Source organism: Acromyrmex echinatior, chromosome 7 (genome assembly GCF_024713525.1).
Source record: "Acromyrmex echinatior isolate Ae372 chromosome 7, ASM2471352v2, whole genome shotgun sequence".
NCBI classification, from domain to species: Eukaryota; Metazoa; Arthropoda; class Insecta; order Hymenoptera; family Formicidae; genus Acromyrmex; species Acromyrmex echinatior.
In genome coordinates, this window is record NC_141858.1 from 9,059,305 (window position 1) to 9,181,200 (window position 121,896).

The window sequence follows — 121,896 nt, forward strand, 5'->3', positions numbered from 1 at the left end:
GAAAATCTAAATACAACGACTCGCTACTGTAAATCTTTCTAAAGTGTTCTATGGCATTCCGCACGTCGTATGAGTGTGTTCCGCATCAAATAAATGTATGTAAATTTAATTAATATTTATCTACAATTAGAGCTATTCAAACAAATATTTGTTGAAATTTAGGTTTTTTCTCAATGCATATTGTTAAGCTAATAATATCAAATTATATTAATTTTAGTTATTTTTAATCATTTCCGTAAGTCATTACTCATACTCATTATGTTAATTTAACTAAAACAATGCAGTTCAATTTATTTGCAATCAATTTAACTCGAAAAGATGTATTAAATTTAGTAAATATCACGGTTGAAATCGGATAAATAAGAATTATAAGGCAAATAAGAATTAATAATTCTTGTTGTATTATTTTTCGAAATATAATCGCGACAAATAAAAAAAATCTCTAAGAGAAATTTTAGGCAATTATTTTTTATAAATGCTTAGAAATTCAATAAATAAATCTTACATTAATCCTTCTGTCAATGCATAATTTTTTTCCTTTTCATTGACATGTTTCACAGGATTCTCGCTAAAAATGTAAAAGTAAAAATGAAATAAAGTTTGTGCAAAATTATTCTTTAATTGTATGTGTTCAAAGAACAAAGTTTTTCAAACGTTATAACGAAATTCGTACAAAGATATAAAAATTTTTCCTATTTGGTATATGTAAGATGTAATATATGTAAGTATTCGAGCATCCTTTATGTATTGACAGAAAAGTTAAATACTTCATTGTTTGTTCTTAGATTAAAAATGCAAAATAACAATACATAAATCGTATTGGATTGAATAATTTTAATTTGAAAACAGAGATATATAATTTTTAATGATTTGATACGTTTATTTCGTAAAATTTTCGTTTCTGATTAATTAAAAAATATGCTGATATAAACACATAATTAAGATGTTCTATATTTGATTCAAATAATGGAAAGCTGAGATATATCATTAATTTTTGTAGAATTTTCGATTCTAATTAATCTCCAAAATATGCTGTTAAAAATAAGTGATTGTCACGAGACAATAATTGTATCCACGCAAAGTGAAACAAGAATTTACAACAGATTGAAGAAACGGAATAATTGAAGAAAGCAAGGGAGGAGAAATTGGCACAGAGATCATGGGAAACAAAAGGAGCGCTTCTCGACGTGAAAAAGAAGGACTGAAGGCGGGAATGTTGTTCGCTCGCAGAGTTTGTCACCATGGAACGCTACATTATACCATTAAGGACGTCTGAAATAGCAGCGACGGCCAGCTCGAGTTTTACGTGCCACATTTGCCACGAGAACCGCTTGGAGTCCGCAAAGTGATTTACAGTTGTCTCCGATCGTCGTAAGTCAACGAATGAACCGTCGACGCCTTCAACTCCATACGAATTAAATGCAAAGAGGTGAGTGAGTTAATTATCACTATCGATGTAAACCAACAATAGCGTATAGGTAACCAAAGCTAAGCCTCGATATATTAAATCGTTTCGGGATTTTAGTTTCAGCAGAAAAATCGTGCAAAAGCCAACGATCGGCATTCGCTGCAGGTTTATTCCAACAGGATTCCCTCCGTTTTCGTAGGACGCGACAAAAAATCCATCATACAGCGGTGAGACGTGGTGCCGACATGCCAAACATCCAATTATCATAAAACGCTTCAGATGTTGAATCCCGCGGTTATAGCGATGCGGCGGCTTTCTCGTCGAATCCAGAACTATAAATTCTGCATGCGTCCAAACGATACGTCCCTTTCAGAGCCGCGGATCCGACTTTATTCGTGATTCCCCCGGCGGAAGAACACAGGTTTTAAGGTGATCAGGCCGGAGCAGATTCGATCGAGCTCTGATGGATTGACTCGGTGCACCGTGTTAACGAACACGGTGGTCCCCGCGCGGGTATGTTCGGAGAAAAAATATTGACGTCTCTTAGAAAAACTCTCGAGGTCATAGCGTAATTTGTAACACCTCCGCCGCTCTATCGGCCAACGAAATTTCATTTCACCGTGATCGATCTCCGACATATTACACACTATTGATCGATCGCTTGATACAATTACCTAGTCTCTCTCTCTCTCTTCCCCCCCCCCTCTCTTTCTCTCTCTCCACCAACAACTCGTATATTTAACCTTTAAGAAAGTAAGTGGTTAGAAGATAAGCAAATTGATAAGTGGAGTGCTCAGGAAATTCTAAGAACATTTTTAATTTCACCGTTATATTTTTTATTAGTATATGTATATTACTGAAAAAATATATTAAATGATTTGTTTGAATAGTGCCAACCAAAAATTTACTAAATATGACAATATATTTATTTGATACAAAATCATTAATTTGATGTAACTATCATTTCATTTTGTTAAATAAATTTATTTACTGTAAGTGAACGTTTAGGCACTATTCAAATAAATATTTATTAAAATTTAAAATATTTTTTCCTAGTGTACTCTCATAAGATAAAGAAATGTAAAAATGAACTTTAAAACTTCTAGATATCTGAGCAACGCCTTTTTTCCTTTTCTATAACAGAACAAGGTTTTAAAAATTGTAAAGTCACCCACTTAAAGATTAACAATATATTCAAAAATAAATTGTATATTTTAAATGAGCCATGTTTGAATTTGAACATCTTAAGAATCATTGTTAAAATCAAAATTGACACTTTTCGCAATCATTTTTTCTGTCAATCCTACAACTTTAATTCGTAATTTCTTAAATTTGCCTATCATTGATATTTATCACTATACAAATATTCGTGATTTTGAAAATATCAAAGATAATTTTTCTGATAATAATTTACGTAAAGAAGGAAGGTTTCCCGGATGAGTCACCGCGCTTTTACGCCGAAGACACCGCGTCGATTCTTCAGTCGTTGCTTACCCTACAGTCGTACATAAACAGGCACATACGAAAGCCCTAAAGACCGCGGTGAAGCCGATACTTAAATCACTCCGGTCACTCAGCCTCGCGGCTCAGATTGATGTAAGGCCGTGTTTTACATTCAATTCAATTGGGCAAAAACTGCTATCCGCTGGCGGGACGCAGTGGACACCGCGTTCTCGATGCCGGCGCATTGTGCCGACGATTCGCTTCGCCTCTCCGCTCCGTCTCTCAGCTGTTATGTTTCCTTTGGAGACGCTTCCTTCTTTCCATTCGTACGAACCTCCAGCTCGGTGCAAGAGGTAAAGGCCGCTCGTTAGAACTGTCCGCGGGACCGCTGACATGAAATTGTCATTATCTATCACGCGCCGAAGAGATTCGCCGCGGAACGATTACAACCCCGAGGCTGTCTTCCCTCACCTTCCCTTCGCAGCGAATAGTGATTCGTGGTATCCATCGAGTCGAGACAGTAAACCCTTTAAGCGCCGATTACTCACGAAGAAAGTATCTACCTTATCGCACAAACGTATAATTTTTAATAACAAATAGACTAAGACATAATAAAACTTATTTATACAACTTTCATATACATTAGATTGAAGTGTAAATATTAAACACATTTCCAAATTTAATTTACTTTGCAGGAACACGATCATCAATACATTCTTAATTTCCAACAGTTTTTACGGTTTGCAACCCTATTGTAGAACAAATATTAGTAAACATCGTCCACATTAATGTAAGCACTTAATAAATAATAAATTAAATTTGTTTCAAATTTATTATATTTATTATATTTATATATTTTCTTGAGTTAAATTGTTTAACTCTATTTTAATCAAATTAACAGCATTGAAGAGAGGAGTAGTGATGTGATCTATAGATATGATTAAAAATAATTCAAATTGAGTATATAATAATTTAGCATTATGAATTTAACATAATGTACGTTCCTCAAAAATGAATAGAAAAAGAGAAAAGTATTTATCGATAATTTTAAAATCTTTAAAAAAAAAATTGAAAGAAATTATAGATCGCTATTTCGGGTATCTAAATAAACGATTGTGTCACTTGTGACGACGACCGTCGGAGGGTGTACCTTGTTCTGGCTATTTCCTTTTTTCTGCGTGAGATCCTAGAAAGGACAGACGCGAGGTATTTTCCTATCGGGATCGGATCTACATAGGGAACATTATTCTCAGGACGACGTCGTTATTCGGTATGCGGGATTCCACGACGCCGCTTTTGACGTAAATTGCGAGGAGCGCCGGTCACGTTCCCGCTTTATTCCGCCGTCGTTTGCGTCGTCGCTGCCGAAGGACGTGCAGACATCCGACCATCGTCGCAGGACGCACGTGTCCTTCCTGCTTCGGGTCTAATCCACGCCCTGTGGACGATCAAGCGCTCCCTTAAACCCCTTTGAATTTTCAATCCCTTGAAGGTGCTACACTAATGGTGATTATTATATTTTTTAAATTAAATTCTCTAGTTCTCTTTATCTCTTTCGTACATAAAGCTGCGTGCCTAATTTTATCATATTGTCTTAAAACATATGTAGAATATCTTCTTAAACCAACTGTAAACTTAAACAAACGACATATGATTAATGATTTCATTTTATTTAATTTACGACTTCCGCGAAATCTTCCATTTTTTTTAAATAAAATGTGAAATTATCTACATCACGTTTCACTTTCTTTTAATTTGACGCATTGTATAATTTATTTCTCGTTCAAATGTAAGATACGAAAATCATTAATAATAACATCTGAATTATATTAAAGCCGTGAGGCGATGAAAAGTAAGCTTATGCATGATTTGTCACTTCAGGCGACAGATTGACGTCGCGTAAGATATGAGCGTCTTCCAATCAGATTCGACTGGTTCTCTCGCTACTGATTGGAAAAGAAGAAAACGAGACAGCTGCTAATTAGTGATTCCAAGAATCGAGGCCGTTTCCATCCGGCGATCTCCTGCGTGGATCAAATCGCCGAACGAAGATAGGCTTTTCGAAGGTGCGAAGGGTCGAGAAGAAGTGCGAGGCATTCGAGAAATTCGTCGAAGAAATCGATAAAGCGTGCATCGACTGTAAAATATCTTCTCTACTCTATGTACACGCATCAGTCAACATTTAATGATACTTATCTTTATCATATATATATATAAAGCTGTTAACTACAATTTTATTAGAGAAACGAAACATGCCCTGAACATGTTTAACTTTTCAATATTGTCTTAAAACATGTATAAATTTTTCTGATGCCTGATTCTGGTCTGTTCTGTTGAAAACTCAAAATATAATTAATTTTCTAATATCTTATTTAAAAATATTTAGTAGTATTTGATGACTTAGTCTTTTGTTAATATAAAATCCTTTTTTTGTAAAAAATTTTTGTTTTTTATTTTTTTATAGCTTTTTAATGCTTTTTTATTGATGCAAACAATATGATATTGTATAGTAAATTTGAACAGACAGCAGGATTAAATTAAATATAAGCTCAAACGATATATGTCAAACATTTCATAAAGTTAAATTATCAACATGGAAGAATGCTCTTAGTACAATAAAATTATTTCTAGAGATGGAAATAATTTTATGACTGCTGGCGATTATGAGAAGATGAAATCATCATCCCAGGCGTCAATCTGTCTCTGATAGTAGGTAGATTCTATGAAGGGGAACCAATGTCGCGGCCACGACATGAACACCACATTTTCAGGGGACGAGCAGCATGGGAATAAAACAAGGAGGACACTAATTAGCGATTCCAGGAACCGAGAACACGTACCGTAACTCAGCACCAGACCTCTTCTCCCGTTCATCGTCGGAGTCTACAACACGCCGTGTTGGATCCAGCTGGTAGAACCCGTGGTGTATGAGAGAGAATCGGGATGCATCGAGAAAGACGGAAGATCGAAGAAGGAGAGAAGACCATCCGAAACATTCGGGCCAGCCACGAGTGTCAACTCATGGAATGCATTACCCTTGACCCCCATCCTCCTTCCACGTCTCTCCTTTCACCGATCCTCTCTCACGAACTCACCCTTGTCATCGAGGGAATTTTCCCCGGAATTCTTAATGCTCGTCGATACACTGAAATTAATGACAAGAGTATCCAATGTGTCTAATTTGAAATCTATACGATGTAGAGATTGATTTTACGATATACAATATTTTTTGAATTAAAAAATTAACTATCTTTTAATAAATACAGTTGTCATTTTGGAATAACTGAAGAATTCTTAAGAAATACGAACAAATAAAATAATACAAAATTAACTTTCCAATGTCTAAAAATTAATAGTTGATAGAACAATCCAACGGACTATACTTTGCATAGAGAAAAATGGTCTGGTTGAATTAAATAGTAATTCTGCTGGAAAATAAACGAATCAGAATTTCCTAGTTAAATCTATTAGAATTTCTATTGACATAACTAGAATTCTGATTGATATGTGTAGTAAAAATAAGAATTCTGATAGATTTTACTAAAAATATTGTATCAATCAGAATTCCGGAATTTTCAGTGATCTTTCAAAACTTGAATGTTACATATTTAATGATTAACGAGAACAATATCATAAAGTTTACACATTTTTGAACATTGAATAAACTTTATAATTTTATCAAAATTTAATCAAATATTTATTTATCGCAGCATTATTACGTTCTTAGATGTTACCAGAAATAACAAAATTATCGTGCTTATATATGTGTACCTTATATATGTGTAGTTACTCATATAACATGTGCAAGTTCGAAAATAATTTGGCAACATAAGTATAATGTCCGTGCAATTACATACAAGGAAGAAATCGAGAGAATTATCATAGCTGACAGCAAGCGAATTGAAATCTTTTTGTACGCTCGTCAACTTAATGATCTTCCATGATGTATCGTTGCGAGCTTATTGTGTCGCGTTGATATAAATCCTTCGAAGTCTAAACGTGTTTCATGGATAACAGCTATGATACATGTGGATATTACGCCTTCATTAATCAATTGCATCATTTAATTAAATTAGCCGTTTCGCTTAATTTAATGACATGTAAATTAAGTTCCTCAATGAATAATCCGCCAGCCTATCGTCATTTGCGTCTGAGAGAAGGAAAAGTTGTATTAAACGTTCTCTTCCCTTAAATATGTAAATTAATTAAATCTCTTTACAACATTAATGTTACTAATAAGTAATAGAAAATGCTACCAATAGATAAGGAATCGAGATGAAGTGATAAATCCTGAACTCATTATTCGCGTATCAAGTAAAAGAATTCCTGATATAAGTCGGTTAGTAAAGCAACTCAAAGATCAAGCGAGATCCGTGTGAATCGTTTCGGATAATAGTGTTATCAGACGCGACTCGTGTAGGACACGATGTGTTTCTGATACCAGGACCGAGCTACCTGAGTCGAGGCATCGAGAGAAGTGTTCGAACGACTCATCATTTCGAACAAATTAAAATAAATATAAAATTTTTTTCCTACTCGGATGAATAATTTTTTAATTAAAATTATATTTTCGTGTTGCTATATAAAAAAAGAGATTATATTACTAATACAGTTTTGTTGAAATATCTACAGATTTAGCTAGATAGAGATCTCAAAATAATTTTACTGAAACATCAAAATAATTATTATATAGGACACTTAATTAATTGCTAGAATATCAAAACTTTTTACAACATTGTTTATCATATTTGAATTTTCTATAATCACTTCGTTGGTCAAAATTATTTTCAAATCTGTATCTACCTAAATTTTTAAATACTTCAGCAAATCATTCTTTCTATATATATGAATGACAATGAATTCATTATCTAGAAATATATATATATATATATATACTTGTATATATATATTTCTAGATAATTAATTCATTGTCATCTTTAAACATGAATTATCATCGCTTAATATTTTATTTTATCCTAATTTTTCTCGTTCCAATCTATTTCAATTTTCACAAGATGCGTAAAGAAAAAGATATCTTTTTATGCATGTTTACATGAATTTCTTCCGTTCGTTCACAGTTTACAGATTTCTCTACATACGGACATACGCTGTACACAAGTCCCGAGAATTTTATCTTTCTTTTTTTTCTCTTTCTCTCTTTCTCATGTACTTGAAGCTACTAAATTCGAAATCCCAAACTGGCGAGGGTAAAACTAACTGACCGGACCCAAGAGCGGTGCTGCGGCGGTACCACGACCGTTTCATTTAATTAAGACTTGTTTTTATTTCTGGTAAACTCGTTCAGGTATTTTAGGAAGCGATCTGCTCGGCAGCTTACCTCGCCTGGGACTGTACGTTAAATTAATTTATTGGCTTGCCTAACGCAGGTAGTAATCGCTACGTCGCGAAACACACGGACGCTAATTCGACAATACGGAAAATCGCGCAGAATGCCGAGCGAAACATCGCCGTATTGATCGTGACGTGTGAAATTTACACGAGTCAAGCAAAATTCCACTTCGGCGAAATTTGCTGCTCCTTCAGTTTATCAGGAAACCAATCAGTGACTGTTCCACGTGAGTCGATTTTAAGTATATAACTGCATAAGATTATTGATTTAGACGCTCGAGTATGCAAAAAACGTTACATTTATTCCAACATGTCGAATCAATTCAGACGCAAAATAATTTTCTATTTACTTTCATCCTTTTCACGTAGCGTATCTATAGCTCAGAAGGTACTACTGTAATAATAGCAGCGTGTCGCTTTTATTTAACGTTTACTCGTTGAACGGGATGTGAACGGCCCCGAAGCGTTATTTCTTCTTAATAGTAATTCTAGAGTACCAGCGAAACTGGTTACGGTGGTTACAGCGATACATAAAGAAGAATTGGATTAATAATCACTGTGCCTGCTGGAGAATAGCTTCACGTTCGTTTCTATATCTCACAACGAGATTGCCAAACAACTCGTAAAGAGTAATCGTCGCGTATAGATGTAAGAAACGCACTCTTTGAGATTTAATCTTTCTGGGCCTCATGAGAGATTACGTTGATTTCGACTGAACAGATAGCGATACAATTACATCTTACTTCTGATTTAGATTGCAACGCAAAGAAAAATATTCTGGTTAAACTAATAAAAAGGTCCAACCGGAAAGCTTTTTGGTGAGACCAAACAGAATTTCCAGTTATAATAATTAGAAAATGGTTACGCCATTCCAGTTGAGTCTTTTGATTTAATCAGAACATTTTTCTCATGTAGATACAAAAGGAAGTAGGATTGACAAGGTAACATTTCAAAAATACTTTGCACAATTGCAGAAAACTTTAACTAATACTCGAATATTTTTACATGATAAAGAAACAATGCAAATTTCTGCACTGAATTAAAACTGTACATAAATACAATAAAATATTCATTGAATTAATGGAAATTGGTCCAATGAATTCTCATAATGATTTAAGTTATGAAACTATTACTAATTTATTGCAAGAATGCATGAATATGTAATTATATTAATGAATTCAATTATTGTATCACACAATGAATTAATTGAATATTAAATCGGATCTTGATTAGAAATCATTCACTGGACCAAAAATAACCACAATTTTTTTCAGTGTATAATTCCCATCTGAACAAGCTTGTAGTTCGCGCACTTGTTGATCGTTGTGCGTTAGATTGGTCAATGACCGATGCAAAAGTCGACGATAATGCAACGCGAGAACTGTTGGAGAGAACTTTTCTGGCAGAGGCAACTCGACGATCGCGTTCGCGGATATTAAAAACCGCAGAATTCAACTCGCACGGTGGTAGGAAAGGGGAAAAAATACGGACCGGCGTCAGAGCGCGCGAAACAATATCCATCCGCGCCTCTCGGACGTGAAATACACCGTGGATTATTGCCGCGGTAGAGAGGACAGTTGAGAAAAAGAGAAAGAGACAGAGAGAGCGCATCGGAAAAAAGGGATAACAAAACGGAGACAAAGAGGACGATAAAAAGACGCGGCAGTGAAAGGACGTGAGAAAGGTGGAGGAGGTGGGAGTGAGACGGAGATGGATTCAGAGAGGGTTGCTCGTAGAGGTACCCGGGACCAGGTACCCCCGATTCTGGGAAACGTGTTCTGCCAGCTTGTTAGGTGTCCCCAACAGTTCTCTAATATATGACTGGCACTCTCTACCCTTTTTTGAGAGAGGAGGATGAGAGAGGGCAAGAGGAAGAGAGAGGAGAGGGCTAGGTCCACGAGAGAGCGTCCAGTTAGAATGCCATCGGGCTTACCTGCACTCCTGCGACCACGGCGACGTTCCTGTGTGCCCGCTCGCTTTGGTCCCCGTTGTTTTACGGCGACAAAAAAAAGCGCGTCGTCCTCCTCCTCCTCCTCCTCCTCCACCTCCATGCATTGCGCGATAATTAATGAACCCGTGCGCAGCGAGAGAATCCGTTCTCCGTCGATTTGATTGATGGTGGCTGCTGGCGATCCTTTAAAACGGTCACGTGGGTCGTGACCATGATACCACTCCGGCATTTGTGCTTGCGCATCGCTGGAAAATAACGAACAGTTATTTCTTATGTTATCGAGAATGTGTGTATTGTTAAACTAATATTTTGTTAATAATGTAATCGCAATTTAACATAATCATACAAAGAGCTCCATCAGGAACTTTGTTGTCCAAAATAATTGCAGCGGATGTTGCATTGAAAAATTTTGTAAATAACTATTTATTTTGTTGATTTGTGAAGGATTTTTGTAAGTCACATATCAACAAAATAAATAGTTATTTACATAAAAATTTCTCTCAGTATGTGTGTACATAAAAAAAAAGAATAATTTTATTGAAATATCTAAAAATTTAAGTAAATACAGATCTAAAAGTAATTGCGTTGAATCAAAATAATTATGTAGAAAACTCAAGCATGATGAGAAGTGGTGCAACATTCTAGCAATCAGTTTGAGCGTCCTACATATAATTATTTTGATAGTTATATTGTGTTATATTGTGTTATAGATTTTCTCAAAATAATAATTTCGATAATTATTTTAAATCTAACACAATTATCTTCAGATCAATCTGTATCTAAGTAAATTTTTAAATAATAATGAGAACAATAATTAATGTTATAGGACTCCTTAATATTTAACAAATTAAAGACAAGAATGTAAGGGGAAATAGAAGTTAGCGTGGTACTTGGTGCGCAAGTATAACAATCGATATGTTTAAAAATCCATTTTTAATATAACAGAATATGATGTCCGTATAATGTCTATGCGCGTTTCGACTTATTTCAAGTCATTCTCAACGGAATTAATATATATGATACTATCCTGTACAAGTAATGCATCAACCATAGTGCCAACTATCCAATATATCAAAATAATTCCTTATATTCATCTCAATTTACTGACAAAAAGAAACAAGTAATTCTTATGAAATGAAGCTATAATAGGAATGAGAATGTCAAGGATATTTATAAAATTTATTTTTTAAAAAGAAACAATAAGAGAATAAAGTAATAAAATCTAAATTTTTAAATACTTTAGTAAAATTATTCTTTTCATGTATGTTCGCTAAAGTTTAGCGAGAAATATTCAAAAAAGAAAATCATTAGTACATCACTGTTTATGAGAAAAAATGCTCTGGTTGAATCAAATAGTAATTCAGGTGAAAAATGGACGAATCAGAATTTTCTGGTATACTCTATTAAAATTCTAATTGAGATAACTAGAATTCTGATTGATATAATTATTCTGATAAAAATAAGAATTCTAGTAGATTTTACTAGAAATATTGTATCAACCAAAGTTCCGGTTATTTCATCTAGAATTCTAATAAATTTAACCAGAAATTTCTGATTCGTCCATTTTCAACCAAAAATTTTTTTCAGTGATAAATTCTTAATTACGTAATCGAGTTATGAGTCTGAGAACAGCTGGTCATATAAAATTCGAGCATTTTCAAGATCGAACAGTCGCGTGAAAGAACAAAGATCTATCGATCATCGCTGAAATCAATCGGCTACTCCGCGCGCGCTTCCCGATGAGGTCGATGATGTCTAGTCACAACACCATTGTTTCAATGACCCGCTGCCCCGCCCAGTAGGTGGCACCAACCTTCACATACTAATGAGCCAACCAGTTTCAAAGATCATCAACGCACGCTAGCGGAGAGATGAGGTGTTGAGAAGGCCGAGCCTTTTCTCGGGGCAGAAGGGTTACTGTGATTCTTGTTACTTTCAACAAGTCTCGATTACACTTCCCGAAGAATTTGCAAGCCAGATTACATTCTCTCGATTATACTAAATTAATTTATTCGTTGTATCCGAGAATTATATGACTTTAGATCAAGATTTATCCAAAAGCGTGGCGAAAAGAAAATAACTTCTACATACTTAGAATATTACTCCATTTGTGCCTATTTTCATCAATATATAGATTGACTCTTTAATCTCGGTTCAATTTATTCTTTATCTTTCTCCGATTCTTATGCTCGTTTTTATCAATGTAGATTTTAATCTTGGTTTAACTCCCCCTCCCCTTCCCCCTCTCCATCTTTTTCTAACTATTCATAGAATTAGAAAAAGATAAAGAATTAATTGAACCGAGATTAAAGTTAAACTATATTAGTAGAAATGACCATTAGAACTAGAAAAAGAAGAGTATTACAGTTTTAAATCAAAGTTAACCTGCATTGATAATAATAGGTATCTGGATACCCAAATTGATACCAATTAGACCGAGAAGTCATGAAAGAGAGAGAGAAGCACAAAGCTGTCATTAAAAGCCTATTGCCTAACAAGTATCAAAGCAATGCGCTATCGCGACGGGACAAAACGATGAGAGTCGAGGGGCAGAGGAGGCTTCCATCGAGGCGGCTTTAGGGGGTCCCGACGTAAACCGATCGATCGTACGTGCGAAGTATCGATACCGGCTGGAAATGAGGCAGCTCCGTGACGTCCGTAACATCCAGCGATCCAGCGTGAATGAGGCGCTAACGACCAGTGATTACCACGCTCGCACGCGGGGCTCACGAGCGTGCACGGCTGTAACTCACGCACGAGTAACGCACGCACGCACGGACGCGGGCCGACGAATATAATCACGCGAGTAGGTGAGGATGTCCATCAATCCTGGGCCGCGCGCTAAGCGCGGGACCTCCCGCGATGTTTCTCATCTTCTCACCGGGCCCGACATGGGGCGTCGTCTCTCGCCACCCCGACGGACGTCTTCGAAGCTCTTGGTGCGAGGAAGAAGCGTCCGTGGACTTCTGACAGGACGGACGTGCGAAATCAATGAGCCACCAGCGGCTACCACATTGCCCGAAGTGCGAAGATACGTTCGAAATAAGGTGCGTGATTGAAAAGGATTTATAACGTCGCGAGAATCGCACGTAGAGATCAGCAAGACAAATAATAAATGAGTAATAATAATAAAGTAAAAGAAGTTAAGAGAAAAACCCACTTTCGGCAATCTGCAACTCGTGACAGGATTTGAATCATATTTTTATTTTGATACATTCATTTTAATGTATTCTACATGGGAAAAATAGTTTTGTTGAAGTATCTAAAAATTTAGTTAAATCTATGAAAATAATTTGATTGCATTATGTGGGACACTCAAGCTGGTTGCTGAAATGTCAAAATTGTTTGCAACGTTGTTCGTCGTGCTTCAGTTTTTTACATAATCAATATAATATATTTTAGGATCGTATATGTGTGATAACACAAATTATAGAAATCAAAGTCTTAAACGATTCAACTGGATCTTAAATGCTTGTATGATTTTTGTGTGAATTTATATACTACGTAGTCTCCAGAAACGCACGTTCGAAATGATTTTTAGATCTTGAAAACATTAACTCTAAAAAACTAAAAAAACTAGGTCGAAAAATCCTCTATCATTTTGCAATTTTCATAATATTTTTAATTATCCACTAAGTAAAATGTCTAAAATCGACGAATAAGATAACTTGAAGATATCTTTAAGAGATTTTTAAAGAACATTGAAAGATATCTTAAAATTGTCATGTACATCGATTTTATAATTTATCCGCTTATTCGGCAATCTTTAGAAACTAATTATTAGGAAAATTACAAAATGGTAGAGGACTTTTCAACTTAGTTTTTTATTAGGAATAGCACTGTATGATTAGTGGGCGTTATTTCAGCTACCTGTATACATTATATTCATACATATCAAATCATCGTGTACTGGCAAAAATTGCAGTAACTGAAGTATCGAAATTTCCAATGTCACGATAGGTTTCACATCATGTTGATGAGAAATTCTTTCAATCGACCTACTGCCCACTAGATTCGTAAACCACCTGGGGTCTATGTGCTACATCAGCGTAAGATTAATACGACTCGTAGATTCTCTTAAATTAATATCTACCGTTAGCCAATACCTTTCACAAACACGTCACGTGTTTGTTTCGCAGCTCACAGCGAAATTCCACTGACAATCGTTCCTGGCGAAATAAATCTCTAAACAACTTTCAGGCGTAAAATACGAGAATAAAAAATATACTTTGGTATCTTCAAATAGTTACTAAATAGAAAGTAGGCACGATTTTGATTGGGATAATATTAAAATTTGTGACGAATTGAGTGAGAAAGTTTTATCAAAAAAACTGATATCGGATAATTCATATAACAAAACAGAAACACGGACTGAATTTGTAAACTGACACTTCATCTTTGAATCTAATATATTTGAATATTTTAACGGATTTATGACAGTTCTTCCTCTTTGTTCTATGTTGTTTATTGATTTTATAATGTTCTCACTGCTAATATTGTCATGACTAGATATCGGCATTTTTATGCAAGTTTTAATTTATCTGTAATCCTGTAATCTAATTCATCAATAATTAATATTTTTATTATAGCGTATTATAGTAAATAACAATTTGATGATCATGTACACGCAGATATCATTATCAACTTCAATATTTATGTAAATGCATATTTTGTTACAATTAATTTCTTTATGACAGCACCTATATTGTTGCACTGTGTTATTTAGTTTACTGGAATTTAATGAACAACCAATAACAATATGTGGATATGAGAACATTTGACCATATTAACTCTCGTATACTATCACTTTTAATGATTCTTATTGCGATATTCGAAGTTTATTTATATATTTATTCATAGTGAAGAGGATTCAAACTAGAATCGAAACGTTTATGTGTCTCCTATAATAAAGAATTTATAATTACACACTTACAATCTGTGTCGGTTCTCAAAGGCTTTTCTCTAATTTTTGATTTATTCATTAGAGCTTTTATTTGATTTATTTGATTTAGTTACTAAATAGCAAATGCCTTTTTAAGTTAGAATTTTCTTTTGTTAATTTTAAGAGGAAATGTGAAACAATGAACAAGATTTTTCTCAAGTCCGAGATGAATGTTGCAATTGATATATTCTCGGAAGCAAAAATAATTTTAAGGTAAATTTTCTCGTAAAAGAATCACTTATGCTACTTTACGTAATAACGTAAAGATGCGCCTGTAGATTTAAGCACAGCGTGGCCTATCGGTGGTGAATCCGACGCGACGTTGTAAAAGTGAAATTACACCGAGGCTGGTAAGTCGAAGGGGATCGAGACGTAAGTACAGGCATATAATGCGCGGGCCTGGAAGTAGACAATGGACACTTACGGGCCGAGAATGCGATAACTCTATACGCGATCGGATGAGGAGGTGAGAAGGAAGCGAGGAAGAGGAGGAGGAGGAGGAGATAGGGAGAGAGAAAGAGAGGAGGCGTGGAGGATCACGATTTACCCATACAAAATCGCGCGCGCGCGTATCATACACAACGGTAATCAAACCCATAAATCCGAGACATAACCAACCTCTGACACAGATTCTCTACCTTTTTATCTACCGCGGTCCGCCTGTGTGCTCGGTAGTGCATCGCCGATTCCGTCCGATAAATCGTTCGTTTCGCACTCGTCGAGCCATTTCCTTATAATTATCGCGTCTCTCAAATATCTTGTCTCGCTCGCCGATAGCGGTAGCGAGATACGTCAGACGTGTATCAATAATTATTTATAGATGTATCTGTGTTATCCTAAAATTTTTATACTAAATGTATAAAATAAAAATTTGTATCAATCGCGTACGGAGAGAATGATTTTGCTGAAGTATCTAAAAATTAAGCTAACTCTGAAAATAATTTTATTGGACCATCGGGATAATTAAGTAGAACACTTAAGCGTTGATGACAACGCTTTTAACGTTCGAGGAATTACTTTGAGCGTCCTAAATAATTATTTTGATGGTTCAAATAAAATTATTTTCAAATCTGTATTTAGTTACATTTTTAAATACTTCAACAAAATCACTCTTTTACACAACAAATGATTCTACGGTTAGAAAGAAATTACAAAAATTGTAATTTGTATTTTATTAAAACATTGAAAGAAAAAAAGAAAAGGAGAGAAATTTTTGTAAATCCACGAAATGGATTGTAATTATGGAAGCAATAAATTCGAATAAAAAAAATGCAACGATCGTGAATGCATTCGGAATTTTTTGAAACACAGTGGTTACGTACATAACTATCTCTTTTCAGTTCTTTTTTCCCGATATTTACGATTATATGCCTTCACGTTCGAAGAGTCCCGGGAATTTTCGAGTGGCCGGAGCAGGCTCGTGAAGACGAGCGTCGTCGAGCAGGTCTCGGAGTGTACTTTGAGCCTGGCGAGAAATTGCAGAAGCTTCGAAGGCTCGCTTGTACATCCTCTCGCCCTAGGGGCGAGAGAAATCCCTCGACGTGGCGGGCACGACGGACGGCGCTCGATCGAGCGAGGCCGCAGCATAACATTAAAGAGCGAGCCAGGGTCCCTCTCGAGCGCGCGGATTAACGTTTGCGTTCGTCGTTGCGAGCCTTCGGCTCCGACGCCGCACATGGTTGCATCGCCGGTGCATCGCCGGTGCATCGAGGAGAGGCGCGGGGTCTGCCTGCGTGCGCTCCGTCGCCGCGCCGCGCCGCGCCGCACCGGGATGGGCGTGGTGGTGCACGGAGCGCGGCTATCGAACTGCTCTATCGCTAATAAATCTGCGGCTCAACTAGAATCTGCCTCGAGTTATACGAGGCAGCGGGATAACGACGGATCGAGCACGCCGAGCCGCGCCACACCACGCCGATCCGTCAAAAAACTCCGCGCTGCCATTTTTATAATCGTCCAACCGACCGGCGATGATGCTCGATGAAGCTCTGGGAGTTGCCTTCATTATTTCGCTGGCTCTCCCTCGATCTGTTCAGCGAGGCGAGCCTTCGACGCTTCTCGAGATCGGTTGTCGAGTCACTGCTTTACGGGAGTACACCCTCCCCCCTCCCCTTCCCCCCTCCCTCCAAGCGTGTACATCTTTTTTCGTTTCCTTTTATAAAAATCTCAAATCTTAGAAATCATTTTTGTATAATTGATGTTGCACTGCGTGCGTGTACCAATTAGCAAATTTTTAAGTAATTACTCAGAATTAGAATGTAGTAGTATTAACATAAATTAGACTTGTTTTCATTACCGGTTAGATAAAAATGTAATAATCATATAGGAAATTTAATTAGACTTTTTTTTTTTAATTTAACGTAATCCATATTTTATAACGAATATCGTACTTAATTCTAATTGTAGTATTAGAAGAACGAAACAGATGATACATTGTTGAAAGACGTACAACTAGAGTCATCTATTACGAACACCTGTAAGCTATAGAAGCGCATAGATATTAACATAAAACACATTATTTTTAGCTCCAAATCCAGGAACAAAATTAAAAATACAGATATTATTAATTAAATTATCTTCGTTGATGCCATCGATTTATCGCCGAAATTACAATAAAATGAAATAACGAAAATATTTCTTGTCTAATAAATTTTGTTAACGATCGATAGCTGTTCTAACGGAAAACTACGCTTAGCTTTAGAAATAGAATTTGTAGAGAAATCAATCGCTGCGTTTATCGATCCGAATAAATTAAAAGCGGCGGCGGCGTAGCGCGAAACTCGTTGGATTTGTCATTGATTCCTAGCAGACTGCGGGTCAGGGTAGCACAACGCCTAGGAAGTGGCTGAAACGGTTTTGTGCCAGGACATCAATACTTCCACGACCCGTACATTACCCGATAATAATGGCTATACCCGCGACGCGAATTACGCCGCGATCGTTATTACCCCGCGGCTCGCCCGGGAAAATCCCTCGCCTTTGATCCTGGATGAAAGCGTCCAGACTGTCAAGGAATTCAGAAACGTATATCTGACGTTATCTCATATCAAGCTTTCTACCGTCAAACGATCGATGCGACGCTATCGATTCTATGTCACTATTGATGCCATTGCAATAATTGCACTCAATCCATGCAAGTCTCGATTCCACGCAAAAAGAACTTCCGTCATATTTTACGTAGATTAAAACGTTCAATTAAAAAGCAATCAGGGATCATTTAACCTCGGATGATTATACAGTACCTTATGCATAGTTATCTTAAAAATCTTATTTTGGAAAAAGAAAACAAAAAGTATTGCCTAAAAGCCTTAAAATTCATTAGCTAGATATAGACCTGAAATAATTTTGTTGGATTATCAAAATAATTACGTAATCTCAAGCTTAAGCATGCTGAGCAGTGCTACAAAAAGTTTTGACATTCTAGCTACCAGTTTGAGTTCTACATAACTATTTTATTATAATATCCAACAAAATCATTTTCAGATCTACATCTAGCTAAATTTTTAAATATTTCAGCACCATCCTTTTTGTATATTTAGATAAAATTTGTTTGAGATATTTTAATCATCTCACATATCTAATTAAGATTAATTTATGAAATTAATTAATGAGAAATATTTGTTATGATTAGAATTTATGGCACATTGACATGCTTTTAAAGTGCCACTGAATCGATTCCTTTATGTCGAAACGATCTTTCTTGCCTTCCACGAAGGAAAGCAAAGATGACGATATGTTCGAAGATGAAAACGTCTTCCGGTAACATTCCGGGCGTTTCCGTGATTGAATACCGGCAAGCGTTTGTGTCGCGACAATTTGCGAGACAACTGTTCGTAAGAAACTTGGAGCGATTGTCCCGCGGGCATTATATAATTAGCATTATACAATTGTATAATATGTAAAGGAAATCGAACGTGACGATCAGTCGAAAAGATCTATTTCGCGGATACACTACGAATAGTACGAATCATGTTATAAAACGAAATTCTCCTATGAAATTGATGATAATCTGGGTTAATCTAGAATATATATACACAGCATACTCTTTTTTATTTGAATTATTTGAATTGTATCATTAATTATATGCATCAATTTTTTAATTAAGAACGTTTAAGCACGAAACACAAAATCGAGATTTCGAATTGCATCGCCGGATAATGAATATCTTGGATGTGGGAGAGTATTCCCGAGAGTACGAAGTTCTTTTGCAGAGAGAGAAGCGAGCAGAAACAAAGAAGGGATAAACATGAAATAACAGAAAAAGAGGGCAGAAAGAGGCGGAGGATGGGGAAAAATGAGGCAAAACTGTATCGGAAGATAATAACGGGGTATGCGGTGATCGGGTCCGTTCACCGAAGAAATGGAAGAGCACGATGCAACCGAGACACCAGCTAGATGCAGTTTGATGATGCTTTACAAAAAAATCTCTAGGCAACAACTTCTTTGTTTTTTTTTTTTACTTGTGCACCTGTATCCCACTATGTTAACCAGGAATCTTCCCTAGAAACGATAATTACTTGCGCCGGCCATGATATAATTAAGTAATATTTGATTGATGAGGATTAGATCAGCTCAATATTTAGACAAAAATTTCTCAGCGAATATCGACTTAAGAAGTCGCAGAGAAACATCGTTATATCAAATTTTGTATCGGAAATCTTTTTATCGCATTTAATCGCATATCGACGATGATGTCGTTAAAAATTTATAAAATTTAATGGAATTTTAATAATTTAGTCGTCGATGGAAATAATCCGTACTAAAGATATGTGGTACCACACTTAACACAAATCCAAAGGGAAGCTTAAACGCAAATAAAAAATTTTCAAGGTTTTCCGGGGCTAACCGGGTGACGAAATTGTTCACATCCCGGGTACGCTCGCGCTTGTTGTTGGAGCCAATAAATTTTTCACATAACCTGTACCAATAAAATGAGATAGCGGGAGTAGAGGAGGCATCGACGCGATCCTGAAACAACTATACTTATCGAGGATCGTGCCTCGCAGGGTCTGATGGAACCCCGCGTTTTCAGTCCCGCTTCTGTAATTACTATCTTCCACACGTATATAGGGATCGTTGCCTCTTTTACTCCGGTTCATGCCAAAAAACCGAAAACTTTCGGTTCGCATCGCATTGATGGCAATAATCGCGCGATTATTTCTCTACTAGTCATATCATTTCGCTCTCTTCGCCACAAATTACATTCGTCTAATTATGTACATCACAATCGCGAAGTAACGACGAAGCTTGTAACCATTCTCTCACATTCCAAAAGCACGTCGATGAAGGAATCGTTATCCCGGCTTTTTTTCCCCGCCGCACCACCGCGCGTCCGGTTTCCCCTATACCAACGATCGTGATAAAACCATCGGACAATAATAAACAATGCGTGAAACGACAAGTACAGTCGGGCGACCGGGGGCATTTCGCGAGATGTTATCGTGTCCGGGACTCAGCCCCCGGTAGCGGAGCGCAATCAATCATTCGAACCGGATAAAATATAAAATACGGTACCGGGGCAGGCCGCGATGTGTGTTTGCCGTTTTATTTATTTGCACGGTCATGCAAGCTACGCGGAATTAACGTATTTTTTGCACGCGACCTCCTCGCCAGGATGACGACGGGTCGATGGCGAGCACCGACCTAAGCTTTTGTTATCGTCGGCGCATTAAACCGACCGCAATGAATAAAATAATTTTTTTATCTTCGATAATTTCGTCGTGACAATTTTATCTAACCAGAATGCAACGACATTTGAAAAATAACCACAGATAAAAAGGATCCGTGGAGATTCGTGCGGGTCTCTAGAAACGAAAGGTCATAGATGGGGTCGGGTGTGCCGAAATATGTACTACGAGAAGAGCAACGATGGCGATTCACATCGCGTGATGGATGGTACTCGTGGTATCTTGTATCGCGGTATATCGTCACCACCGCTCTTGCTTATTAAACTGTTCGGTATTTCTCGTGGACGGGTAACAAGGCAATGTCGCGCTCGTGCGAGAGAAGAAAGACGGGGAGAACGAGGAAGATCGATGCCCTCTGTGTGCACCTCGGGACCGAAACTTTTAATAAATGTCATCTTTGCTACCGAGGTAGTCGACAGTCGCCTCATTATAAATAGCTACCGTTCATCCCTTAAACGCGCCCGAAAAATTATCTGATTCGTTATACATTTATTTAAACAACCGAACGCATCATTTGATTTTCAATCCTTCGTCGCTAAATTATAATCTCAAAAATATATTTCTTGTCCGTGTGTTAATTTTGTATTTGTTTACAGATCATTCCAACGGAAAGAACAATTTTTACATCTACAAATTTAGTTAGATACAGATCCAAAAATATATAATTGTATTGAATTATCAAATTAATTATGTAGCATGTTTAAGCACAACACACAATGTACTTTATCGGAGTGATAAAGTTCTAGGAACATTCTTATACTGAGGAAAATATTAAACTAACAAAATGTCCTCACAACAATGGAATTTTGGTGAAATTAAACAAATTTTCTAACTATCATAACAGAAATTCTGTTTGATCTCACCAAAATGTTATACTTTATTAGATCTTTTTAAACATTTTTTTCAGTGTAGAATGTCTAGAGGACATACACAAAAAGAATGATTTTACTGAGATTTTATTTAAAAATAGATACAGATTTGAAAATAATTTTGCTGGACCAGCAAAATAATTATAATAATAGATATGATAAGCAATGCCGCAAAGTTTTGTCATTCTAGCAATTAGCTTGAATGTCCTATATAATTATTTTGATAGTCAAACAAAATTATTTCCAAATCTGTACTCTGTATCTAGCTAAATTTTAGATATTTCAGCAAAACTGTTTTTTTCAAATTCTTCAAATATCTTTGGAACGTCTCTTGGAGATTTGTACAGAACAAATGTGTTACAAAAAGTTTTGACATTCCGCAGCAAACAATTTCAATGATATATCCTACATTCTAAATCGATAGCAATAAAAATTTTACTGTTAACAAAAGTGAGTAGCAAAGTTATTATTATAACTATGGATTTTCATTGCTTTGAAGTTAATCTACTTTTACATAAAGGAGACTATTTCATTCGATTAATCAAAGTGGTTTAAACATTAGTTGATAACATTGCAAGATGCATTGAATGTTATTGCAAGGTGTAAATTTAGCGATATAGCGGACCGTTATGTTCGTTTATCGCGTATTTATCGTTTGTCAAAATTATATACGTGCGTGTATATGCTATTATATCATTGAATCATTATTTTACCATTAAATAGATTAAATTTATAACGTATATAATTTTTTCAAAAATTCATAATTAAAAATAAGATTAATAAGTTAATAGATTGATAGCGTGTTCTGTTCAAAATCTATCTCCGTGGGCTTTTCTGGATTTGGAATGACATTATTCTGTCATTATTTTAACCTCCAAATTCCTTTTTGAAGTAAATTTTTTACTCCTGTTATCGATTTTCTTGCAGTAAAATTCTATATCTTGCAGTAAAATTCACTGGCAGTTAAAAATTGCCACTAATACCTGTATTAAAATATCAATTTAATGCAGTGAAATTTCATTGCTATAGATTTAGAGCGTACATAATTATTTTAATAATCTAACAAAATTATTTTGAGATTTGTATATATAGCTAAATTTTTAAATACTTTAATAAAACTGTTCTTTCCCTCGACATTTGTGGATCCATTTATGATCCTTTTCTCCATTCACTGTGAGTTTCGCGTCGTATGGAAAAATCAAACACGAACAAGTATTTCGAACGAGTATTTCGCGATAAAATTGTCATGATCGCTCGATGATTTGAAGTATTTTCGTATTTGTGTACGGCAGGTGGTAGCGATTATTACGATCATACGAACAACAAAATATCCTCGGAGAAGCGCCTTCGATCTTATAGTTCTCCGCGGACACACGGTACGAAACGGATGATTGCGCGCCGCGAACGCAACAGATCGCTACGTTATTATTTTCGCCAGTTATCGAATTAGATGTTGGCTTAACGGGTACGTATAGCATAGTCCCCGCATACCCATCTCATAGGCGTACGTATACGCGGATCGTCAACTTCTAATGTATAATCGTATATATGTATCTTTCTCTTTAACTTTATATTTACAAGTAAACAAAAAATATTTCAATATTTTGACAAAATAAGAATTTCGATCGCGTTAGAAGCCGCGACGAAATGAGATCTGATTCACGATAACGTTAAATTTTAAGCGATTAAAATAAGGCAATTGTGTGACTTGTTACTTTGCTAGCTATGCTTTAATAATGTGCATGTAAAAAGAAATTTAAAAAATACATTGTACATTGAAAGAATGATTTTGTTGGAAGAATAAAAATTTTACTGGATACAGATCTGAAAAATTAAAATTTTGTTGAACCATCAAAATAATTATGTTGGAAACTATATAAAAAAAAAAGATGAGCTACGAAAAACTGTTGATATTCCAACGATCAATTTGTGTACAAAATTATTTTGATGGTCTGACAAAATTATTTTTAAACCCAACAAAGAATTTTTGTTTTTCAGAAAAGTAATACTTATTATTATCTTTCCTGTAAATCACGGGTGCATCACGTATATATCTGTTAATATGTACACTATGCGCAAAGTTATTTCTAAACATAGGTAAATTCACAAATTTATGAAACATTTATGCTCAACAATTCCTTCCTTACTACACAATCGTTTTCGAACATTCAAATGCTGTATAAAAGAAAAAAAATAAAATCATTGTCTGGAAACGATCAAAAATTGTCACTATATAGTCATTGGTGGCAAAACACTTCCTTTATCGGAAGGAAAAGTGCCGGCAGAGCTGAGTCCGGTTTCTAATGATCGTCGTCATGTCGATCGTGCTTTATATCGCCTCTCTTACATAAACGCGCTTAATTTGCGTGAACGAGGCTGTAAATTATGCCGATTCAAGAACATGGGCGAAGATGACGCCCATGGGCTCTCTCTCTCTCTCTCTCTCTCTCTCCCCCTCCCTCTCTTCCTCTTACCTTCTTCATTTCCCCTCTCCCCCTAACTTTCAGCCCTTCGTCTCAATTTCTCTCCTCCTTCACCTGGCTACAAACGCAGAAGAGGCATCCCCCGAGATTACCGCTCCACTCGTTACTACCTACAACGTACTTACGTTACTTTTAGAACTGCTTATTACTGTGATTACCGGCGCATAATGCGGCGACCGAGCCGTTCTACAATTTATTATTGAATTGCTATAATACGGACTGACCGGCATTGCCCGAACGCGCTGACATCATTATATACACGTTGTTGTGGAAAACGCGTAACGCAAATTCAAGTTTCTTTACGGGTAGACAATTCATGATAACAATTCTATTCATCACGAGTCAGATATCAATATTATTCAGGATGTTTCGCATTCTTAAACGAAAGTGATCGAAACGATTGAAGAAAATGCGAGTTTTGTTGCAAATTTTTAATAATAAATGTCATAGTTAATTATTAAATTTCAAATTGGTTAAAATTTGCTTGAAATTAAATAAGAGATAAATGCGATTACTCTATTTATAAAGTAAAAATTAAACTTCATTCTTCATATCAAGTGTAATTCTAAATTTTTTTATTTTAATCCTTTATTTTTTAACATTGATTGCAAATAATGTTATAGAATAGTAATATGTCATTAAAAGTCAACGTTGTGACAATGAAACTGTACGCTAAATATTTTATTCAATATATTAATTATTTAGAGAAGAAATTTAATATAGCAAAAAGAAGCATACATAAAGAAAATATAATATTCTTTTTTTTCAATGAAATTTTCCAATAAAACATATTTTTAATTACATCTTACAAATTCAAATTTGTTAGCGCACATCTCATATTTTCAGTCAACTAAATTTCAAAGCGAATCAATCCCAACAATCTACTTTTTTATGTATCAGCTTGTATTATTAATTTATCAATTGTTCTGTAAAGAAATTTTTAATTCTAATATTTTATAAAACATTTAACAAAATGTTCTTTACTCCGTGTATATAATCGATAGAACGTTCCAAGGAATTTTTCCTCTTCGGACGACATGAAATGCGGAAGAGGATGCCTAAGGCGTGGACTCTGGTGAACTGCACGCGTGTGTACACACGGAGAAATACATACACGCACACATGCATACACAGATGATCGGACGCATCGGACAAAATGACCGGTCTGGCTATCTATCCACCTATTTCGATGCTATTCATTGTTACTTTCATGCGTGATTGGCTGCACTCAAGTGGTTACACAAAATAACACATCCAAATCGAACATCGTAAACCATACATGGGGAAGCAGACTGATTTCTCAAGTCGCGCTATATTGCATTTTCTCGCAAAGTACATGTTGTGATACACACAAAAACAATCGTTCGAATAACACAAAAATCCGTGAGAAATTTAAGACATTTAAAGAATGTTTAAAAAATGATTTTCTAGAATAGGAATAGGCGCGAGATTGATCCTTAATTGATACAATCTTTTAAAAATAAGAAAAGAAATGATCAAGTTAGATAATAATATGGTATTAATTACAAAATAAAATATTGCAATCATATTAATATTAAATAAGAAATAAACAGTACAAATTTAAATTTTAAATGTTCAAATTGTTGTATTCTAATTTACGAATTAAAATTAAAATTCCAATTAATTGAAATCTTCTTAATTAAAATTCTAAAGAGTTTATCGTTTTTTACACACTTTTCGCTGTTATATACTTTTAGACACAAGAAATATTAAAAAATAAAAATAATAAATAAAAAATAAAGACGTATTTGTATATCTAAAAAATTTAATTTACAATAAAAATAATTTTAAATCTCACTAACTCTAAATACAAAAAATTTACATAGAAAATCTTTAAATAATTGAGTAACTGAAAATTATACAATTACTACATAAAAAACTAATTTATAAATTTATTATTAATAGTTGTTTTATACAATCGGAAAAGGATTAAATATTTATATTTTAAACTTATTTCTTTCTGTTAAATATATTTGTATATTTGCGGTTTTTTCCTAACAATTAAAATTTTAACATAGTATATATAAAAAAAATATAATGAACAGCTCTTGTATCCAATTTTGGACAAATTTAGCTAGCCTATCAGATGCATCAAGTATTATATTCGATTGGTTCTTACTTTTAAGTCCAACCAATTATATTCAAGTGCTACTTAACTGTGTGCGATTGCAAACTAGTTGCACTGTAAAGCACATGGTATAACCTCCAAACGAGCGTGCTGCTGTTGTCAAACACGCTGTTCGAAGTGAATATTACACAAAGTTTTTCTTATAACAATCGATACGTGATACAATCTTAAGTAGCAAAAATGTTGCGGAGACAAGCACGATTACGTCGAGAATATCTCTACAGAAAATCCGTGCAGGATAAAGTGAAAGGTATCCAAGAAAAGAAAGATAAACTGAAACACAGTTTGGAAGAGAATATACCAATCCATCCGGATCTAAGGAAAAGCGCATTACACGTGCAAAGGAAAATCGAATGGGAGGATGCTGGGCCAGAGATGGCAGTGGCCATGGGTACAGAGATGGGTGGTACCGTGGTCAATCACGAGGACGACGAGTATCGCTGGGCCGGTGTCGAGAACCCAAAGATCGTTATCACGACGTCTCGTGATCCAAGCTCCCGGCTGAAGATGTTTGTGAAGGAGCTTCGTCTGATATTTCCAAACTCTCAGCGAATGAATCGTGGTAACTATGAGATGAAGCAGCTAATCCATGCTTGTCGTGCCAATGATGTCACAGACTTCATCATCGTGCACGAACATCGAGGCGTTCCTGATGCACTGGTGATATGCCATCTGCCATATGGACCAACAGCCTACTTTACATTATCTGGTGTCGTAATGCGACATGACATTCCTGATATTGGCACAATGTCGGAACAGTATCCACATCTAATCTTCCATAATTTTAAAACCAAACTAGGAGTAAGAGTAACAAACATACTGAAATACCTGTTTCCTGTACCAAAAGAAGACAGTAAGAGAGTAATTAGTTTTGCTAATCATGATGACTACATATGTTTCCGACATCACACATACAAAAAGACTCAGGGGAAGAATATTGAATTGACAGAGGTTGGACCACGTTTCCAAATGAAATTATATGAGATTAAATTAGGAACTCTGGATACTGAATCAGCTGCTGACACAGAATGGGCTTTAAGACCTTATATGAATACAAGTCACAAAAGGAGATTTCTATCTGATGAAGATGGTTGGCAACAAGAAGATAATTTAATTTAATTCTGATATATCTGTATATCTATGTACATATATCAATTTAACTTTGATGAGTTTTATAAAACAGCATTGACATTTCTCTATTAATACATTCCTGACTGTACATATAATATTATATCAGAAATTTCTTGAAACAATGTAAAAAAAGACAATAGATGAATTATATATAAAATCATATAGATAATTAAAATTTACTATTTCATTACTATTCCAAAATTACCGTTTCAATATTATTTGGAAGAAATGATATAAAAATATTTTATATAAAATTATATATATATATATATATATATATATATATATATATATATATATAGTAATACAAAGTATCATAATTCTCTCCATATATAAAAAATAATAATTACTTTTGTATTTTCAAGATCTAGAAATAATAAACTATTTTTGAAAGTATAATATATGTATATGTTGGTATTTTAATTATTTATATTATTTATATTTTATATATTTTAACTATTTTAAGCGCATTACATTTGTGTATGTATTAACAACTTTATCATATTTAATATAAATGAAAATATTATTTGACTACAGTTGGTATCCGGCATTTTATCGTTGCAGATGCTCAATTGATTAATATGTATGTATGTACATATAAAATTGTACTTTCCATATAAATATTGTATGAATAAGCGTTATTAAAATATAAATTTCAGTTCAAATTTACAAATTATCAGCAACATAAAAAATTTATGAAAAATCTCTTATGATTGTCAGTTAGGAAGGAAATGCTACAAGTAAAAATAGCTGCAGTATAGTAAAATAATTATTATTATCACGCTTATTACCTTTCGATTAAAGTTCTGTTGAAGGCAGCCTTAATTATTGTCAGAGATTCTATTATGCTGAAGGAGATCGATTACTGCCGAAATTCCCGGATTGTTAGTGCCTTGTAGTCAGTCTGTAAAAAAATCAGATACAGAAAAATGAGAAAAGCCGGTGTTATCTGTATGCATTGTAATCTTTTTTAAAAAAAATCAAAATTTAGAGCGATTAGTTGAAGATCGTTCCACCTGAAGTCTGGGGTTCAAAAACCATCAAAATAGAAATCCTAGAAATCATGGTTATTATGTACTTCTATTCAAATATGTACGTTAGAAGTCGTCATAAAATGACTGGATAATAATAACCGCTTCATATTAATGTCGGTTCGTATTAACACGCATAACACTTCTCCAAGGAATGTCTCAGGACGTCCCTCGGAAAACTGTATTATATGAAAGTGTGAATAATTTCTCTATTCTTTTCATATACATCTTCCTTCTTTCTTGCTCGATAATTAATCATTTTCATATTTCACGGAAAATTTCATATCATTAGAACATAAAAACTACCGATCAGTGCGTAAAGTGAATCTTGTTATTTGAGATTGCAAATGGCAGCGGTGCTCCCGAATTCCGATCGTCGGTTGAGAAAATATGTGACTACGAAAAAGGCAATAATTTCGTTACGTACCTATTAACAGTTGCATGACAAACGAAGATCTCGGAAACCAATTCGATTTCCGTATAGATTTCGTCCTCTCTTTCGTGATTGTCGATAATATTCGCGATCGCGACGCGGGAGAAACATTTCGTACGGCGCGAATCGTTAGAAATTTCTCGAAACTGGCGTCTCGCTTGAAGTTAGTCGCGCACTTCAAATTAATCGGAAGTAGCGACACACTTCGTTATCATAGACAACAAAGATGCGCGATGAAGCGGATAATAATTTTATTACATATTTATAAGCAACTATTTTGTTTTGATATTTAATAAACAAATCATATTGTATTTCCCACAAACGTTTCCCTTCTTTTTTTTCGATTATTAAAACAAATTAACTTCACGTTTTTCATAGCGCGCGAAAAACATTTCATATTATGAACCGCGGTATAATATAAGTAATTAGTGCCTCGTTTAAAGTAAATCGGGCGATTCGAACTCACAGATATCGTGATTTCTTTAAAGCGATATTCGCATATTAATAAAATCTCTTTTCTTCTAGCAATAATCTTTAATTTGTAATTAACTTTCACATTTTTCGATGCGCGAAAGAAATTTTATATTTCAAAATTAAAATTAATTTTGATGAAATTAATTGTAATTTTGAATGTTTTCTAGCAAGGACACAGTATAATACAATGAATCCTTCTTTAATATTGGTAAGCAATAAGGATATAATGTAAGTATTATATAGTGTTTTTACTAGAAAACGCTCTTTATCTGTAAACTCCAAACTACATAGTAAAAAACATTTTATTTGTATTAGAAACGGTTTACTCAAGTCCTTGTTAAAATTTTGTGTTGAATTTTTAATATATCATAAATTATGGAGTGTTAATTTAATATAATGTAATTGTATTATTGAAATATTTTTTTGTATTAAATTATTATTCAAATATTTCTTATTAAAATAACACAATTTATGAGTAAACAAAGAAATAACCAAAATAATATTTTTAAAACATAAATTCTAAGATAAATATGTTAATTTAACATATCAGAAGTGTTAAATTTATTGAAACATATTAATTCAACATATTATAAATGTTAATTATAATAAATAAATATTATAGTTGCTTATAAATTGTGTTTGTGTTACGTTTTTGCGTTAACTTTTTAAATAATATTTATGTTGCTTCCTATAATATATTCCTCTTATATTAAATAAATTCTAAAATTTGAACGGATCGTTTGAATATCTATTTATATAAATTTAACACAAATTTTCCAACCATGTAGCGATTCGTATTTCATGTGAGTCACAAAAATTCAAAATCCTGCGCGCTGTACCGAGTGCACATCTTTTGAGTGAGCTGTTAGAGCATTTGTTTTTGCAAAGATCGTGTAAATAAACAAAACGCCTTTTTGCTACAAAAAGACTGCCGTGATATAAATCATAAATAGCCGATGGTGATATTTCCATGCAACAACCCCGTAAAAATATTAGCGCGGAGAAGTGGCAATACTCCGAATTGAATGCCGCGCCATGAACGCGAGGAGTGACGAGTCCGCGAACCGCGAAATCCGAGAGTACGCTACAACGGCGGCGGCGCAGCGCGCGCGTTCACATTCAGCGCGTTCAGCGCGTTCAGATTCAGGCGGCATCTTGGCACTCTTGGCAGCGGAAGGACGCTATGGATGTGTTCGGAACGTCGAAAGCACGCGCTCAGAAGAGCGACGGTGAGCATCGATTTTTCATCATGCTACTGAGACTGCATCGTACAGAATGTTTGCTTGCTCGCTGATATCGCTTGCGGTGCATCGCATGATCTGGCGCGCGCTCGTAGAGAACTCTCGGAACTCTCTTTCTGTAACATTCATTTGCGTTATACTTATGTAGGTGCTAGCGCTTCGGCGTACATGGCGGATAATCGTCGTACTAACTGCGCGCCGTACATGAACCATTGTTGTGAAAAAACAAATACAAATTTTCATGAGATCGAGCTAACCTCGATCGCGCTGAATCACCTTTCTGATCTTTCTGTGTGTCCTATGACTTTAAGAGATCAACAATCACTTCATTTTTACATGCTGCTTAAACGTTTCTGCAATTTATTGCGTATATCTGATGAATGGACTTGATGAATGGTAAAAGTAAACAATTGGATCAAGAATGTACAAATGTCTATCATTGAGAGAGCTTCATTCACCTTAAATTTGCTTACATCTCATTGTCGTCTCCTATTTATGAAAGTGGTTAATTGAATAATTATTTTTCATAAAAACATAATGCAGATTTCTCAAAGAAAAGAAGTGAAGGAAAGTGAAGTGCGAGTTGTACTGCGACTGGCTGTCCACATCTTTAGTAGCTGATACATTGTAGCCTGTATAGAAGTAGTATTTCTGTACTGTGTCTATCCTGACTCTATAAATGTTTAAGCCTGGTAGTTAGCTATTGCAAAGTACATTGGACCCTTTCTTTTTTTTTGGCAAGGTGCAGTCTGCTTTATCTTTCAGATCTAGAGGTCACGGGTATCTCCCGTAGTGGTCGCGTGAGGAAGAAATCTTCCAAGCTCGTTGACTTCGAATCTGATGATCTTACGGAAAATAAACTCAAGCGACAAAAGGCACAGCAGCTACAAAGTCAACAGTTCTTAGATCAGTATGAAGTACAACAGCAACAACAGCAGATATTGCCCATGCAATCTACTCAAGTGGGTAACATTGGACAACAGAGAAAGAATTCTGGCTCGATTCACACACAACAAAGACTTAAGATGGAAACTCTGTCTGATGAAGGACAATCGTCCAGTTCAGAATCCGATGATCCCTCTGGAATAAACGAGGATGAAAGTATAGATTCTGGAAGTGATGAAGTAGATCCTCTTTTGATTGACGAAAGAGAAATGGGATTCAGAAAGCTGGAACCACCACTAGGTCAGGAAACACCATCACAAGCAAATAGTTTATATATGCTTGAAAAATCTAAGAAAAAATTGGTTATTAAGGATGGGAAAATTGTAGGCAAAACAAAATCCCAACGCAAGGATAAAGGGGTACGTACTATTGAAGAATGAATATCAAAGAAGGACCTTAATTTTTTGACATTTTTAGAAAACGAGATTTACTGCTTATATGCTATGGGCAAAGAAAATTAGGCAAGAACTATTAGAGCAATCTCCTTACATGGGTATCAGAGCTATATTTTTTTCCTTAAGTTATAAATGCATGCAATTTCGATGTTGTTTATTGATTGTTGCTTTTTGTAGATTTTGCGGCAATTTCTAAGCGATTAGGAGAGCTGTGGGCTACAGTACCACATCTGGAAAAATATAATTGGCGCAGACGTGCAAAGCGCTTAGCAGCAAAGCCTCATTCTTTACCAGCAAATAAAGATGAGCCTGTTTGGAAAATGCCACCACCCGCCTCGCGAAAAAAATTCATTAATAAAATTGGTGGGTTTATTGGTTCTTGTATATAGGCAATTGTATGATTTGTATGTCATGTTATGTAGTTTATTTCCACTTTTTTCTCCATGTGCATGTGCATTAGCCAAAAATGTGAAATCGAATATATCTATCGTGTGATTTTTGTAGTTATTAGTTTCTCTCTTGTACATATGTATCATTTAATATTCAATACAGCATTAACAAATTATTCTGTATATATTGTATTTCAGGTAATGGGAAAGAAACAAAGCCTGCTTCTACAAGGAAAACTATTCAACTCGGCGTACCCTCTGTCGTTGGGAATGTTTCAATCTCACCACCATCAAATCGTTCCAATAAAGATCTAGTTAACGAGCCAATAATAGGCACGGGAATGTATAAAGTCGTTGGAACACAGCCAATTGATGTTGCAGCTCATCTTAAATTGCTTGGTGAAAGTTTGACAATCATCGGAGAACGTTTGAAGGAGCACGATGGTCAAATAGCTGTTTCCGGTAGTCTTTCAGTTCTACTGGATTCATTGCTCTGTGCCTTAGGTCCGTTAATTTGTTTAACGCAGCAATTACCAGAAACTAATGGAGCTAAACCTGAAACACTTTCTCAAATGCTCGACAACATTGCTTATCTTATGCCTGGTCTATAATGTACAAAATGTGTAAAGTATATAATAATGTAAATAGAGAAGTAGTATGAGAAATTAGATTTAAAAAAAATATATCTGCGAGCGTGAAAAGAAAGATAATGTTCATTTAAAAATTTAATCTTAAAGACAGATTCTCGTTATATTTCGTCTACTGTCATATAGATAAAAAAACATTATGTTTTATATAAATAATATATTTGTATAAAAGTTACAATAAATATTTAAATAGTCCTGCATTACATAACTAAGTAACTGTACAATAGGGTATATAAATATAACATCACAATTGTGATGTTAATTATCTGTAGGCAAAATAGGTGGGCACGTACAAAATAGATTCTTATCGCCATATATGTCGTCTATCCTTCCAACGCTTGGCCAAATCTTGTTGCTTCCTTTCACAAATGTCTAAAAAATTATAAAGTAATTATTATGAATTAATATATATTTAATGTTCATACAAAATTCTTACAGCAGGAAAAACTGCCAACTCTCGCGAATATGGTCGATTCCATTCGGTTGTTATAACTTGCTTCTGAGTGTGAGGTGCCATTTTTAAAGGATTCTGTACAATATCTAATTTTCCTTCTTCAATGTCCGCAATCTCTTTTCTTATAGCTGTCGAGAAGTACAAACGTGAATGAGACGATAAGATACTTGCCATTAAGATATTTTAAGTATTATTCAAAGTTTTTTAACTTACAGATTAAAGAATCACAAAATCTGTCCAACTCAGTCTTGTCCTCGGATTCGGTCGGTTCGATCATTAAAGTACCAGCTACCGGCCAACTCATGGTCGGTGCGTGGAAACCATAATCCATCAATCTCTTCGCAATATCAACGGCCTCAACGTTGGCAGTTTTCTTGAAGTCTCTTACATCTAGGATGAACTCGTGCGCAATCAGGCCAGTCTCACCCTTGTACAACGTTTTATAATACTTCTCCAATCTCTTGCTCATGTAATTGGCATTAAGAATTGCCACTTGCGTAGCCTTGCATAAGCCTCTCGGACCCATCATCTTGATATAAGCCCACGAAATCGGTAGAATGGCGGATGATCCGAAAGGCGCGGCGGATACAGAACCGAGATTCTTTAAATCACTATGGTCGTTACCCGAACAATTTATTACTGGGTGATTCGGCAGAAAAGGTATAAGATGTCGCTTCCTATAAATTATAGTTTTTTTTTAACTTGTAACAATAGAACTGTTCTTTGTCACTGCACTGGACTGCACTACATTTTCTACTACTTTCTGAATTTCAAATATTTTATTTTAAGTATCATAAGTGTAATACTCTAGTTCAGCCACAAAGAACAGATCTTACGTGTAAGATTCCAAGATTTAAATAATTGCTTACACTCCAATAGGACCCATACCAGGTCCGCCACCCCCGTGAGGAATGCAGAACGTTTTATGTAGATTGAGATGTGACACGTCACTGCCATAATCACCAGGTCGACACAAGCCAACTTGAGCATTCATATTGGCGCCATCCAAATATACTTGACCACCGGCGTTGTGTACCATGTTGCATATATCACTAATCGTCTCTTCAAATACTCCATTTGTCGATGGATACGTGATCATCAAACATGATAATGCTTTTTGGTATTTGTTGATCTTTTTTTTTAAGTGCATCATATCAACAGAACCATCCTTTCGTATGAGGATAGGTTCCACCTGCATACCTGCCATTTGAGCGGATGCGGGATTTGTGCCATGCGCGGATATCGGAATCAAACAGACTTGTCGATGTTTGTCTCCCCTTGACTCATGATAACATTGTATAGCTCTCAAACCCGCGTATTCACCTTGTGCTCCACTATTTGGTTGGAAACTAATACCATCGTAGCCGGTGATTGCGCACAGATCTCGTTCCAGCTCGGCAAATAATTGTTGGTATCCCTCAGTCTGCTCGAGCGGAGCGAAAGGATGTATGTCTGTGAAACCTTTCAAACTGCAAGGCATCATCTCTGTTGTTGAATTCAACTTCATTGTGCAAGAACCCTAATAAACGTTAATATTAACAAAGAAGCAAACGTATGTATAAAAATATAATACTAAAGAAAATAATCACCAGTGGAATCATACTATGTACGAGGGATACATCCTTGTTTTCCAAAGACTTCATGTATCTAACTATTCTTGTCTCCGAATGATAGCTATTGAAGACAGGGTGCTGTAAGTACGAAATAGTACGATGGAAATCTGACTTGTCCAAACTTCTCGCGAGGAAGCTTTCATCTTTGACCACTTCTTCAACTGTAATATTCGCTGCAAATATCTTAAAAAGATCATTCACGTCCTCTGCTGTCGTCGTCTCATCAAGAGCTATTCCAATCGTACCGTTGTTAAAATATCTGTAAATTTTCGTTCATAATTTTATTGATAACATCATAACTATTGCTGTCTATTTAGGGAAATACCTTAAGTTTATTTTAGCCTTATTCGCATTTTCCTTTATCACTTGTACAGAAATCTTTGGCGACACTGTAATAGTATCGAAGAAATATATATTATTTATTGCGTTTCCAACAACCTCCAAACCCTTCGCCAAAGCTAGCGTCAAATTGTGCACTCTACTCGCAATGTCTCGTATTCCCTGAGGTCCATGATATACCGCATACATTGCGGACATATTAGCGAGTAACGCTTGTGCGGTACAAATATTGCTGGTGGCTTTATCTCTTCTGATGTGTTGCTCGCGTGTTTGAAGGGCTAAACGATAAGCGTCCTCTCCATTAGAATCTCTCGTAACACCTATCATTCTGCCAGGCATTAAGCGCACTAATTGCTGTCGGCACGCAAAGAATCCAGCGTGAGGTCCACCATATCCAAGAGGAATTCCAAAACGCTGGCTCGTACCCACGCATATGTCGACATCGAAATCACTCGGTGGTTGAAGCAGAGCTAACGCTAGTAAGTCGGTAGCAGCGCAGACGAGTGTCTTTAAGAAAATATATTATTATTGTAAGATGTCATTTTTAATATACAATGAATACAAAATGTATTCGTATGCATATCATTTTTAAAAAGTAAATATTAATTAGCACTTTATTAACAAAGAATAGATTGTATATTTCTCAAAATTATCTATAAAGATGTGTGTGTAATAATTAATAATATATTAAAATATATTATCTTAAAAATAATTAAGAAAATGAAAAATTGCATCATTTGGACTCATAAAAAATATTCGTACAATCGAAAAATTTAGCTTCTAAGGTCAGGAATCCGTGAAGCTCTTTTGTTTATTAAGACATAGGACAGAACATATTCATTGCAAATATTTATTTTCTACAAATAAGATTTTTTTACAAAAATTTCTCCTGAATACTTTTTACACTCACTGTGTGTTAATAAACGTTATAAAAACGTTACAAAACTTTTCTTTTTTGTATTAGAATTATTTATAAGAAATATCTTTATTGGCATAGTATATATATTATAATTTTTAACAACATACCCCATTAATGTGCGCCCTTTTAACAACATCTTCAAAATCGTGGATGCAGCCATTTGTATCGGGATACTGTACAAGAATACTGGCAATATCTTTTCCGCTAGTGTCTACTTTAAATACATCACCAATTACTAAGGGCAAACTTAAGGAAGCGGCGCGTGTTGCGATAACACTAATTGTCTGAGGATGTACTTGGTCGGAGACAAACAACTTTTTTCTCTTATTATATCTATGCGCAAGTGCCAAAGCCTCCGCTGCCGCTGTCCCTTCATCCAAGAGGGAAGCATTCGCCACATCCATCCCCGTAAAATCACATATCATGGTTTGATAATTCAGTAAACCTTCGAGCCGTCCTTGTGAAATCTCTGGTTGATAAGGAGTATATTGCGTTGTCCTGTGGCGAAATACAATGAAATTGTTTTTATATGACCTCTTATGTATCTCATATTTCTTAATATTTTTTAGCATACGATTACCATCCAGGATTTTCAAAAATGTTACGCATAATCGTATGTGGTACGCAACAATTATGGTACCCCATGCCTATGTAAGAACGCCATACGTCATTCATTTCCGAAAGTTTTGTGATCCTCTTTATCAAATCGTACTCAGCTGAAAAAATTATTTGTATTAATTTTTACTTTACTTTATACCATTTAAATTTTTAATTATATGTAGAATGGAATTTTATTCACGTACAAGAAAATAAAAAAGGAAAATTCTAATTATTATATATATTTGATGTAATATTATTGGAACGAAAATACGAAAATGTAATGAAGAAAATATGCAGTAGCATATTTAGTAGCACACACACGATCTCGGGAAAAGAAATTATATATAGAAATCTATGTAATGGTATGCGATTAAGTCTATTTGAGAAGAACAACACGTGAGAGCAAAATAGACGCACGAGATTGAACTGTGACCTGAGATAATGATTTGCGTAAAGGGTTATCAGTATTAGGGCAAGTCGAATCGTATAAGTCTCGTGACTTGTCACGTTTTCACGGAATGAACCATCGCAGTATCACGTATCTTACAAAAAAATATACATTTTTGCTATTTATATGTACGTATTCTTAAGAAAGAAACCTGTGTAATTTCGCAGACAATGGAACAAAAGCCTAACAACAATTTACTCCAAATTAGCACAATCACGTGATGATAAAATCTAAGTATCATGTACGTTAACTGAAAAAATTACTCACTAACTGGCTCATCGAGATTTAAATTTCCCTTGTGAAGAATTTTAGCTGGTACTGCGGTTTCCGTTAATTCATCAAGACTCTGCAATATTGTATCGCGAATAAAAATTAATCCAGTAGCGAGAGAGATACAAGTTTTCATTATATAAATGATTTTCAGAAGTAAATTACCTTAAATCCAATTAGTCTTAACATCTCTATTTGTTCGTGTTCTCTGGGTCCAATGTGTCTCGCTTGAAATTCTTCCTTTTGTGGAAGCAATTTACTCATATTCTGTCTTTGCGAACTACTTAGTTGCAAACTACGTTTATGTTGAGTCACAATATTATACTTATTTAAAAACTTAGAGCACTTTGTCATTTTTAAAGTGTACTGCATCTTAACTTTTAAGAAATACATACAGAAATGTATTAGAAACAGATTGAAATGTAGTGCTCGATATTTAACAGTACGGTCATTCGAGGATCTTAAAACTAACGAGTATTAAAATTGACGGAGATTTTATACTTAGAGTGTAGATATCGCACAGTGATGTCACAACTTCTGATTACAGCTGAACTCTTCAGCTTTTGAACTCTGAGTCGTTCAATATCTAAAACAATATTGAGAAATTATTTTCATCGTGATGTTAAGATCTCGTGATGTTAAGAAGTTTAACGTTTAATTTAGGACATCTAACGGTAGCTTACGAAGCAAAAACAAATATTATTGTTATTTTTATTGTGTAAATATTGTGCAATATACAAGAGATCCTGTATAACACAAAATATCTCTTATATTTATATTTTGCTATAAAATTTTATAAGCTTTAACAAATTAAATCAATAAGGAATAAAAAGCCTTGAGAGCCGATGCTGAATGTTATTGCAATTATGTTTTATTATATATAATAATTGAAGTAAACATTTCGATCCTTGGTTTGGATCCCCTTCAGTAAATATATTAATGATAAGTAGTTACTAAAATATATACAATAATTATCGTTAAATACAAAATTGAATATTAGATTGTGTGAACTTACATATTTGTTCGTCGTAATTTGAATGTGAATAATGTGTATCTGGATAAGTCAATTCGCATCCATGTTTAATTATTATATATATTTTAGTCTTATCATTAATGTATTTACTAAAGAGGATCCAAACCAAAAAGATCGAAACGTCTATTTCAATTATTATATACAATAAAATGTAATTGCAATAACATTCAGCATCGATTCTCAAGGCTTTTTATTCCTTATTGATTTTACTATTAATTATGAACTCATTAATTTAGTTCAAAATTCAAAGTATATTAAAAAATGACAATAAAAGACACATAAACATATTGTTTCATGAGAAATTTTTATTTATGAAATGTTATGTAACATTCATATTAAAATAATTTAATTCTATGAGAAAAACATGTATTCTAATATATATAAAACTATTTCCCTATAATGGTAATGTAATTTTTTATTAACACTGTATATACATTTTTTAAAAACATGATTTTTATTAATTCTAATTAAAAGAGTAACTGTCAGAGTTGAGAAAGTTAAAATAAAATTGATAAAATCTAATAATTAAATTACTGTTTAATAAACGGATTTCAGGAAAATAATTATAAATATATTATATCTATCATAAAATTAAGTTTTATTTCATAAATTTATCTTGATTTTGCGAGAGTATCTTAGCGGATGATTTAGCATCCAAGAAAAGCGCATTAACTTCCTCAATATCCTCCTTTTTAATACTAGTTCTTTCATTGACTTTCGCCGCTAAAGCTGCGGGTGTTAAAAGTTGTACTACATATCTAAGAGTAGTTTTCGTGCCGAGTTCGCCGAGACTGGATAGAGCCTCATCATCAATTTGCAGTCCTTCCGTAACAGCTCTCAGTTTTACTATTTGTTCGATTTCTTGTCTAGAATATGGAAGAGTTCTTATAATCAGAAGACGGTCCAACAGGTCGAGAGGTATGCCGTGTGGAGAAATAATATCTTCAGTTCCTCTGATCTCGCAGCGGCCACGATTCGTAGCAAAAATAACGATCGGCGCTATAGCGCTTTCCAACGCGCGGTGTAGATAAGTAAACGTCTCTATGTCTAGCATATGAACCTCATCTATGAACAATACTCCTGGTACTAATTCAGCGATGCCTTGATCGATATATTTGTTTACTACCTTGTTTATCTCTTTCCGCAACTTATCTGAAATAATTTTGACCTGATTAGATATATTCCTAATTATAATTGCACATATCTTTAATATGACTGAATTTAAGAAAAGTATAAGTTATAAATAATACTAAAAATATTAATATGCTTCTTTCCATTCCGTTACTCAAATGTAATGCAAGCAAAATGTAGTGCATTTTCATTATTTTTCACTTATAATTCAATAAACAACCTGTACATTTTTTCTCACTTTAAGTTTTCTTTTGTTGAAAATTGATATTATGAATTATCCTGTATAAATAATGTACCGCTAATTTTCTCTTTTACCTGTAATTTCAGTTTTCTTAGGCTTCATCAATTGTCCCATCATTGACATTATGTCCTGTCCTCCTTGTGGCTTGGCATTAGCTACATCCAAATCATGCAACGTTACATCTTGAATAACTTCCTTTTTTTTATGTACATCGCCTTTCGGTAAAGGAACATATTCCTCCGCTTCCAAATCGAATTCCGTGGCAAAATTATCGCTTCGACCTTGCCTCTTTACCGCCCCGCTATTAGCTTCAATGTAAATTACATCGCCAGTTTCGACTTTCTCTTTTTGTAAAGATTCATATATCGAAGGATCCAGTTTTAATTGTTTTGTGCCTTTAGAAGTTTTCAATCCGAGGACTACGTGAGATACAGTTTTACCATAGCCGCCCATAGGATTCTCTGTTTCAACAGGCGACAACTCGGTCACTTCACCTTCATATACCTCTTTAGTTTCTTTAATCCTTAAGCCAATGGCCCTCCTAAAATTCTCCATGAGAACCTCTGTTTTCTTAATCTCTGAGCTATAAACTTCTGAACCCACCATAGGACAAAAAGGTACTTTGTTACCAAGTTCTTGAGCAATGGCAAGTGCTATCGCAGTCTTGCCTGTACCTGGTGGACCAGCCAATAACACTGCACGTCCTGCCATTCTCTTGGACTTTATCATGTCGACGACGATACCTGCTGCCTGTAAGAGCAACATTGTGCTTATGCTTCTCATTATCCATCAAATCATTAATGTACAATAAATAAAAAATAAAAAACTAAATCTGTGAAAAAATCATTGACTTGAAACTCTTGCAATTTGAATGTCATCTGATGCATGATGTAAGTACACAGATTTTTATGATTTTTATATTTACTCTTATGGTTTTTTTTTCTACTGTGATGCTATGTCTTAATTTATGAGATTGATTGGTGAATTTTAATGTGATTAAAGGAACTAAATAGTAACCCATTCGGGAACAAATTAAATTTAAAATTAAATTATACACACATTAACATAAATAGCTAAACTAGAAACAGAATCGTGATATCTTTCTTTGTGTCATTCTTTGATGATAAAGAGAAATATTATGAATTTTCTAGCGAGACAAGAAAATCATATGCTTTCTCTTTGATGATAGAAAGCCTTTGAAAGTTTTCATCATTCTAATCTATCTTCTAGTATCGCGTGACACGTAATATGTCGTGCATTTACTGGAAAACAATGCAGTTGCCACTGCTCTCAAGAAAATGCTAACCTCACGCGCCATTTCTTGACCGACGAGACCGGCCGCGCTCTGGATGGCAGAACCATTCTCATCGAGTCCAAGTCCTTTGATATGTGTATGGGCTGAAATCCTCTGGGTCTTGGCGGTGCTCTTCACCTCCTCGATCTTCATCGTTGTTACCCTTTTGCAAAAATAGATCAACGTAAAGTGTAGACCGGCCGGGCGAGCACGTTGCTAGAGGTCTGTTTGATCAGTAACGGAGTAATCTCCCTCTCTACCAATTGCGTTATTACAGCAACGCCATCAGCGAAAATTGAACGTGCGCAGCTTGCGCGCCACAGAAGCTCAAGCTCGTTTATTGATCCACTCAGCGATATTGTGTAGATATATTTCATCATTTGCGATAAAATTAGAAGATAAACTCAAAAATAAGAGATATGTCTCCTGAATTGTTGATGAGAGAAAATAGTACGTCTGTAGGAAATAAAATGCAAGCTGCTTGTCGAAAAGTCCGCGTTTAGTAATTGATACATTTTTCAATGGCTAGATGTCTCATGAGACGACAATTTCTCGAGAGTGCCACGAGCGGACCGATTTTATATATAAAGGCATTCTAGGAGAGCACCCGTTGGGTCCGGTACACCTGGGAAAAAGCTAACGATAAATCGTAATCTTAATTTGAAGTTGCCGCTGATTTCAATACAAGTTCAACTATCTCAGCCCAAGGTGTGACGTTGACCCATTTTGCTTCGAGATACTATTTTCTCGTAAATTTTTTTTTCGTTAAATTTTCATTATGCATTGTACTCACGCTGTCGCGTCGATTTAATTTTTCGAATTTGATATTAATTTTAATTGTATAACGATCTCTTTTAATCTATTTCAGAAAATAAAAAAGAATATAAAAATAAAACAATTATAACTTATTGACATTTGAAAATTTAGCTTGAATTGAGCTTTAACTTTTCTTATTTATGCTGAAGGTTTAATTATATTTAATTGTAATTATTGTAATGTAAATTACATAATAAATATATATAATTATATACTTATTTAATTACGTATAATTACAAAATTAATGTGAATTTTTAGATTGAAAAAGTATAAATTAAAAAAATAAAAAATACTTAAAAGAACCACCAACATTAGTAGATTATGCGTATACATAATTTCCTTGTACATCTATAATTGCATAAAATATGAAATATAATCAAAATCAATAAGAATTATTATACAGGATTGTAAAGAGATATAGTCAATAAAACTCACTTTTTTCTGTGAAAATAAATTTATGTATACATACAATCTTCTAGTGCCGCTTCTATAAGTATTTTTTATACTTATTTGATTTATACATTTAAGTTATACAATAATCGTTCTTCAAGATCATTATACAACTCGTTTTACAATGAGGAACCATTTAAACAGTTCAGGAATAATAAATAAATGTTTATTGCAGTGTACATTTCAGTGACTTACAAAATTTATACATCATTAAGTACTACGATTTGTATTTTCTTTTTTCAATTCCTTTGAATCCTATCTTAGCCTAAAATGGAATCATACTTTATATAGAGGCTTTGTTTCTCCATCTTCAAATTCTGGTATTATCGTCTGGTTGTCTTTCATCTAGAAGGGAATATTCTATTGAATACAAGGTATGAAGATGATGAGACGTACAAAAGCTGGACTTACTTTGACGTGGGCGTATAAAATAATTCCCACTAACGTTAGAGTTATACCTATGACTTGATTTATCGCTAACGTTTCATGGAAAAGTAACGAGCCTCCCAGCAACAGAAGGCAGAATTTGGAATGTCCAACCATATTATATCTGAACATCTTGTTAAAGTATATTACGTGCAAGTTTGTATACATCTTGTAATGTAATATTAATGTAAGGATACGTTAAAGGCGAGGTCTTTCCTATGATCCAGTAAGACGTTAAATTCACAAAGAAGGCAACTACACCTGATAGTATCACCATGATCTATAAATAAAGTACAATATGATCATCCAATTTTATAATCTCAAAAGCTTCTCAGATTTATCTGCTATTGTTTCAGAAACATACCATGTCCAACAATGACCACTTGTGCATGAATGTCTGTCCAACAGGCTCCAAAATCGGGACAACAATTAACAGCATAACAGCAGATAATGGTGCTTGATAGAATAACAATTGCATTGGATCCATCTGAAACTCCTTCTGCTTTCTGTTTATCATCTGTAAGAAGCAATAAAAGAAATAATCAATACTACAAGTATATGTATTTAGAATTTATGTAATACATAAATTTTTACTTTCTTATTTATCAAAAGTAAGAAATAACAATAGGACGTACAACTTGATATAGAGATGTTACAAATACTCCCAGCGTTGCGTAGATGGTTCCAATAACATTGAATTGTATGTCATAATAAAAATTGATTATGACTCCTAGCGTAATCGGTATCAGGGTCAGCTTAACAAGTATGCCAAAATGCTTTCTATAAAATATCATCTGCATTACTATCACGCAGGGTGTCGTTAGCATTTTTGCCACCTGATAAGTCCCGACTGTGTTGTGGGCCAAACTCAGATTCGTTAGAACGACAAATCCGCAAAATGTCATGGCAATAAACACCATTTCCTTGATGTCAATACTTTTGACGCAAAAGACATCCAGCTTTTCGCAGATTATCAAGCCGATGAATGTCATAAAGAAATGTATCATGGACAGTGTGATATTCGGAAAGAGGGTATGAATGTAGAGCCATTTGTTGAGAAGCACAATTATAATTGAGAAGGCTATATTTAGCGTCAAATAGAACGCCGTGACCACCTTTTTGTTCATCTTTGTAGAAGCCTGATAATGCTGTCACTGCGAAAAATCAGTAATTCCGTTAACGATAACGTTAACAATGACTTTTAAGACATTCTTACATCTTGCACGAACGCGCACAAGAATCCTAACTGCAATGAATCCTGGCTAGAGAATCATAATAATAATACTATTTCATTCAGATTCATTTATTGCTCCATCCAATAATCACATAATTTGTATATATCGAATGGTGTGCCATGTTCGAGTGCCTTGAGCATCCGCTATCACTTGGCAATCATTTAACATTTCAGTTTCAGACCATTTCAGACTAATTGATTAATTCCATCATGTGACAGACCGCAATAAACGTTATGATCACGGATTGCTTCGAATTCCGAAATGCTTCGAAAATGGCGAAAGTTAAGCTGTCGTATTTCTACGCCATCTGGAAAAGTAGACAAATCTTTGAAACAAAAATTCATGATTACTACTCGATCGGTCATGTAAATTTGAGTTTGAATATTAATTCTTTTTTTCCAATAATTTTATACATTTTGAGATAATTAAATAAAAATTGATAATTAAAAATAAATTGGTGTTTAATTAATTTATTTATTATGAAAGAGGAAATACAAAAGATCATAGGCCAGTATTCATAATCAATTTTTATCTTTAAGTGCAGTGTTAAAGATAATCTTAAGATGTCATTAACCAATCAGAAAGCTGTATTAGCATCTTAAGACATTATTTAATTAAGATGATCTTAAAATAAGAACCGATTATGGATATAATATCTTACATTCTTACCTTATATTCGTACCTTATATTCTTACATCATGGCCGAGAGGGCGCGAACGATATTTTTCAATTGTATTTGTGAGATCGCCTTTAATAGTATTTTTCGTCGATGACGTAAGTTGAAACACGAGGCGAGCGCCAAAAACCGTTCGATAACCGCTCAAATCGGCGGTTTTTTCTGTAATGTAAAGTGATAAACTCGTTTTAGTGTCTTTCTGCAAAGCATCGGAACATGGTAGAGTTCCCGCTGGGATATCGTGAGGTCGTGCCGGATCAAGCTCTGCCAGAGAAATGGAAAGAGATCACTCTGAACACAGGTAAGCGTGTTCTAACCTCCTCTAGCCGGAGTTCAATCGCCCGGCAAACTAAAATTTCACTCACGACGTCACATAAAAATGCTTCGAGGAACTATCCGTGGCGACGTGCAAGCACAACGCTCGCGGAATAATATATTGTGTAACATTCGCAAGTCGAAGTATCATTTTTGTATCGTCTAACCTCTGCCCGTTTATTGCCCATTCTTATGTAAATTGATTTTAGATTTTTGATGCTATAAATCAAGTGGTAAACACGTGACTGACTCTAAATTTATACATACGTCAAACATGTATATCAATTTACTTTTTGTCAATTTGCGTTTTGATAAAATTACATAATTTTAAAATATGATTGCACATTTATTAACTATTATATTAGCTGTTACTATTATGTAAAATTTTATAAAAAATTGTATAATATACGATAACAATTAATTGTATTATTATTATTGTTGGTATTATTGTTTATTAAGAAGGGAGATAGATAAAAGGAATCTTATTTTTATTTTTTATTTTTTAGGTGGAAGCCAAAGTACATTGCAAGATATAAAAGTACCAGAAAGAGCAGGTGGCTACTCATACAAAGATTCTTCAAAGTATTTCACTCGTAATCGCTTTATTTATTGGCGCATTTGCCATGATGTACTTGAATTAGTGGAACATAGTTTGGATATTAATCTTGCCAACTGTCGAGTGAGATACAAATTTACAGACACTCCAATTCTAGATGGAATTTCTATTCATGAGACAGTAAACTCTGTCATTATCTTGATTGTCACTGTTTCCAGTGTTCACAAGCTTTTCTTTTCTCACCCAGACAAAATTCATAATCAAGTACGCATGAATTTTATTACTCATTTTTATGTATATCTTGTTATAAAAAATTATTTTGTTAATATTTGCTTTTTTCAAGGAAAATCTATTGGGAACATATACTGATCTCAGTGTACAATCTATATTTAGCGAAGCTTCTGTACAAAATGCCAGAGATCCTCATACATTTCACATTATTTCTAACGCTGGAGCCACAAGTAAGCATGCAGATTATTGGTGCTTTCTAGCAAGAGACACAGTGATACAGTAATCATTTCATCTCTGTTTAAATGAGGATGTAATGATTCATTGTGTTACACACAATGAATCATTACACATTGTGTCTCTTACTGGAAAGCATCCTAATAAATTCAATATATTTATTTGACAAAATTGAATTTATTATGCTAGAGGAACATAATAAATTCAATTTTGTCACTACCAAATAAATATATTTTATCAGGCACTCACTTAACAATTTTTTTCAGACTCCCCAGTGCCTCATGCAGCAGCATCATGGCTCATGTTGCCACAGGAAGAGGCACTGTTTGCTCTTGCATACAGTTCAGCCACTATATTACTCTTGAGGCTCGATGCACTTACAGGCCTCGTGCACACCAGTGAATTGAAACAAGATTCGATAATGCCCAAATTTTTAAGTGGTATAGCCACTGCCTTTAGAGGTCGTAATACCGAAGCTTATGTGGCTATGTCTCTTGTTATACACAGTTACGGTAGCGATACGTATCTGTTTGCATTATGTCGAGAGGGCAATCTACGTGTATGGTCTTGTAACAAGACACAATGCGTAGCTGTAACAGATGCGGCTACCGAGAATCGTGTTGTATCTCAAGGTGCGCAAGGTCATGTCTTACGGAAAGCGCTAGGCAATGATGACGAATTGTATCTTGGAACTTTCTTAAAATTTGGCACAGGATGTGAATTCAGCATTCTGAAGCCTGTGCAGGACAACGGCATGTTCAAGTTTATTAGATTATGTACATTATATGCACCAGACGTGAGTACTTTTATTAATACTTCTCTTTCTATATATTTTACTATAAAAGCATAATGAATTTGTATTATTTGTATACAGCAACATTTGGTAGATTTTGCATTTACGCCAACTAGATTGTGGGCAGTGTGGAGAACTGCGGACATGGATGCGATGGCAGTGACACATGCACAATTACCGTTAACGCACCGCATTAAGCCAGAATGGGAAACTGCAATTTTAGAACCAGCGCGTGACAGCGATTATATTGCAACTGATGAACCTGGACTAGATCCAAGAGAGGCATACATTAATTACATTTTTCATCCTGGAATGTTTTCGTTGGCAGACATCACGAAAGCTTTGAGCATCTACAGGAGATCCAATGTTGTAGCAGATATGACTTTTTCACCAGCCGTTTTAAAAGAAAGAGTATGTATGGCTGTAGAAGCTGAGATGCAGGCAGAAGTGATGGATTACGTGATTATGGATGAAGATTATCTCGAAATCGCTAATCGATGTTGGTCTAAATTCTACTCGTGCGTCGTCCAATACCACGCCAACGGTACTCGTCCTGTAGGTCTACTTCTACTACCAAGCGTTTATGGCGTTGTGTTATTGAAAAAGTCTTCGTTCTCGTTTCTGAGACCTATGGAAGCTTTAGAACATCTAGTGCTTTGCAACAATAAATCCTATATTTCTCGATTCAAGACAACGCCGATTCTATCGCAAGATGAAGACACATGTCAAGATCTAATCACATTAATGTCCGCGTTAGTCTTGTTAGGAGAACAGTTATCTGAAGAAACTAAAACGGAAATCGAGAGAGAATTGTATCATTTAAGAAGTCCAGATATCATAATTGATGATTTGCTCTCAAAACTATTAGAACCTGACGATCCAGTAAGTATTTTAATTAATTTTTACTCTATTTTTCTTTATGCAATATACTCTTATGTAATATATATATATATATATATATACTGTTAAAAATAGCTATCGGATTTTGACTTCCAATCGGAACTCTGTCATAAACTGAGTCACGTTAAAGATATATCAGGAGCCATGGCCATGTTGTTAGAAGCTTTAACATATGATCTTGGGCAGCCAAATAAACTGCAATTTGAGGATGACCACGATACTTCGAAACTTTTGTTGAATGTCAATCATCTATTTGGCAGTCAGCTAGGAATTGCTATGATAGCAGAAACTATAACACAAATAGCGCTTCTGAGATTTTCTATCTGCAGGGATTTGTTGATACTGCAACAACTCATACTACTTCGTCCTGAGATATTTAATTCGAGATCTTTACATACTATAAGATCATCGTTAGCACCGAGAACCGTTGTACTTACTCAAGCTTACTATGTCGTCACGTGGCTATGCGAATCGACAGCATTATACACGCCTTCACAATCATTACTGTAAGTCTTATCTTATATCATAATAAATATAAATTTATTTCTGGCCAAGTGATATTTAAGCAGCAACATCAAGACATGTTAAAGAAGATTACAAAATTTTAGCGAATCCAGTTCTCAACGTCTTTCAACTCTTAAGCTCGCTGATTCGCGAATTAATGTTGGACAGAGGCAGCATCGATCTCTCTCACTGTTAGAATTGTTTATTCATAGCAGCGGTGCGAAACATGCTCATATTTTGATGGCTCAAACGAACATGGATCCAACAACTCTGATACCTTGGCACTACAGTATGCTAACTCATGTGACGCTTATCGCGCAACTTATGTATCCTTTAATAACAGTTTCAATTTTTGATAGACACAATTTTTGGGTCAACGATTCTTTTATGTCAAGTTCAAATAATTCAAGATTTATTGTTTCTATATATTTTCTTGAACAATGCAATTAGATGGCCGATATCTGGAAATTTTATCTTCCCTGAATGGCTACTCTCCAGTTGCCAATTCCTGCTTGTTCAAGAATATGTGAGACTTCTGAACACATGGTGCGAGTGGAATAGCGCTTCGAGGAAATTTATATTAGCGGTTGCCTTATTAGAAATGGGAGAGATGCAAAAGGCATGCGATCATTTTCTTCGTGCTTCCGACGGAATATTGACTGATCCGTTTCTAGTAGAAGCCTTACTCAATTCTAACGTGACATCGAGAAATAGGGATTTGGTTTATTATTATCTGAAAGTTATCAAATTATTTGACGAGCACAATGCATCCGACTGTATCATAGAGATCGCTGAAACGGCCATAACAAACGCCGACGCAGATGATCCGAATTTGCCGACACTTCATTCCATAATATTCGCACAACATTTAAGTCTGGGTCATCACGCGGAAGCTTATCATTGCTTGAACGCGAATCCAGATCCCATACGCAGAGTGGACTGCTTACGGCAATTGGTCGTTACGTTGTTCGAAAAAAAATTGTTAATAGATTTAATTTCTTTTCCTTATATCGATATGTACGAGGATCTCGAAAGAATAGTAGAAGGCAGAGCCAGAAGCGTTGATCTTATGGAAAACAATTATTATAATTTTCTATATAGTTTTCATGTCAATAAGCAAAACATGCGGAAAGGTAAGCTTCTTTTTCTGTAGCAGACATGTACACATATTATCAGCTATAAACTTTTATTATATTTTTACAGCCGCATCCATAATGTACGAACAAGCTATGCGTTTGAGTCAAGAGCCTCACTCTGCACCGATTATAGCGAAGCAAGCACAATGTCTATTAGCGTGTATTAATGCTTTACATCATGTAAGTGAAAAGTACAGGTGGATCGTAAGGCCTGTAATTGATCAGAGTATCTCTAGCGAAATGAACTCGTCGAATCCACAAAAGAAAAGAGATATTGATGGAAAAGAGGTTTTGCATTATAAGATAAAAAAACAAGTCGAAGTACTCGAACTGGATGATATCAAAAAGGAATATTATATAGTAGATGCAAGATTAAAAATATCGAAAGTAAATTCGGAAATGCATATAGTTGCACATACTGGTAAATGTCTCTTAACTGTGTAATTTGTTTTTATGAAGAAATCGACCGAAATTTTATTATATATATGTTCATATATTTCAGAACTTTCCGAACTTATCGTCACTTTATGTAGCATTGGCTTGTACGCAACAGCGTTACATTTATGTGATGTATTTAAAATTAGTAAAGCTTCTGTACTCAAAAGTTTGACCTCTCAATGCATCAAATTGAGTCAACGCGAGGATCCAAACGCCTGGGACTGGCTAATACAAAATGATATATTCGGTATGCATAATTGTATTATAATTTTGCAAACTATTACAGAATGATATTTTTTCCAAAAGCTCTATATATATAACAATAATTATTCTTTAGATATCGGAATATCTAATACAACCATTACAAATACTGCTTGGAGATTGTTAGAGTACTTCACATTGAAGCACGAGAAGAGTGATAACTGCGAACTACATAAGGCCGTTGCACAAAAATTACTGCAAGATGGAGCTTTTTTACCACAATGGTTATTAATATCTTATAAAGTAAGTAGTTGATCAAATTTATAGTATTTATTAATATTTCTCCTCCTCCTCCTCTCCTCCTCTTCCTTTTCCTCCTCCTTCTCAGTCCTATTGCTCGTGGCCAAGCGTGATGATTTCTCTCATATGCATGTTGTGCGCACGCTGGTTGTACACAGTCATAATTTTCTATGTTGATAAAATATTCTATTTACATCAAAATATTGTAGAAGCGAAATGCGTCAGAGCTTCTCCGTCTTATGCTAAATACTGGTCGACTAGTGGAAGCCAGCGACTTAGCGGTAGATTACATTAACGCGGTATTAGGTAGCGGTAAAGAACATTTTGGTCTTGAAACACCATTAGTAGCTACCGCGCCACCTGTTTGGTTACCGCTTAATACTATAGAAGTATTATTAAGTGAATTACGGCACTTGAAAAATGACTCAGCTCATACAGAGGTAAAGTATATATATTTTTAATATATATCTGTAAAAATATATATTTATATATTAACATCACAACTCGATATATGCTGAGATCTATATTTTAGAGCTACGAAAGATTAGATGCAACTTTGGAAAAGTATCTGGAAACGGTAAAACGTGTTTCAGAAGACATGATTAAAATGAAAATGATGAATGAGCAGTCCTAGTAGTAAGTAACGTCTATTTATTCAATATGTATAATTGTTACAAAAATTTTTGTATATATTATTAATTATAAACAGTTCAATGTACATATGGAAGAAAGATTTATGTAACAGTATATGCAATTATTTGATATAAATGTATTAAATATAAACTGGATCACGATTAAGTGACAATATAATTGTTAATAAGATAATGATAGTGAGCATTGCAGTAACAATCGCGGCTATTATATGAGGACATCGTTTGAACAATACCTATAATTGTCATTTAAAATTTCAAATTTCATTAATAAAAAACGATCATGATTACAATAAATTTATAGTAGTCATTACCATTAGCAAAACAACCATTGCAAGAATAAGAATAGATCCGACTGGTAATAAAAAGGATGCAGTCCAATAATGTTTCATTGTAGGTTCTATAAAAGAGAAATAGTTATGTTACTTTGAACTTACTTCTAAAAAATTTTATTATATGAAGAAAACGATATTTTATTTATTTTTAGATCAGATGCTCACCTATACGCCAATCTTGGTTAAATCTATTATAAATCGGAGAAGGTGATTTTATTATAATATTATTGTATTTTTTAATTGCAGAACCAAGCAAACTTTTTGTATCTATGGTTCGCGTATCATCTCTCAACTGGTCTCCTGCGATGTACATATTTATGTCAATTTATATTATTAATACAGAAACTGAAACAGTATAAAAAATTATCATTTATAATTTTTGAAATCTATCTTGATTTTTTACATTTATTAAACGTGAGTTTTCTATTATGTAATAAGGGAATTTATTTATAAGGTGATTTAAAGTGCCAAGAATTGTAATATACTTTACACATCTTGTTAGAATACAGTTAATGGTAAGGATGCTTTGTTGAATGTTAAAATTTTAAATTATTGTTTTTACATCTCACTATTTATTATCACTTGTATAACTTCAGAAGTTACAGAATTCATATAATGAAGTTAAATATCGTTGTCATGTTTTTTTATACGTGCAATCTTACCTCTTCTGTAATTTAACAATGTTTATTGTATACAACATTCTCATTAAAGACTGTTAGTTATTTGCGTCATTTTCAATAATAGTTCAATAATAGTAACATTATTATTATTATTATACATAATAATTTCTTCCATTTTTACATTAAACTCTACTATCAACAAAGAAATTTTTTATTATTTACTGCGATTTGTAATAATGTAACTACGTGTTTATATGAACCGAGGTTTTTATTTTTATTGAAATCCTATCATATGTAAAATTTATTGTAAGAAAATGAAATGAGACAATCATTTGTGTAACTTTCAAAAGAAATTGTGACATCATTGTAGTCATAATGTATACGATGAAAGTATTCGTAATTATTTAATCAAATATTATAATAGATAATATGTTCCACACATTTTAAATCTTATGTTTCTAACGTAATTGTATGCGTAATTTAATTTGCGTTGCTAATGATAATTTACAAAAAAAAACGTGGATTTTTAATGCGAATTTGTCATCAAGTATGATCCAAAACAATCAAATTAAATTTTACAAAACAGAATATATGACATATTGAATCTCCCGATAGCAAACTTACAGAAAAAATTATCCTTATTTATAATAATGAATATTTTCATTTATAAGATGACTGCTCGGTTTTTACTATCAGTTTTATTATCACAATATAAATGGCTTTAATTGAATTCCATTTATCCAGCTTATCAAATAATATTTGCAATTTCAACAAGATAAAATTATTAATTTAGATAAAATTATTGATTTTAATTATTAATTTAACATATGAACAAAGATTACATTAAGGATAACGGATATATAATTAGAAAGTTTTCTTTAAACAATTCGGCTAGTTTAATTGATTATCGATTGAGTTAATCAGAGTTTGATCGAGATTGCCCTATGTCAGCAAATTCTACCAAATATGTAGACAGTTGACGCCAATCTTGTCGAGCATAATTTCTGAATATACTATACATATATCAATAGTACTGTAAGATATGAATCCGTAAGAATAGTGTTCAGGATATTCAAATTAATAATTGTTCTTGAACATATATAGATTGAGACTAAGACTTTATTCAGTTCATACTTCACACTTACACTGATAATCGAAGAACCGCGCTCCGACCGGCATGAATATTAATTGGTTCGATAATGAGGAACTTAACGCGTGGAAAATGTATATGCGATGCAGTGACTTCCAGATTCTTAATACGATACCGTAGGAAAAACCGTTCTTCTATTTCGAATATTCGCATCGCTCGCATTAGACATTGCTTTATCTCCAATGTGTCATCCCTTCTCTTATGCATTTTTGGAGAAATGATACTGGCTCGTGATACATTCGGAGCATTGCGTGTGCACGCAGAAAAAAAATTAGCCAACGCAACTAAAATATAGCTGTGACAGCTAAAATGTACTCTTCTAATAGGGACTAACGTTGTTGCTGCCAAAGCTCAATTTAATATCAATTGCTGGTTCAAACTTTGTTATTGCTAAAAGTTAACTACTGAAGATAAAATACATTTGGTGCCGACATCCAACTTTATTAGTTAAAATTAAAAGCGTACTTAACACGAGTAGCTAAGTAAGTGGGGCAGTCATTCCTCACTATCTTAGCCGTGTAATTGAGCATTCCATTTGCAATTGTTTCTGGGACGCTGCCGGTTGCCTGCGCTGTCTACGCATAATATCGTTTTTACGACATTGGGTGACGTGCTCATTGCATCTATCACAGTTTATTTCCGATTTCGATTTACTTTTTAGTACGATTAATTGTAATATAATACGTGTGTTACATTACAATTATATTGTTCATTGTAATACGAAATTACAATTAACAGGTACATCACATGTAACTGTGGTTTACTGAATCTGCATTAAAAGTTTATTTCATGTATTATGGATCCTTTATAAGCTAATATAATATATGTATATAATATAATAAGCCTTTTTTATGTATGTCTTCTATTTTTATTACAATACACAACATAAATTGATAATGTTTTGTTATAATTTTTTTATTTTTTATCCAGATCTCTGATATATGTTTGATTTAGCGAGATGAAACGAATGACTGGAGATTGAATTGGACTGCTTATACGTGTACAAAATCCTTCTTGTTTGTCTCATTAAATAAGCACGTTTCATCTTGCAATATAGATCTGGTAATTATTGGCAGTTTTAAAAATATACTGAAATGTAGCATTGAAATGTATAATATAGATATATGTGAATTATAGACTTTTAATACTACAAAGAAGAGAAATAATGTTAAATTAACAGCATCTAATTGAAAATAATTTTATTAATTTACAGTATTAATGCAACAAATACACCATCGTTCTCTTGTTTAAAAAAAAGGAATGAGCAAGACTTGAATAGATATTGTTGGCAAATGCTGTTAATACAACATTGTTTTCTATGTATCAATATATTTTTAAACGCAGTAACTAATATAAAAGTACTCTTGTAAAAGTACTCAAATTTGATAGCTGGAATGATCAAATAGTAGCAAAGAATAATATATGTTAGCTAATATTCTTAATCTTGCTGCAAATATTATTAATTTCTGTTGTAAAAAAGGAATTACTTAATAAATATATTTAGCTAAACATTATTTTACTTTAGCTGCAAATATGTTTTGTTGCAGCATTTTATAAATAGTAGATAATAAAGTGAACTTTGACAGCAACAATTATCCTAATAATACATTTTATCCAGGATACTCTTAGGATACTCCCTTCTTATCCTGGGGATGTCCTTAGGATGTTCAAAGGACATACAGACATCTGTGCTATCCCTATAAGGACACATTTTAGCTGCGTTGACTAATCGTTTCTCTGTACGTATACTCCTGTATTAACAAGGGAATTCAAGTTCTTTATACACTTTTTTTTTATAAGTTTGACTTCTACAGTTTCGATCTGATATCTTACAGTACTGAAGTCAAACGCTCACGTTGTATGTGTCGCTACGCTCATCTTAGCGCTGGGCATAGTGTTTCCTAATAACTTTCCATCAGCATATTTCATAAAACGCAATCTGCAATATCTGATGCAGTCCTCCAGCGTACATAGAATGTTCGCCGAGACTGGTAATGAAATAGCGTAATTATGCATGCTTACCTCAACACACAACATCCTCTCATGCAAGATCTTTTTGATTATTGCCATTCTTCGCGAAACATCACCGAATACGCGCCCGTACTGAAAACAAAAGCGAAATAACTAAGATGTGATTAACAGCATACCGAGCATACGGTTGGTGCAACCCGACCGCTGCGTGCGACATAACATTTTATTTGTAACGTGCGGGACGACAAACGAGATAAGGCAAGTTAAAAGTTCAATCATTCCTCTCAGTTCCTCTCGCCGCATGCGAGATACCTGACTTTCGAAATCGGAATTGCAGATGATTCATTGCGCTCGTTTCGTATTGCACTCGCCTGCACTCGACACGAATCAAATATAATTAAATTCATCTTTCTTATTTAAATCATATTTTCTTTCCGTTTCATGGAGGACTGGATACACGTGCAGTAAGACTACAAGAAAAAAGCAGAAAAAATAAGGTGTGATCGAGCAAACGACTCAGATTTTGTGTACACTTGATCGCTACCTGGATTATCTCTTTCGATCACTAAACGATCTCATCTGCATCTGTCTACTGTCTACATCCACGACATTTCACGAATGCTTGGCGCTTGGCTCGATCAGTCCGATGGCATGGCGGCGTGTTAAAAAACCGGTTGTTTTGTTGACGTTTTGTATGTAGCTGATACTACGCGAACTCGGCAGGATGATCAAAATTTCGGCACTCAACGAAGAGTCAAGTGAGGAAAGCGAGGAAGAGGATTTACCCACGATTACGAAGGAGGCGCAGGTAGGGCAACGTATCTATTTGCATTATCATATAACCTAAAAGAAGCATACAAATATGAATTTTTCGACGCTTCTCTGTTGTTTCGTATCATTATCGATAACATTAATTTACAATGCATCCTTGCATTGATTATCCAGCGTGAGTAACTAACGTTTGAAGATTGCCCAGAGATCTCTATTCAACACCAGGTGGAATACAACTTGTGTGTGTGTGTGTGTGTGTGTGTGTGTAACACAAAGTAATAATATTATATTAATATTATAATTTCCTACTGAACAATGTAACTATAACGTAGAACATGTTAGATTACATTTACATTATTGAGTAGAAATTAGACAATGTAATGTTACTATTACTTTGTGTTTAACAGATAATCATTCTTCAGTGAAATACACTTTAAATTATCTACACTACATTTTATCCAAGAGGTGTTCTGGAAATGTTCTTATTTAGATAACATCATGTCCAAAATCAACATAAAATATCATAAAAGTGTTTTAGATTGGAAACACATTGAAACCTAAGATTGAAGATTAAAAATTTAATGAGGACGAAGAAATTTTAGTTCCTTTTGTTTTGATTGAACAAATTTAAATCTTTCAGTCTTTAATACATACTGAGAACCATAAAGTTAGCGATAATAAAAGTATCAGATATTTAAATTGAAATTTGGAGGAATTTTAAATATTATATTGATATGTGTGTTAAAATGTGAAACAATTTCTTCTTTCAGGAACAAATAGCACTGACAGAATACAACAAAGCCTTGGAATTGTTAAAAGAGAACAAACGTGAGGAAGCACTGGTCATCTTCAAAGATCTCCTAGAGACTGAACTGTTGGACGGAGTGGAAAAGCCTGAAGTACCAGATGGCAGGTCCAGACCAATGTTGTCCTTGAAATATTCCTGCTTCAAGAACATTGGCGCCATTCAAGCGGCTTGTGAGAATTATGAGGAAGCTGTGGAGAATTATTGGGAAGCTGCAAATTTGGACGATTCCGATGTAACGTTGTGGCATAGGATCGGCACATTAGCTATGAAGATTTCCAACTTGGAATTAGCTTGCTCGGCATTCAAGCAAGGTCTAAAATGCAATATTAATCACTGGCCATGCTTGGACAATCTCATAACTGCCTTATATGCCGTTCCTGATTATATGAATTGTCTGTTATATATTTCGGTGGCATTGGAAAGGGATCCTAATTACGTGAAGGGTCTGGCTTTTCGTGACAAGATATTTAAAGACATTCCATGTATGGAAGAATGTTATAAGCTGTATAATAGCGACTGGCAGATGGATCCACCTTTGTATACTGAATATGATCATGTATTGGCTGACAAATTATTAGCAGAAGCGAAGGAAGTTTCTAGAAAGTGGGTGGAAGTTTGCAAAGCAGAATTTACACCAAAACCCTTACCAGAATTGATTTTAAGAATGCCTTTAACGAGCTGCACATGGTTGGCTCTCGGAGAAAGTCTATTAGACATGCATAGATATATTACTGATAATAATTTGAATTTTGTTAGTAAAGTAGTATTACCAATTCAAAAACCTGATGATAAGAATTCAGCGAGTAATGAAATAGAAACTGTAGAAAGTAGTGTAAGTATAATGGAAATAGATCAACAAAATGACTTGATTTCGAATGGAGAGACTGATATCAAACCTATTAAAATTGAAACAGAAGATTGCGAGATATCGGACGACAATCAAGTTTTTAATACAGACACAGTAATGGAAATTGAAATCGAAGACGACAAAAAATCTTGCTCAAGCGATGTGCAAATAGTCGAAGAGGAAGATCCGTTGAGAATGTCTGACATAGATGGTTTACAAAGTGAAGAACAAACTGAAACAAAAAACATAGAATTAGAGGAACAAATGCATTCTGAAGCAGATGCAAATATCGACAAGTTAGAGAGCGACAAAGTCACAGATGATATTTATTGCATAGATAATGGAGTACCTAATGAGAAATGTAGTGATAAGGAAAGTGATAAATCAAGTGATAAAGCTTCTGAGAAAGGTACTGAGAAAGCAAACGATGCAATGTGTAAGGTAGACGATAAAACTCATTCCGAGAAAACTGGGGATGGGAAGGAAGAAGGACAGAAGGTGAAGAAAAGACGCAGAAGTGCATTATGTTTTCTGCAACAATGGGCCTGGAGTTGCAGCAGCATGAGGCGATCCGCGAGAGTAAGAGGACCAAACAGAAGGGAAGCAGAGAGGGACGATGTTCAATTAGAGGAAACACTTAGAAGATTATTTCCTAGTACTCTATTGTATGTATATTAAATAATGACTTATATGTAATTAGTTTGAAAGTATAAAATATAATTTCCTTAATCTTTTTTTGTAGACCCGATACGGTAAGATTGACTAAAGATGATGCTACTAAAAATCTAGATGATTCCATGGACACTATGGATATGTACCAATTATTTGCGAATCGGGAGAATAATAAAAATGTGGAAACTCTTAAATGCTCGGAAAGTTCTAAATCGCCAAGTCCTGACACAAGGTGTTTGTCTATAATTAAACCTTTGATATAATAATAGTATTGTACTAATGTTAATTATTAATCTGCGACTTTATATTTGTACAGTCAACCACAAAAATACTTTGGAACAGAAACTGAAATTGCCGATGTGGACGCATTTATAAATCAACATAGCAGTAAAAGCAATTTAATGATAATTATCACGAAATTTGCAGAATTTTTATGTACTAAATGGAATCGAGAATGGCCGAAAGGAATGTCAGATATTTATCTACAAGCATATGTCTTTATGAGGTAGGATGTTCGGAAACCACCTGGGTGCCTTTGTGTATCATCTTATCCTTGTTTAACATTGGGTGAACAACAAGGATAAAACGATACGTGGAGTACTCAGGTGATGTTTTCGAAAGCAGCCTAAGTATATAGGGATTGATTTTAATTTTTAATTTATTTTATTAAAAGCAAAAAATTTAAATTAAAATTTTTTTTTAGACAACATATTCCACATTTATCACCATTTGATGAAGATGCCAATGACAAAATTCTGAAATTAGATACCGAAACGACATTATTATTTGGTGAACTTCATACAGACAGATGGCTAGATAATAAACCAGACACAATGCCAAGTCCAACGTAAGATTTCAATAATTTTTTCTTTAATTGATAAAAATATATTAGGTGTTGGAATTAATTCGTAGCGTTTTTTAATGAAAGAATGTTATTTATTTCACATGAGCATTAAAAAATACATTAATGAAAGTACTTCCCATCACTTGTAAAACGCTACAAATTAATTCCAACACCTAATATATATATATATAAATATAAAATCAAAATTGTAGATTAGATAAACTTGGTACTGGAATGCCAGCAGAGGAATTAGGACATATAATATTCGCAAGTGTTAGGCAGGATCTTCTAAATGAAGAAAATTTATACACATTACTGAGAATTCTGTGGCTAAAAAGTAATATTTTTCTGTGCCAAGGTGATATAGACATAGTCATAGAAACATTAGAACTGGTAAGAAGATTTAAATATAATATTAAGTTTAAAGTAATTAAAATAATTATTGTTACCAACTATAGATACGAATTTTTTTAGTTGTTGAACCGTCTGCATGAAATGGAAAATAAAAGCCTAAATCCATGTATTATGCTTCTAAATTGTAAAAATAATTCTCAAATTAGTGCCAAACTGGTAAAGAAAAAGTTGACATCAATTCAAAGGTATTTATTTATATTAATGTATATTATTGTAGATATATATATATATATATATATATATATATATATATATATATATGAAAAAAAAGAGCATAAAGAACCACAGCACAAGATGTAGTTAGTGATATTTAATTATTTTTGCATTACGAATTACAATAAAAACATTAAACGTTTCGGCCACAATCTGGCCATCTTCAGTAAAATTAATAATATTCTTAAGACGCAGAGTTACATTAAGTTGGAATCAAATTCAACCTCCTCGTGCGTTATAATTGTAAAGATCGTGTTTGTATCAAAGCGACGCTGCTTCATATAATAATGTTAGAACGTCAGAAGTCATGTAGTAAAAAGTGTAGAACGAGAATTTCCAGATTCTAATTTACAATAATTTATTTTATTATTAATATCTTTTAAAACGGAGTATAAAACAAAGGAAACATTACCTGTTTTACAGCAAAATAATCGATGAATTACAAGTATATTCATTTCACAGATAGAAATTTGTCGTGACACTATGTGTTGTTATTGGTCGTATCACATATTTTTCCGCTATTTACATGAGTCAAATAGTTTAGAAAGTTCTAGAATTATTTATTAAGTGCGAGAGAGATCTTTCTTTAGAAAAGGAAGATAAACATCAGGCAAACCTTCAGTATCACTTTGTTTATTGATCCCACTTATTTGGTTTTTAATGTGTATCATTTCTGAAATTCTTCGTTTCATCAATGATTATTCTGTATCTAAAATTTTAATGTTATCCCAATCAAAATCATGCATTTCATTCACACGGTGACGTGAAACAACTGATATCTCAGAAGTAGATTTCTTAATATCAGTCTTGTGTTTTTTAATACGAGTTTTTAATTTTCTCTTAGTTTGGCCAACATATGATGATTCGCAATTCAAACAATTAATTTTATAAACTACCCCACAATGGTCATCCTTAAGTAAGGGATCTTTTCCTGTTTTAATAATTGTATTTAATTCATCGGTTTATAAGCTATATTAAACCCATGAATATATGCAAGTTTTTTGAATTTTTCAGAAACCTTACTTAAGTGTAAGGTATCGTAAAAAATTTTTTCTTGTTGGCATCATAATCATTATTATTTACTTCACAATTTTTTTCTGGATTAGTTCTATTTTCCAAAATTTTTATTCTATTGTTAATCGTCGAAAATACGAATTTGAGAGGATAGCCATTATTGAGAAGAGTGTGAATTAAATCCGAAATGTTCTTTTCATGAAATTTTGGATGGGACAACATTAAAATTCTGTCCAATGATTACTCCCTTTTTATGTGCTAATGGATGATTCGAAAAATAATTTAAATATCTCCCCGAATTAGTCGGTTTTTTATACATATCAAAGATGATGCTTCCTTCTTGAATCATTATTTTAACGTCCAAAAAATTGATACCATTTTCATCGCCAAAATCAACCGTAAATCTAAGTCTGTCGTGGTATGAATTAAATAAATCTAGAACCTCCTCAACCTTTTCCTCATGTACAGCTAACACAATGTCATCGACATATCGCAAATAAAACAGAGAGATGATATTATTAGTAGTGAAAATTTCTTGTTCTAAGTCTTGTAAGACTATATTCGCTAGTATAGGCGATAGAGGAGAGCCCATCGGCATGCCAAAGAAATCTACTTCTGAGATATCAGTTGTTTCACGTCACCGTGTGAATGAAATGCATGATTTTGATTGAGATAACATTAAAATTTTAGATGCAAAACAATTATTGATGAAACGAAGAATTTCAAAAATGATACACATTAAAAACTAAATAAGTGGGATCAATAAACAAAGTGATACTGAAGGTTTGCCTGATGTTTATCTTCCTCTTCTAAAGAAAGATCTCTCTCGCACTTAATAAATAATTCTAGAACTTTCTAAACTATTTGACTCATGTAAATAGCGGAAAAATATGTGATACGACCAATAACAACACATAGTGTCACGACAAATTTCTATCTGTGAAATGAATATACTTGTAATTCATCGATTATTTTGCTGTAAAACAGGTAATGTTTCCTTTGTTTTATACTCCGTTTTAAAAGATATTAATAATAAAATAAATTATTGTAAATTAGAATCTGGAAATTCTCGTTCTACACTTTTTACTACATGACTTCTGACGTTCTAACATTATTATATGAAGCAGCGTCGCTTTGATGCAAACACGATCTTTACAATTATAACACACGAAGGTTGAATTTGATTCCAACTTAATGTAACTCTGCGTCTTAAGAATATTATTAATTTTACTGAAGATGGCCAGATTGTGGCCGAAACGTTTAATGTTTTTATTGTAATTCGTAATGCAAGAATAATTAAATATCACTAACTACATCTTGTGCTGTTCTTTATGCTCTTTCTTTTCATATTTTTGAAATTATAACCACATTCATTTTTTACATTTTTGATATATATATATATATATATATGTGTGTTAAATCTATATGAAAATAAAGAGTTTTCTATGCATCCGAACAGCCGATGTAGGCTCTGATGGACTTTTTTTATATTTTTCACTGATAGATTCTTTCGAGCCTCATTTTGTATATTTATTTAAATCTATGTATTAAAGATACTACGACTTAATTCTGTATTATAGAGGTCAAAAATTAGGTGAGATTCAACATCTTTATGAGGAAAAGAAATATGCAGAATTGGCTTGCATATTACAGGATACTTTTAAATTTGCTAAACAGAGACACAAACTGTTGGGAACTAATGAAATTATCGTCGACAGAGTTCGACAATTAAACATGTTACTTGATAGCTTGTGGCAACTTCAACAATATGAAGTAATAATATAAATATGTATATATTATATGTATATATAAAAATAGATTTTTAATAATACCAATACTTTCAGGAATGTTATGTCTGGGCAGAAGCTTGTCTGAATGAATCATGGCAAAATTACTTGAATTCGTCTGACGAAACTGAACAGAAGAAATGGACGAGTTCTGTTGTAACAGCACTTGAGAAATTAGAAGCTTGTACAATCGAAGCCAGTGTTTTTATTGGTAAGATCACAATCTTTATATGTCAATGGGATTCTTATAATATAACATTATTACGCTAATTTATACGTTAATATATTATGCTAATTTTATTATAATTCTAGTAAAATATCTATCAGAACCTCGTCTATCGAGATTGGTACAAAATTTAGTTCACATCGTTTGCCATCAGTTGGATGTACCAGAAAGTGCTGTGGAGATGCCATTGGAGACTGTTCTACCTTGGATCTTGTTACATTACATTCTGCAATAGTAAGTTTTACCAAGAAATGTATATGTGACGTTATCATATATATATTGTATGAAATTAATTTGCTAATAGCAAAGAAGATAAGGAGAGGGCAAAGACAGAGCCGTATAAAAATAAATCGCACAGTTCTCATAATTCCGAATCGGATGATGAAGATGACGGCATTCCACCGTCTATCATGATTTTATTCACTGCTCATGAATTTATCGGTAGACATTCATGGTGTTGTTTCAATGAAGCGAAACTCTTATTTTTCATTATGAATCTTATCATACCGCATCTCGAAACCCCTCTGTATGTTTCTATCAAGAATAGACTTACGAAATATTTGGAACAGATATTCTATTGCTTATACGGTCATCCAAATAGAGTGAACAAAGTACGACCAAAATATCTTCAGGATCACGGAGTACCGCAAATGGAATTAACCTGGGATGGAGCGCAGCTGTTGTTTGATTTTTATAAACCGAAACAGCTGCCAAACTTTCAATCTCCCAGAGTTCTTTCCATCAGCATGGATACGGAGATACTGTTCAAGAGAATAATTAAATTAGTTCCTCAGGAAAGCGATCCGAATCAAATAGTAGACGAAATGACGGCATATATAACCGGTGCGAAAGACAAAATGCCGAGCGTAATGAAACCTTTACCGCACTCGATATCCACCATTTACTATTTGTTGGGTGATTTTTATTTTAAAAACAGTAAGTGGGAACACGCATGCCGGTATTATCTATTAGATTTGTGTTTATATCCAAAGGGATTAAATTCATGGGCAGGTTTAGCTATGGCAACAGGTAGCATAATAGAGAATTGGTTGAACAGTTACAGACCTGTGTAAGTAGTGTTTTCTAAAGTTTATTTATGTGTTACACCTTAGACATAATATATGTCCTTGATTTTTTTAGAGGAAAGGATAAATTTCTCAATAAGGCAAAAATGGCACAGTCGAGTTATCAACATGCTATCGAGCTAGCGCCTGGTCATTCTGTAATTTGGACAGAATACGGGAATTTTGTTTACATGGTTCATTCGTTTTGTTCGCGATTGCTCAAACAAGAGACCGATACGTTAAGTATGGAGAGATTTGAAATTTTGGAAACTAGAAAAGAAGAGATGCTGAAGATTGCAGATCAGTGTTTTGAATCTGCTAACAGGATATGTCAAACTATCGAAGAACCATCCATACAGCATGATGAAAGATGGCTTTATCAATACATGCTTGGTAAAGTTGCAGAGAAGAAAAATCAGGATCCTCCTGTATTCTTAGAACATTACACAAAGGTTAATTATTATGTTTCTTACATATTATTTCTTATATATATATTATTTATTATATATTTTTTATATGTAATATTTGATACTGATTAATACCGATATCTAATTTTAGGCTAGTGAATTATTATATGATAATAATGCTCAATATCCACGTAGAATAAGCCACAAGAGTCCACAAAATCTGTCTATAGAAGCCCTAGAAGTTCATTATCGCATTCATGCGAGTATATTGAAATATTTGGAACAACACGAGGGAAAACCACTGAAGAAATCATTAGGTCAATTGTTTCATTGGCATCTTAAAAACTGCTCCGAAGGGCCCTTTATGACGTATCAACCTAAACTTAACGATAAAAAAAAAGAAGAGAACGATATTGAGAAAAGTATTACAAAAGAGGTAGACAGTACAGCGGATGCGGATAAAAATGCAGTATGTCAACGCTCAAATAGTATTGAAGAGATAGAAGTCATAGATAAGTCAAACAAAATCTCTGATATTAAGTCTACAGAATTAGGAAAGTCTGAAAGTCGTAAACGATGTCCTGATGAACTGTCACATGACAATACAAAAAGAATAAAGTTAAGTAGTATCTCACATTTACAATTAATGCAGGACGTCGTAGCCTTAATAGATGATTTAATTACCAAAGTTTGCGATATGGTGTCACAAAAGGATAAAAGCGATGACATAATGATCATATCTAGTGATGAAAGTAATGAGACAAAATTGCAAAAAAAGAAATTAGAGAACAAGAGTGCCGATAAAATGAAATCACAGTCAAAAACCGAGGAAATCAAGAAAAGTTCAGTAAATATATTGACAGTTGATTCTGTACGAAGGACTGATGATGTACAGGATTTAATGGATGCTCTCATGAAACAGGCAATGGAAATTAGCCAAGAAACCCAGCAATCTTCAGCAGATGATGAGGATACCAGAAGATTCGATGGCAAATGGTTACAAAATGAAGACTTGCAATCTACTGTGTGTTTGTTATGTTTTTATATATTTTATTAATATATAAATTTTAAACATTAATTGATGTGTGTGTGTGTGTGTGTGTGTGTGTGTGTGTGTGTGTGTGTATGTGTGTGTGTAATTAATTTTAATATACAGGAAAAGGAAAATAAAGACAAAGAAGACAGGAGAAAAACACAAGCCAATGCGAATGAAGAAATGACTTTAAGTAGAAGGGGCTCTCAAGAAAGCACCACAACGACACAAACCACAACTACGACTACGGAGACAAATAATTCGAGCTCTAGTAGTAGCGAAGAATCTAGCAGTAGCGATGATAGTTCTGACAGCGATAGCTCTAGCGATAGTGATAGCGACTCTGTCGACAGCGACGCGGACAAAAAGAAGAAAGATTCTAATAATATAGAAGATGGTAAAGAAGTATATTATGTCTGTTTAATTATTATAGAAATTAATTAATTTTTATAATATATATTTGCAAGCGTTATATTTTATTAGTGTACAAAAATTAGTATAATTTGTATTTGATATTTATATTTTAAATTCTAGAGGAACAGATGCCAGAAGAAGAAGTAGCGACATTAATCGCGTATTGCTTAGCTGGTTTGGAACAGTGTATATTAAGATTCGCAGAACATCACAAGTCATTTTATAGACTTTCACACTTCTTCTTTAATAATAAAAAGGCAAAGGATATCGTAAAGTGTAAGGAACTTTTATTAGGAACATATACTTGTCAATTCTATCCTGGACAAACTTTTCAAGGACTTTTTGCCGAGAAAAGAAGTACCAACTTTTTTAATGTAAGTATTTCTTATAATTGTATATGCATAATACACTTAACATGAAATATACATTATATATAATACATAATATAGAATGTTAGAGAAATATTCAAAATAATAAGTAAATAAATGATATTTTAATTATTAATTAATCTTACAATTTAAATCAATATTTAATCTAAATAATTTAGAACAGTGATGCATAACTTTTTAAAATTGAGATAGGCAAAATTTTACAGGCATGTCTATTTCGGCAGTGTGCACGCGCGTGTATGTATATATACATAATAATCAGATTTTATTTAATTCATATAATTTACTATATTCTTATACAATTTATCCGTATATGCTTATACATATACATATATAAATAGATAAAAAAATTTTATTATAATATCAATGAAATTATAAATGCCTGTATAATTTCTTTATTGATATTAAGATTTTTTTATTTATTTATTTTGATGATTGTTTTTGCACGTTCTGTTGTTCTGTACACATTATGTAAAAATAACTACCAGAATGATTAACTTTGAATTTTATGTCATTAATAAGAAAATTAAAATATTAAGATAATTTATAAAAATCAAATATTTACAAATATGTCATTTATTTATAAAGTATAAGCTATATTTTCAAATATAAATTCTTAAAGATTTTTTGCATTTCAAATGAAACTGTTAAATTGTATATAATACACACACACACACACACACACACACATATACGCATATTATTTTGATTATTATTAGTCATATAAAATAAAAATAACTTTATATTTCGGCTATGAACCGATAAGTCACTAAATTAATTTAGAAAGATATTGTAATACTATATTTGTAAATGCTTCTTTATCAAAAGATTCTACCACTTTTGCATTATGTATATGGCTATTAGAATTTATGACAACTGAACCTCTTGCATCACCAACAAGTACTAGCTTTAAATTAACTTCAGAATATTGTGTTATTATCTCCGGTTGTAATGCAATTGCCATGGTGATACCATCTGCTGGTGCCCACATGTTATTATCTTTTTCTATAGCCTTTCTATTAGCTTGTTCCAAAAAACTTCCAATAGGTTTATCCAAATTATTTATAAGACTTATATACTCCTCCTGTTTGAATGAAATTCTATTATTTAAATATCAATGTAACACTCAAGTATTTATACATATTGTACTTATAGATATTATTACTTGTGAAAAGATATGAGAATATACTGCGTCTGTAGGAACTATAATACTAGGTTTATTGACATTATTTAACGCCATCCAATCACTTTCTGGATCTTGTTTAAAATTAAATTCAGTCTTATTAGTCTTGAGACTTGCTCCCATTATGATATGTTGTTTTGTTAAATTTAGAAAATTGGGTTCTAATGCAATTGCCGTAGCAATTGTTGTTAGAGGTCCAAGAGTGATTATAGTTATTTCACCTACAAAAATAGAAAAAATTAGATACGTATATATCAAATTAATAGAGATTTCATAAAGTTAAAGAGAGTATTGTGTGTATAATTTTTTTTTGTAATAAAAATAATTAACCTGGATATTTTTTCACTAAATCTACATACGCTACAGAAGCATGTTTCGATCTGTCGATTTTTACAGTTATTTCTTGGGTAAAATTAAAATCTCCAAATCCATCATCACCAAAGAAATTATCAAATTCATATTTATTTATTAATGGTTTGTCGGCACCAGCATATACAAGTTTCTGCCAAGTTTTGAATAAATTATTGTTATATATATAGGGTGTTTCAGCAATAGTTGGCCAAACTCTAAGAACATATTCCGCTCGTTGTAAAGATGATAAAAAGTCATAAATATGGCTTCCTTTCCAAGTTATAAACATTTTTTTATTTTATACTTATATCTATATTTTATTTTATACTTGTATCTATATTTTGTTTTATACTTATATCTATATTTTTATTACAGAAATTGCTGGAAATAATTTCCTTCTCGATGCATGCAGCATGTTTTCGCATATAGCGATAATACGATTTCGAAGTACTTCTACAATAGCAACAGGAGTATCATACGAGTGTCTTAAGATGTCCCCATAAATAAAAATTCAAAGGATTCAAATCGGGAGAATGTGCAGGCCAAGCAATGGGTCTTAAAAATACGAAATACTCCGAGAATTTTTGAACGTCTTCGACAATCCATGCGACGTCGATGCGAAACATGCCATCGATGCGGAAGGAAATCATTTCCAGCAATTTCTTGAATGAAAATATAGATATAAGTATAAAATAAAATATAGGTGTAAGTATAAAATAAAAAAATGTTTATAATTTGGAAACGAAGGATTTCCGAATCCATGTTTATGATTTTTTTTTAATCCTTACAATAAGTGGAATATGCTTTTAAAGTTTGGCCAACTATTTCTAAAACACCCTGTGTACACACACACACACGCACATATTATATATGTAGATATTATATGAAATCTTTAAATATTGTAAACTATAAAAAAGTTTGAATATATATGTTAAAAATATTTTATCGTTAAATGCTTACTTTTTTGTCAGCAACTGTTAAGATTTTTAACATGTTCATTGATGTATTTTCTAAATATGCGTTACCATACGAGACAGCTATGGCTAAAATTTCGATATCATGAGTTTTAGCTTCGTACATGAGAGCTAGCATTAATGCTAGAGCGTCATCTCCTCCGGGATCTGTGTCTATCAGAATTTTACGTGGAGCTTTTCGACTGTTTTACAAAAAAATACTTTTATTTACTTTACAAATACGATTATATATTTCGATATTATTTTATTATATCAAAAGTATTTGCATTTAAATACTTCGACTATTTAAATTTATAACATGATAAGATAGAAAACTTTCCTCACATTTATTATTTTCGTGAATAAATAAAGATTAATATATAACGATCAATTGAATAAAACTAATATGAATAATATATAAATCAAAATAATATATAAATCCTGTTATTTTCTCTTCACATATATTATGGAAATATTTAGTCGGTATAATATACGTCCTTCAAATCGCGTTATAATATACGTTCTTCAAAAACATTTGTGTTTAAAACAATTCAAAACAATTCAAAAACAATTGTTATTATTGTTGATAACACAATTATACTTTCTCTAATTTGAATAATATATTTAATTATTACCTGATAACAAAACAAAGTAGACATAGCGTTAATATAATTCCAAAGATATTAATCATAGTCATTTTTCTTAATTATTTAATGAGGCCTGTAATTATAATATATAAAATTAATATGTTACAAAGCTGTTGGAACAATTTTTTTAAATATCATTGATATGACAGTATATAATATTTGTTTTACAGGGGGTGTGGCACATTCCGGTCAATGAAATTGACAGACCTGGAAGCTTTGCTTCACATATGTCGAAGTGTGTGACGTTACTCATGCAAGTACTAAAAGAGAGTAACGACAGTAAAATGTTAATGCAATTGTGCATACAGCTTGGAAAGATTCCAGATTCAGACAAGTAAAATTAATTAAGAATATTTATAAAGTAAAACTTAGAACGTCATCATTTACTCTTTTATTAATATTACAGCATAACAAGAATTATGCGATAAGAGATGATGGACGATATAAATAATACAGGGTGCGTCACCAAAATCCAGACAAATTTAAATTGAAATGAATTTAAATTTGTCTGGATTTTGGTGACGCATATACATAATACTTTTTTTATATAATATAATTTTAATACAATCTCATTATTCTTATTATTTTTATTTACTTCTACCGTTAATTTATTATTACAATTTATACTTGCTAACAGAAACATGTTCGTCCTTATACACACATACGGTTCGGAGGAGCACATTTTTGTTAACTATAATCGTTTGTTTGATTTCCTCTCAATTTGGAGCGAGCTTTATAGTTAATTTGCGTCCAAATGCGAATTTTACTTGATCTCTTATGTTTTTTATCTATGTTATAACTCTATTGTTAATTACCGTTGTTAATTTATTTTGTCACACTAACTTATTTGTCACATTGAAAATAATCTAACTAGGATCGAAATGTTTGTTTTGTTCACCTTCTGATTGTCAAATTATATTTTACGTTTTTAATTTATGACATAGTTTTATTCCAAAAAAAAAAAAAAAATTTTAACTACTCATACAGTTTGTCAATTTATGTTTCAGGCTCGTAGCCTTTTTTCCTTTTTACTTATTTTAATACAATCTTTTTCTGTTTCTAGGAAATACTTGCGTGATTCTGAGAGAGAACAATTATCCCGACAAGCTCTGACACTTTGTCAACAGTCGCTCAGAAGCAGAGTTCAAACAATGGGCTCAACAAGTACAATCGACAGTGTACATCACATTAGAACAGACGCTAGAACACAAGTATTACTTGATGTATATGAAACATATCAACTTGTCCAGAAACATTTTCAGGGCAAAGAGTCAACTATACAAATGTTTGCAACATTGTTGACAGATACGTATAAGATGTACATAGGAAATAAAGTAAGTAAATCTTATAGAAAAATATACTATTTGTACCAATATTCACAGGCGAAATTAGTGCTATCTACATTCTGCTCAATGTACTTTGCACATAGTAAAACATAAGCTTATACTTCTTATATACTTCTTATATACTTTCTTATATACTTCTTATCTCTTATTTTTTATCTTCTTATCCCTTATCTTTTAATTTCTTTTTCATTTTTTTTTTTGTTAACTGATACTTGCGCAACTGTTATAATTCGTCATTGATAATGACACGCAATTAAATTGATATCCAATTGTAAATATTGGTGGAATAAAATGTTTATTAAAAATAACATTATTGCTATAAATTATAGAAGGCTATGTATAAATATTACGTTGTAAGAAAAAATTTCTTTTCAAAGAGCCAACTAATTATGAACTATTAAATATATAAATTATTATTTTTTTATCTGTATTGCAATATTCATACGATATTATAGAATATTATATCGTAATATTATTTTACATTGGAAGACATCTTTTTCAGTTTTAAATACTATTTATTATAAACTATCATTTCTTGTTGTATTTATAATAATTATTGGATAAAAATCACGACAATTTCAATAATTGCGCTTTTATGTTGCTTTCTAGAATTTGGAAGGAAATGTTTTGGAGATTGCTATTAAGTGTTGTCAACGTCAGATACAAGCAAACAAACTCGCATCTATTAATAATAGTAATAGCTCTCACGTTCAGCTCTCACCTCAAGTTGCCCCTACTATTTCGGTAAATAAATCATCTTATTATTGTAGTTGTCAACATGTAACTTAATTATAACCAAATTAATATCTTCAAATTAATATGTCGTTACAGGCACCTACACCACAAGTGCCGGTGAATTCAACGTCCCCGCAAACATTGCAGAATCGCAAACTGCACAGAAATTTGACATCTACCGGACGTCCGAGAGGACGTCCACCAAATGTTAATAAATACTTGCAACATGCTCTACAACAAAGTGGCAACGTGATGAATCAGTTCAGTTCCAAGAGTAACTTTGCGAATTACATGGGTGCGTCCGGGCCAAGTCGTTCTCTGATAAATCCTTATTTCATGAATCCGTTAGTTGACGCAAACATGTTATCGGCTTTATTAGCCAGCGGACTAAACAGCAATATGATGGATCCTATAGCGGCTATGACCTATTTAAATCAAGTAGGAAGTTATCAAGATATCCTCAGGCAATATCAAAACAACTTATCGTCATTGACCAATCTTGCTAGCGGTTTAAACAATCCTGGTACCACTATAACCAGCATGAGCAATGTTTCGACAATGAGTACATCCAGCTCTAATATCAATACTTCAAGTAACATTGCCAATTTAAATAGTATAAAAGGTTCCTTAGATCCTATGACAGCGTCAGTGCAACAATTACTGAATTTAAGTAATTCTACAGCATCAACTTCGCGACCGGCACCCATGTACCATCAAGCGACGGCTAAGACTAGCACAACTATGTCACTAGCAAAGGACCGACCTAATATATCTATAACACCAGTTAGCACGTCGATGAGCCAGCAGCCTCATCACAAAACGTCGAAGCCGCCCAGCAAGCAACCGAGCTCACAGACTGAGCCAGTGTTACCCGTCCACATTCCTAAATCGCTTCAGATATCGCCAACGAAACCGGTATTACACTCGTCAAATACGACGGCGCAAGTATCCTTGCTCAAACCATCCATCATTCAACAGGTAAAGAGCAGTCCGCCTAAACAGATGACCGCGCCGCAGATACGAGTCTCAAAATCCTTGACTGAGCCGCAACCCGCGCACAATTCATCGTTGTCGCATTCGCCTTTGAAAAACAGCGGTAATACCGTAACCACGAATCCGATCGCGACCATGTCACACGTTCCCCACACGTCCATGGGTGCGCCGGTGATCATGAAACAACAGCAAGCATTACCCATGAACTTACCGAATGTATCGCGTTCCGGTACGTCGTTACAGCATAAATTATTGTCAAAAAAAAACTCGCGACCTTATTCAACGCAAACGAACGTTCAGAATCATCCTATGAGGAAAGCAAAGCCAGCCAAAACGGCGGCGATGTCAGTGCCGATGTCTGGCAATTTTCCAAACCTGTTAAATGCAATGCCATCAGCAAGTTCCGTCACGATGCCGCAACCGCCTTTTATACCTCCAGAATTAAGCGGCATTTCGGTGAGTGCCGTCGGTTCACAACCTGTTGGTATTAAAACCGCGGCTGCGGCTGCAACCGCTAAGTATCATAGCTACAAGAAATCCATTAGCAAGCCGAAATCAACTGCGACGCCAGCGATAGAGGTGCCAAGTTCATTACCGGCTTCATTTTCTTCCGGCAGTTCAGTCGAAGCACTCTCAATGCTGTCGCAATTACAACAGCACTCTCACCTGGAAATAATACCACAGCAGAAAGCGCCGTTAAAGTCAAACATTGATTATAAAACTCTTTCATCTTCCGTGAATGTGGTGCCATCGAAAGTCCCAGAGACCTTAAGATCGTCGACAACCGCCGACTGTATATCTATGTATGATTTACCTAGAGGAAAAACTGCTAACGTTTCAAACAAAAAGACACAAGATAAGCTCCTTACTGATAACGTCGAAATTATAACATTAGATGATTAAGAATCGCTCAAATAAATCACGTTTGTTGCGATTATTTTGCGTAATCATTTTTCAAGGAGTACTTGCAGTTATCTGCTTGAAAATGATATCTTGCAATGGAATGACAAACTATATTCGCGTAATAGTGATGTTGTTTTAGCGGAAAATTTTACAAAGTTATTTTAGTTTAGGTATGAGAAAATAATTTCGGAAAATTTTTCATTGACTGAATTATGTGTTTTATATGCATTTCGTATAAACTCGATTTCTAATTATTAAATTATATAAAAATGCATAAACCAAATATATGTAAAGTTATTTACCGAATTCCAATATCAATGAATTGAATGTAAGGCTGAGTTACGTAATATATATGAAATTTGTTTTTCTTTAAAATTTTTATATATAAGGAGCAAATTATATAATTATTTGCGACATGTATATTGTCTTTTGTATATATAAGTATTCATTGTAAAACTTTTTGGTTCCAATATGAACGAAAGATTATTCTGTAACGCTGTAATTAGTCATATTTAATTATACTTAATTTTTTTATTGGAAAATAATATAATGGAAAATGTATAAATATTGTAAGACATAAATTTACATATTAAAGTCGATCATTCTTTTTTATAATTTTCTCGTATAACTCTGATTAATTTTTCATTACTTGAGAATCAATCACGTAACTTTTTCCTTGAAAAAAGTGAAAATTTTTTATGTGTATGTATATGTAGACACATACATAAAAATTTTCGCTTTTCATATTTTCGCTCTAGAGAAACATTTATACAATCGATATCCTGGTTAAGGGTCTCAGCACAAAGATGATCCTAACCAAATGATCGTAACTAATTGTCAGTTACGGTCATTTTTGTGCTTAGGACCTAATTCGTGATTTAGACTTAACCTCACTAAACTTAATGATAATGTAAAAATGTATTTTTCTTGCTATGATGACTAAACTAATGGTTTTGTAATAGCAACTTTAAAAGTCATTCACTACAAAACCAATTAACCATAAATGAAAAAATATAATTTTTACATTATCATCGGGTTAAGGTTAACCAGTAAATGAAAAACTAGGCCTTAGAGGAATATACAATGAAACTTTAGTCTATATACTTTGTAATGTTATTAATCATAAGATATTAAATTTAAAGGTAAATAACTCATAAATTTTATATTATTTAATTATGAAGTTTCAATTATATATGTATCTTTCATTAATTGAAAATATTAATTTATATTATTACGTTTACTGACAAACGCATTGCTTTTTCACTAATTCTACTAAAGCATTTCTGCATAAGGAAATATTATTTTTCTACCATATGTACTTGATAATGACGATACTTTTTTCTACATGTACAATCTTATGTAATTAGCTTCAGTAAACTTGAACGTTTTATAAATATAATTTGTGTATGTGTATAACTTACCTCTGACATTAAGAGGATATTTGAAATTACCGTCTTATCTATTGTCCATTGTTATCCATTATTTTCGTTTCACTGTTTGCAAATTTTTTTTTCTTTTTTATGTTTTATATATCTGAAAAAAGTATGTGACGATAAGGTAATAATGTTCCTCATGATAACGCAACTATAGTTAAATATTTATTGTTTAATTTGTCTCATTTTACTAATGAAAAAATAATACTTTTCAGACGCAGTGTTTAAAATTTTTTATTCATTAATAAAAAATTTAGGTATACATTTCGTAAGTGCTTTTAAATAGCTATTTCTTGATTAATAGCCTTTATAATGTTTATTTTTTAGTACTTCGCTAATTTAAACATATTGTCTGGAACTCCACGCACTTCTAGGCCTTTTATTGCAAATACAGCACCAGCTTGAGGATTCGGGTTTTGCTCTTTATCTAAAGTGTAACCAGTTGTAGTCACGTACAAAGTATCTAGAAGTGGACCGCCGAACGTGGCACTGATTACGTTTTCAACTGGAAGCTCAACTTTACATAATATAGTTCCTGTCTTCGGTCTCACGCCAATTACCTAGTCAATCATTTTCATGGATCACAAGACTGCAGTAATTTTCACGAATCTTTTTAACTGCTATCTATATATATATATATTTTTAAATTGCTAAATTTAAATCTTTAACAAAGATGAAGACATTTCAAATTAATATCTAGGAAAAATATCAATTTTAGAAAGAAAGATATTACATTATTACATTATTGTTGATATTGCATTTAATGACTGTAATCATTAAATTTTTGTTGTCTTTTCGATAATCACTTTCAAGAAAAAATAACTGTTATTTTTTTCCTTGATAGAAGTTACAATAAAAAATAAAATTTTATTATATGTACATATTATATTGGATTAGTGCAAAAATTCATGCCGTGATTTATTATTTAAACTTCAAACAACTGCTATTTTTATTAAAAATAAAATAAAATCTAAATCTTACTCTATTTAACGAGAGAATTTAAGAATCTATTTTTTTTTAATTGTGATGGTTTTGATAGAATTATAAGCAATCAAAGTCAAAATATTCATTTAATTTGCAACAACTCGGTAACAAAAAATCGTAGGAACATTTTTAAAAAGCGATTTTGTAAAGAAAATTTCAAGCTTTTACGATAAAAAATCGAAAATTTTCTCAAATTTTTTTTAGGCACGCTATAGATCTATAAAGTGAAAAGAAAATTTTTCATTTTTTTCAGTTCGTAGTTTTCTATATGTAAAAATTACAAAACTTATATAAACTCAAAAAATATAGTAATTATTCGAAAGTAGAGATTTTAAGCTTTAAAATTCTTTTTTAATTTAAACTTTGTTATTTTTTTTAATGAAATTGCAGCTGTTTGAACTTTGAATAATAAATCGAGCAAGAACTTTTGCGCTAATCCAATATATGTATACATTATATATATATAAATTAGAGAACTCTATAATATTACAAACAATTTCATTTATTTTTAAATGTTGCTTTGTATACTTACTCGAGATCCATCAAATAATGTTATCCAAATATTGCCATTTGTATCTATAGTCATTCCATCGAGTAATCCTTTCAAATTAGTCCTATTAAGATCAAATACAATTTTCTTGTTAGCTAAAACATAAAAACTATAAACATACATTCTTAAATTCTCTCTTTTAATTTTATGCATTACTGTAATTTTCAGTTATATATGATATACACTCTTGAACATTTTATTATGACATAATTTTATAAAAAATCTAATATCTTACATATTGTCCCATTATTCGGATTGTAATCATACGCTACAACCTGAGTAAGTGTATCAATATAATACATGAGACTATGTTGTCTATTCCATGCCAATCCGTTACTTATTGTAACGGGTGATATTTTCTTCTCGGGTTTTAGGTCATCATTAATGCGATATAACGACCCTTGTTTAGGGATTACTGCCATTTTATTCATATCAGTCATAGCAACTTTATCACTCATAGTACCTGTGAAAAATATTAATCGTGTAAGAGAATAGATCTCATTTCTATCTAATCGTAACATTTTCAGTTTACCGATCCACAATCTTCCAGTTGAATCTACTTTCCCGTCATAGGTTCTTGTTGAAACCTGAGAGTCAAGTGAAAACAATACTTTGACTGGTACGTTCGATTTATTGCTTTTTCCGTCCCACGTAACGAGAACAACATCTTTTCCCGCACCTGCTACAAATTGGTCAATCGTGCCAGCTACAGGTATAGCAACTCCAATATTTCCATGTTCTGAAAGAGCATTGTGAAACTTACAAATATGCTATAAATTTATTGGAACATAGGAAAGCTTATAAAGAAGAAATATAGTCTTGCCTATGTATGCACTATTCACAACACCTGTTGCGGGATCTAGACTATGTATATATTGATCGTAAAAATTAACAAAATACAACTTTTGAGTACAATTGTCCCAATAAAGGCTCTTAGAAAAGCCATAAATATCTGTTATTTTCTCAACTGTCAAATTCACACATTTACGCGCCTGCCTACAAACAGATTATTATGATATTCATAACCGACAGATATTTCTAATGAAATATTAAATATAAGTAGCAATGCTTATGCGAACAGAAAAGTAAAAAAGGAAACGAGCAAAATTATTTGTATCCTTATTAGATAGAAATAAAAATTCATAATGTTCTCAAACAAATTTATATATGTACGTTACTGTGTTCATTCGTGAAAAGTTTCTGTAAGAAATTTTTTAAATATTTTACGAAACATAAGTATCGCGAAAATTTTTGTAAAAAGTATTTATAATACAATAAGAATGCATTATTCAATAATGATTATTTTTACTATTGATAAATTTCGAAATATTGTATGATTCAGTCCAATGATCTTTTACAATTAAAGTTAAACATCGTTTTAATTGTGTTTTCAAATGGATGATTATAAGTACATATTTTTAACTTTAATTTTTTTATAGAAATATTTTTATCCTGTAGTTAGACTAATACCTCGTTTAAAATAATTTAAATACTTGATATATTTCGTCATCAGCATTCTCAAAATATTGCGTATCTCACATGTAACATAAATATACTGTAACACTATTTATTTTTACTATTGTAATAAAAAAACCAAGTTTTACTGTTTCTTATTATCTCGACAGAAGGAAATATTATTTAATATATGCATTAGAGAACTATGATTTCCTTTTTTTAACATAGATGCGTGGCACCTCGTCAATTTGTGAATGCAATATCTTTCACTTACCCGCCACGGATGAAGATGAAAATGTACACTAAAGGTACAAATTTACAAATTGCTCTTCCCATGATGTGTATTATACTAATGTTGTCGTAAAATTGGAAAGAAATTTGTTAATTAGGGAATATATATGTATAAATATTCTAAGGAACATAAATTTACAGGAGTAGATAATAAAATTCATTAAATATGTTATTCTAATATTATTAATCATATTAAATATTTATAAAATTTAGATAGGATAAAAAAAACATTACATTAATTATAATGCGCAATTTCTATTATATATGTACGTATCTTTTTATAATATTAAAAGTACAATTTAATTATGCTCACAGACAAATAAAATAACATATTGTTTTTTCATTAATTCTACTAAGGCATTTCTGCGTAAGGAAACGTTATTTTTTTATCGTATGTATTTTATAATAATTACTTTTTTATATGTACTGTACACTGATTTAATGTAACTAGCTTCAATAAATAAATAAACTTTCTAAGCGTTTTCTAAAACAATTTGTACGTGTATATGTGTTAAACTTTACATGCTTAAGTTTACTAAAATTTGCTATTAAAAAGATTACTCCGAATTACTAGCTCTTATTAACACAACTTTGTTTCACCGTTTGTCAATTTTCTGTTTTCCTCAAGTTTTATATATAATACTTAAAAGTAGAATTTTAAGACGATAAGGTAATAGTAGTCCTTTCTGATAACGCAATTGTACCAAAGTACTCGTTACGTAATTCCTTGTTGCATACGTAGTATATACTCGAAAAAAAATGTGTGCTCTGTGGTTTAAATCGATTTGTATCTTTTACCTCCCTCCTTGTATAGATTCTTAATGATAGTGAACAGTTTATGGTATGAGAAAATTCGTCTAAATATATTAATTTATTTATATAAATTAATTTAGATCTCTAATTTTTTATTTGTACATACAGTTATTGCTCAATACTTAAAATTAGCGCAGTCAACTTTAAATGCGAGAGATCGTTGTATTCGCTTATTAATATATTGTATATTGTGGCGATTACATATTTCAAACCGTTATAAATACAGTAAACTCAGTGGGACTTTGATCACACTCTTTGTAGTGAGAATTTGATCGCATTTTCTGTTATAGGATTTTTAATGTTTTTATCGTGAAATTGATTAAGATCTGTTATTAAGCCAATTCTCACTCACAAAACCGATTTTTTATCAATAAATCTATATAAAATGTATATAGCGTGCGTGATATGTAATGAGTTACTGGAACCATTCGATGATATCTTTCACACCCCGTGTGGACACATATACCACGAAATGTGCTTGTACAGTGGCTCGAGAAGTAATTTGGATAGTGCACCAAAGATTTTTGCATGCTCTTGTAGTTCTTCTTTTGCCTATTATATTCAAAGAACTTTCATATAATTTCTGAAAGATTTTATATTATTTACACATTAAAAGTGTTTAACTTCATCTATAGAATTGTTTCAGATCAAAGACCTGTCCATATTATGTCGAGCAAAGACAACTAATCAGACGATACACAAACTATATTTTAACTTCTCAAAAAATGATGAGTATGATTACAGAGATTATGACTCTGCTTTTCAAGCTTATTAAGAGATCTGTTTTCTTTTTTTTTTTTTCAAAAATATTTCAACTGTGTGCAATAAGTTGAAATAAAAGGAATAGTTTGTTTTTCATTCTAACTTATTGCATTAGCGAAACCAATCCAGAACATTGATAATTTAAGGCTTTCACGGATGTAAAGCTTGCACAATCTAGAACAGTCTTCAAAAAGAATGCAGACCTAAAGCTGAAAGTTTACTGACAATTTTGGTAATCTTACAGATATCTACGAAATAATAATGAAGACGTTAGATGATTTAATACAGGAAATTTCAGGAAAAATTGAAAGTGAAATATATGTCAGCTGGAATGCACATGAGGATTCTCAAACAATTGTATTCAACTCTGCATAATTGTGAGGAAAAAATTGCAGCTTTGAAAACAATACCACAACATATAAGAAGGCAACAAGTATATTTGTTTATTATAATATTTGTTTTAGAGATATACATACAAGTCAAGTTCGTAACTTAACTTTGTAATTAAACAAGTATAAAAAGAAAAGCATAAGAAACCACAGCACAAGTTGTAGTTTGTAATATTTAATTATTATTACATCAATTAAAACATTAAATGTTTCGAAATTCTTGTTCTACACTTTTCGTGATATGACTTTGGGCGTTTTAACATTATTGTACGAAGCATCTTCTCATAAATGAAAATGTGAATGAACACATTTATATAATTACAACATACGACGGTTGAATTTAATGTCAACTAGATGTAAATCTGCGTCTTAAGAATATTATGAATTTACTGAAGATGATCAGATTGTGGCCGAAACGTTTAATGTTTTAATTGATGTAATAATAATTAAATATCACAAACTACAACTTGTGCTGTGGTTTCTTATGCTCTTCTTTTTATAATTGTTAAATTTATAACCACGTTTGTTTTTACGATTTATTCTGCAATTAAATTTTAATCTTATAGTGTATATAGACTTATAATTTTTTTATGTAGATTAAAATTTTACAAGATGGTTATAGATCTGCATCTATCAATTCATTGCTGAAAACGCAAACAAGTTATGATTAAAAAACTTGCTAACTATAATATAACCATATTAAAAAGGTATTCTATATTTACAAATCGAAATTTAATTAATTACATATCGGTTTTTTCAACCTAATCAAATGAACCTAAAAAATTATTTTCAGGAGTAGTATTTAATTTTTATTCAATTTCATTCGGATTGTAATCATACGCTACAACTTGACGAGTAGCTGAATCAATATAATACAAAGTGTCGTCTTCAATTTCATACCAATCCATTATTTATTGTAAACAGGCGATATTTCCTTTTTTGATTCAAGATCATCACGATATAAAATTTAAAAATTACGTACATTTTCGCAAATATGAAGATATCTATTTCTTGATATTTCTTGTAAAATTCCTACTCTTTTAATCCATTATCGTAAATGAATTTGCAAGTAGTCCATGAACTTCTAAACCTGTCACCGCGAATATAGCACCAGCGTAAGGAGTCGCTTGTCGTTGCTCTGCACTTATATTGAAACCAGATGTGGTCACATACAAAGTATCTAGAAGTGGACCGCCGAATGCGACACTGGTTACGTTTTCAGTTGGAATCTCAACTTCGCGTAATACTTTTTCTGTTTTCGGATCCACGCAAATAACCTAGAATAAATTTTCCATAGATTACAAGAATTCTAATAATATTTTAATAAATTCAATTACTATAATAAAATTTAATTATATATATATATATATATATATATATATATATATATGTTGTATATCTAATTATATACATATCATTAAATTACTATAATAGAATTTAATTATATACATATATTGTTACATGAGGTAATTCTATAATTTTATAAATAATAATTCATTTATTTTTAAATGTTACTTTGTATACTTACTCGAGATCCACCAAATAATGCTATCCAAAGATTGCCATCTGTATCTATAGTCATTCCATCAGGTAATCCTTTCAAATTAGTCTTATTGAGATCAAATACAATCCTCTTATTAGCTAAAACATAAATTATAAACATACATAAATAAATAATAAATTATATTTTTAAATTTTATGCTTTATGGTTGATGTAATTTTCAGTTACATATGATATACTTTTGCACATTTGCTTATAACATAATTTTAAATGGAAAATCTAATATCTTACATATTGTCCCATTATTCGGATTGTAATCATACGCTGCAACCTGACGAGGAGTTGAATCAATATAATACAAAGTGTCGTCTTCAATATTCCATGCCAATCCATTACTTATTGTAACAGGCGATATTTTCTTTTTTGGCTCAAGATCATCATCGACGCGATATAATGTTCCTAAATTGGGAGCTATCTGTCCATTGACTTCGTTACCCATAGTACCTATGGAAAATATATATTAGGCGTAAGCGAACAAATCGCATTTCTATTATTTGTGATATTTTTAGTTTACCGAGCCAAAATCTTCCAGCCGAGTCCACTTTTCCATCATTAATTCTCGTTTGAGCCTCAGGAGAATCGACCGAACACAACACTTTGACTGGTACCTTAGATTTATTGCTTTCTCCATCCCATGTAACAAGAATAACATCTTTTCCTGAACCCACTATAAGTTGGTCAACACTGTCATCCACAGGTACAGCAACTCCTACAGTCCCATGATCTAAAAAATTGTGAAATTTATAAATTCTAAAATAAATGCTATAAATTCAGTGAAACAGAAAAGCTTATAAAGAAACATGAGTGTAACCAAGGGGGATAGGAAAGTCGTGGCCTCTTAAATTTTAAATAACAAAAATAATTAAAATCGCTTAAACGGACTACTTAATGCTTATTCACAAGAAATTACTTTCAGAAAAGAAGGAATTGGAGGTGAAAGTTACAGAAAGATTTTCTGCGACTATAGTGTTATAAATTTAAGATTTTTCAGTTTCGAAGAATCAGTTGACAATTTTAAGAGAAAAATTAAGTAAATTAGTAAATCAAATGTATGATTTTGTGATTTTTGTTTGTTAATAATTGATTAAAAATAATATATAATAAAACAAAACAAGTTCAATAATGAAATGGATTATTTCATATTCAACTATTCCTCTCCATTATGTTTAAAAGTCACTCTAATTTAACCTCCCCCTAATAAAAGAAAAAATGTACCTATGTATGCGCTGGTCACAACACCTGTTGCGGGATCTAGCCTGCGTATATACTGATTGTATATGTCAACAAAATACAATTTTTGAGTACGATGGTCCCAATGAGGGCCTTCGGAAAGGCCATAAGCATCTGTTACTTTTTCGACTTTCACATTTTTACTCGCCTGCCTGCAAACAGATTACGATATTCGTATTATACATCCTGAGACAATTTTAGATTTAGGAAAGAAGAAGAAAAAGAAGAAAGGAGCGTAATTAAACGGAACAGACGTACGTCTACTTTTTCACGTGACATGCATTCTTTGTACTCTTCCATACTTGTAAGCACCAGTGTGCACTTTTTCGCATTTCTTACGTTTTTATTACAAAAAAAAGAGGTGCAGAAGGAGCAAGGGAGATGGATCTATCATGATATATCAAAACAAATATAACAGGCCAATATTTACGTCGTCATTGCTTAGAGTCTGAAGAATATAAGTATGTATTGAAACCAGTTGCAAGCTGAACACAGCTGAACAGTTGAAAGTTCGATTGTTGGCGATGCGATAGATCGTCGCAGATGAACCGAATGGAACTGAAGCGAATGACAAGTAGTCAAAGGGGAATAAGTTAAAATGAAGCGGATGGTTAAACTTGAGTGGAGGGATGGCTAATTACATCGATTGCCTTAAATAACCAGCAATCGTCCCGACGATACTGAACGATAAAATATGGCGACGGCTATTTAATTAATAAGATTGAGCTGTATCGATAAAATTGTTTGTTTGATTCCAGCCAACGGGTATCGTAATGTAACAGGCGTGGGGTTATCAAGATAACGCGTTATATTACAAGGTCTCTCGACTAAGGCCACACTCCGATTTGTTTGATCAGCGCCATTTCCAAGCAAAACAACAAATCGAAATATCAAAATGAATTGTAAATAAAAAACATTATGAATTGCATGTAAATATAATGTTTGAAAAGTGACTTTTTAGTTATCATTTTGGTAACTTGTATTTAAATTGATTGGTAGAATAACTCATAATAAAATTTCTAATTGTATTAATTGTTATTTCTACTTCCTTCTATATATTTAGATAATAAGAATTTAATAATTCTTGTTTAATTTTAATTTTTCATAAACAAGGTACCGCAGGTTTGATAATTAAATTAATGGCTGATTAGGCTTAAAATTTCATTAAACATTGATTTAAAAAGAACAGTTTTAGATTGTGAACACACATGGTAAATTTAGCGTAGAAACTTTGGATGAATATTGAAATTTAAAACGGAAAATATGTCGTGTATTTATAGATTGATGTTTATTATAATGATATTAATGCGCTATAAACAAGTCGAGATATTCTACAGTGTCACGCGTTGATGTACTAATATTGTCATCACTGTACTATACTTTAATTATAGGCCTATGTATGTTCTATAAAGATAGAAATGTATGTTGAAAAGATTATGGAAATGTTACATAAAACTTGTATATAATCTGTCACGTTCAAGATCATGCAACATTCGTTTCTTTTCCTTCACTTTACACGAGAAGTGTTTATTTAATGATAATGATTAAAAAATGAGATTATTTCATGTAAGAGAAAAAGTACAATCTTGTTTACAATTATGAATAACATTGATTAAAAATAATTAGCAATTTAATGTGAATATCACAAATATCCGGAATTTAGAGATAGACATTATCTCTAAAATAAATATTTTGACTTAGCCTATCTCTAAAATATTGGATCATCTAAAAACCGCGGATATTTTTTAGATGACTCAATATTTAGATTTATGTCTGTTTAGATTACCTTTGTACTTAATGTAGATTACCTTTAATCTCATTCAGCAAACGAGAATGGATTGAAATGAATTAAAATGGATCAGATTTTCAGAAATATTGATTCACGACATATTGAACGTTAAAATGAATGTTTTTCAATCCTGAATGAATTTTTATTTATTTATAGGAATTGCATGGAGCATATCTCTATGCCTTTCAATCTAAAAATAATATTAGTTTTTTCTGTGCACACACAATACATTGTGAATACTGTTCAATTCAAAATTTTGAATAAGAAATGCAGTTTTTCAATTCAATTGTATCCAATTGAATCCAAAAAAAGTATTCGCTATTTATATATAAAATATGTTTGGATAGAAAAAAATTTCAATCCACTTTAATCCATTCTCGTTTGCTGGAAAAAGACGACTTAGTCGACAAATTTTCATAAATAGAATTAGATATATGTAAGTAGCAATGTGGACAGACAAGTAGAAAAGGAAACGTACAATTTCTATTCTTATTAGATAAAAATAAAAATCCTTAATGCTCTCTCTCTCTCTCTCTCTCTCTCTCTCTCTCTCTCTCTCTCTCATACAAATTCATATATACATTACTGCATTCATGCGGAAAGTTTCCACAAGAAATTTATTTAATACAGAATTTTTTGTGAAACAAGTATCGGGTAATTATTGAAAAAAAATATTTGTAATTTAATAAGAATGTATTTTTCAATAATAATTATAACTGTTGATTGAAATTTTGAAATATTGAATGATTCAACTTAATGATCTTTTTTAATTAAAATTTAATCAGTTTCTCTTTTTAATTATATTTATTTCCTGGAAGATGGATGGTTATATATATTTTAACTTTGATTTTTTGTGGAAATATTTTTATCTTAGACTAACATCTCGAGTAAAATGAATAGTTTAAATATTCGACACAATTCAACAGCATTCTGGATGTTGCTTCATCAGATACATAAATTATGTTACGTACTATCATTGTATATTATTTTTAGTATTTAATGAAAAAACCAAGCAGGTAAAAATCTAGCTTTCGTTTTTCATTGTCTCGACAGAAGGAAATGTTACTTAATATACGCATTAATATTACGACTTCCGTTTATTAATGTAGGTTCATGACATCTCGTCAATTTGTCGTCAGCATGTCCTTTCACTTACCCGCCGTGAACGAGGGCGACGAGAATGCACACCAGGGACACATATTTACAAATTGCTTTTCTCATGACGTGGTTGATAGTGCCGTAGTACTCGATTGGAAAAGAATGGCTCTTTCAGGATAGGCTGAAAAGAACGAATAAAATCGAAACGCACGTCGGCTTACTTCTTATATGAGTGCTCCTACCTTCACGGTTTGGTCGAAACCTGTGGAGTTTTTCCACGATAAATATCAGAATGTTAGATAATGCTGATTTACAAATTACTTAAAATCATTTTTTTTCTTCTTTTGACAGTAATTTGCGAAATTATTGTTGTGTCATTTAATGGCGTGTGAAAATAAAATATTTCAACGATCGATATTACTTACGATAACAATCTTTAACAAAGAAAGACTGCGGATATTGATTATAATTTGTTACAGTGAAGATATATTATGTAAACTCACGATAAAAATATGTTATCACAGAGGTGAGAACAGATCTTTTTAAATATTATATATGGTAAATATCATACAAAAAACGTATTTTTCGTAAGATTGATAAAAAACATGTTTAAAACATGCTTAATTGATGTTTTTAAATTATAAAAATAATAAGGCTCAATAAATTTAAATAAATGAAAGAATAAAGGGCTACAAGCCTAAAAATCAAACAACAAAATAACAATCTACATTAAACGGTTAAAAAATAAAATAAACAATGTCATGAAATTAAAAAAACGTGAAATATAATTTATACATTCCTTAATATAAAATTTCTTCTTTCTATGTAATACGCTGCGAGTCATTTTTATCAAGAATTAACAAAGTCATAAGAAAATTCTTAGTAAATCTGTTAAGAGTCCAATAATACATAATGAGAAAAAAAATAAAATGTGGTCCATTTCGTGATACAATAAAATAGTCTTTTTAATTTAATAAGTTATTATAAGCAAATTCGCAAAGGTAACAAGCATCTGACTTACACGATGTCAAAAAACGAAAAATTAATTTCGTTTTTTGACATCGTGTAAGTTAGATGCTTGTTACCTTTGCGAATTGTAAGATTGCATTGAAAATGACTCGATTGGAGTTGAAACGTTTGTTTTATTTTAATTGTATTAGTATTGTATTTAATTGTAATTTAATTTTTGTATTAGTTTTGCTTATTTAAATTGCAATTCTTTTATACGTTATTGGCTCTTCGCCCTTCTTTTATATTACCCTTTGTTTGTAAGTAGAGAGCTTTTTTTATTACTTTTAAGCAAATAATAAAATTAAATTAATAGAAAGAGGCGAAAATTATTTTTGATATTATGAGACATGTACAAAAGAATTATTAATGTCGATAGAGAAAGAGTAAGAAACCGTTGTATATGTATAATGAGTTTAGTACAATAAAATAAGAATAAATACCTTAGTATATGTGTCAAACTGGTATTTATCAATTAGACAATGCGACGGGAATCAAAATTGATCATCTCTCTAAGAAGCTAAGAGATAAAGTGAAATATGACATGTAAAGACAGGAAGGTTGAAATAGAAAACTAAAAAAGAAGGGGAACATAAGAAGGAGAAAATAAAGTAGAGGGAAGAGAAAGTAGGGAAAAAGATAAATAAAAGAAGGAAAGCAATTAAAAAGGAGAAAGAGATTGGATAATCTGTGAGTAGGTTTCAGGTAAAGATTCATTTTGTCTGATCAACATAACTCGCTTCACAATCATCGCAGGAAATCTTATAAACAACATTTATAAGATCTTGGTATTAACTACAATCGTTTATTTGGTTTTCTCTCAATTTGGAGCGAGTTTTATAGTTGATATTGCGTCCTTATGCAAATTTTATTTAATTTATATATATTTTATCTACGTTATATCCATTTTTATTTTGTCTTCACATTGAAAATGATCCAACAGGAATCGAAACGTTTGTTCTTGTTCACTTACTGATTTTTAAATTATATTTCACGTTTTTTTAATTTCATGACATTGTTTATTTTATTTTTTAACCGTTTAATGTAGATTGTTATTTTATTGTTTGATTTTTAGGCTCATAGCCCTTTATTCTTTCATTTATTTATGATGTTTTTAATATGTTTTAAATATGTTTTTTATAGTATTTGCGTAAGTCTAATGCGCCTATTTTTATGTGTATATATGTTTAGATAATGTCTTGAATAATTTATATTTTTTACTAATGCATTTATATCTATCAGGAGTATTAGAAATACAAAAACATTTCAAAGTATATTTGAAGCATTAAAAATTATTTAAGAAAAAATACATTACAGTTTTATTCTTAAAAAAAAAACATTAATCTTTACCAACCCTGATTTTTAGTATATTTTATTAAGTTGCTGAATATTTTTCATGGTAGAAATGTTTGAAATATTTTTGTATTTCTAATACTCCTGATAGATATAAATGCATTAGTAAAAAATATAAATTATTCAAGACATTATCTAAACATATATACACATAAAAATAGGCGCATTAGACTTACGCAAATTAATGGATATATTAGATGCACTAAAGAATATTTATATATTTCTTGATTTACAGCAATTGAAAATTTTATAAAACATATTTGATATTATCAAGAACAATCCATAAAATTTGAAAGTTAGATTTAATTAGAGAGAATTATGAAAAGTATTCGATAATAATTAATGATCTATTAAATATATTGAAGAAGTCACAAGCACACATTCGTAATATAAGAATGTCTGTGTATGTAAATAAAAGCAAGACAATGAAAGTGATAAATTTATCATTTGTAACAAGTCATTTGTTATACAGGCCGTTTCTTTGCATAAAATATAAGCCCCTGACCGATATGCATGGATGTTCAATCAAGCAGACGCTAAAAAGGAAACAAGGTAAAAAATTACGTAATTTATACTTGGCATAAAAATTTAAGTGTGTTATATACGGTGTTATATACAGATTATCCCGAATTCGTAAATCCAAGTGTCATAGCTAAAGTCAAAATGCAAGTTAAAGTTCTTAAAAAAAATATAAGTTGAACAAATATTTATCATTCTGAACAGTTTTTTGAGATTATATATAGTTTAAAAATAAGTTTAAAACTGACCAAATATAATTATAGTCGATTTATAAACCTTATAAAGATTATAAACGGTCGTTTAATCGTGAAGTTGCGTGTCAATAAGTACAGGGTTGGCCATATTCGACGGAAAGATGTTTTTTTTTTCAATCATGGGAAACGTCATTACTCGATCTAACATCTCTTTCCCATGATTGAAAAAAAAAACATCTTTCCGTCGAATATGGCCAACCCTGTATTACTCTTGCTAGTTTTATTCATATATATTATTCATATATATTATTGATATATATATATATATATATATATATATATATATGTTATAACGCGTTAGAATAAGACATGCAATTAAAAATACTTAAATGTAGGCTACTTTGTATTAAAAAAAACTATAATTTTTTTCATATTTATTAATTTAACCTCTTTTTGAGAATTTTTGAATGTGAATTTCATTACTATACACAGTTAAATTTATGTGAAATATCAATGGAAATTAACGAATGAAAAATTCCTGAATCTATGATATTGTTATGTAATCCATCGTACTATTGTATAAAATAATAATTTTTGTCGGCGGCAACATTTATATAATCAGAGTTATCCAGCGTGAAATATGATAATCTACATCTAGATCGTGTTCACAATAATGTAAATAAAATAATTTAAAATGTTTTACGTGTCGTTTGTATAAACAATCTATGAATATAAGTGAGAGCAAAAAGGATTCATACAATGAAATTTTTATTAAAAAAGTCTTATTTGTAGAAAATCAACATTAATTAGCAATTTTATATAATAAATACATTCTGTTCTAACATAAACAACCAAGCTTCGCTTGTATTTCTGATTTTAGAAGCTAAATTTCTTGACTGTACGAATACTTTTTGATTATCCAAAAAATACAATTTTTAATTTTCGTTTATTTTTCAAATTATATATTTTCTATAATTAATACACATCTTTTTGATATATATAATTTTAAGAAACATACAATGTATTTTATTCTTTATAAACTATTAATTATATCACTTATTTGGCTTTTTATATGTATCATCTCAGAAATTCTTCTTTTAAATAACGATTGTTCTCTGACTAAAATTCTAACATTATCCCAATCCAATTTATGCTTCTTAATTCTGGTGATAATATATAAAAAGCCAAATAAGCAAAGTGATACTGAAGAATTACCTGATATTTATTTGCCTACTCTAAAGGAAGATCTCTCTCATACATATTAAAAATAATTCTAAAATAATCTAAATTTCTTTCTTTTGACGCACATATAAATAGCGGACACACATTAATGTATACACAAATAATAATATACAATCACGACGAATTTTCATCTGCGTGAAGAAATTGCTTAAGACAATGCAAAGACTCATCAATTTGTCTGTAAAACAGGTAACGAATTATATATCCTTATTAAATTAACGACATTTAATTTCATTTAAGAATAGAAGACCGAACTAGGTTTTGAAAAGTATGGTCAAAATCAGGTTTCTAAATTGGTATTGGTAATGCTCGGTAGACGATGTTCGAATCGCAAAACTCTCTCATACGCTTACCATGGAGTATAGATACTATTATCTTTAGTTTTTTATTATGTTTTTGAATATCTTTGTTTTAATGTGTGAACATAAAAACATTACTTTAATTTAATCTTCTAACTAAACTTCTATTTGTCATCATTTTTCTTTTTATTACGTTTTTTAATATATTTACAAAATGATTTTGCGTAAAAATATTGCAAAATATACTTGATGCCTTTTTCTACATTTCTAATATCTTCCACCTTTTGGTAAATTTTACCTATTAGATAAATCTGACAATCCGCTCATGTGATTGAGTAATCTTACTACTTATCCAACAGGTAAAATTTATTAAGAGGTAGAATAACCGGCCCTAAAAAATGACTAAATTGTTATAAAAATATATTTTAGTGAAAGAATAGTCGACGAGAAAAGATTATATGCTTTCTTTTTTAAAAGATATCTTTATGACAATTTAGTCATCTTTTAGTCATCTTTTAAATGACTTTGTGCTCTCTGGCTTCTATTATACTAAAAAGTAATTTTAAAAGAAAGAAAGATGTATGAACATGTATGGACATATTTCATATACATATAATTATATATACATGTTTATGAATATTTATGCGTGTTTATATATGATCTATACATATTTATACATATTCATACATAAAAAAATTTTTTACCGTATGTTTAATTTATAATTCACATATTTTACATTATTTGTATTGTTTACATGAAAAAATTTGTGTAAACTTAACATAAACAATACATAAATATTTCAAACGTAATCTTAAAATATGCAGCACTTTATTTACAACGTATTTCATTGGCACAAGATGTTCAATTAAAAATAAATATATACATAATTATAATAGACATCTTTATTTATACATTAAAGAAAATTAAATATTTTGTAAAGTATATTTTTTTATATATTTTTTTAAGAATTTTGAATCTATATTTTTTGTTACTATATTATATATTAATTTATTTGAAATATCAATGGAAATCAGATGAAAAATTTCTCTAGCCTATCCATCGCAATATACTGTATAAAACAATTAAATATATATTTGTTATTACGGAAAAATTTACATCGACAGCCAATGATTTAATAGTCGGTACATCTTTTATCAATCACAAAAATTTACCCAGAGTCGATACGATCTATTAATTATATCTTATCGATAAAACATGCCACGCTATTATCGACTGGCGCACCGCGTCATCTGGTGCCGGACGGCGGAATCGCAAGCGGAAGCGTGCCGGCCAACATCATCAGGTCACGTGACACTGGCATATTGATACGTGTCGGCGGGGTGAGCCACGACTCGCTACGCTTTGCCAGTCTTGCATACGCGGCCGCGTTCGTGCGCTTGATGAGAGGGTACTTTGCAACGGTGTCGATTCACGGGATCCTGTGAGGGAAGATCACTCGATCCGCGGTGCTTAGGACAGTCGTGTCAACGCAGACAAGATGGGATGTGAGTATGTTTGTCACTTACAGTCAGAAATAAGAGCCGCTGTTATCATGGATTCACGTTCGCCGCCAACCTCTTTCATTGTCGTGCGTAACCTCTCGCACAAACATATTGCTAGCGACGCGAATCACACTGACATACGCGCACCCGTCGCTCTTAGAAGCTCTAAACCGCCTTTTCTCTTCTGCTTTCAGTCAAATTTCTCGAGGTGATAAAGCCATTCTGCAGTATACTGCCGGAAATAGCGAAGCCGCAACGGAAGGTAAATCCTACGCAATGTACGATCTATTTCCGTCTCTCTCTTGTATTTACAGTTTCGTGTACCGTTTTTCCTAAATTCCTTAATCGTCCTGGGTGTGTGTAAATATAGGATGAGATGAATTATTCTTTACCATCTGTTTACATACATCTATGACATGTGATGACAGTGTAGAATTGTATTCCTTGAAACTATAACTTTTCTTGATACTTTTTTTCCTGATAAACTTATATACTTTACTGTTAATCTTTCTCAAACCTATTCTACAATTGCATAGTGTAGCTATAAGTGATTGTAGTAAGAATTGATCATTCACAGTCAAATTTGAAAGTTCAACTGTTGTCAATTCTTACAATGGCAACTATTTATAAGTGGCTTCTATAATGAGATTTTAAGGCGTAAGAAGTTAATTAATCATAGCTGATCATTCTCCTCATACTTTACTGTGATTGAATGTTATTTCTTATGGCTTAAGACTCAAAGCTTAAGTTTTATACCTTACAATCTTATGATAGATGCTGCTTTACGTAATAACAGAATGAATTTTAATGATTTTATTATATTTTTAATCTTTGACTGTCAGCGACTGAGATGTATTCAATTTTTATTACTTTTTATACATCACTCGTAGATCTCTTTCAAATTGCAAAAGTGTAAAAAGTTTATAACTTGAAAACAACTGTTTTTGTATTGCTGTTTGAAATATATTTTTTATCTTTTAATTATCCTACCTTTTTTGATTACCTCTTAATTATCCAATAGAGTACAAGTCAAGAATAAATTATTTTTTATTGATTCACTACTTTCTTTTTCGTTTGTTGTCAATTATCAGATGTATTATACTACGTATTTGACTTTAAATAAACAAAGTGTACACTAGTTTAACTATAAAATCTATAGACCCAGCCACAGTCCTCCGAGGAGTACTTCTTTCGAGAGTTAATTTATCTTAATCATAATGAAATGGAATCATAATGTGTTTCTATATCTTTTCACAGATCCAATTCAGAGAAAAAGTATTATGGACAGCGATCACATTATTTATCTTCTTAGTATGTTGTCAGGTGAGTTCATAGAGCTTAAGGTTTGAATTAATAATACGGAAAGAAATTAGTAGAAAATCGTCACAAAACTGTCACAAATAAACATAAATACATAATCTCGTTATTTTCAGATTCCATTGTTCGGAATCATGTCTTCAGACAGTGCGGATCCATTTTATTGGATTCGTGTGATACTTGCATCAAACAGAGGAACTCTCATGGAATTAGGTATCTCGCCGATCGTTACTTCGGGTCTTATTATGCAACTGCTTCACGGCGCAAAGATTATTGAAGTCGGCGATACACCAAAAGATAGAGCATTATTCAATGGCGCGCAGAAATGTAAGTACATAAATTTTAATATATAATTGAAATGAAGCATAAGTAGCATTTGTTTTTTCTTTGTGCAGTGTTTGGCATGGTTATTACCGTTGGACAAGCTATTGTTTATGTGATGACCGGAATGTATGGAGATCCGACTGAAATTGGAGCTGGTGTCTGTCTCCTGATTATCATTCAATTGTTCGTCGCTGGACTCATTGTATTATTATTGGACGAGCTTCTTCAGAAAGGATATGGATTGGGAAGTGGAATATCTCTCTTTATTGCCACTAATATTTGCGAGACCATTGTCTGGAAAGCATTCTCGCCAGCCACAGTTAACACAGGTAATTTCCTCGTTATTAGAAAAAAAACTACATGATATATATTTACTATTATTTTTGATAATCTATTTTGTCTCTAAATCAATCTATATCAACTAAAATATATTTTTGTACATTTAATAGGACGTGGAACAGAATTTGAAGGAGCCGTAATCGCGTTATTCCATTTGCTGGCCACCAGACAGGATAAAGTTCGAGCCCTTCGAGAAGCGTTCTACAGACAGAATCTTCCAAATCTGATGAATCTTCTTGCCACCATTCTAGTGTTCGCTATCGTTATTTACTTCCAGGTAAATTGTCGATAGGGCATTTACATGAGCTATAAAGTTTTTATTTTACGTAATTGCTTTTTAACTAATACGTCTTCGAGCAAAAAAATATCAGACTGGATTTTAGAAATAAAATTATTCTACTGATTGTGTATTAAAAGTCTGAAAGTTATTGGCACGCAGTTATCTGAAATAAATTGATTTAATAAAGAATATATATTATATTATTCGAAATATCTAACTTTGACCATGATGATATTCTATATATTCATGTATATGATCATTTCTCAAGTCTTAATAATGTTTAAAATTATTTTATTTTTAGGGCTTCCGTGTAGATCTTCCGATCAAATCCGCCAGATACCGCGGCCAGTATAGCAGCTATCCAATCAAACTGTTTTACACCAGCAATATTCCGATTATTCTGCAATCGGCTTTGGTGTCCAACTTATACGTCATTTCTCAGATGCTAGCCGTCAAGTTTCAAGGAAATCTTATAGTGAATCTGTTAGGTGTTTGGTCGGACGTCGGTGGCGGAGGGCCTGCCAGATCATATCCAGTTGGCGGATTATGTTATTATTTATCACCTCCTGAATCAGTCGGCCACATCGTTCAAGATCCTGTTCACGCCGTGCTCTACATTCTCTTCATGCTTGGCTCATGCGCTTTCTTCTCCAAGACGTGGATTGAGGTCTCTGGCAGCTCGGCAAAAGACGTCAGTATAACTTTCTCTAAAAGATGATGTATGTAAATCTTCTCGACGCTATAGAAAAATTTATGATATGCATCATTGAATTTTTAGGTTGCTAAACAACTGAGAGAACAGCAGATGGTAATGCGAGGCCACAGAGATAATTCCATGATTCGCGAATTAAATCGATACATCCCTACCGCCGCGGCATTCGGTGGACTATGTATTGGAGCTCTCTCCGTATTAGCAGACTTCTTGGGCGCGATTGGTTCTGGTACCGGTATCTTGCTTGCTGTCACAATCATATACCAATACTTCGAGATCTTTGTGAAGGAGCAAAGTGAAATGGGTGGCATGAGCACGTTACTCTTCTAAACTTAATTCATCTATAGACTTGAAAAGTGAACTTTTTTAATTCTGAAGAACTGAGTAAAATAATTTATTGTAAAGTAAGAGAGTTGGATTGGCAACTGTGTGTTTATGTCGGAGCTCATAGAATGATAGACACCGGCGCCAAACGAAAGTTCCCCGTTGTTATGCATAAAGTCGCACATATTTAACTTATCATTGGTATATATTGTTGATTCTCTGCTCAAAAGATTATATTGCCGATGACAATTCTGAAAAAAGTCTATGTGCTTCTTTTACGCAGACTATATTAACGTGACCATTGACACATACTTTGATATACATTCAAATGGTATACATTGATATACTTTCAAATTTGTTCTAACAATTCTATTTTACATTAAATTTATAAGAGCTTTGTTTATGTAATATCGAGAAAAAGAACATACCTTTATTTTTACATTAAACGTTATTGATTCTACGCTGTGTCAAACGGTACACGAAGCACCAACTGAGAGAGGCAAGATACAATGACGGAGCGTAGAGATTATATAAGAACATAAACATTTATTGCTCGCAAACGCAAGCACAGAAGATGCCTGTCCTACAGCATCGTGCTTGCGTGTAAGATTTAATATCTTTCGTACAACGAGCAGCGTGTACATAGTAAGAAAGTGATTAAATATTTTCAACATTTTTTACTAGCGTTTTTAGGCTCTGTAATTTGACGTAGACAGAGCCGTGTGAAGACTCAATGGCGTACAAGTAAAATCGTGACATTTATATATATATATATAAATATATATATATATATATATATATGAATTGAACCGATTTTGCATACGATTATATGAAATAATCATTTCAGTTAGGACGAGACACCCACCTAGGGTATTCGTGCAGCAATTCGAACAGCGTTCGTTCATCTTAGATACCATCCATTCCTATATTGATAATATATAATACGAAGTAAATATTAATTATATTTGTTTCTTACATATGTATTTAAGAGAGAAAATGTGCTTTTATAAATATTAAACATATGTATATTTTTCTTTTCGTCTTCCTTGTTTCACTCCTTAATGGCTTTATTACGCTTTGTGCATAATCTCATCACGAATATTTTCTATATCATGGAGTACTTTCCAAAAATAAAATTTCTATCCATATTTAATTGAAGATTACAATCAATTGATTATATCATAAAAAGAAGGATCCATGTATTATGTAATATGTTACATATTATAAACAGAATGTATACAAGAAACTAGTAAAGATTACTTTCTATTTTATACAGTGTGTGTGACTGTCATTTTCTACTTTATATTTAAGATTGTTACATAAGATATATATGAATTATAACTATTGTTATAGGATATCAATGTAACAGGGAGAAACAACTAAATGTCCAAATGTACTTACTGTTAATGGTGTTTAATACATGAAACTTGTGGAAATATTTAATCTTAGTATTTATATATTTTGAAACACATGTTATATGATAAATCGAGACAGAGAGAGATTTTCATATAAGCTAAATATTTTAATAATATTGTATCAATCATACTATTAAAATATGCTTTTATATGAAAAATTACTTATAATATAAGTATTAGAAAAAAAAAGGAAAAAAAGGATATGAATAATACAATTTCATTATTTATCAAGTTTTACATATATTATTACTGTCAAGTGCGATTACTAGTATTTATAAAACGTATACAATTGAAAATAATTTAAACATTTTAAAAATATATTGCATTTTATATTATTTATTTTCATTGTAAAATAATGTTGAATACAGAGATCCTAAAGTGTGAATATTTGCCAATAATACTAAACGAAGAGTATCTGTAAAACGTGCATTGGGCGACGACATATCGATATCTCTCCAGGCTATATTGGTACCTTCGTTTCGCGTAAATAGCGCTGGAGATGGCACATTTTCACGCATGTACGCCCACAAACATTCTCTCATTATTGTACTTATCTGCAATCAGAACCATTTGCGAAATATAAAAAATTTGAATATATGCATTTAATTGAAATAATATTGTAGAAATAAAAACAGACCTGGTGAGGTTGTAAAACAGGTAGGATGTCTCTAATACTCGCCAGCGGTGGTGGTAATAATTGACCAAGTGCCATTATATTGACAAGCGAAACGCCTTCCTCTGTATTCCAATTAGCCATGACAGTTGCGGTAATGCCTCTCAGTAAAACGGAACAATATGCTAATGCTGGCCTATACCAAGCAGTCAATTCTAACAATGTCCACAATAGAGGAACATCCTTGAATTTACGACGGATTTGTAAATCTCTTTCTATTGTCACCTGCAATAATGAAAAATTAAAATAACAAGAGATGATACATAGCTCAATGTCATAGTTGTTTGTTAATGGAAGATTCGGTTAGTTTATTAAATTTAATAGATCTTGAACTTGTTGCCATTCAATATTGGGAAAATTTAGGAAAAATATTCTACTGTGACAGAAACAAAGTTTATAAAATTTAATCCAAAAATATCTGAAGCTAAATAAATCTTGTAAATGTATCGGTTCTCAAAGAAAAACTTCCAATTATAAGAAGTTAATTATAAAAAAATAAGTTAATTGTGAAACTAATTGAGAAAATTAACATATTAACAATTAACATAAATAATACCTTTGTAAATTCCTCGTCAGGCCACGGTAAACCATTGTACATAACATCAGGCGATACCAATTCAACTAACAACAAACTGACCATTGTCAGAGCATCCAAATTAATTGGATATCGATCTGATTCCTGATTGCTGCAACAAGCCTGAAAATAATTCGAATTGAATGTTAGAATATTTAATATATAAAATTTAGAGATTTACTAAAAATGAACTCTTTATCAGATTCTTTACCTTTATGACGTCTATTAGTAACATTTTGTTTAAAGTAATGATTTCCTTATCGATCGAATTTTCCGGCGGAAGTCTCCGTGGACCATGTCCTATCACACCAGCGTGAAATACCGATGAATGTCGTTGCGCTAACATGGTACTTGTCACCTAGGATGAGATCATATATCAAAACATATTCTGCATATTTTAAATGTACTTTTGTTATATTTTTATACTTGTTTATGATTCTGATGTAATAATAACATCTCTTCAAAATGAGGCTCGAATTTCTCCTTTGCGCCAAAGTATTTGGCCTGCTCATTATTGATGCTATTTCCTAGTATCTCTCTGAGAGCCAATACACGTGCGGACGTAGAATGACATGTTAAATCTTTCAGTAAATGACATACCATCTTTACTCCTTGTTCTTTTTTTATAATATCTAAAAAAATTGCATTATCATACACTTTGTTACTTAAAAAAATAAGGCTTTTTATAGAATTCTAATTACCAGTTTGAGCAATGCATAAAAAAAAATACTGTATGATCGCCCTTGTTAATTTCAGCATAAGTTCTATATCGAGAATATGATCTTTTTCGGATGTGCTTAACAGATCCAAGAGAGTAATGATATCATTCGCCAAATTAAAATCATCGCTTCTCATCAATAAACAAGATATTTGATATAAATTAGCTCTGAGGGCTCTGCTAATCATTTGTGACTGCAATATCTCCACCTTATTTGATTTTTCCCATCTAAGTAAATAGAAAGAGACACTAATTATTAAATCAAACTGTAAAATATTTAATTATTTTAAAGTATTGACACTTGCTTTAACATCAGAATAAGATTTTTGAACAATTGTTTTGATTCCTCCTTTTCTATCACGTTTTTATAGTGTATTTCTCTGAGTGCTTGCTCCAAGACCTGCGTAAAATAATCGTGACTAGCAAGCATATTTTCAGTTACGGATTTACTCGTAGGAAATTGTACAACATTATTAGTGATAAGACGTATTAAGGCCGCAAGATGGAACATTGTTTGCGCCTTCATCAGCATGTAGGATACCGTGGAGACGACTATGTTCGGATTTTGACTTCTGAGAAAACATAACAGCCTGACAGCCGTTTGCACACGCAGTGGATTTGGATTTAACAGCATTGGTACTATTAACGATATCTCCTGTTTGATAGAACTCAGCAGATGAATATTTGCGGATTGCGGTCCATGCGTTCTTAATAAGAGGTCGATCTCCTGTAGAATCAATTCTAATATCTCCCGACAAATGTTTTTTACATTTTGCGCCGCATTAACACTGTGATAGCCGACGTTGCTCGTGTTTAAACTTATATCTAGTAGTACATTGATTATTTGTGATGCGCCTTGCTCGCATCCTAATATTAAGTGTACTGTCAAGTCCATTAAGGCCGCTGGTTGATTATCAAAGTATTTACACCAATCTGCTGCAAACAATGCCAGTCGTGGTATGATGTCTGATTTCACTATAACAAACATTATTTTATAGCTATATTTAATTGTAATGATAACATTAGATTTACTTTAAATTTCTATTTAAAAAACATACATATTTGTAACACATCACTAGTTATTGCTTTCAAAAGAGTCTGAGAAAGTGAAGCCAAATTCAAAAGAAATGGTACAGTAGCTAGTTTCTGCTTTTTGATATCTTCGTCAAGATTTATGTTTTCTTCCAAACTCCACTAAGAAATAAATTATTCAAATATATTATGTAATATATAATATAATTTAAATTAGAAATATATACACCATACAACTTATATAATAAGTTTACCTCAAACAAATCTAACAGCGCTTTTCTAATATCTTGAAAATGGCTACCAGCTAAATGTCCCAATATACCGACAACAGAATTTAACTTTGGATTCTTGACATTATGTTCATAGCCCATGGCACAGAAATCTTTCAATCCGCATGATAACACCCTCGTGATCACAGTGTTTGGAAAGCAGCTTCCTACATGAGCAACGACCCAATCGAAATATGGACTATGTATCACACTGGTGTCTAATAATGCCTTGATACAAGACTCCGTATCAGAATGCATAAGACACTGCAGACATTGGGCCGTAATGTCTATTAGAGTCCTTGTTGCATGGCACGACATCCATTGTTGCATAAAATCATTGATGCCTGCATTGACAGGTAAATTGCCGCGTTTTGAATAGTCCGAGGACAGTTTGCCTGTGGAAAGAGTTTACTTTGTATGTCGCAGAAATGAATTTTTTTATTGGGCTAAATAAAATATGTATAAACCTAAATAAAATAAAATAAAATATGCATTTAATTTTATGTACATATATATATAGTTATATATATTTAGTATTTAAATATATATAACTAAATATATATAACTAAATATAAATTAATTTTATATATTTATATATACCTATATATATATATATACCTAGTAAGTCCAACGACCATGCTGATATGATAGGCGCCCATGCTTCTGGATTTCCATTGATGAAACTGCTCAGAATAGCATGAATTTCTGCTATAATACTCTCTTCAGGTATCGATATATTCTGATTTGACTATAAAGATTATATGTGTGAATTATCGATATTATTTTAATCATATTGAAATGCTATGTAAAAGGGCGAATGAATTGAGAATACAATGCGATTACATACCTCGATCTGACGAACATATTTTGTTACGGCGACGAAAAATACATTACAAAAATATTCAAGTACAGCTTCCCTCGCTGCGGGTACATTTTTCAATAAAGATAATGCCGTACGGGTTACATCTTGTGTGTTTGTACTATGGGCAGGCCGGATAGCACCGGAGATGAATTTTCTAACCTCAGTTAAAATGTCCTGAGGCGACAAAGTCGCCGTATTATGCAGCATTTTTGAATTATTATTAGTAATAATGCTTCAGATACAAAGCATCATTCAATTATGTCCGCATTTCCAATCAAATCAACGTAAATTCATCGCATCAATGAACCGTGGCTTTTCTTGATTAAGAGGTTATGGTGTATGAGAGGTTATGTTGCAATTACAGGTATTGAAAGATTATGTTGTGATCATCTTAGGCGGTTACATTGTAATACAGATTGATCTTAAAATTGCCTGTTCTGAAAGGAACTCTTCGATGAATAGATTCGATGTCTTTAGACATCTTTCTTTTTAAAAGCATATTTTTATTCCAAAAATAATCCTTGCGAATTTTATATATAATTTATATTGAGAAAAAATATATTTATATAAGAATTTGATATAAGAAAGTTATTTCTTCTCTTATGAAATATTAAGTAGAAATAACGTTTTTTACAATTGATGTACATACACGAAGTTGAGAGAAGTTCCATAAAAATAGAATATATACTTAACACATCTTTTTTTTGGAAGACCATTTGTATTTCAAAAATCTTTCTCGCAAATTATATGAAAGATAATAATTTTTTCTTTTATAAAATATCACATAGAAATAATAGTTTTACAATGGTTATACGTGAGATTGAAGTAGATATATCTCCATGCTTAAAAGTAGGATGAAATTATATTTTACAGATTGACATTATATTATAAAATGACCATTTAGTAAATAACTTAGATGAAAATGAACTGAAGACATTCTAAAAATCTAGCTTTCAAGAATCTTGAATTATGAAAATAAATTAATTGATGATTTTTCATTTAAGGAATACAGTTGATACAAACGTCGTCCCTTTTTTTTACGTTTCATGAATAACAGAGACAACTTGTGTCACGAAATGAAAAACATCTGATATAAGATTATGAGATTAATATCAAAGTAATGTCGCAGGAAATGTAAACAGTTCAACGCCTCTTCTTTTTCTCCTGCTTCCGTGGCCGATGAGGTCTTCTTGGCGTCACTTGAGGACTGTTTTCGGAACATTCAACATCACTTGGGTCATCCTACAAGGACAAGAATTATTGCTGCAAGGAAGTCATTGTCTTAACAATCTGCAACAGCCAGAAGTTACCTTCAAAGCCGCCACACCGTCGGATGGACCAGCCTGATACACGACTATAGCTAACAAGCACATGATTTGGAATACTGCACCTACGTAAAGACCGAATCTCAGCAACTGTTCAAATAGAGTTTCCTCCGCTGGCAGTAAAAGGCGTTTAAATTGTGGATCCGCGTCAGCCATCTCTAAATATAAAAAAGCACATAGGCGTTCATCTACAACACATCAATAGAACATAAATTTATTAAAATTAAAAGGAATAATAAAATAGGTTTCTAAGAAGTTTTTATTATTAGAGCAGAATTCGTTTTTGTCAAATCTTGAGTACTTGAAGAATAGTGTTGTTAGACATAAGTTATGATATAACAATTTTCAGTATTTTACAAGAATATATATGTTGTTATCAACTGGATTTCAATTTGGAATATAATAATAAAAGTTTTAAATTTAAATACATATAACTGTTATATTTTAATTTTACATTGTTAAGTACAAATTATATATTAATGCGTTGTTATTGTTAATGTGTTTTGCGGGCATATACTTATTTCATTTTAAGTATGTAAGGAGTATTAGTTTAGCTACAAAAAAAAGATTAACAGATCAATGTGCGTATCTGAACGAACATGTACAGTCATGTTTTTCTCGAACAATTTGGATAATAAACCGTCGATCCACGCGATGGAATTCAATTATATCAATTCCACGAAGTACATCACATTCCCACAAAAATTGCGGAAACGTATAATCATTCGAAACGTGTTCATTCGTAAATTTATATTTGGGCTCCCCTGATGAATCATTTTCTCGGTTTTTTTTCTTTTATTGCTATTGGCATTTCATTCTTTTGCTTCAAACAGCTCTCGCACGAAAAACAATCCTGTCTTTCCTGTCTTCCTTTTTTCGCGCAAAGAACTTTCTGCGGACTTCATCAAAACGAGTCCTCGAACGACAAGTACCTGCTCAATCACGCCGGCACATCGTGTCTCGCGGTATTTATGCGAGAAATATATATCTCTATAAAGCCAGGAAATCAATAAACGACAGTGACCGGCGATGATCGTCGCCTCGTATTCTCTCGCGCGTAGCGACAGATAGTACCAACATTAGAACGTTCATAAACATATGTACGCACGTCCTTCCCAGCCACTACAGTCTCTTCACAGTAATCGTGACGTTTCATGGAACCTAAGCTGTCTAAGCGGCCGCGACAGTGGTGGATGATGGCGGAGGATTCGTGTGACTTTCGGGCACTTTCGGGAGGTCGACGGAAAATTTGAGATCGCAATCGTGACTCTTCGGTTTATACGCCGAATCCAACCGAGGCCATCCGCTCGGCCAGTGGCTCGGTTGGACTCGGCTCAGCTCGGTTCAGGCTCGATCAGATTCGGCGTAGTGCGACGCAGTTTAGCTCCCTGACGTTGGCAGCGTACGGCGTTCACGCTTACCGCACTCGCCGACAGATGGCGCCGCGCGCGAGCGACGCGACATCTTCCCGCAATCGTCGTTAACTTCGGCCCAATCAGGCGTCTGTCCTTCGGCGAATTTGCACGCGCTAATTAATTATCTCGATTTCGTCATGTAGCGTATCTCACATTTAATTTTGCACTATACAAATTTCGGCGATCGTAAGATCTCTCTTTCTCGCAGACGAAAAAATGACGGCGGAACGGAATCGATGCGGAAATTGACTCGACTGATTTGAATTAAGCGCCGCATCGTGAGCGCTGAAAAGACGCTGGGTTCGAGGCTCGCTCGCTCGCGAGTCCGTGGATGTGAACCTTTGTTTTGTACAAAAGTAATGGCTGCCATCTCTAGTTTTCGATTGATGTTTTCCGTGGAGAGACCGAATTCCCGTGTTTACCGCGGTATTTAATAACGCAGAATCGCTCTGCGCGACGCATCGGCGTCAACCGCGATGTAAACGGTGTTCAGACGCACGTCGTTTTGGCTGCCTCAGTGTCATTTCCGCGGAAAAATGCCTGTGTTTACATCCGAGCTACGAGCGAGCTTCTGTATTCCTGTCACATTAAGGTAAGCGACGCTTTTTCGAACCGCAAATCGGTTCGGTGACGCAGTAGTGTTTCGAATTGCGGAAATTTATCGAGAAATTGCAATTCTACGACCGTCGATGATGATTCCCGTTTTCGTTGGCCGACAACGATCGTCGTCGTCGATCGTCGTAGTTTTTCGAATTCGCTCGCATTTTCTTCATCTTAGTAATGTTTAGAGCCATATTTCGCGTTGTTTCATCAATCGCTCTATTCTCTGACTGAAAAAACACGCGAGTGTCTGCGGAATTGCTTCAAAGAGCGAATGAGTCCGTCGTTTGTCGTACTTAACCAAAAAAAAGTTATGTCTCTCTCGAGATGAAAGACGAGCAGCCCGACGCGGATTCCTGGTCTTTCTTATTCTGATTCAAATGGGAACGAAGACGAAAACATACGTCGCGTTGGATTGTCGTGAAATCGGTGAGAAATATTCATCGGGCATCTAATTTGTGCATAACGCAATTTTTCGTCTCAGATGGTGGCAACAATGGCTGGTAAAATGGTGAGCGAGGGCAGGTCAAGCGCACACACATCGCTGCGAAACTCCACGGCTCGTTTCCTGCGATCGTGAAATATGTTTTCTCAATCACGCACGTGTTTTTCATGTCAGATCGATTTAGACGATTGATTTTTCTAAAGAAAACAAATTTGAGATTCCTTTAAATTGTAACAGCTATGCAAATTTGTATTCGCATCTCAAATGGTTACTTTATTATTTTTTTTTTTAAGGGTACTCTAAAACTTTCAGAATGAATCTCACTGTGAAGAATGAAATCTCACTTTTAAAGATTGAAAATTGAGTTATTCTTTTTCAAGATTGGTGCAAATTTTACTCAGAATGATATCAAATATTTTGAAATCTTAAATTGCTACTTTGTAACTTCTTTTTACAAGATATTCTAAAATTTTTAGAGTCTCACTCGGAATAGTAACATCTCACTTTTAAAGATTAAAAATTGAGCCTTTTTTTAAAAATTAAAAATTAAGTTTTTTTTTTTCAAAATTAATTTACTTTTCATTCTTTAGAGTGAGATTCTACTGTAAAGAATTTAGAGAGTACACTGCCTCTATTCTTTATGTTAAAGTCAGAATAACAAATAGATGTTTATATTTATATTCATCTGTTCATTTTTTTTGTTATAAAGTTATTATTTTATTATTATTATTATTATTATTTCTTAGGTCGAAGTTTCTGCTTTATTTATCACAAATGTTTTTTTTTTCTAAGTTTAGTGAAGCCTTCTGTATTAATAGAGTTTTATCAAATCATTTAAACCAGGATAAAATTAAGTTTTTCTAAGTAACTTTGGAAAGGAAAAGCAAAAAAGTTAAATGTCGATATAAAATGTTTTGCTGCAAATGTAGATTTAAATTCCTATAACTATCATTTCCATCGAGACGAATCTCGTTATATTTAATCATGATTATAAGGAAATTAATCTTAAAGGATTTAATCTTCATATAAGCTTCCAGTATTTTCTTTTTTAAATCTCTCTGAGTGTGAAAAAAACTTGATCTTTGGACGTTTGTTGTATGAAACTTTATTACCAGCAGATGGGAGATATTAATAATTTTTTTTTTTTTTTTAGAACATTTTTTTACATAAAAGCAACAGATCCTATGTGAAAGGATATCGTTCGAAAGCAGCGCCAAGCGTTATTTCTTCCTCTCTACGTCGAGATTTACAATTCAGATCCAATATACATCGTATCAACAATACAATTTCGCCGGGATTTGAACAGATCTAACCTAAGCGCGATCGGAAAAGTCAGCAAATGAAACAACGGTCGAAAACTATTTCGCGGCGGGAACAGAAAAATGTTTCCAGGCGGCGCTTCCTTCGCTCGCTGGCGGCCATATTGTCCATTCGGCCTTCCTGCGCTACCCTCAGCTACCCTTTACCCTTCGCCTCCTCTCCCGTGGAATCCCCCTTTTCAGGATCTTTTCAGCGTGCTATCCCTTCCCCAACCGTGCTCTCGCCTCTCCTATTTTCTCTCTCTTTCTCCCTCACCATCGTCCGATTTTCCTCTCTCCGTTCTCTCGCATAAGGTTTCCTCGTTGCTCGCTGTGAAAGCTATACGTACCTAGTGAACATAGCGGCGAACGCGTGCGATGCGTATTTAACCGAGGATTAATACGACACAGAGGTGAAGAACGAAGTTTTATTTCGTGTTTCGGATACATCCTCGGAGAAAATCTGAAAATTTTCCAGCATCGAAACTGTTTTATGTCTCTCTTTCTTCCTTCCACTCTCCTCTATTGCGATTTCATTCGGCGCGAGATTTGTTTGCGAAATATTGGACACGCGCGGACTCTCCTCCCGGGTTTCACATCCATGTAGATATCTATATTCTATTTTTAGACAACGCGCACGGCTGACTTGAACCCGGTGCCGCGCGCAATAGTAAGCCGGAAGTGAAATATTAACAAATATTAGACGATGCGGCGACGCGGTATTTAAACCGCGTGCAATTGGCTAGTATTAGCGATGTAATTTCGACGGGGCTACGTAAACGGGCCTGAAGCACTCTATATTTTTTTTTAACGAGAGACTATTAATCCTATGACTTCAAATTAATTTAAATGTATGCAACTGCGTAAACCGTTTCTGTATATAGAGCGGTTTTGTTGAAGTATCTATATATACAGCTATATAAATATCTATATATTTGTATAAATATTATTTAACTATACCGTTAAACTATAATGTCAAATTATACCCAATTTGAGTCATTTTAATTATTAGTTATTTTTAATTATTTTCTATTAATCGCCATTGCTTCTACTGAATATATTATTTTTAACTTAACTTGCTACTTTTTACTTAACTAAAAAAAAAGCGGAGTTATACAGTTTAACTTAAAAAAATTTATTAAATTTGGTTTATTATTCAAATTCAGTTCGTTATTTATTTATTAAATTACTTATGTTATTATATAAAAAAATTCATATAATTTTTTATGGAAATTACATGTTTATGATCGGAAAATTATTTAAATATGATTGAAAATTTACTGGAAATTGTAATCATATTTAGGTAAATTTCTTCAGCGTAGACATTGTTTATTTTGAAACTAATCTCAGAAATAGATTGATTTACATTTTGATACATATGGAAATTAGGAATAATAAAATGTTGTTTAGCTCAAGGAATTGAGTTATCATTACTCCTATATCTAACAATATAAATATATATCTAAAAATAATTTTACCGAACTATCAAAATAATTGGCAAAATAATGGGCTATTATAATAATAATTATAGCACAATAACTAGAAAAAGTTGTAATGGAATTCTGGTGGAATTGAAAATGGACAAATCAGAATTTTCTAGCTAAATCTATTACAATTCTAGTTGAATTAAGAATTCTAATTGAAACGATCAGAATGGCTATCAATGAATATCAATTCTGGTTTGTCTATTTTTAACTAGAAATTTTTCTGATAGTCACAGAATGCTCGAACATTATGAGCAATGCCGCAAAAAGTTAGCATCTTAATAAATAATTATTATTTGATGGTTCAACAAAAATTATTTTCAGATCTAATTAAATATTTAGATATCCTAGCAAAATCGTTCTTTTTGTGTACATTTGTCAGTGAGTCGATCGAGATCTGCAAGCGTTTGCTATTTGTGCAATAATGTTCGATACGTTTGGATTTCGCAGATCCGCGAGGCGATTGATCTCCGGCGTTGAGATGCGGAAATCGGCCGGTTAATTGGTCGATCGCGCCCACCGCATCGAGAGTGGCATGCGTTCGATTAAAACGCCATTGCATTTCGCTTAACTTCATTACGTGTCGTGCATCCATGCACGAATCAATTATTGATTGGTTTATCCGAACCCGCGGGCGCGCTATGCTCGCTCGTAGATAATCGGACAGGTAACAGCACGGATGCCGCTTCGAGCTGTTTTGTAACACCGAAGGGCTCGATTTATCAACGATCCGCAACGGTCTGAGAAATTAAAGCCGACAGCGAAACATTAGGCTTTTAATCAAAATGTTTGTTAAAATCTAATAAAATCGCGCACGCGCGGAAAGGATGATTTCGCTCAAGTATCTACAAATTTAGATGGATGCAGACTTGAAAATAATTTTGTTAAATTATCAAAATCATTACGTAGAAATCTCAAGCAATAAGTAATACTGCAAAAAATTTGAATATTTTACATAGAAAAATATGTACACAAAATAATAATTATGTACACAATACAATACACAAGTAATAATTATTTGTATCAAGTATTTTTATTGTCAAGTATTTCAAAAGTTTATAATCTATAAATTCGCAAATCTATAATCATAATGTCATCACAAGCATTAAGTTTATTTAAAATATATTCTGAATCCTAAGTTTAATACTTTAATCGAGATAAGTAAATTGAAACAAATTCGATTTGTTTATTACATAAAGTCGCTTCTTCGATCAATTTTGTAATATTCTTCGAAAGAAAATTAATTCTTGTTTTGAGTTACACAATAATGAGTTTTTCTAAAATTTGTAATAAATATTCTTTCTTAAAAATGGAAGAAAGTAAATTAATCACTTTTCTTAGCAAGAGAATGATATTTTTTTTGTGTAACAATCAGTTGTAGCGTTCTATTGTACATAATTATTTACACGACGGTCCAACAAAATTATTTTTATATCTTATATTTAATTTAAATTTTTAGATACTTCAGCAAAAGTCCTTTCTGTGTGCGATGGCCATTTTATATACGTATGTCTCTTCATGCGACAAGTAAAGTAGCGGCAGTTGAATCTTTTCAGCCGAGATTTTCAGATTTCAAGTTTTATATCCGGAGTACTGTATAGAAGTTTGTGCGGCATTCGAATAGAATGTCTGTCCCATCAACAACAAAATCCAGTCGTCTTTGCGTGGGCGAACGAGCGACGGGTTGCCCGGCGAAGTAAAATCGTATCGACCGCGAAGGAAAGAAAGTCGTACAGATTGACGAGTGAGCAAACGACACGATTGTAATCGCTATCAGATTGATTGAGATCAACTGACTTTTCGTATCAATGTAATCTCGTCGAATTTATATTTCCACTTGACTCGTGAAAGGGTAATAATATCAATTGATAATCTAATATTATCAGTTTTACAATCGATCAGACAATACTATTATTAGTTCTTCCAATTTAAGAATAAAATTATTAAAAATGTTGATATATACAGAAAGTATAACAAGTATTATTAATAGCGTTTGAGTTGAAGATAATCCTGTTAATTCGATAACAGTATTAATGGAACAAACATCTCAGGTTTTTAAAAATATTTAATACAAACAAAAATTATTTGTTTTATTAATATTGTTATTGAATTAACAAGATTATTTTCAATTACAGTAATACTATATTAATGCAGCATTTGTTTTTAAATGCAATTCTCTTGAACCTTATTTTCTGAAAATTTCTTGATTTCAGTATCAGAGCACATTACAATTTCTTCCATTCTCTATCTCTATCTCATGGAGTTGAAAGAATTCAGCTTCTGAGAGACTTGTATCCTTCAACAATCCTTCCTTTCGGGGAGACCAGAATTGTCCGTTAGACCGTCACTGACGACGATTGTACGTCAGCAGCGCCGGAAGAGGAGGCGGCTGCGAAGGGTATCGCGTTTTCCCCTCTCGCGCGTGGGGTTTAACCTTAACCCGCGCACACACGGAGCTGTTTCGGCGCGAGCGTAGCGGGCGATCGATAGGCCGCGTTTCCGACGAAGCCGTCATCGACGCTCGTCGGCGGCGGAGCCGTCCGCGTGCGGTTCCTAATTGCAGCGCGACGCAGTGCCGCGGATTAACTTTTAAAAGCGGCCCGTGCATAATTCATGAGCCGTGTAAATCCTAATCAGCGTGCGCCCCTCTTTAGGCTCCGTTAATCCGATTTCCGCAATTGGCCAATTCGAGGATGAACGGGATAAACGGGACGATCAGGTGGTGGTCGCGTGGGCGCGTTTTATGCACGCGCGTGGCTCTCTAGATTCATTTTCTTTTAACCCGAAACTGGAACATGTGGATTTTGGTGACCCTGGGAAATTTCCTAATTTTTAAATAGTCTATAATTTTCACAATTTTATTTATTTATTTTTTTATTTTTTTAGTTTTGTTTTATTCATGTAGGCATGTAATTATCGCACTATATTTATGCTAAGTTCAAGTGTTGCATTTTTTATATAGTTGAAAATTTTAAACCCACTAAAACTAATAACAACTTTAGTAGTAGTACTATTCCAAAGATCTATATATTCTCTTTTAGCATCACAAATATATGTTTATGTTATGAGTTAATAGAGCTGAAACTTTCGAAATATGTCTGTTTTTTTGTAACTGTCTTAGTACTAGAACTAGAATTGAACTAATATACCAGGATTGTCTTAGACCTGGTAAACCGGGAAAAGTCAGAGAAATTGAAATTGGACAAGGAAAACTAGGAAAAGTCAAAAGAAAATAATAAAATAGTCTGAAATTTTGAATTTGCTTACAATTCCCTTAAATTGTTCCTATTTCAAATAATTGTTATAATTTTTTAAATATCTGACGTTTAGTCAAATACGTTCAAAATTCGCGTACTTTAAGCTATTTTAACGAAATAATTAAAATTTATCCATATTTTATTCACTATTTTTATTTGTTACTTCTTTTTCGTTATAAATCCATTATTTTTCCAATATTAATTTGTTTTGTTGGCTTGAATTTGCACTTAAAATTTTATTAGACTACTTCTTTTGCGTTGTTTTTAATATAGACTAGCTTTCTTACAATCCTTGATTCTATGTAAAATTTACATATTTTATATTGGTCATGGAAAATTTTCCATTTCCATTTGGAAAATCTGGAAAAGTCAGAAAATTTTTAAATTTATTTTCTGTGGCAATTCTGTATACATTTTCTATATTAGAGAGCTTTTCAACGAGAGACAGATGACACAGTGTAACACAGTGAATCATTACATCCTTATTTGACAATATTAAACAACGAAATTATTCATTATGTCACACTGTGTTATTTGTCTCTTGCTGAAGCATCCAAAATGAAATAGGATATGTTTGACAAAAGGAAGGAGGGAAGTTCTAGTGCAGTAATAAAAAAATTTAATGAGAAACAATTAAAGTGAAAAAGAATCTGCGAACGATAAATCCATCTAGTCGTCTCTATAACAAAAGTATTCTATAAAATCTTAGGAAAAGCTTTGCTTCATTATTTCGAAGAAAACTACAGATCGAACAAAAATTTCGACGAAAATTCTACTGAAAGTTCATCCTAGATTTGTCGAGAATCGAGTACAACCGTTGTTTGCGTAATTGAAAGGAAAGATAGTGAACTCGTAATTTTTGCAGATCATCATTCGTCGTAAAACCTCAGGGTCACAATGTCGTGTGAAATCACGACGTCATGCGGCAACAGAATGAGGCCTGTTCATTGAACAGGCCGATCGTTACTGTCGATTATCTTCACGCGCCGTAAAGTATTGGTCGTTTGTCGGAGTTAACGAGACGTCTGTAGAGTCCATACGATGCGTCTGATATTTTGGTGTTCGATCTAATTAAAGAGACTATTGGGACCGATTAGTCTCGGTTTTTATACGAAGATTTGGAATATATATGGCTCTGATTAGATATATGTAGCTCTGATTTGGCAAAAATATCCGATATTCTCGCGAATTAATTTTGGAATGATTCCGATAATTCTGCGACATGAAGAAAGATTAGTAGATTGTCGTTTTTGAGCTGTTCAATTTTGCAATCCTCGAAAAACACTATATCACGAAGCTATTTCGAGACACGTATTTTCTTCAAGACACGGTCTTTAATCGCGTCTTTGAAATTCATTCTACTGTTCGTATTGCATTCAACATTGATCTTCTTACTGCTTAAGTTTTTCTGTATGCTCTTAGGGCCTACAGAAAAAACTTAAGCAGTAGATGTATCGTAAGAATTAAGACAACCAGAGCTGAAAATGGTTTGACAATTCTTAACTGAAATTGGTTAATTCTACAGTACGTTTTATGACTACTATTATGGAAAGTGTGTTGACAGCTCTTATGTTTATAATAGTCGTAAACCATAAAAATTGTTGATTATAGGCCAGTATTCATAGTCAGTTCTTATATTCAAGACTGTCTTAAGTTTAATATTGAGATGTCATGAACCAATCAGAGGGCTGCATTAGCGTCTTAAGACGGTTTTGAAATAAGAATCGATTACGAATACCATAGTCGATTATTCTCTTCACATTCGACCATGATTGGTCCATTTTTACGATTTACAGTAATTACAGTTATTGTAGAGTTAGAACCATGGCACACAAAAAAACTTAAGCAGTAAAGAAATCAACATATTTGCTATCGCTTATATTATTGCATTCTTTACTGGTTGATTTCTGTTTACACTTTATACTGTTAAATTTAATGTTAAATTATATCCAATTTGAGTTATTTTTAATCATTTCTATAGGTCGCCAGTCCTATCCAATACTAATTTAACTCGAGAAAGTGTATTATGTGTATTTGATTCAAATAGTTTATTGTATACGCATGCATTAATGTGCACAATGTTTACTTTGAAATTAATTACACTCTAACTTTTTGAGAGTGAAATTTCATTCCAAGAAATAGTTGCGCCAGGCAAGGAATGAACTTCACTCTTTCAGAAGAGAATTTCTTAAAAGGTCAACTTTAATGATTAATATCTCGCTTCGCGAGACAACGACGCTTGTTTCTGCCATATTCGTTTTATGCAACACGTCTAAGCCTAATTTTTAGATTAGATGTAGGAAGGCTAAACTTAACATTTATCAGAATGAAATTTCAGTCTCTCCCTTTTTGGAGAAATTATTCATTCTCCATATAGATTGAAAATTGACTCCCATTTGGAGTGATTCTTCATTGTCTGAAAGTGAAAATTTCACTCCTGTCGGACTGGCGCAACTATCACTCTTTGAGAGTGAAAGTCACTCTCAAAAATTTAGAGTGTACAGAATGGATTTATATTTTAACACAGATGGAAGTTAAAAATAATAAAATTATTTAAGGGGATTGGTTTATTTGATATCTAAAAATGTACTGCCTTACGTTTTTTTATATGCTATGATCTTAAACGGTAAAGGATTTTTATCAAACGTTAGTCGATTTTTGCGAAGCGACCGCGATCGATTTATATCATCTCGCTGGGCATCGGCATCGCCTCGCGCGTTGTTGTTATATGTATACATCGTATAAATCTTTCCGGGGCAAAATTACACGGTGCTTTAAACGTCTTGCGAGCTGTACGGGGCGTTATCGTGACTCTCGAGCGAAGATTAACGAATGATCTCGTTTCGTCGACTGGGAAGAGGGAAAGAGAGACGGAACTCTGGAAAGCGCGGCTAGCTGCGTTCAAACATTATCTCCTACCGTGATATATCAGTCAATTCTTCTATAAACAGAACAGAGCCGCGTTATCGGCAATCCATGTTACGGAATACGACGGAGAGAATCGCGTTTGAATTGCCGCGAGCGTTTTTCCTCAGCGCGCAGATACATCGATTCGCGCCGTTCAGCTGTAAGGATCCATTCGATAGCGTTTCTGCGGGATGACGTCATGAGAATATTAACGGCGCATGAAATTCTGACGATTCTGTACTTACAATGCGAATAACGAGCGGCACGCGTTGTTTTTGGCACGCGAAATTAACTACGATGCGCCCACCCATCTCGCGCGTCTGTCGACAATATTTTTTAACCGGCAGTTTGCACCGGTAGTTGTGTGTGTTAGGCCCAGTTTTTTTCTGTCATGGTTAACTTGTGATTATGGACTTATAATAATGTAAACATTGTATTTTCCTGGCTGTGTTATCATCACTAAATTGATGTTTTTTGTAGTAAGTAACTAGTTGCTATTGCGAAACGATTGGTTTAATTAGTGATTAATTACAATTTTTCATTTTGTTCTAATAAGAATTTAAGGCTAGTATTTCGTTCTTGTATTTAAGATCATTTTATTTAAGTACGGTTTTAAGAGTTATAAATTAATCACAGTGTCGAATTAGCTTAATCCTTTAATCACTTTATATTGTTTTATCACTATCACAGTGAGTGAAAAATATACTATAAAAATGAATATATAACAATGCTCTTTTCCATTATAATGTCATGTATCAAGAAATATAACGATATAAGCAAAAGTATGTATCTTTATTAATAAAGAAGGCATTATAGCATAGCACACAGTAAAAGAAATCTTGGGTATGTCACATTAGGAGCGAAAGATAATCTTGAAAAATGACCAGATGAGTACCAACTTAAGAATTTTTATTACTTGAAGGAATTCATGAAAAATTCCAAAAATGCAACTTGTTCATACATCAATTCGAATATTCGAGAAACCAGCGATAAATGCGAAGTTGTTTATTAAAGTCAAGCTTAATATAGCATTCTACAAAATCTATTATTTACTTGTCGGATCATTTACATTTCGAAAAACGTTTCTTTCGTTTGCCGATAAACGTTTGTTATTATGGCATACGTTTGAGTGTTATCGATAATGTTCGAAGGTATCGCTGCGGCCTCGTTGCGATAATAAAAAGTTCGAAAAACGATAATCTCATTCGCTATGCCCGCGATAGCGTTTTCAACGAATACTCGTACATTCACCCTGTGATGATAACAGTCGTAACGTATCTGATCCTCCATTACAGAATGGTATATATAAGAAATTAAACTTCATGTTTAAAATCTACTTCCGAGTATTTTTATCGAGCGTTAGAAACTGAAGAATAACTGTGAAGGAAAAGACTTTTGAAGATTTAAACTTTATACTAGAAAATATTATTCGATTGCTATATACAACAACATCATTCAATCGAAAAACGAAGTTTTCCGATGAAGATGAGTTTGAAATCTCATTCAAATTTTTGAATATTAATCTTAAAATATAATTTTGATGTGATAATTAATTATAGAGGAATAAAAAAAATTTTTTTTTTACGTTTCCATTCTTTTCCTGCAATCAAAATTTTAGAATATTAATCATAAAATAGAATTTTGGTGTAACAATTAATTGTGAAGGAATAAAAATATCTCTTTTTTTCTTTATCTGCGATTAACTAAAAAAGTGACAATTTTATTTATAATTAAGTTGTAGTAAACATACGATATGATTAATAGTGAAGATATCTTACCACATCTTATTCACGGAAAAATGATGTGTTGACAATATTAATCTAATTGAAAATAATTTTGTTAATTTAATCACAATAGTAACGAGAAATAAAATTTTATCAAAATAAGAGCGTATCATATTTGCTTAATTAAAATACTATGTACATTATATATTTGCATATTTATATTATATTCGATTGCGCATATATTGTATCAAATAAAAGAAAATAACAAATGTACATATTGATACGGATCGAAAAACATAGAAATATTAATACAAATTGTATCGATTATTATTTCCTTAAATTTTTGCAACGTTAAACAAATATCAAGATACCGGAGTTTTCGCCCATGTATTCTCCCTTGGACTACTGCGTGTTGTTGAAGTAGTTTAACTGTAAAAGTAATTAACATTTGACGCAATTAGCACGTGATTTAAATTCCCCTAGTGGTCTTCGCGGTTGAGGATCGCTTTAAAACACGGTATGCAGAGCAAAGCGGATCTCTCTCGATTATTAGTAGAAAAAAAAACAGATGAAGTTGTCACGATAGACATGCGTTACTATCGTTTTATAAGCTCGTTTGTCGGTATTCGTTTAATCGGCATTAGTCAACTGAGTTTATTTGATGCGAAACGTTTAATTTTCCTGTCACGCGAGTGATAACGTGAATTAAAGTGCGTATTCAGGAAACTTGGAAAGGAAAAGAAAGAAAGAGAGAGGCAACACTCTATGAAAAAAAGTCATCTTTTAAAAGACTAATGAAAAAGGACTATGGAGTAATTATAGAGTGCTAGGAATAAGGAGTAATTATAGAGAGATATAAATAAGACTAGATAGAGCGATAGAAATAAAATTAAAATTTATCTCGTATAAATCTATCAATTACACGTCAAAGAACATCAGCTTTGGAAGTGTCGCACTTTTCTCTTACACAATTCAAATTAGAGATTCGAGTCCTATAATATCCAGAAAATTGAGCGCGTTATTTGCAGTTGACGCAATTACTTCAATCGCAATTGCCTCATAAATTAAGCCACTAGCTTAACTATGTCTGACGGAAATGTAGAGGCCAATTGCTGTTGTTCATCTAATGCCGTGTTCGGCATTAGACGAAACACTCTGACCGCGTTACATGTGTGTCGCCATTAAATTTAAGAAAAGAAGAGGGAGAGAGAGATTACTTTTGCGATGCACGATCGTTTTGACGAATCATATCGATGTTATAATCTACTGAAAAAAAATTATTAAATATATATTTGTCAATAATATATATTTGTTAATAAATTCTTGCATTAATAAATATTAGTACTAACTAAATATTTATTAAATGTAGTAACACATATATTTATTTGGTACAAGAACTATCAATTTGTGATTTAAGTCTTATTTTTTTTATTAAATAAATATTTACTGTAAATAAATTTTACGAGTACTATTTAGGGATTTTCAAATAAGAGATGAACATCGTTTGATCCGCTATATTTTTCGTGACTTGCTTAAGATAGAATGAGATAGATTATGCATAGGCTAGGATGAGACACCCACGCATCTCATTCTATCTTAAGCGTCTTGAAAAATATGGCAGATCAATCAGAAGTTGTCTAAATGATATCCAATCTCTTAAAAATCTGTAGTACTATTTATAAACATATACTTATTAAAATTTATATTAAGATTTATCACATTTTTTTCAGCATTTTTTTTCAGCACACACGTAAGGAACATGTTTATCGCATGCATAACGAAGAAATGTGCAACGCGATGGACACGCGTGCAGATGTATATGAGCGTACACGCATTATGTGTCCAAGGGCGGGAAAAATAAATGTTGCGTGTTTTCTTTCAGCAAGTTTCTCGTCGACGGAAGTTGTTCCGCGCGCGGACTCTATCTCTAGTTTTAGTTCCCTTTCCGTCTCCGTCCATCTCTCTTTTTATCTGAGAAATGACGAAAAAGTGCACGCTTCGCGATTGCGTAAATAAAAGTTTCCGTTCTGTTTTCCGACGCGCTGATAATCTTAACTGCCTCGGAATTACGCTTCGACATTCGGAACATTCGGAAAGCGGACGCGCTAATTATTATGCTCAATTGTTCGCACGTCGCAATTGTGACTTCAACGATATAGTCCTATATTTTACACTAGAAAAAAAGTTGATTGAATCAGCCTGAAATACGTATAACAATTAAACTGTTTTACAAAATATGAATCATTTTTTATGATGAATAATTTTTTGGTTAAAATAATCTGACAAAGATTGCATAAATTCTGATGAAAATAACAACTTTTAGAATACTAAATTATTTAATTGTGATAATCAGAAATTCTGTTTAGCTCTAGTCCTTTAACCATACATGTCATATTAAAATCTAATCATACTCTTTTTTCATTCGTCATAATAATAATAAAATATTTGATTACAAGAAAACAATATTAAGAATTTTTATTTTGGACTGCATATGTGAGAAACACAATCAATACTAGACAAATGTCTATTACGGTTGATGCTGGATCTTCATTACTTTAAATAATTCAATCTTGAATTACTAATATATACTATACGTACTTGCATATATACCATATATATGTATTTTTTTGTGCGCCGAATTGTTTTTCTAGGGGAAATAAATTTATTTATTAACAGTTTCAATATATTAATATCTTTATAATATGATGCTTGATGATAACATCAAATTATTAAATTGCTTGTCAATTTAATTCGCGATTACTAGAGTAGTTTTAATTGCGTTTATAGTCCGGAAAAACAATTCGGTGCGTAGTTCTAAAAAGACTACAATATGGTAAAGCAATGAAGATCCAGCTTCGACCGTAATAAGCATTTTTCTAGTACTGATTGTATTTCTCACATATGTGATCCAAAATAAAGATTCTTAATATTATTTATATTATGTCGCCAGAAAGAAAGACGTTGTTTCCTTATTGTGTACCGATTATTGCGAAGAATTACCAAGACCTCGGTGGCTTAGGACGCTCGTACAGAATACAAGAAAAGTTCTTCCATCAAAATTTGCACAATCAAACACATCTTTGTTAATTCAATCATGATTGTTTTTTTCCGTGTATAATTCTTACGTGCTGGTATCATTATATTGTACAGCTTTTCTACTTGCGCAATGACAACATAACGACATCGACGCTATCATTAAGAGTTACAAAATAGGGGTACTGTTGTTTATATTTTACTGGATAGCGTTAATGACCAAGTGTCGACGCCGAGTCAATTTGTACATTATCGAGACGCGTTTGAAATATAGTCCCACGTCGCGGATAAGCGGAACAGGGAGCTGATGCACACGCGAGAGAACGTCGAGGTACGAGAGGAGAGTTTACGACTCGTCGGGGTAACCTTGGATGTAATAGCGGAGGCGCACAATGTCGGGTCGTCGTCTTTCACGTCGTTCCCTCCGTTCTTCTGGGACACCCACGTTTAACGTACCGCGATTTGCTCGCGCGATATTGAACAAATGTCGGTTTTCCAATCATCCATCTAGAGTTTCCCATCATCCATTTAAACGCCGATTTTTATCAAAGCTTGACTTTTCATCCACCTTGATGTCGTTTTAATTTTATAGATGATGTTTGCAATGTTAGTCATTTTGAAACTTCATAAGAATCTGAAAATATTAAGCAAAAATGTATATTCAACATAAAAAAGCGAAAAAGGCTATACTTGGTCAAAGTGGGTCTTGATGTCTAATAATATTTTTGTGTGAATTTTATAATTTTATAGTTAAAAAATCTAGCTTTTGAAAAACTGACTTTTTAATATTACAGTTGTAAAAATTAAAAAGCTTTTTCAGTCTTTTCCCAAAAGTTAGATTTTTTTACTTATGATATTTCTCAAATGACTGATTCAAATATAATATATAAAATGATAAGATTCTGATGAATAAATCAATCACGATATAAGAGAGAAACATGAAGCGTCAACACTTTGTTGTTGCGACTAATATTTACAAAATTCTAATTATAAAATAATGACAAAATATAGTATTAAAAATATTAATTTTAATTTAAAGACGTATAGCGGGCTTTCTAGAGACATGCAAAATTTTTATGTTAATTTTAAATTTTAGTTTAAAATTAACATTTTATATTTAACAGTGTATATGCCAAATCATATGTAGAATTTTCAGAGCGAGTTAAAGATTATCTAAAATGGTCTTCAGACTGTCCGATCTCGGTCTACTCATCCCTGATCGCTTTTGCAGCCTCCGGTCCTTCCTCGCCGCATGTTCGCATTCCTAACTGATTAATCTGTGAAACCGCGATGCGAAATCGTGCTACGTCGGTCGTCGACTGGAAGAGGAGGCGTTCGTCGACGATGCAACATCCTTCATCGAATATAATATATCATGATAGATTAATGTAGTTGCTAATCATTATCACAATCGACATTGATGATCACTTCGGTTTGACGATGCTTGAAAGTCCATCTTGTTTTTTTGTCTTTTAGAAATTGATTACAACTAATAGCAATGAAGTTCGTTTGTAGCTCTGAGTACACATTCATATTTTTTTTATTAAATATAAATATTTTATTAAATAAATAATTTACATATTCATAGCAGCGAGATAAATCTCATTAAAAAGATTGTCGCTTGTTTATTGAAATTAATGGATGATTTTGAAAAAATCATAAATATATATCCGATATCAGTAATGAAAGAGAGATTTAAATCGGAAAATTTCACTTTCCTTTGGTTATTAAAATTTCTTTTGGTTTTATAGGAATTAAGATCGACTTTGCTCGCATAATTAATTTAATCTGCAATTAATTTAACGATCGATGTTTATTTCTACCTGTATATTAATTTTAGTCTCTATTTGACAGACTTTTTATCTTCTTTTAGTAAAAATTGAAAAAAAAGGATGAAGAGTAAATTAAACACAGATTAAAGTTTTAAATTGATAAAAATCTACATCGATGATAAAAATGTGTCGGAATTGCTAACATTATAGCAAAACTTCTACATAATTTATTCAATATGAAACTTTCCATGTATCGAACAACAAAAAAGTTCATAATTCTATCCATCGTTAACAAGATAGCACAGCTGTTACTTGACAAGTTAATTGGCGAGTAAGCTAATCGGTTAGGTTGAAGTTATCCAAGTATTAACTAAATGGACGATTAGCTTATCGCGTAACACCTACTTATTTTATTTAATGTATACAGAGTGTACAATTTTTTTTCGTCGCGTGAGAAAAGGAGAATTGGATTAAAGGGACGACGAATCGACACAGAGGTAGAAATCTTGCTTAACCATGATACGAGAGATATTATAGGCGTTGCGACGTCTATGCGCACGCCGAGGAACGCGGCCATCTTCCAGCGGTCGCGCGAACGAGCGCGATATGCGTCGCCGTTTCGTTGCATATCGACCGTCGCGAAAGTACGAAAAGGGGATTGCGAAAGCGCCAGCGGGCGCAGTGGCGCAACGACGTGACGTGACGCGACGCGACGCGACGCGACGCGACGCCGCGCCGCACCGCGCCGTGCAGATGAGCCGCGCGTTATTTACTTTGCCAGGGAACAGAATCACGATTCTCTCTAGCCGTTGTCACGCGAGCAATGTCGCGCGAGGACTGCAACGGCGAACCTGCGGGAATGCTGCTCTCCGTTCGGCGTTGCACATTCTTGAAAGAACGGACAAGCCGCGGCGAATATGTACGTTCTACTCGCGGCTTGAGTGCCACTCAAGTCTATGCTGAACATCGAAATGCATCGCCGACTGTCGCAGCACCTCGAGCTTGAAATTACGTTGACGTTGACGTTCTGGACTGAGAGAAATGTTTTGTATGTGACTTACAAAAACTTTCTTTTTATTTTAGACGTTTTGTCAGAATAATCAAATTTTGATTAGAACGAAATTTTTAACTTATAAAAATATTCTTATTTTTTAATTTAGAAATTCTGTTCTCTAGAGTAATAAAAGTAAGAAAGTCTTTGTAAATCATACGTACGATGTATCATACGAAACATTTCTCTCGGTGTACATTGAAGATTAATTACGGATTGGAGATTAGAATTCAACTAATCTAAATAAAAAATGGATTTAAGATTACCTCTCCAGTAACGTAATTAAGCAAGAAATTCGTATTTTGTTCCTCAGTAACATCTACCTGGATTTCTTATTTTAGTTACCTTAGCTACGTCGCAGAAGAGCTTTTATTTGCAGAATAACATGAATATATGGAGCGAGCATTAAGCGTGATTTTCGCGCGGTAATGTTGGTACCTCTCAGTATCGTGTTGCTGTCCTAGGAGTCTCACCTAGCTTTACCTCCTACACTCCGCTTATCTTCGATCGAACTATCCGCACAACTATATCATGAAAACAACCTCATGCGAACAAGCGGAACAAGCGTGTCCGAGAATACTTCTCTCTCTCTCTCTCTCTCTCTCTCTCTCTCTCTCTCTCTCTCTTCTCTGTCTCAAACTTATATATTTAAATTTTATTTTATTGAATAAGAAACTACACATTATATTGTATACAAATGTATGATTTAAATTCTCACAATGAATTGTAAAAATCTTCAAGTAAAACAATGAATTATATATTTATATAATTCAACGTTGTTTTCGACAATTCCATGTTTCCTAAAAATTTTAATTATATATTCCAATTACATTTCTTTTTCTTCTCTTTTTATTTATTCTGCCCATTCCATGCGATTATTGCCGCTTATTCGTTCCAATGCGCAACTGTGGCCATCCCAAAGTGTTGAATAAAACTAATTTTAACAAGTACGGGTTCTCTTCTTTCCCTCTCTTTTTCTGTATCTCTTTTTCTTCATCCTTCCTATGGTAGCATCAG

At 32.9% G+C, this 121,896-nt stretch overlaps 14 protein-coding genes and 4 long non-coding RNA genes across 38 annotated transcripts; 8 read left to right on the forward strand and 10 right to left on the reverse strand.

The window, feature by feature from the left end:
* Positions 1–26,318: 26,318 nt before the first annotated feature.
* On the forward strand, positions 26,319–27,584 carry LOC105154419 (U3 small nucleolar ribonucleoprotein IMP4). The gene has a single exon (XM_011069927.2). It carries the CDS (start codon positions 26,459–26,461, stop codon positions 27,395–27,397), a length of 939 nt encoding a protein of 312 aa, XP_011068229.1. The 5' UTR covers positions 26,319–26,458; the 3' UTR covers positions 27,398–27,584.
* A 2,864-nt stretch (positions 27,585–30,448) lies between these two features.
* Positions 30,449–33,164, forward strand: LOC105154423 (uncharacterized). Of its 7 annotated transcripts, none has more exons than XM_011069931.2 (6): positions 30,450–30,576; positions 31,132–31,280; positions 31,354–31,892; positions 31,951–32,026; positions 32,106–32,291; positions 32,516–33,164. In XM_011069931.2, exons 2-6 carry the CDS (start codon positions 31,268–31,270, stop codon positions 32,926–32,928), a joined length of 1,227 nt encoding a protein of 408 aa, XP_011068233.1. In that variant the 5' UTR covers positions 30,450–30,576; positions 31,132–31,267; the 3' UTR covers positions 32,929–33,164. The 7 variants fall into 7 exon arrangements, with proteins under 7 accessions (XP_011068231.1, XP_011068233.1, XP_011068238.1 ...); XM_011069936.2 differs by having other exon boundaries at positions 31,360–31,892; XM_087408188.1 differs by lacking the exon at positions 30,450–30,576 and adding an exon at positions 30,587–30,732.
* Positions 33,102–38,093, reverse strand: LOC105154421 (glycine dehydrogenase (decarboxylating), mitochondrial). Its single transcript, XM_011069928.2, has 10 exons — positions 37,773–38,093; positions 37,605–37,683; positions 36,870–37,005; positions 36,397–36,787; positions 35,357–35,877; positions 35,008–35,290; positions 34,288–34,937; positions 33,632–34,095; positions 33,401–33,546; positions 33,102–33,336 (listed from the first exon to the last, which is right to left on the reverse strand). The coding sequence occupies exons 1-10, from the start codon at positions 37,998–38,000 to the stop codon at positions 33,223–33,225; spliced, it is 3,012 nt and encodes a 1,003-aa protein (XP_011068230.1). The 5' UTR covers positions 38,001–38,093; the 3' UTR covers positions 33,102–33,222.
* Positions 38,094–38,927: 834 nt separating this feature from the next.
* On the reverse strand, positions 38,928–41,588 carry pont (RuvB-like helicase pontin). The gene is made up of 3 exons (XM_011069937.2): positions 41,319–41,588; positions 40,087–40,762; positions 38,928–39,792 (listed from the first exon to the last, which is right to left on the reverse strand). Exons 1-3 carry the CDS (start codon positions 41,457–41,459, stop codon positions 39,239–39,241), a joined length of 1,371 nt encoding a protein of 456 aa, XP_011068239.1. The 5' UTR covers positions 41,460–41,588; the 3' UTR covers positions 38,928–39,238.
* A 60-nt stretch (positions 41,589–41,648) lies between these two features.
* LOC147909152 (uncharacterized) lies at positions 41,649–42,033 on the forward strand. The gene is made up of 2 exons (XR_015545785.1): positions 41,649–41,756; positions 41,836–42,033. It is a non-coding gene; the product is annotated as an uncharacterized LOC147909152 (long non-coding RNA).
* A 683-nt stretch (positions 42,034–42,716) lies between these two features.
* On the reverse strand, positions 42,717–44,522 carry LOC105154425 (solute carrier family 35 member E3). 2 transcript variants are annotated; one of them, XM_011069939.2, is made up of 5 exons: positions 43,634–44,522; positions 43,363–43,515; positions 43,196–43,278; positions 42,984–43,122; positions 42,717–42,932 (listed from the first exon to the last, which is right to left on the reverse strand). In XM_011069939.2, the coding sequence occupies exons 1-5, from the start codon at positions 44,123–44,125 to the stop codon at positions 42,918–42,920; spliced, it is 882 nt and encodes a 293-aa protein (XP_011068241.1). In that variant the 5' UTR covers positions 44,126–44,522; the 3' UTR covers positions 42,717–42,917. The 2 variants fall into 2 exon arrangements, with proteins under 2 accessions (XP_011068241.1, XP_011068240.1); XM_011069938.2 differs by having other exon boundaries at positions 42,717–42,917; positions 43,634–44,521.
* Positions 44,523–44,915: 393 nt separating this feature from the next.
* Nup160 (nuclear pore complex protein Nup160) lies at positions 44,916–52,710 on the forward strand. Its single transcript, XM_011069946.2, has 14 exons — positions 44,916–45,210; positions 45,731–46,044; positions 46,124–46,241; positions 46,512–47,041; positions 47,120–47,920; positions 48,014–48,444; positions 48,547–48,768; positions 48,893–49,575; positions 49,646–49,999; positions 50,081–50,263; positions 50,354–50,520; positions 50,727–50,957; positions 51,050–51,153; positions 51,749–52,710. Exons 1-13 carry the CDS (start codon positions 45,126–45,128, stop codon positions 51,149–51,151), a joined length of 4,221 nt encoding a protein of 1,406 aa, XP_011068248.1. The 5' UTR covers positions 44,916–45,125; the 3' UTR covers positions 51,152–51,153; positions 51,749–52,710.
* Positions 51,149–56,217, reverse strand: LOC105154428 (uncharacterized). 12 transcript variants are annotated; one of them, XM_087408192.1, is made up of 7 exons: positions 55,788–55,929; positions 55,615–55,713; positions 55,295–55,375; positions 55,128–55,180; positions 53,268–55,023; positions 51,668–51,802; positions 51,149–51,567 (listed from the first exon to the last, which is right to left on the reverse strand). In XM_087408192.1, exons 2-5 carry the CDS (start codon positions 55,648–55,650, stop codon positions 54,870–54,872), a joined length of 324 nt encoding a protein of 107 aa, XP_087264318.1. In that variant the 5' UTR covers positions 55,651–55,713; positions 55,788–55,929; the 3' UTR covers positions 51,149–51,567; positions 51,668–51,802; positions 53,268–54,869. The 12 variants fall into 12 exon arrangements, 11 of the variants coding, with proteins under 11 accessions (XP_087264318.1, XP_087264317.1, XP_011068244.1 ...); XM_087408191.1 differs by lacking the exons at positions 53,268–55,023; positions 55,128–55,180; positions 55,295–55,375 and having other exon boundaries at positions 51,149–51,403; positions 51,482–51,567; positions 55,556–55,713; XM_087408196.1 differs by lacking the exons at positions 51,149–51,567; positions 51,668–51,802 and having other exon boundaries at positions 54,118–55,023; positions 55,128–55,211.
* On the forward strand, positions 55,912–73,872 carry LOC105154427 (calcineurin-binding protein cabin-1). Its single transcript, XM_011069941.2, has 19 exons — positions 55,912–56,051; positions 56,785–58,334; positions 58,412–58,573; positions 58,658–58,846; positions 59,045–59,188; positions 59,398–59,578; positions 59,660–59,784; positions 62,407–62,599; positions 62,671–62,824; positions 62,926–63,073; positions 63,144–63,908; positions 63,980–64,355; positions 64,462–65,334; positions 65,467–65,740; positions 65,878–66,131; positions 69,451–69,614; positions 70,344–70,614; positions 71,236–71,370; positions 71,458–73,872. Exons 1-19 carry the CDS (start codon positions 55,968–55,970, stop codon positions 73,255–73,257), a joined length of 7,842 nt encoding a protein of 2,613 aa, XP_011068243.2. The 5' UTR covers positions 55,912–55,967; the 3' UTR covers positions 73,258–73,872.
* Positions 66,138–71,229, reverse strand: LOC105154426 (nucleoside hydrolase). 2 transcript variants are annotated; one of them, XM_011069940.2, is made up of 6 exons: positions 70,651–71,229; positions 69,269–69,353; positions 68,641–68,836; positions 67,660–67,831; positions 67,312–67,550; positions 66,138–67,230 (listed from the first exon to the last, which is right to left on the reverse strand). In XM_011069940.2, exons 2-6 carry the CDS (start codon positions 69,328–69,330, stop codon positions 66,916–66,918), a joined length of 984 nt encoding a protein of 327 aa, XP_011068242.1. In that variant the 5' UTR covers positions 69,331–69,353; positions 70,651–71,229; the 3' UTR covers positions 66,138–66,915. The 2 variants fall into 2 exon arrangements, with proteins under 2 accessions (XP_011068242.1, XP_087264316.1); XM_087408190.1 differs by lacking the exon at positions 70,651–71,229 and adding an exon at positions 70,355–70,481.
* Positions 73,873–74,736: 864 nt separating the features above from the next.
* On the reverse strand, positions 74,737–78,015 carry LOC105154430 (regucalcin). Its single transcript, XM_011069949.2, has 7 exons — positions 77,954–78,015; positions 77,067–77,220; positions 76,757–76,994; positions 76,460–76,687; positions 76,207–76,319; positions 75,021–75,250; positions 74,737–74,790 (listed from the first exon to the last, which is right to left on the reverse strand). The coding sequence occupies exons 1-7, from the start codon at positions 78,013–78,015 to the stop codon at positions 74,748–74,750; spliced, it is 1,068 nt and encodes a 355-aa protein (XP_011068251.2). The 3' UTR covers positions 74,737–74,747.
* A 1,949-nt stretch (positions 78,016–79,964) lies between these two features.
* LOC105154431 (regucalcin) lies at positions 79,965–85,812 on the reverse strand. Of its 2 annotated transcripts, none has more exons than XM_011069951.2 (6): positions 85,671–85,812; positions 82,711–82,877; positions 82,010–82,219; positions 81,727–81,939; positions 81,463–81,575; positions 79,965–81,211 (listed from the first exon to the last, which is right to left on the reverse strand). In XM_011069951.2, the coding sequence occupies exons 1-6, from the start codon at positions 85,733–85,735 to the stop codon at positions 80,975–80,977; spliced, it is 1,005 nt and encodes a 334-aa protein (XP_011068253.1). In that variant the 5' UTR covers positions 85,736–85,812; the 3' UTR covers positions 79,965–80,974. The 2 variants fall into 2 exon arrangements, with proteins under 2 accessions (XP_011068253.1, XP_011068254.1); XM_011069952.2 differs by lacking the exon at positions 85,671–85,812 and adding an exon at positions 83,156–83,424.
* Positions 85,813–91,176: 5,364 nt separating this feature from the next.
* On the forward strand, positions 91,177–96,468 carry Sec61alpha (SEC61 translocon subunit alpha). Its single transcript, XM_087408006.1, has 8 exons — positions 91,177–91,732; positions 91,924–91,991; positions 92,987–93,052; positions 93,163–93,373; positions 93,442–93,699; positions 93,820–93,986; positions 94,291–94,680; positions 94,768–96,468. The coding sequence occupies exons 1-8, from the start codon at positions 91,726–91,728 to the stop codon at positions 95,029–95,031; spliced, it is 1,431 nt and encodes a 476-aa protein (XP_087264132.1). The 5' UTR covers positions 91,177–91,725; the 3' UTR covers positions 95,032–96,468.
* Positions 96,469–96,655: 187 nt separating this feature from the next.
* Positions 96,656–101,262, reverse strand: omd (integrator complex subunit 5 omd). Its single transcript, XM_011069960.2, has 11 exons — positions 100,554–101,262; positions 100,325–100,454; positions 99,692–100,101; positions 99,464–99,599; positions 98,711–99,380; positions 98,389–98,633; positions 98,114–98,319; positions 97,899–98,045; positions 97,670–97,810; positions 97,078–97,338; positions 96,656–96,994 (listed from the first exon to the last, which is right to left on the reverse strand). Exons 1-11 carry the CDS (start codon positions 100,773–100,775, stop codon positions 96,773–96,775), a joined length of 2,790 nt encoding a protein of 929 aa, XP_011068262.1. The 5' UTR covers positions 100,776–101,262; the 3' UTR covers positions 96,656–96,772.
* On the forward strand, positions 100,319–102,327 carry LOC147909153 (uncharacterized). The gene is made up of 2 exons (XR_015545726.1): positions 100,319–100,432; positions 101,698–102,327. It is a non-coding gene; the product is annotated as an uncharacterized LOC147909153 (long non-coding RNA).
* Positions 101,412–102,049, reverse strand: LOC105154434 (protein anon-73B1). The gene is made up of 2 exons (XM_011069958.2): positions 101,879–102,049; positions 101,412–101,810 (listed from the first exon to the last, which is right to left on the reverse strand). The coding sequence occupies exons 1-2, from the start codon at positions 102,047–102,049 to the stop codon at positions 101,712–101,714; spliced, it is 270 nt and encodes an 89-aa protein (XP_011068260.1). The 3' UTR covers positions 101,412–101,711.
* A 1,001-nt stretch (positions 102,328–103,328) lies between the features above and the next one.
* On the forward strand, positions 103,329–105,029 carry LOC147909154 (uncharacterized). The gene is made up of 2 exons (XR_015545727.1): positions 103,329–104,337; positions 104,393–105,029. It is a non-coding gene; the product is annotated as an uncharacterized LOC147909154 (long non-coding RNA).
* A 10,334-nt stretch (positions 105,030–115,363) lies between these two features.
* Positions 115,364–121,318, reverse strand: LOC105154437 (uncharacterized). Its single transcript, XR_847185.2, has 2 exons — positions 120,602–121,318; positions 115,364–118,690 (listed from the first exon to the last, which is right to left on the reverse strand). It is a non-coding gene; the product is annotated as an uncharacterized LOC105154437 (long non-coding RNA).
* Between the last annotated feature and the right edge of the window lie 578 nt (positions 121,319–121,896).

Bases quoted from the DNA above. Each gene is read 5' to 3' on its own strand.
- LOC105154419 (XM_011069927.2), top strand. From the start codon at position 26,459: ATGTTGCGGAGACAAGCACGATTACGTCGAGAATATCTCTACAGAAAA.
- LOC105154423 (XM_011069929.2), top strand. From the start codon at position 30,531: ATGGATGTGTTCGGAACGTCGAAAGCACGCGCTCAGAAGAGCGACG. The intron at 30,577-31,353 runs GTGAGCATCGAT...TTTATCTTTCAG, and splicing joins ACGCGCTCAGAAGAGCGACG to ATCTAGAGGTCACGGGTATC. The intron at 31,893-31,950 runs GTACGTACTATT...TGACATTTTTAG, and splicing joins CCCAACGCAAGGATAAAGGG to AAAACGAGATTTACTGCTTA.
- LOC105154421 (XM_011069928.2), bottom strand. From the start codon at position 38,000: ATGTATTTCTTAAAAGTTAAGATGCAGTACACTTTAAAAATGACAAAG. The intron at 37,006-37,604 runs GTGAGTAATTTT...TAATTTTTTCAG, and splicing joins AAATCTCGATGAGCCAGTTA to CTGAGTACGATTTGATAAAG. The intron at 33,337-33,400 runs GTAAGAATTTTG...ATAATTTTTTAG, and splicing joins AGTTGGCAGTTTTTCCTGCT to ACATTTGTGAAAGGAAGCAA.
- pont (XM_011069937.2), bottom strand. From the start codon at position 41,459: ATGAAGATCGAGGAGGTGAAGAGCACCGCCAAGACCCAGAGGATTTCA. The intron at 40,763-41,318 runs GTTAGCATTTTC...TTGCTCTTACAG, and splicing joins GTCAAGAAATGGCGCGTGAG to GCAGCAGGTATCGTCGTCGA. The intron at 39,793-40,086 runs GTAAAAGAGAAA...AAATTATTTCAG, and splicing joins TAAGAAAACTGAAATTACAG to ATAAGTTGCGGAAAGAGATA.
- LOC105154425 (XM_011069938.2), bottom strand. From the start codon at position 44,125: ATGAACAAAAAGGTGGTCACGGCGTTCTATTTGACGCTAAATATAGCC. The intron at 43,279-43,362 runs GTATGTTTCTGA...CTTTATTTATAG, and splicing joins AGTGGTCATTGTTGGACATG to ATCATGGTGATACTATCAGG. The intron at 43,123-43,195 runs GTATCCTTACAT...CAAGATGTTCAG, and splicing joins GGAAAGACCTCGCCTTTAAC to ATATAATATGGTTGGACATT.
- Nup160 (XM_011069946.2), top strand. From the start codon at position 45,126: ATGGTAGAGTTCCCGCTGGGATATCGTGAGGTCGTGCCGGATCAAGCT. The intron at 46,045-46,123 runs GTACGCATGAAT...GCTTTTTTCAAG, and splicing joins CAGACAAAATTCATAATCAA to GAAAATCTATTGGGAACATA. The intron at 49,576-49,645 runs GTAAGCTTCTTT...ATATTTTTACAG, and splicing joins TAAGCAAAACATGCGGAAAG to CCGCATCCATAATGTACGAA.
- LOC105154428 (XM_087408191.1), bottom strand. From the start codon at position 55,589: ATGAATCATCTGCAATTCCGATTTCGAAAGTCAG. The intron at 51,803-55,555 runs GTATCTCGCATG...TGTACATCGCAG, and splicing joins ATTCCGATTTCGAAAGTCAG to GAGACCAGTTGAGAGATGAT. The intron at 51,568-51,667 runs GTGAGCATCTGA...TCTCTTTTATAG, and splicing joins TAACCAAGATTGGCGTATAG to AACCTACAATGAAACATTAT.
- LOC105154427 (XM_011069941.2), top strand. From the start codon at position 55,968: ATGATCAAAATTTCGGCACTCAACGAAGAGTCAAGTGAGGAAAGCGAG. The intron at 62,600-62,670 runs GTAATAATATAA...CAATACTTTCAG, and splicing joins GGCAACTTCAACAATATGAA to GAATGTTATGTCTGGGCAGA. The intron at 66,132-69,450 runs GTAAGTATTTCT...TTTGTTTTACAG, and splicing joins GAAGTACCAACTTTTTTAAT to GGGGTGTGGCACATTCCGGT.
- LOC105154426 (XM_011069940.2), bottom strand. From the start codon at position 69,330: ATGACTATGATTAATATCTTTGGAATTATATTAACGCTATGTCTACTT. The intron at 68,837-69,268 runs GTAATAATTAAA...TTTGTAAAACAG, and splicing joins CTACTTTGTTTTGTTATCAG to TCGAAAAGCTCCACGTAAAA. The intron at 67,231-67,311 runs GTAATAATATCT...TCATTCAAACAG, and splicing joins ATTCTCATATCTTTTCACAA to GAGGAGTATATAAGTCTTAT.
- LOC105154430 (XM_011069949.2), bottom strand. From the start codon at position 78,015: ATGGGAAGAGCAATTTGTAAATTTGTACCTTTAGTGTACATTTTCATC. The intron at 76,995-77,066 runs GTGAATAGTGCA...ATAAATTTATAG, and splicing joins TAGATCCCGCAACAGGTGTT to CATATTTGTAAGTTTCACAA. The intron at 76,320-76,459 runs GTAAGATATTAG...TTTATGTTTTAG, and splicing joins TCCGAATAATGGGACAATAT to CTAACAAGAAAATTGTATTT.
- LOC105154431 (XM_011069951.2), bottom strand. From the start codon at position 85,735: ATGAGAAAAGCAATTTGTAAATATGTGTCCCTGGTGTGCATTCTCGTC. The intron at 82,878-85,670 runs GTAAGTGAAAGG...ATCTGTTTGCAG, and splicing joins GTCGCCCTCGTTCACGGCGG to GCAGGCGAGTAAAAATGTGA. The intron at 81,212-81,462 runs GTAAGTATACAA...AATTTATTCTAG, and splicing joins CATTATTTGGTGGATCTCGA to GTTATTTGCGTGGATCCGAA.
- Sec61alpha (XM_087408006.1), top strand. The intron at 91,992-92,986 runs GTAAATCCTACG...ATCTTTTCACAG, and splicing joins TAGCGAAGCCGCAACGGAAG to ATCCAATTCAGAGAAAAAGT. The intron at 94,681-94,767 runs GTCAGTATAACT...TTGAATTTTTAG, and splicing joins CTGGCAGCTCGGCAAAAGAC to GTTGCTAAACAACTGAGAGA.
- omd (XM_011069960.2), bottom strand. From the start codon at position 100,775: ATGCTGCATAATACGGCGACTTTGTCGCCTCAGGACATTTTAACTGAG. The intron at 99,600-99,691 runs GTAAACTTATTA...TTTATTTCTTAG, and splicing joins CGCTGTTAGATTTGTTTGAG to TGGAGTTTGGAAGAAAACAT. The intron at 97,339-97,669 runs GTATTATTTATG...TCATTATTGCAG, and splicing joins CTGACGAGGAATTTACAAAG to GTGACAATAGAAAGAGATTT.
- LOC105154434 (XM_011069958.2), bottom strand. From the start codon at position 102,049: ATGGCTGACGCGGATCCACAATTTAAACGCCTTTTACTGCCAGCGGAG. The intron at 101,811-101,878 runs GTAACTTCTGGC...TTGTCCTTGTAG, and splicing joins ACGGTGTGGCGGCTTTGAAG to GATGACCCAAGTGATGTTGA.